General features: G+C 46.7%; 5 protein-coding genes across 6 annotated transcripts; 2 read left to right on the top strand and 3 right to left on the bottom strand.

Moving 5' to 3' along the window:
- Positions 1 to 45916: 45916 nt before the first annotated feature.
- On the bottom strand, positions 45917 to 49300 carry SOST (sclerostin). Its single transcript, XM_081272799.1, has 2 exons — positions 49062 to 49300; positions 45917 to 46453 (listed from the first exon to the last, which is right to left on the bottom strand). Exons 1-2 carry the CDS (start codon positions 49276 to 49278, stop codon positions 46032 to 46034), a joined length of 639 nt encoding a protein of 212 aa, XP_081128925.1. The 5' UTR covers positions 49279 to 49300; the 3' UTR covers positions 45917 to 46031.
- Positions 49301 to 56699: 7399 nt separating this feature from the next.
- On the bottom strand, positions 56700 to 69622 carry DUSP3 (dual specificity phosphatase 3). Its single transcript, XM_081271007.1, has 3 exons — positions 69454 to 69622; positions 66501 to 66727; positions 56700 to 60330 (listed from the first exon to the last, which is right to left on the bottom strand). Exons 1-3 carry the CDS (start codon positions 69576 to 69578, stop codon positions 60125 to 60127), a joined length of 558 nt encoding a protein of 185 aa, XP_081127133.1. The 5' UTR covers positions 69579 to 69622; the 3' UTR covers positions 56700 to 60124.
- A 2323-nt stretch (positions 69623 to 71945) lies between these two features.
- CFAP97D1 (CFAP97 domain containing 1) lies at positions 71946 to 75707 on the top strand (the record flags this gene model as incomplete). Its single annotated transcript, XM_081272208.1, has 5 exons — positions 71946 to 72069; positions 72711 to 72781; positions 73046 to 73164; positions 74814 to 74937; positions 75651 to 75707. 5 exons carry the CDS (start codon positions 71946 to 71948, stop codon positions 75705 to 75707), a joined length of 495 nt encoding a protein of 164 aa, XP_081128334.1.
- An 11334-nt stretch (positions 75708 to 87041) lies between these two features.
- MPP3 (MAGUK p55 scaffold protein 3) lies at positions 87042 to 113919 on the bottom strand. Its single transcript, XM_081271008.1, has 19 exons — positions 113759 to 113919; positions 112929 to 112980; positions 112565 to 112683; positions 112251 to 112328; positions 111022 to 111102; positions 110678 to 110815; positions 108867 to 108948; positions 107243 to 107328; positions 106454 to 106528; positions 102913 to 103109; positions 101259 to 101323; positions 99895 to 99915; positions 99332 to 99373; positions 98100 to 98264; positions 97916 to 97996; positions 95403 to 95496; positions 95122 to 95230; positions 93345 to 93467; positions 87042 to 88062 (listed from the first exon to the last, which is right to left on the bottom strand). The coding sequence occupies exons 2-19, from the start codon at positions 112951 to 112953 to the stop codon at positions 87886 to 87888; spliced, it is 1758 nt and encodes a 585-aa protein (XP_081127134.1). The 5' UTR covers positions 112954 to 112980; positions 113759 to 113919; the 3' UTR covers positions 87042 to 87885.
- An 11877-nt stretch (positions 113920 to 125796) lies between these two features.
- On the top strand, positions 125797 to 141272 carry CD300LG (CD300 molecule like family member g). Of its 2 annotated transcripts, none has more exons than XM_081272680.1 (7): positions 125797 to 125929; positions 127405 to 127740; positions 131682 to 131766; positions 132922 to 133034; positions 135201 to 135253; positions 138931 to 139032; positions 139530 to 141272. In XM_081272680.1, exons 1-7 carry the CDS (start codon positions 125887 to 125889, stop codon positions 139641 to 139643), a joined length of 846 nt encoding a protein of 281 aa, XP_081128806.1. In that variant the 5' UTR covers positions 125797 to 125886; the 3' UTR covers positions 139644 to 141272. The 2 variants fall into 2 exon arrangements, with proteins under 2 accessions (XP_081128806.1, XP_081128805.1); XM_081272679.1 differs by having other exon boundaries at positions 131511 to 131766.
- The last annotated feature ends 1460 nt before the right edge of the window (positions 141273 to 142732 follow it).

The following is a 142732-nucleotide window of genomic DNA, read 5'->3' as shown; positions in this document are numbered from 1 at the left end:
AACAGTGCTTGCCTCGCATGCACAAGGCCCTGGGTTCAATCCCCAGCACCCCCCCCCCAAAAAAAAAATCCCATTCTAAATTTGGGCTGGGGTTGTGGCTCAGCATTAGAGCGCTTGCCTAGCACATGTGAGGCCCTGGGTTCAATCTTCAGCACTACATAAAAATCAATTAATAAAATAAAATTATGGTGTCCAGAATAAAAATTATGGTGCCCATCTACAACTAAATAATTAAAAAAAAAAAGAGGGAGGGGAGCCTCCAGAGAAAGTGGGGGGAATGAGGCTGAGGAAGGGCTCCTGGGATTCAGTACAGGTCCCCAACCAGGGAGCCCAGCCAGCAGCCTCTACCTGGGTTTTGTTCAGACAGCCAGGAGCAAGTTACACCAGAGGAAGTGAGTAAAGTTCCAGTCCTTCCCACAGGATCTGGTCTCAGCCCCAGCTCCGAGCCACCTCCTAGCACCCCTTCCTGCCCCCTGCTGGCTCCTGCTCCAGCCTTCTCTGCTAAGTGCTGGTGGCCTTAGGACCCTCACACCAGTTTCCTCTGCCTGAAATGGCCACCCTAGATAACCAGTGACTCACCCCAGCTTCCTCTCTGCTCCTTATCACGGGGCCACCCTATCTATAAAACACCACCCATCCTCTCCCCTTCTGCTTTCTTCGATTCTTATCATCACCTGACAACATACCTTTATTGGTTGGTTGGTTTATATTCTCTCTCCCCATCTTAGTCAGTGATTGCTGAAATAATGCTGTGTAACAAACACCCCAATACTCAGGAGCTCCAAATAAGTGTTGGTTTCTCTCTTTCCATCTTCAGTGCTAGAATGGAACCCAGGGCACTGTGCATACTAGGGAAACGTTCTATCTCTGAGTCACATTTCAACCCAAGTATTGTTCTTATCCATGTGTCTGTGCGTCAGCTGGAGCAGGCAGGCTGCAGCTGGGGTTCCAGGATGATCCGTGTATCTCTGCATTTTCTTTGGAACAGCTACTCCCTGGGTCAGGTGTTTCTCGAGGAGAATAGCAGGGACTTGATCATCACAGTCACTAGGGGCCAGTGAATCTGTAGCCAAGTCTGGCAGCTGTGGGGGAAGGAATTTTACTCCCTCACACCTGCTGTGTAGGGGACAGGGATGTGTGACTATTTTGATTACAGAAATCTAACTGATCACATGTCCCCAAAGGACATATACACCACAGGGCTGGCGCAGGTCTCCATCCTGGTTTCTCCCCAGCACGTAGAGAGTTCTTGGAGAGTTAATAATGGATATTCAAACTACCCAAATAGCATGACACAATGATAAGGCTGTCCTTCTGCTCCCAGCTCCTAGCCCTGAAAGGTTAGGGGCCTCCTCCCCATCTCCCTAACAAAGCTCTCCTGCCCCCACCTATCCATGCCCAGAGATGAGCTGCTGTGACTAGAACTCTGAGAACTTCCTGGTTCCCTGGGGATCGAAGTGTCCACAGAAATCTCCATGTCTCTCTCCCATCCCCCGGGACCCTCTGGAAGTAGCTTCTAGGGCTCTCAGGGCTTAGACAGCTCCTGTATCTGGACCCTGGTCATTCCAAGCCTGACCTTATTTTCTGACTTGACCCCTGTTTCATCACTTCTACCTGACTGTGGGATCCTGGCCCGGGGGGGGGGGGGGGGGGGGGCGGGGACCAAGCGTAACAATCACCAGAGACCCTATGGTAGGATTGGTCAGGTTCGCTGGAAGAAAAAGTTGCTATGAAGGATGATATTGGACAATCGATGAGGCCTGAAAATGGACTGCATATTAGATCATATGTTGTGCTGTTATTAAACTTCCTGATGCTGATCATTCTTCTGTAGGTAAGAGAATGTCCTTGAAATATTTAGTGGGTGGAAAGATCAAGATTGCTGGGACTTACGACTTACACACGGTTCAGCAAAATAAAAGACTTAACAATAATGGTGTGATTATTATTATGTTAGTTACACAGAGCAGAAGAACAAGGTAATGTGCTGGGCACGGTGGTGCATGCCTATAATCCCAGCATTTGGGGAGGCTGAGGCAGGAGGATCATGAATTCAAAGCCAGCCTCAGCCACAGTGAGGCACTAAGCAACTCAGTGAGACCCTGTCTCTAAATAAAATACAAAATAGGGCTGGGGACGTGGATCAGTGGTTGAGTGCTCCTGAGTTCAATCCCCAGTACCCTGCTCCCCCCCAAAAGAACAAAGTAATGTGATAAATGTCAGGAATAATGGAGGGAATAGGAATATGGATGTTTATCATGGTCTTGCAACTTTGCTGTAGGATTCAAACCCTTCAAAATAAGTTTAATAATAAAAACAAAAACTGGTGGTGAGGCTTTTCGTGAGGAAACTGACCCCCCCATTCCTGACCCCTTATTTTCTCCCAAGCACCCCCGCCATGCCCCTGGGGACCCAGGGCTCTGTTTACTAAACATTTGGCAGTGAATTTCCACCCCCTGATTTCATCAATTATAAATGTGCTCGCTACTCACCACAGGGCAATTTGTGACGGACTGTGGTTTGTGGTGAGAGCCGCACCGTCCAAGTTCACCGCAGCCTCGAGCAGCGAGGAGGGCCGGGGCCAGACACAGGGCTGCGGGGGCGACAGCGGCACGCAGGCAGCCCTGCCACCTTCCTGTTTGTCAGCCAAGGGAGGCTCAGAGGGCAGCGGGCAAGTGGGTCACAGCTCAGGCAGGGCTGGCTTCTGCTGCCAGGCTAGCCAGGTGAGGTCTCTGCCATCAGAGCCAGAGGTTCTCCCGGAACCTGAGGTCTCCCAGCCCCTGGAAACTGAAGGTAACATCCTGACAAGCCCTGCTTGAAGGGCCTTCTGAGAATCAATTCATTCCATCTGCACAACAGACCTGGGAGCAGCTATTGTTGTTAGACCCATTTTGCAGAAGACTGAGGCAAGAAGAAGTGAAGTAACTTCCTCAAAGTCATGGGTAAATGACAGAATCAGGCCCCCACAACCATGATGCCACATTGATAAGTAATTTTAATTAGTAGATACTACGTGTGTTCAGTTGAAATCTACTGATTACAAATCGGAGCAGCAATACTCGCACTGCTGCCTTATCCACCTTCCTGCACCCCAGCGAATGTCTCCCTTGTGTAAAAGCATTTATTGACTCCCACTGATAATTTTTGTTTTTTGTTTTTGGGGATACTGGGGATTGAACTCAGGGGTACTTGCCCACTGAGCCACATCCCCAGCCCTTTTTGCATTTTATTTAGAAACAGGGCCTCACTGGGTTGCTTAGCACCTCACTTTTGCTGAGACTGCTTTTGAACTCGCAATCCTCCTGCCTCAGCCTCCTGAGCTGCTGGGATTAGGGCTGTGCACCACCACGCCCGACCCCACTGCTAATTTTTAAGTAGAAATCCCTATCTGACATATAAAGTCCTCTTTCCTATCTAACTCCCCACTTTTCTCCCCTTTCTTCTTTTAATAGGCTTTTTCCTACCACATTACCCATAATTCCAGGGAGCAGACCTCCTTGCCTTGATTTTGGTGGCCCAGGCCTGGCCAATCACTTTCTGGAATTCCCCAGCCACAGTAATTGGATCAGGGAGGGGTACAGGACCCACCAGAGTCAGTGAGGATCTACTCTGGTACTTCTGTCTGAACTGGTGGATGAAGAAACTCTCCAAAGTTGGGGTGGCTGAGAGAATGAATTTGAGCTGGGAGCTCCTAGTAAACATGGTATTCCCCTCGACTTTCAGGTCATGTTTTGACTCCCCCTAACAATTCCAAATCTTAATCGTTCCCCCTGTTCTTCCTCTCACTAACAATATCCTGGGCTCAAGGGCTTCCATAATCTCAAACTGGAGTTGGGAAGTGCCTTGCAGTTCCCTGGTCGTGGGGACAGCTCGAGCCCACCTGCCCTTCCCCGGGGTTCATCCTTAGAGTGCAGGTTCCCTGCCTTGCTTTTTGCCCACAGAGATAATAGAGTCACCTGGTGACCTTAAATGCATAGGGGAGACCCATAGTTGAAGCACGGGGAGCTCTGAAGTTGGGTCTAGAGGCTTGATTAAAGGCCGAAGCTTGCTACTTACTGAGTATCACCAGGCACATAATTTTCTCTGAGACTCAAGATCTCAGTCTGTAAAATGGGTCCTGCTGAAAGATACGGGCTTGAGCAGTTTTCCTAGCTTGTAAGCACTGGACTTCCTGATCACGGCCTTAACGCAGGGGGAGTGGGTTTATCTTCTCCTGCGTTGTCTTTGGGCTCCTGGTCATTGTGAGTTGGGTGACTGAGCATAGGACTCTGAATATCTGGACAAGTTGAGTCTTCTAACTCTCTGGGATTTTCCCAGTGCCCGCCCCATATGGACCTTCCATCAGCTTGCAGAATGAGTGCCAATTGTGGTGGGAAACAAAAGTAGACATTGTGTCATCAGAGTCATTGGTATTTGAGGGGCCACACTTGCTGCAGGAATAGTGCCCAGATTCATTATTGACTCGCTTTTCTAACCAAGGCCTGAAGAAGGGGCACTAGGCATATGTCAAGGTCAGCCTGGAGGGACCAAGCCCTCCTACCAGGCTAGGTCAGGTAGAGCTGCCCTGGCCTAGCCTCCTTCTCCCCACTCAACCCAGGCTTCCCACCCCAGGGGCCTGGAGATCAGGCTGAGGACCCCTTTGCTGAGAAGCCCACCCGCCCCCTTTCCCTTCCACAGCCTTTTGGCCAGGGAGAGCGAGAGCCCGTCATCCACTGGGGTGCAGTTTTGGACAGTCTAGTGTCTGAACTGACATGATATTTGTGACTTCATGTGACTTCGGGAGTCTGCTGAAGAATGGGCAGTAAAGTCATGGGTCTGGGGGCGGGCTCACTCAGGAGAGGTCACACTACCTGAAAAAAGTGTCAAGGAAGCAGAAATAAGGTGTGTCTTGTGATACTAGGAGATGTCCTTGTGTGGCGTACAGCCGCACCTGCCATGGCAGAGCTGTGAGTTGGGGAACCAGGTGTTGGAAATTCTACCCAGAAGAACTTGGAGGGCACGCCCCGGGGGTTTCTGGGGCTAAAAGTCTGCGTTAAACTCCAAGAGCCTGCCCAGGCTATCAGCCCACTGTCTAGGCACAGCTTCTTTGAATCTCCCTGTGCCTTCTGAATCCTCTGCCCCGAGCCCCTCCCCCATGCTTCAGTGGTGGGAAGGGGGCCCCTGCTGGGCTGAGAACCAGGTTTCCATCGATGGGGTGGTCCGGGCTGTGGCCAGCCAGAGAGTGATAATTACCATCAAGTTGTAGGGCCGCTGGGTGAGCCCCCACACCCCCACTTCTATTTGGGCAATGAATAGACCTGCCCCCAGTGTCAGCAGGAATCCGCCCACCTCTTGCTGGGTTTCCCAGGCCCCTAGGGCCTCTTGTAATAGGGGCCACTTGCCCCCTAACCAGTGGGTGACCAGCTTTTTAATCTTGGAGACCCCTCAGATCCCAGCTGGGAAGTGGGATTTGTCCAACGGGGAGGGGAGGGCCTGTCTGGGAATGCCAGGAGGCCTCTCGGCACAAGGGGGTTGACCTGGAGCAGTCTGTCTCCTTTTCAGACCAGCCTCCCCATCCCTCTGACCTCCCCCAATCCCAAAAGCCAGCCCTGGAGCTTCTGGGAGGAGTCTGTAACATGCCCAGCCACCAAAAGCAAATGGATGCCTGAAGTTGACATTGGAACAGCTTGTTTTGTGCTAACTCAGGTGCACGTCGAATTGGGGTGCCTCTTTGCTTGTCTCCCATTCTCCCTCTTCGGGAAGCTTCCTTTCTGCCTGCTGCCTGTCAGCAACCGCCCTGACAACCCTTCACCTGGCCACAGAAGAAGGTCAGACCTGGCTGTCAGGGGTGAGAACATTGGGCCAAACCCTGCCAACTCTCTGCCACAACTTGCAGTGTGACCTTGGGCAAGTCACCTTCCTTCTCTGGTCTCCGTTTCAGGAGGGGAGCAGACTTGACACTTCTTGAGTGCCCATGTGTCATGTTCTTGACATGCATGATCCCACACAGGCCTTAACCATGACCTTGGGACCTAAGTCTTCTTGTTCCCAGTCCATAGCAGAGAAGGTGCAGCCTGGAAGGGATGAGCTGGTGTCTCAGACCACACAGCAAGTCACCCACGACCAGGATCTGAAACAGATCTCTCCTATTCCACTGTCTGAGCCTTTTCTCCTTTGCTGTGGCCTCCGGGCAATGGTGAGGACCCTTCCAGACTAAAGGGAGAGAGTTAGGACCTAGGAGCCCAGGTTCTCATGCCTTCTCTATGGCAGTCATTGCCTGACCAAGGGTGTCTTTCCTGGAAACCATCCCCCACCCCTGCCTCACCTCTGCCAAGCTATTGTGGTGTTTGCATGGCACCCAGGGTTGAGCCTTTGACCTCAGTTTCCTTTTCTGAGAATTCATTCTCCTGGGGTTTAGATAAACTCAGGTGCCACCTCCTCCAAGAGGTCTTCCTGGCCATCGCCCCCTGACCTCACATATTCTCTCTCTCTCTCTCTCTCTCTCTCTCTCTCTCTCTCTCTTTCTCTCTCTCTCTGGACCTGGCATGTGCTAGGCAAGCAGTCTACCCCTGAGCTACATCCCCAGCCCTTTTCATTTTTTGAGATAGGGTTGCTGAGGCTGGCGTCAAACTTGCTACCCTCCTGTCTCAGCCGCTCCAGTCGCTGGGAATCCTGGTGTGCATCACCGCCAACTATATCAGACTATGCCACATATTCATTTGTCCATTATCATGTTCCCCTACCAGAATATCAGTGCCACAGAGGTGGGGTTTGCTCGGTTTTGTTCATTGTTGTATCCTCAGCACCTAAAACTGTGCCTGGCCCATACAGTATAGGTGGAGCATCCCTAATCTGAAAATCCAAAATAGTCCAAAATCAGAAACTTTTTGAGCACCAACATGACACAAAATTTTAGGTTTTGAAGCATTATGGATTTGGGATTTGGGGGACTCAGGATGCCCAACTTGTAAATATTCTTAAATCCCAAAATTCCAAAATCTAAAATACTTTTGGTACCAAGCATTTCCAATAAAGGATATTCAACCTGTACTCAGATGTATTTGCTCAGTGAACAAATGAATATATAATAACAACAGCAGTGACCACTTTGGGAATGTTCACCACATGTCAGGCACTGTGTCAATCTGCACAACCCTATGAAGAAGGGCAATTATTATACCCATTTTACAGAATAGCAAACTCAGGCATGGAAGGTAACTTGCCTAAATCCTACAGTCTCACTTTGAACTTCTACATGTCTGGCTCCGATACTCATCCAAGAACTTTGACAATTCAAGAGTATTCTACAGCTTAAATGGCTTATAGCCACAGAGCCTATCCTGCTAAGAGCTGGATTCTGACATGGGCACATCCTGTGCATAGCTGGCCTGTCCTGGACATCTTGATCCAGTTGAGGGGAGAAGTACTGAAACCCATAGGGGCCCCGAGGACAGAGACCTGGATCCTTTCCCTTTCATGGGCAATGGTCCAAAATTAAAAACAAACACTTTAAAATAAAAGCCATATTAAAAAACAAAACTAACTTTTTTTTGCCTTAAAATATTGCAAGTCAGGGGGGCAATTAGCAATTATGCTGTATTTTATTATGAGAAGATAGAATTCTAATTGGACTGATTTGAATTCCACACACCTCCACAGATTGTTTTGGGAATTAAGGTATCAGTTGTATCGGTAATTATGGTTTACCATTAAATTACCCCCCCCACAGAAAACTGTCAAATTGTCTGTGACGGGCTTAAATTTAGCCCAGAGCCATGTCCTGTGAAGACTGCGCGAGTCAATACAAGCCACCCGGAAACCACTGGGTGCCCTGTGCCAGGCGGTAATTACGGGTTGAGGTTTCCAAAGTTTTACCTGAGACAGCAGGGACAAGCGCCTGGCCTGTGGGACACTCACGTGGGGGCTTGGATGATCCCCCAGCACGGGATCCTGGATCCTGCCCTGCTGTGCTGTTCCAATACCTGGCTGCTGCAGGCATTCTGGAAAGCAGTGTGGTTTCAGCTGAAGGGTGACACTCTGGCGAGGTACACCAGTACAGAGGCCACCCTCAGGCAGGGAGGGACTGTGTAAGGCCCAGGACATTATAATCAGACAAATCTGGGATTGATTCTCTGCTCTGCCGCTTTATCACTGTGAGCCTCTGTTTACTCATCTATCAAATGGGTACAACCATGGGCCTCATGCAGGGATTATTTACTGTGAAGATGAACAGAATAGCAATGACAAGAACATCAGTCACGGGCATTCACCTTTGACCGCTACAACAAGTCCGTGAGTTGCTATGAGCTCTGTGCTGGTATGAGAGTGTGTTGGGTGGGGGAGGGGGATACTCACAGAATGGCAGGGGAGGCCAGAGGGGAGAGAGTCAGTGGGCCTCAGGGACAGGAACTGCTCATCTTGGTCTCCCAGGCACCCTCAGGGGAACAAACAAGCTCCTGGTGTCTATCCCAGTCCTGGACCCCCACCCTCCAGACCTCATCGAGTTCCAAGCCTGCCCCTCTGTGCTTTGATGATGCAGGCAGCGAGAGGAAGTTCTGTTCAAAGGCCGGGCACTTACATTTCCTATTTTTTGAGGCAATACAAAGAGTCGAAAAGGGAAATCAGGGTGCTTGGGAACAGAGACCTGGCACAATTTTTATTACTTCCATTTTCTAGAGGAGGAGACCGAGGTCAGAGCTGCTAAGCCCCTGCCCAAGTGAGTGGCGGAGAGGGGATTCAAGTTCACGCTTCCCCCATCGGCTCTGCTCCAGGCCTGTACCCGACACCAGCGCCCAGGAGTGGCATTCTCAGGGCTCACACAGACATCGGGCTCTAGGGGCTCTAGAGGTTGGCACAGCCTCAGCATGGAGGGGCAGCTACCCTCGTCCGACTCATGGGACCAGGCAGAGAATGCAGGGAGCACGTCTGGTCCTAGGTGTGCCAAACACATCAGTCTGCACGGGGCTGGGGCTGGGCTGGGAGGAATGTAGAAGTTGTTAGTTGCTCTGACAACCTCGTTTTGATGCTGTGAAAGGGCTTCGTCCTTCTTTGCTCCACACCTTGGCTTTGGCTATTTCTTCCACCTGGAACGATGTCCACCCCTTTCTTTATAACCCCACACATTTTTAGAAAACTGGGTCTAAATTCCACACTTTTTTTTTTTTTAGAGAGAGAGAGAGAATTTTTAATATTTATTTTTTAGTTCTCGGCGGACACAACATCTTTGTTGGTATGTGGTGCTGAGGATCGAACCCGGGCTGCACGCATGCCAGGCGAGCGCGCTACCGCTTGAGCCACATCCCCAGTCCTCCACACTTTCTTACAAGATTTTTTTTTGGCAGGGGGGGTACCAGGGATTGAACCCAGGGGCACTCGACCATTGAGCCACATCCCCAGCCCTATTTTGTATATTAGGGTCTCACTGAGTAGCTTAGGGCCTCGCTTTTGTTAAGGCTGGCTTTCTGGCTTTGAACTTGTGATCCTCCTGCCTCAGCCTTCAAAGGCACTGGCATTACAGGCATGCGCCTCAGCGCCCTGCCAAATTCTACTCTTTCTAAGAAGCTTTCCTGAGTCTCCAACAGGGCAGTCCTCTCCTTCCTCTGGCCATTATAGAGTCTGTTCCCCTGACCCTGGCTGTGCTCTGTGTGGCTGGGAGCTTGTTTTGACACCTGTCACCAAAGCATAGTGCTGGCTCCAGGAGACAGTCACAAGGTATTAAGTGAATCAAAACTGTTTTCTTCCCCTAACAAATTGATTTTTCGTTTTTGTACTCATGACATGCAAGATACTGGACATCTTCTCTAATTGCTGCCTCTAATCCTCTGAGGCAGGCACGAGGTTATTCTCTGGGTGGTAGAAGCAAAATCTGAGCTGCCAAACCTGCCCGAGGGCATCTATTAAATGGAGCAGCTGGGATTCACACCCAGGCAGCCAAGCGCCATATCCCTGTGTGAGATGCCATGTTGGATGTCCTCGGCACCTGTATGTCTGTCTAGAAGTGCCTCAAATGGACCCAGTCAAAAGAGGGAGGCTGTATTTTCTCATTTCAACAAGTCTTATATCCATAAAAGGTTTTGAGGGGTCAGGCATCTTTTCTCCTGAATATAGGACTGAGAAATATTAAAGGGGGAATTAACTTTTTTTTTCTTTTTTGTGGTGGTGGTAGCAGGGGTTGAAGCCAGGGGTGCTCTACCACTGAGCCACATCCCCAGCCCTTTTAATTTTTTTATTTTGAAACAGGGCCTCCCTAGTTGCTAAGGCTGGCTTTGAACTTGTGATCCTCCTGCCTGAGCCTCCCGAGTCGCTGGGATTCCAGGTGTGTGCCACCCCGTCCAGCTAATTTTTACTTTTATTATCTATTTTTTTGCAGTGCAAGGGATTGGGTCTAGGGTCTTACGTGTGCTGGACAAGCACTTTACCACTGAGCTATGTGCCCTGCCCCTGGCTTTTTAATGGGGTGGGAAAAGTGAGGCCTGCATAGCCTCCTTGAAGAGACCCAGCAGAGCAAAGGAAAGAAAAACTACACCTTATAGACCACAGAGGTCCCTCACACTTCACGGTGGGGGAGGGGAGATGGAATCCTGTAAAATCTATGGTCTGTGAAGGATAATGGTCAGGGAAAGGGCATGGGAGTTCTTCTCTTCCAGCACCATCCATGGTTGACCACATGGGCTTGCTATCAATTTACTAGCTGTGTGACCTTGAGCAAGTTATTTAACCCCTCTGATCCTCAGTTTCCTATCCTCAAAATAAAAATAGCATTTGAAGCTACAGTAATGACTCCAGGACATGATGAATGTGAAGGGCCTCACACAGGGCTTGGCATTTGCCAAATGTCTGAGGAGTACTGTTCTTACTGATGTGTTGTTCAAGGCACAGATAGTTCCAGTCCACCTTTGCTCCCTTCATTCCACCCCACACAAAGCAGCCATGATGGCTTGTCCAAGTCTATTTTCTGTTGATGCAACAGAAGACCTGAAACTGGGTAATTTATATGTAAAAAAGGTTTATTTTGGCTTATGGTTCTGGAAATCCAAGAGCCCAGCAGGAAAGTAGAAGGGAAGTCGAGCCAACTGCTCTCAAGACAACTAACCTCCTCTCATGGGAACCACATGAATCTCTTCATCAGGGAGGCGCCCACAAGACCCAGCACCTCTTAAAGGTCGCACTACTTCTCAACACTGTTAAGTCTTGACCTGAGTTTCGGCCACATTGAAACCACAGCATGTCTCTCTGACTTTGCCAAGCCTCTGTGTCTTTGCACACACTGTTCCTTCTGCCAGGAAGGCTCTTCCCTTCTCCTACCCCCTGAGTTCACCTACTTATCCCTGAGACCCAAGCTAGCAGTAGATTCTCCACGCCACTGCCCTAATCCCTCGGCAGCCCGCTGTTCCCCTGGGCCTGAGCTCTTTTAATTCAGCCCTGACCACAGTGAGCAGTAGGTGGGATGGCTATCTGAGCAAAGCCCGGGTGAGAGCCTGGCGTGCAGCAGTTGCCCATACATGACATTAGAGCTGGGACTGCCTTCACGGGCAGCTTCCCCACCTGACAGGGGCCTGGCTTCCTCATCTACCCATTTCAGCACCTTAGGTAACACCTGCCACTCAGTGACTCCATTCTCCGTCTCTTCTAGACATTTGCCATTTGGGTGTGGAATCTCCCGGTGACTAGGGCTGGTGGGAGGTGATGCGGGCCGTCAGGGATCCCACCTCAGAAGTTTCGGAGGCCACAATATCCTACCCTGTATAGGGTTGGACGAGTGACCCAGGCTTGACCAGCTGGATGCTCCCCCATCTTGCCCAGAACTCTCACCTGGTGGTGCCAGCCACCAAGGGGTGGCAGTGGTGCCCAGTAGGGCTGGTGCCTGGGCAGTGAGGAGTGGAGCTAGCTGGCTCTCTGTTGCCTGGCCTCCTTGCCTGTTCCCATCCTGGTGTTGCAGCCTCCCTGTAGACTCCTGGCGCTCCCTAAGACTCTTCCAATCCACTGCTTTGCTGTATCCTAGCCTGCATTGGATTCTTTCACTTGCAACCAGGAGCCTGGTGAGATGCAGGCAGATTTGCAATTGATCAAAGTGTATTTTTTTTCTTTCTTTCTTTTTTTTTTTTGTACCAGGGATTGAATTCAGGGGCACTTGACCACTGAGCCACATCCCCAGCCCTATTTTGTATTTAATTTAGAGACAGGATCTTACTGAGTTGTTTGGCACCTCACTTTTGCTGAGGCTGTCTTTGAACTCGTGATCCTCCTGCCTCAGCCTCCCAAGCTGCTGGGATTACAGGCATGTACCACTGAGCCTGGCTATTAAAGTGTATTTCTGAGCATGCGCTGAAAGGCTGTTCAGATTATATGTAAGACACAGGCATGCCCCCAGGGGACCTGATCCCCTGGAGAGACAGACCACTTCATGAGACCAATAACAAGACAATGCCATGAAGCTGGACTTAGCTGATGTTGCAGACACTAGAAGGAAAAGACTGACAGCTCAGGTATTGGAGCCATCAAAGCAATAAATTAATTAGACTATGTGAACTGGAGGCAGTGGGACAATGTTCCAGATTAGGATTTGAGCTGAAGGGATTGGGGTAGAGGGAAGGAATTCTGTGGGAGCCTGTGAGCCAAAGCAGGAAAAAACCAACCGAAGAGCAAGCAGCCAGATCCTTGTGTCCATCCACTTGGACCCAGCAGGGACCCAAGGATGGACCTATCCCAATCTAGGCTTTTCTGCATGTGAGGTGTAGGCAGGAAATCATGAGGATGCCATGAGGCTGAGAGGTCTCCAGGCAGCGGGAGCAACAATGACTTCCTCTGTTCTCTCGGGTAGGGCATGAACTTCAATTGGGGATAGACAGAGGCACAAAGTGGGTCCTGGGAAGGTGGCCGGGTTTGAGTAGGGATGATTTTGACTGTGATGCTCTCCAGTGATATGGTGGTGGGCACCCAGAAGCCCTTAGGAATCAGGTGTCCCCCAGAGACAGGAGCTGCATATAGCCCTGAGGGGACAGCGGTCCTGGTGTGTGCTCCCCTTGCCAGACAGCAGTTTATCTCAGTAGTTTTCAGTCTCCAGACCTGTCCTCTCCTTCCACTGTTGGATGTTCAGACCTGTCACTCCTAAGCTCCAATTTCCTATCCACCCATCAGAATCCCTTCTGCCAGGGCCACCTTCTGTCTCATTTGGCCATGGTGCAGCCATCAGGGGCATAAATGAGACCCTTCCAAGGGCTTTTGGGTCCTAGGAATGGCAATGATGTGGCTGACCCACATTTTGTCAGTAAAGTTGGGATCCACATGCCCTGGGTGACTTGTCCCAAACAGCACAAGGGTTATGACAAAGGAAGAGAAGTAGATCTCTTTGACCAAATGTCCCCTAAAAGGGTGCTTTCTTCCTACAGTGTTGCCAAAAGGTTAAAAAAAAAATTCCATGAAGTCAGCTGGGTGATATCATAACAATCGTGGGAGGAACACCATCAGCAAGTTTGATGGTGTTGGGGGCAGAGGCAGCAGGGTTCTGTCTTTGGCTTCACCTCCCAGGCTTGATCTGGGTAAATACAGAAGATCCCCCTAGAACCCAACCTGGCAGTGACCTGGATCTACTGGGAGGAAGACGGTTTCTTGCAAGACATCACCTGGAGGCAAACCCCAGCCCTTTCTTGGCCTGTCATTGAGGAGTTGGCTCTGCATCGCAGGAAAGATGACAAGAAGCCAGAGGGGCGAATAGTTCCCATTTCACACTAACGCTGACTCAGCTATTTCAGGGTCTAGAGTGGCCAGGTTCCCAGGCAGCCCTGGCAGGAGGACTCTGAGAGGCAGACAGGGAGGTGGGCACTAGGAAACAGCAGGTCTTAACATGCGATGGAAGTGAAAGAGAAGGAAGGAGAGGGAGTCCGAAAACTGCCTGCCAACACTGCAGGGAGCCTCTCCCAGCCCCCACACCTCCCAGTTCCTTCTCACCTGAACTACCCTGCTGCCACTTGGAGGCACCTGTTCCTTGGGTCTCCCAGGGCCACGCCCTTTGTGTGTGCATAGGGAAGTACATTGTACACATTTGGTTAGTTCCTTCTTTGAAAACTGTAAATTATCAGACACAACCCTTTTTGTAAAGCCATTTAGCAACAATATCAAGTGACATAAAAACGTTCACAGCCTCTGACCCAGTCATCTTCCTCCTGGGAATTAATCCTAAGGAAATAATTTATGAGGAAGAGAGAATAGTTTCCTATCCACAAAGACATTTATTGGGGTGTTATTTATAATAGGGAAAAACTAGAGACAACTTCCACCAACGAAGGGGAAGGGGCCCATAAATTATGGGATGCCCAGCCAATGAAATACTATCCTGCTAGTCAAAATGGTGGATTGAAAATTGTGTAGCAACAAGCAAGAGTATTTAGGAAATCAAAGCGGGTGCAGAAAGGCACACAGGGCCGTGTACGTGCTGTGGTCTCTGTGCGTGGAGGCTGATGGGTCAGAACCTGGAGAGAATAGATCAGGTGGCAGTTACCTGCAGGGAAGGGTAAGGGGATGCGACCCTGCTTCAAAGGTGCTTTTCCATGGCTCTAGAGACATCCTATGAGACCCGTTTTTGTAAAATTGTCCTTGATCCCCCGGGATTTTGACCCTCTTTACCGCCCCGTGGGAGGGGGCAGAAGCGGCGCACCTGAGCCCAAGCATCGGTTCCTCCCCATCCTCCCGCCCAGGTCCCCAACGGAGATGCCGCAGCCTCCGAGTCCCCAGCGCGACGTCTCCCAATTTTCTCTGGGTTTTCGGTGGCAGACAGAGCCTGGGGCACGTTTTCATGCTCATAATTGAAATTACCTGTTGAAGTTGGTCAAATGAAAAAATAGCCGCGCCTCCCACGCGGCCGCCGGGCGCCGCGCGCTCCCCGCCGCCCGCGGCTCGGCCCTGAGCTCATTTCCTGGGGCGCGTGCGCCGAGCTATTTCAGCCTGGCGCTGGGCACACAGGACAATTTACTGCAGCCAAAAGGGGCCCAAATTACAATCGTATCACAGACAAATATCCGCCACGCCAGGTCTCCGGAGCCCGGGGAGGGGCCAGGGCGGCGCGGGAGGCGGGCGCGGGGTCAGGTGGGTCCGCGGCTCTCAGGCAGCGCCCGCGGGACTGGCACCCCGATCTGCAGCCGAAGTGGGCACCGGCTCCCCAGGGACCTTCCTATGTGGGTCACCCTGCAGAAAACCTCGCCTCTTCCTGAGGTCTCGCTCTGATTTAGAGCCCCCTTTTATTTGGCTACTTGTCAGCACTTAGGAGGAAACGTCGCTCCATTCAGCTTCTTCAAGTTCCAAGTCATGTTTCCTTGGTCAGAAAGCTCGGTGCCTCACCATCGCCCGTAAGGAAAAGTGGGAATCCTTAGCCTTATAGCCTTGTGGCTGGAACAGCCATGTGCCAGCCCAGGCCACCTGTACTCCAACCTCACTCCAGCCAGCTTCAGCCACCCAGGGCACAGCAGGCTTTCTTGGCATTTATCTTTTTCATGTCCCCTAAATGTTCCTTTGCTTTCTCTGCCTGGTGAGTTCTTACTTCTTCCTCAGGATCCAATTACATGTCACCTTCTCTGTAAAGCTTTCCCTGACTTCCCCTCACCCCTCCAGGCAGCCAGCCCTGTCCCTTCCTGGCACTCAGAGCAGAAGTGTACAGGACTCTTCACATTCTGTAACTATGGGCTTGCATGTCTGTGGTACACCATACCATTGTTCACAAATATTCCCCTCTTCCCTTTTGGGAAAAATTCTACTCCTCTGATCCATTGGCCTCTCTCAGATTTGGCCGTGTAACTTGCACAGGCCAGTGAAGTAGGATGTGTGAGTCACTGGGGCACCACACTTCCACAGTCAGGCACAGTTCACCATGCTCTCTTTCCTCTGCTACCAAGTTGGCAGTGCCCTAGCCAGAAACCACACTGCCACCTGACCCAGAAATGAATGGAGTGGAGCTGTGCAGGAACCAACACAGAATGCATAAGAAATGAGAGAGAAATGAACAACTTCAGCACTTGAGGCCTCTGAGACCTTGGAATCACTTGCTACTGCAGCATCAACTAGCTAGTCCTGACTTCGGCAACCTCTGCTACTCTTTCCAGGCTTTACCCTCACAAAATCAAGGATTTTACTGTATTCCTATTATAGAGCGGGTCCTCAGCCTTGTTCTTTGCATGGTTAATAATGTTAATAGCAAAAGTTTGTTGAGTACACACTATGCACAGGCACTGTGCTATGCCCTTGACAAACTTTATCCCACTTCATCTTTTCGGCACGGTAGATGGTGGGTACTACTCTTACATAGGGTTTATAAAAGGAAAAGTGGCTCAGAGGAATTGGGACTTACCTGAGATCTAAAAGGCTTGAGAAGTAGAGCTGTTTCTTGAACTCAAATCCATCTGACAGCAGAGACCTCGAACTTTCTCCTATTTAAATGTGTGTGTTCTCACCTCACCACTTCCAGAGGTCTTGTGGAAGTTGGAGAATAATGGCAGGTTGTAACTATTGTTTACACAGGTCTCTTCCCTTTAAGGGTGAACTGCTTGATGACAGAAGACAGCTCTTATTCATCTCTAATTCCTCATTTATTAAGGAAGTCATTCAGCAAGGATGTATTGAGTGGCTACTACATGCCAAGCACCATCTTATGTGTTGGAGACACAAAAATCAACAAAATGGGATAAAAAACCCTTCTGTTAAACTAAACTATCGTGACAAGAGGCAGATCAGAGGTTGCTCAGGGTAGGGGTAGAGACAGGAAATGGGAGTGGGAATGACTTAGTTTTGGGGAGGGCTGGACAATGTTCTTGGTACCTTAGTAGTGGTGGTAGTTTTACAGGCATACACATCTGACAAGACTCAGAACTGTGCACTTTAAATGATAAATACAGTTTATTATATGTAAATGATTTCTTAATTAAATGCCCTTAAAAATCCTTGATCTTATGGAGAAACATTGTACTGAGAGAAATAGACAATAAATGTAGATAAATACATTAGCATCCCCACAAACTCCATTTTGCTTTCTGTGGTTTTGGTTACCCATAGTTAACTGCAGTTAAATGGAAAATTCTAGAAATAAATAATTCATAAGTTTTAAGTAACTTCCATTGCAAGTATTATTATAATTATTCTATTTTATTAGTTATTGCTATTAATACCTTACTGTGTCTAATCTATAAATTCAACTCTACCATAGGTGTGTATATGTAGGAAAAAACAGTATTTGTAGGGATCAATACTGTCCTCAGTTTTGGGCACACACTAGGTGTCTCCATGGAGAAGGAGAACCACTGTAAAACATCTGTGAGAAGGAGGTAAGTGGGGCTGAGAAAAACCATCAGGGCAAGAGGATCAGGAGTGCAATTTAAAATTAGGGGGCCTAAGAAGGCCACCCTGGGAAGTTGGTGGAGCTCTGCCCTGCTTGTGGTAGTCTTGCTTAGACGGGGGCTGTACCCCAACTTGCAAGCATTTTTGAGGTCACCTTCAGGGTATGAACTTCAGCTGCACTGCACATTACGTGTTACGGATGGGTAGCTGGAGATTTGCCTTTTTGACGAGAGTCTGTACCTGGGACCTGGCATGACTCCCTGCCATATTAAGTCCACAGCAAGTGCAAGCTGGGTGGACCCTCTTTGCCTTCCCTCTTCTATCAGTCCACACGCCATGTCACACACTGTGCATCTACACACCCAATTTTGCTATTTCTGATGCCCCCAGGGGTCTGGTTACTCCTTCTGTTTACAGTCATTACCCAGAAGTCTCAGTGTCAGCTTTGGATACATAGGACCTGAGGTTCCCTTATGCTCATATGACCTCCTCAGCCCCAGGCTCCAGGTCAAATTCTGAGCTGACTTTGGTTTCTGAAACTCCAGCTTTCCCTTTGGGCACCTCTTTCCTGGGCTCTCTTAGAAGTGTTGTTTATTTTTTAAATCCCTGTTACTAAACCAGCATTTAGGCATTTAGGGAAGAATTCTCTACCAATTATTTAATCTCAATGGGAAATAGGACCAGAGTGAATCTCCTTCCTAGGACAGATACAAGTCCAGCCCTCTCTGATTATCAGAAAGGTTTACCCTTCCCTTCCTTCTTTCTTTCCTTCCTTCCTTCCTTCTTTCCTTCCTCCTTCCCTTTTTCCCTCCCTCTCTTTCTTTCTGTACTAGGGATTGAAAGCAGGGCTACTCTACTGCTGAACTATATCCCCAGCCTTATTTATTTATTTATTTATTTTGAGTCAAGGGTTTCCTTAAATTACTGAGGGCCTCACTAAATTGCTGAGGCTGACCTTGAACTTGAGGTCCTCTTGCCTCAGCCTCTGAAGTCACTGAAATTCCAGGTGTGTAGCATCGCTCCCAGTTACTGGGGGTTGAACTCAGGGACACTCAAACGCGGAGCCACATCCCCAGCTCTATATTGTATTTTATTTACAGACAGGGTCTTGCCGAGTTGCTTAGTGCCTTGCTATTGCTGAGGCTGGCTCTGAACTCCCGATCCTCCTGCCTCAGCCTCCAGAGCTGCTGGGATTACGGGCGTGCACCACCATGTTTGGCCCAGTTACCTTTTGTTCTTAGTAACAGAAATTTCCGGCTGGAGCTTGGCAGGAGAGGGGATGTATTTCCAACTATAGGCCCCTCACATTGCTCCGCAGAGGGAAGCATGTGCCTCTCCCCTGCAGGCTCTGTTAGCTATGCCATGTCTGTTTCTTGAACATGGTCTTGGCAGGGGCTGGGGAGGCTCTGGCTAGTTTGTCACATCAGAAAAAGCAAAATGTGACAAATCAGAAGCACTCAACTGTGTGACCAGAAGAAACCCCCAAATCAATGTGGTTTAAAACTTCACTCGCCCCATACAGCTTTCCAGAAAGGAAACCTGGGGGTCCTGGGTCCTTTCAAACCCCAAAGTTAAAAACTCTTACCTCTTCCTGACCTTCCTGGCTTGGGAATTCAGGCAGCTTCTTGGGAGCCTCCTTCGCCTGCTATAGACTTGCCATAAAATAGTCCATTCAGCCCTGACTGATGGCCCTGCCATGTGCCTGTCAGTAAGGGAGCAGAAACGAGTGGGGTTTGTCTTCAGGGGTCTCAAAGCCCATGAGAAACACAATCCATGAACAGAATCAAGCACAGTGGGTGCCGTGTTGTGTGTGTGTGTTTGTTGGGGGCGGGGGGGGGGCTTAAGGAAAGACAGAGGGGAACCAGCAGGGAGCTCTTGTGAGTTGAGCTGAGCCTTGAAGTATGAAGAGGAGTTCCTCACATAGCAGAGACAAGCAGTGTCCTGAATATACTAGGAGTTAAAATGTCATGTGCTTACTAAGCTCAGGGAGATAACATAAATGATCAAGGAAGACTGCAGTGAGGCAGGGATTGAAGTGGAGGCAGCAGTGGTGAAGTGGGAGGCCCCCACCCTGCCTACCAGGCCTCTACTGAGAAGACAGCCCGGTTTGGACTTGGTCTGTATTTACTCCATCTGCCAGGTGCCTCTGTGCAGTGTACAACACACATATCCTCACATGGCTTCCCTTCCTACTTACATTGGTCATCAGTTACTTGTTGCCATGCTGAAAAAGATACATTGGCTTTGTTACATTTTCCTTTTTCAAGGGAATCCAGAAACCCAGATTTTACATAAAAATATCCAATATGTCAGCCACTGTTGAGGCAAAATCATCATCATCATCATCATCAATCCCCATCCAACCTCAGAGTGGATCCATTGAAGAGTTCCAGTTTGTAACCTTGATGGCTCATTGTCTCCTCCTCACTCACACCACACCAACACAGTCCTTCACTGAAATGTGACAGGGAAAACATAATCACTGGTGGAAGCTGAATGGCTGCTGAGTGGCTCTGTCAGGAAGATGAGATTGGCCTCCAAACAACATGGGGCTGCCGGACAGGAGCTGGCCCTTGGTGTTGATGGGGAGAGGTTTAATTTATCCACGAACCTCGCTTGGAGACAGCCGTCCCTGCCCTCTGGGCTGCCCCCACCTCCCACCCCTCCTGTTTTGCTAATGACAAATGACAAGCAGTGGACATTTATTAATTAAACTGCCCACAGCGGACAGTGGTAAAACCAAGGCCACCTGCCGAGGAGGCATTGAAAGCATTCTTGCTGTCCCGGCCCCAGGCACAAGGCCCCAGGCTCGTCCTGCCCGCACAGAGCAGAGCAGCACTCGGCAGCGAAGCCTTGCACAACAGGTCTTCCTAGGATCTGTCTGGGCTCCACTCTGATGAATGAAAATCATCTCCATGGGCCACATAATAATTAAACTCCCAGCATTCTTTCAACAAAAATTGTTCCTCTTGGGACATTCCCACAAACCACTGAAGGACTGTCTGGGGCCTGCAAGCTCATTACCTAGGGATTTTTTGAAGTTGACCTTGACTGGGGATCAAAGGGGGATGGGAGTTCAGGGGGAGGGTACTGGTGGGAAATGCCTTGAAATTAAAATTTATCCTTTGGTCCATCAGCTTGAAGCGCTAACACCTATTTCCCTGGGAATGAGATGGGCAGAGATAAAAACAGACTTTCAAGACCCATTTTTTATGTTTGTATTGTCTGTTTACTGATGGATCCCAGACACCTGAGACAGAGCCGGGCACCTAAGTGAGTGTTCAATAAATATTTGTCAACTGATTAGCCCCAGGTGCACTGATGCCAATTCATAATAAAAGCAATAGGGAGCAAATCCCAATTAAGGATATATGGCTTCTGTTTATTGCCACAAAATTGTATACAGGTTGAAGATGAGGCCAGTGTCTATTTGATTGACTGTCCCCAGTCCCAGCCCAATGCCCAACCCAGAGCCTGCATATAGTGGTTTCTTTTCTTTTTTGGTACTGGGGCTTGAACTCAGGGGTACTCAACCACTGAGCCACATCCCCAGCCCTATTTTGTATTTTATTTAGAGACAGGGTCTCACTGAGTTGCTTAGCACCTCATAGTTGCTGAGGCTGGCTTTGAACTCGTGATCCTCTTGCCTCAGCCTCCTGAGCCCCTGGGATTACAGGCATGTGCCTCTATGCCTGGCTCACAGTGGTTACTTAAGACTATTGATTGCCTGAAGGTCTCAGGGACAAATCCCATTTCAGGGCTGGGTCAGGCGGAGTCCTACTAGGATGTGTCCTTCATGTACTTTGCAGTTCCTGGAGCTGTAGCTGCAGTGGCTCGGGGATCAGGGCCTCAGTGGATGTCATAGCTGAAAAGGCCTGAGATCTCAGCCAGCCACTGGCTGGACAGAAAGAAGAAATGAATTAGCTACAAGGTTGGGTTTCTAAAACTCACAACTTCATTTTCCTGTGTCTCTCCTTGAGACCCTCATTCTGTCTGGGAACAGCAAATTTAATTTGATTTAAAATTTCAGCCAAATGCAGCCATTCCTATTTGAATTCAAGCTATTCTGAATTTTCTCATCTTCCTCCCCAGGTTGAGAAGGTTGGCAGGGACTTCCTTAAGGCACACACCATGAGTGAGTGGCAGCACCAGCCAGGAGCCTGGGACTTGGTTCATCACTCTGGAACCCTCCTCCTGTACCAGATGCTGTCCCAGGTTCCAGCACGTGCAACTGTAATCAATTCTTGTGACATTAATCATTTTTTTCCTTTTTTCTCCCACATTTTTTTTTAAATTGGGTGACGATGATAGTTTTAAAACACAATCACAAATTCTTTGATACTTTCCCAATTGAGACATGGGTTCTTGTCCTCATTCCTTCAGTATCTGTAAGCTCCTGAATGCTTCCATCAATAGACTACAGAGAAGTGACACGATGTGACTTCCAAATCTAGGCCATTATAGGTCAATCAGCTTCTTCTGCCTTTTTAGCTGGGATGCGGAAGCTAACCTTGGAGTCCTGAGCCTTCATGCAAGTTCAAGTCTCCTGAGCAGTAAGGAAGCTCAGGACATGGAGAAGCCATGTGGACACACTCTGGTTGACAGTCCCCACTGAACCATCCCAGTGCAGGCACCAGACATGAGAGAAGAAGCCACCAGATGATCTCAGACCCTGGCCTTTCTAGCCATTTCCAGCTGTTTGAAACATCCCAAATGAAGCCCTGGGCTTTGTAGAGCACAGACAAGCCACCCTGTGGGCCCTGGTCAAATTCTTTACCCTTTAAATCTGCCAGCCTAGTAAAATGGCTCTTGTCTTATTCTTTCAACTTTGGGGCGGTTTGTTCTGCAGCCACAGCGGGCTGAGACAGTGTGCCATCTTGTTCTGCTGGGAGCCTAACCCTCAAGGTTCTGGTATTTATACTTCTTCTGACCTACCAAGGAAGCCACACCTGTCTCTACCAGAAGGCCACCAAGAAGGCCAGTGAGTGTGTGGCAGTGATCCTCGTTTTAAGGAAATTGCATGAATAATGTTGTTACATGATGGGTAAGAAAATACAGTACATTCTTCAGAGGTTGCCTGGAATTATTTTAGGGAAGTAAAGGAGGCAATTAAGACTCATTGACAACAGACTCTTTTCCTGTCCCTGCCCATCCACATCTCATTGATTCCTAAGGGACCCTTGAGTACCCATTCAGTGCCAGCCCCCTCATTAGACTCCGGGCTATGTACACAGAGCTGGTCCTAGGATTTCCCGAGATCCGGCAAGAGATGAACATTAAACAATTATGCATGCACATGCTTTAATGAAAAGCTTGGGCTGTTCTGGGAGTGGGTGGGTGAAGATCTATTTAATCCTCATCATTTCCTTCTAGGGTGAGCATCCTCATTTCTATTTTTGGAGGGGACAATTAGGCTCAGAGAGATTAAGTGATCTCCCTGAGGTCACCTAGCAGAGACACAAGACTGAAAAGAAGCCTGAGCAGGGCTTCCAAGTGCAGCTGGGGAAGCGTGGGCACAGGCGGCTGGCGAAGCTGGAGGACAGTGGGCCGGCAGGAGCATGGGGTGTGGGGGGCGCGGGTAGCACCTCAGGCTTGTAGCATTCGAGGGACAGCATTAACTCCCGGGAAGCCAGGGTAGCTTGTTGATCTAGCAGGGCTAAGCCGTCTTCCCAGCAGGAGATGGTCCTCTATTGGGAAGGGATGATGGGATCTCATCATCTGGGAGTCCCTAGGCAGCCATGTTCACGACCTGTAAAATGGGGACAGGACTAGATGTGAGGTAGGGCACCCCACAGAGACAGCAGCTTGTTCCCTTAACCCACACCTCGATTAGAGTCCCAAGAGCCAGGGAGGGGTATAGGGAGGTGAGGTAGGACATCTAGACCCCACCCCCACCCTGGGATGGTAAGGTCTAGAAGAACCAGCGAATAGGTTCTAATACTACTATGGGGCTCCTGCTCTGGAAGACTTGGGTCCATTTGGCCTGGAAGCAGCCTGAGCATCTTTGTACTGTGAGCAACACCTGGGATCTGATGCAAAGGATCCCTGCCCCAACATTTGGGGACCTCTGCCTCGAGCATTTACTCAAGTGCCTCAATAGGCAAAAGAGAAGTCTAGTCAGAGAGGGTGCGGGCCACACCCTTGCCTCCTGGCCTGGCTCAGGCCGCCCCTCCTCTTGGGAAGGCACGTGGGAGGGTCTTCATGTATGGATGCTCAGCCTCTGCCTCTGGTCCCCACCTTCAGCCTTGTCAAATTCCAAGGCCAATCTTGGCTTCCTCCTCTCCTTGAAGGAGGACAGCACAAGGTCGTGGGCGAGGCAATCTGACTAGACTGGGTGGGAATCCCAGCTCTACTCACTAGCAGTGGGACTCGGGTGCCTTAGCAGACAACTTTTAAAAATATATCCCAGCCGGGCATGGTGGTGCACACCTGTAATCACAGTGGCTTGGAAGGTGGAGGCAGGAGGATTGCAAGTTCAAAGCCAGCCTCAGCAATTTAGCAAGACCCTAAGCAACTTACCAAGACCTTGTCTCAAAATAAAATATAAGAAGGGTTGGAGATGGAGCTCAGTGGTTAAGCACCTCTGGGTTCAATCCCTGATACAAAAAAAGTGTGTGTATACATATATAATATATATGCATATATATATGTATATAAATTATATATATATATATATATATATATATATATATATATATATATTTCCTTAGCTGTGCTTTTCATAAAGCCATTAGAGTACTCCAAAGACTCAGGAAAATGAGGATGTTGAAAGATGCAAAGAGGCCATTAGGCAAATAAATCACTAACTAAATTGGCTTTCAGCTAATGCTTTTATTCCCTCAAGATCTTGGGCGAATTACTTGTCCATTCCAAACCTCAGTTTCCCCAACCATAAAATGAAGCTAATAAAATCCATTTCACTGTTTGGCGGTGAGGAGGTTGGTTATAAGAGGGCGGGAGCTTCGGGCCAGGTTGATGGTAAACATTCAATACATTCAACTTCCCTCCCTTCCTGAGGATTTGGACCACACAGGAGCCTTCCTGCTCTGGGCTTTGGCTTTAAGGAGCTTGTGGTCACGGCGAGGATCCTACACTGGAAGTACATGCATTCCAAATTGATACCTAACTGAATATTTTCTGGTGTAAACTATATGTCGACTCTAATTTTAGCCTGGGGAGCTTTATTATTTGTTTCCCTTTCGTGAAAGCTATAATAGAGGAAGAGAAAACCCTGCCTCATGCATTCCAATTCCTAAATACACAATTTAAAATTTTCTGGGATATTATTTAAGTTTATTTTAGTTATGGAGTCTCACCATCCCTGTTGGGTGCTTATTTAAGTTCCGGGTGGGCTCTGGAAAAGCCTGGAATATCTCAAAGGGAGGGAAAAAGAATCTCCCCATTCATTAAACAGCAGTCCTGAGAGGCCGCTGCAGGTTCTAGGAGAGCGAGGGATCCCAGGGCGGAGGCTGAGCTCAAGCCAACCTTACTTCTCATGACCTGCAGCTTTCATAGTTGAGCCTTTTTATGACTCTTATCATCCTTTGCTCATATTGAGGCCAACGGGAGGCACTTGGTGCACCACGGTCTGGCTGGGGCACCAGCTTCTTCCTTTTCTCTCTCTTTTTGGGAGGTTGAATCCTGGGGTGCTTTACCACTGAGTTACATCCCCAGTCTTTTCTATTTTTTTCTTCTTATTATTATTTTGAGACAGAATCTTGTTAAGTTTCTGAGGCTGGCGTTGAACTTGCAATCCTCCTGCCTCAGCCTTCCAAGTAGCTGGGATTACAGATGTGGTACACCGTGTCCTGGCTTATCCTTTTTTCTTTTTTTTTTTAAGAATTTTTTAATATTTACTTTTTAGTTCTTGGCAGACCCAACATCTTTGTTGGTATGTGGTGCTGAGGATCGAACCCGGGCCGCACGCATGCCAGGCGAGCGCGCTACCGCTTGAGCCACATCCCCAGCCCTATCCTTTTTTCTTGATGGTCATGGGACCCAGTTGTCCATGACCACACCCCATGTGTAAGAAAAGACCCAACTTTAATCAGGTTCTCAGAGGGGTCAGGGACCTCCAAAAGGATAAATACAGTTGCTGGATGGTCAATATCTCCCTCCCACTTGCTTCCTGTCCTCAAAACTTGGTCTTGGGACAAGGCCTTCCATGCGACTCAATGGTGAGTCCTCAAGGAAGGCCTCAGCCTTGCTGAACATTCTTCAGGGAGGACTTCAACTCCTGGCCCTGTGGCAAGTGCTATCATTAGCCACCAAGGTTGCAGAATGGGGCAGCATGGGGGGGGGGTCTTCCTTCTTTGTTCTGGTTGTAAATGATCAACCTCTGTCCTGGAGTTCTATACTGGGGCTCTCAAACTTTAACGTGCAGAAGAGTCCAGTGTGTTTTTAAAAACTTCACAAAAGGTCCTAGTATAGGTCCTAGTATAGAGGAAACAATGATTGATAAAGTTGCTAGAAAGCTGTCCCAAGTTATTGGATGTCTTTGAACTAGTTAGACAGTCTCTCTCTCTCTCTCTCTCTCTCTCTCTCTCTCTCTCTCTCTCTCTCTCTCTCTTTCTCTCTCTCTCTCATACAAACACACACACACACACACACACACACACACAGAATTGGGCACCTTTTAAAAAGGTATTGGCAAACTATGACTCAGGGGCCTAATTTGGCCCCTGTCTGACTTTATTGATAAAGTCTGTCTGACCTGAGCCAAGAGCCTGTGGAGAGGGGCTTGGAGCACAAAGTTTTAAAGGTAGACCAGCTCTTACACAAAACGACTTTCCCTGGTCCTTATCCTAGGTTTCTGGGAGGGAGCTTTTCAAAATTCCAACTTACCTTGGGATTTCCCAAGTGATATGTCTTTGTTATTTCCAGTGAGCCCCTAGAGCCACACCTGAGTTAATGCTAATCAGCTCACTCATGGATGGGCCCCTAAATAGTTTCAGCCATCAGAAAAACCAATCATGTGAAAGTCGGCCGGACTTTCAGGGAAGGCAGGAGGTTGAAGATAGAGTTCAGTCACATGAACAATGGTTCTATCAATTACACCTTTGTGATGAAACCCCAATAAAAACCATGGATAGCAAAGCTCAGTTGAACGTCCATCAAAGTTCTAGGAGGGTAATACATCCTGATCCTATGGGGACAAGACATGGAAGGTCTGTCCTTTCAGGCCTGGCATATGGATCCCTTCCCTTGGCTGGTCCTGATTTATACCCTTATAATAATAAACTGTAACAGTAAGTAAAGCACTTACTGTTCTGTGAGTCATCCTGAGGCAGGAATATAGGGTTAAAGTTTAAATCAGTGACTGTTAACAGGTCTGCATGCCCAATGCTTCAGATGAACAGTAGGATCGTTCCTAACTACATCCATTATTTGAGACAAACAGCAGGAGAGCATGGAACCAGTGCAGGTAGACTGGACCACATGTGCTTGCCTGAAAGTGACAGAGACCCTCATTTAAATGCACTTACATGCTAAAGGTACCCCCAGCAGGCAGACCTAACACAATTTTAGTCTCACTTTGGACTGTGTAAATCGGAGCAGGTGCAATAAGAGATTGCAACATAGCTTATGAATATGTTCCTTTCTAGCCCCGAAAGGTATATATGTTGTTCACCCCCTGATCTCTTTGTTACTTGCCCATGGGGCAGCCACCTTGCTATGTCAATCAGTGCAATTCTTACCAACCCTCTCTTTGGTAGCTGTGTTTGATTTCTATCCTGCATGAGGTAAAGGACCTGCCGAACTAGTGACAGTTCCTCGCAAATTATCAAACGTGAGAGGGTTGTGTGAATCCCCAAATTTGTAGCCAATTGATCAGACATGCAAGTGGCCTGGGGATTCCCAAACTTGTGCTGGTGTCTGCAATGAGGTCAATCCTTAACCTCTGGATTCTGCACTAACTCCGGTAGTGGACATTGAAAAAAGGTACAATGTAGGGCTGGGGATACAGCTCAGTTGGTAGAGTGCTTGCTTCACATGCACAAGGCCCCAGCACCACACACACACACACACACACACACACACACACACACACACACAATGCAGTGTAGAATTGCAGTGTTAGATCCAGAAGTGCCTGGTTCCAGATTTGGATCTTATTTGGTTGGTGGCTAGGAGCCATGGAAAGTTTATGAGCAGAATAACAACAGAATTAGTATCTGGGATTCTGGAATAATAACCAGGCAGATACTGAAGCCAGTCAGAGCCCCAGGCCCCCTAGGTTTTGAGGTCTTGTCAGGTGTATGTAATGCTGGTCACCAAAAATGCTTCCTTTCAAAAAATAAATAGCATCTATAAAGCAACTCACATGTATTGGTGGGTTTGGAGGCATCTCAGGGTAGCCCGGGTCAAGGAGCTGCAGAAAGCACTACTCCTGGGAAGCAAAACATTGGTTGGTTCTTCCCGAACCACTTTTTTTCAGACACTGAGGCCCATAAAAAAGGACCAGATGATGCTATGTTTTGAATACAGTTGAGTGTGACCCCAAAAGATCTTTGTACTGGAAATTTGGTCCTCAGTGTGGGGCTACTGAGGTGGTAGAACCTGTAAGAGGTAGGGCCTAGTTGAAGGTGGTTAGGTCATTGGGGCTCTGCCCTCTGCAAGGATAAAGGTAATTCTCATGGAAATCCAGTTGGTTTCCACAATAACTGGTTGTTATAAAAAGGGTAGGATTGGCTCCGATTCCCTCTGGCTTTATGGCTCACCATGTGATCTTTCCCTCTTGCACATACTCCAATCACAATGCCATCCACCATATTGTGATCTAACCAGAGGCCCCCACTAGAACTGAGCAGAAGCTGGTGACGTGCTCTTAGACCTCCAAAATTGTGAGCTAAGCAACCTATTTACTTTATAAAGCACCTAGCCTCAGGTATTTTGATAAGGCAATAAAAAATAGCCTAATACAGATGCATATCCAGAATAAGCCTTCTCATTAAAGCATAAGAAGTATGGCAACAGACTCTGGTTCAGCCTTCTCCTTAGGTATTTGAAGAACCAGTTGTCATTCAGGACCCTTTTTCTCTAACCCTTCTGTGCTTTCCAGCTTTGATTCTTTCCAGCACCAACTAACCATGAGGGAATTGTATTTCATCATTTCTTCAGCATCCCCTGCCAGTTGGACACTACATTGCATGTTCTCTCTCTAATTTAGCCTCCCTGAAGCCTTCCCCGAGGTGATGACTTAATCTCTGGGCTGTGTCAATAGAGCCATGAAGTTCAGATAAATTTTGCAAGACAAAAACCCAAATCTATTTTGTGGCTGCTGATACACATTCTGACTTCACCACATCTGCAGTCATTCTGATCACAAACACAAAAAGTGCTATAAATTCTTCCCATGAGGTACTGGATTGTTTCTAGTCTCATTCATTTTTTGATAAGTCAGCCAGTCAAAATAGCCTGTCATTGATTCAAGAGCCCCATTGTGTTGTACTTGACTTACTGACACAGTTTGGTCTTAATAGTTAATAGCCATGTTTCTGTTTTTTACTTTGACTTCGATGAGGAAATTTCTTTTCTTTTTTCCTCCCTTCTTTATTGATTTTTTCTTTCTTTCTTTCTTTCTTTTTTTCTTTCTTTCTTTCTTTTTTCTTTTTTTGGTGTTGCTGTGTGTACTAAGGATCAAACCCAGGGCTTCATGCATGTTAGGCAAGCACTTTAGAGAAAAAATATTTAAGAGAGATGACAGTGAAAAGATTTAATTCCACTCAAAGAAGCAGCAGTCACTCTTCTTTTTTTATTTAATATTTTCACAAAATAATGATCTTCAGCAAAGCTTTAAAAATATGAAAGTGTAAAGAAAACAATTCTGTAGGCATGGTGGTGCATGTATGTAATCCCAGCAATTTGGGAAGCTGAGGCAGGAGGATTGCAAGTGAGGCCAGCTTCAGCAACTCAGTGATGCCCTAAGCAACTTAGCAAGACCCGGTCTCAAAAAAGAGGGGGTGTGGGTTTGTGGATGTGGCTCAGTGGTTAAGCACTCCTGGGTTCAATCCCTGGTATCAAAGAAAAAAAAAAACAAAAACAAAAACAAAACAAAACCCCCGAGATAATCAACTTCATAAGGATAAAGGGTTTATTTTAGGTCACAGTTTCAGATATTCCTGTGCCCGTAGTTGCTTGGCTCTGTTGCCTTTGGGCCTGTGGCGAGGTATTACCTAGTGGTGGGGAACACGTGGCAGAGAAAGATACTCATTTCATGGCTGGGAGTAGAAAGAGAGGAAGGGGCTGGGGTTCTAACATCCCCGTCAAGGTCACACCTCCAGTGACTTGAATTCCTCCTATTAGGCTCTACCTTTTAAAAGTTCCATCCTTCCCAACAGCATCATGGGCTAGTGAAAACCTTTAACACATGGCCTTTGGGGGACACTTACTTATCCAAGACAGGATTATTTTAGAGCAACTCTTAGAAGTGAAATTACAGGTTCAAAGGCTACAATGCAATGGTCGCTTTCCGTGCTTTTTCGCCACTGGGTACCTTTTGAATACACTTCCTGTATTTGATGATTCTCACTCTGTCATATCCATCTTCCCCTGAAGGAAACAAAACTCACTTTCTCAGGGCTCCTCAACACGGTCAAGGCTACCACCTAAGCTCCACTGGGCACTGAGAGGCACCATGAGTTCTAAGCAGAAGCAAGGGGAAGTGGGAGGCACCCACAAAGTTCCCTGATTCTGGGGAGATCATGATGAAGCAAGCCAAGAGCCAACACCTTTTAGGGGTTGCTGCTGCAGGTCCTGGGCCCATCCCCAGTGGAATCTGATGCCTGTGCCCAGAATTGGACTGTTGCCAAGCCTGGTCCCTGTCTACTTTGTCTCTGGGTCTCAAGGAGAGTTTCTCAGCTCTCTTACACCCTTAATCCACATTTTTTTTTGTACCAGGGATTGAACTCAGGGGCACTTGACCACTGAGCCACATCCCTATTTTATATTATTATTTAGAGATAGGGTCTCACTGAGTTGCTTAGTGCTTCATTTTTACTGAGGCTGGCTTTGAACTCCCAATCCTCTGGCCTCAGCCTCCTGAGCCACTGAGATCATAGATGTTCACCACCGCGCCTGGTTTAATCAATTTTTTAACAGCTTAAACTGACCAAGAACCTGATGGATTTGCAAATATCTTAAACACTTCTGATACACATTGATGTAAATTTTGAGGGTTTTTTTCTTAATTAAATAGAACACTATTACAAGAACATTTACAAGAATTTACCTGAAAGGTAAGATGTAAAACCTTAGCGACATTTTCAAACACTCCCACAGAAGCCCAATGCTCTCTTTCATGCTGGTCTAGTCACTAATAATGTTATTCTAATAATAGTGATATTCACCTCTACATTGTACATTAGGGTAAAATCATGTTCTAAGAATTAGTTCCAGATTATGTCAGATGCCACGGGTTGTGTATTTTTCTTATTTTCTTGCTGAGATATAATTCACATATTATAAAATTCACTGTTTAAAAATATACAATTTAGTGGTTTTAGTTTATTCGTAAGATTGTGCAACTATCACTGCTAATTCAAGAACATTTTTGTGGCCTACAAAGAAAGCCACACTCATTCCCAGTCATTCTCTGTGCCCCTACTTTCCTGGCAACACCTAGTCTACCTTCTGCCTCTTCTGGATATTTTATATAACTAAAATTTTATCATATATGTCCTTTGGTAACAGGATGCTTTCGCTTAGACTCATGTTTTCTTTTTCTTTTTTTTTTTTTAAAGTTTTTCTTTCTTTTTTTTTAATATTTATTTTTTAGTTCTCAGCGGACACAACATCTTTGTTGGTATGTGGTGCTGAGGATCGAACCCGGGCCGCACGCATGCCAGACGAGCGCGCTACCGCTTGAGCCACATCCCCAGCTCCCTAGACTCATGTTTTCAAGGCTCACCCATGTTGGGGATCTAGCAATATTTTATTTCATCTTATGGCTGAATAATATTCTATTGTGTGGATATACCATATGTGCACACACAGTCACCAATGACAGCACATTATTTGACTCTTATACATATATGCTGCTGTGAGTGTTGTTATACAAGCTTTCGTGTGGAATTATTTCTTCAAATCCCTTGGAATATGAGTGGAAATGATAGGTCATATGGCAATTCTATGTTTAACCCACTGAACTAGAATCTCTGGAACTAGGGCCCAAGTTTTAACAACTCTATAGTTGATTCTATAGTCACCAAAATTTGAGAAGCACTGCCCTCAATTAAGGGGCAGAAAATTTTTTCCTGTAGAATCAGGTGGTATATATTTGAAGTCTGCAGGCCAAGAGGCAGAATTGATGATGTTAAATAGGTACTTGGTACCAAAGCCTAAATAAATTTCCACAAAACTTTTTTATTGACAGAACTTTAAATATAATCATAATTGCCGGTGCTGTGGCACACACCTGTAATCCCAGAGGCTCAGAAGACTCAGGCAGGAGGATTTTGAGTTCAAAGCCAGCCTTAGCAACTTAGCGAAGCCATAAGCAACTCAGAGAGACCCTGTCTCTAAATAAAATATTAAAAAGGGCTGGGGATGTAGTTCAGTGGTTAAGTCCTTCTGGGTTCAATTCCTGGTGCCAAATAATAATAATAATTAATAATAAGTGGGCACAATATTTGGTATTGCAGGTTTACTAAAGAGAAGAATGGAAATTTTTGGAGAATGTATCATTTAATTGGGATTCAAAGTTTGTAATCCTTATGATTAAATCAATGGCAAATATTCATCTGTATAACCACACTGAGCTCATGAGCTAAAAAAAAAAAAAAAAAAAAAGCAGTGGGTCAGATTTGGCCTGTGGCTCTTCTTTGCTAACCCATCCCAGTGCCAAAGATTGTGCAGCTTAGCTAATGTCAAGTGGCTCCTTTTGCCCACAGCCCAGTTTTCCTTTGAGCAAATGATCTCTCTCGTGTCCCATGCAGTTCCAATGGGGCTATGGGTTCTAACACCTCCCACCCCAACCTCAGCTACAGCCATCAGGCCCTCAGCAATTTGAATTTGGAAGAAGCCACTGATGGTAGAGATCAGGGCTGCAGAGCCTTCTGATGGCACTGAGTTAATTCCTGCCATGAGGATCACACTCCAATGTCTCGGCCTTGCAGGATCACAGAGGCTCCCACCCCATCTGCTCCAGCTCTCAAATCTGCAGGCAGCCTTTGCCATATCCATTTATCGATTCAGTTCGGCAACATCTACTAATGACCTAAATCCCTTGCAAATGTACTTAAAGTGGCCCCCAGGGTTAAAGATCTGAGTGTTCTCCTTCCAGCAAAAGTACTGCTGTCTTCATAGCCTGGAGGAGGTCCCATTCTGCCTGCTGTCAGACATTTATTTATTGCTTATTAATATGTGCCAGAAATTGGATCCTCTCTTGGCCTATTTGGGTCACAGATTGTAAAGTGGTACCTATCTTCTGGAAAGGAATCGAGCAATATCTGTTAAGAGCCTCAGAAATGTCTTCCTCCCAGGAAAATAAATAATCCTAAATGCAGAAAATTCTTTTTAAGCAAAGGTGTTCACGGCTGTCTTATGCCTCTCAATGTCCTGAAATGATACAAACTCAGTTCACCACCAGCAAGAACCTTCTACACTCATCCAGGATGCAGAAGATTCCTGCCATTTTCATTGGGTTGCCTTCTAGAAAACAGCTTCCAGATGTCCAGAAATCTCTGTTTCCCTTTCCCTGTCCTCCTTCCTTGTTTGACCACCTTCTCTCAGAAAACCAACCTCATCCCTTTTGGTCAAAAGCCAGCAAATCTGAATTGCTCTTGTGACTTTTGTGCTCAAGGTGGACATAACCACCTGCCCTGCATCCTCCTATTCTCTAAGTGGAGGACCCTTGAGGTAATCAGCCTATGGTTAGAGCAGTTTCTCAATGTGTCACTTTAGTGGTTTATGATGTTCAAAGTTCCCTCTCCAGTAGGGATGAGCAGAGAGAGTAGAAAGGGACTGACTGGGTCAGAGAATCCTACCTACTACATTTAAAAAAAATTTATTTATTTATTTTTTTTTAGTTTTAGGTGGACACAATATCTTTATTTTATTTTTATGTGGTGCTGAGAATCGAATCCAGTGCCTCACACATGCTAGGCAAGCGCGCTACCACTTGAGCCACATCCCCAGCCCCCTACTACATTTTTAATAGCAAAAATATTAGAAACCATCAGATGTTCCAGAAGCCCTTTTGTACCAGCCGGAGCAGGATCCCAGCAGCTGGGGTAGGATCGTGGCATGGCACCCCAAGCAACAAGGCCTCTCAGATATGAGGATGGGTGATATTCTCAGCCTGATAGGGTAGGCCTCTGTTCTAAGGAAGTCCTCTGGATTCCTGTTCTGAGTTGTGTGCGAGGATAGAGGGTGGTTGAGAGGGCCACTGTCCCAGGTCTCACCTCAGTGGGTCTCAAATTTAGAGTGCTGCTATATTTTCAAATGTATTTGCATACTCTGAGGAGTCCAAAAGAAAGAGTCTGTCACTTGGCTTTGACTCTGTGACCCACCTCTGGGCCACTGATACCACCCAGTGAATCTTAGGAATTTATCTTTTTCTTGTGAGTTTCTTAAGGATGTTGTACCACATTATTGACTGATAAGAATATTAATTTTTTCAATGTAAACATTAAAATAGCTGGTGATCTTTAGGGATAGCTTCATTTTATAATAGACTAGGAATTGCACAAAATGGATGGAAATGCAGGTTTTTCCAGTCTTGGAGTAGGCATTATCTAAGTTGCCAGATCTGGGGAAGTGACAAGGGTGTCACACATTGGGAGGCAGAGCAAAAAGTCTAGAGCAGGGAGAAGGGAGGGAGCAAGGAACTAGATTGAGAGGGTCCGGATTTGGGACTTGAACAGGGCTGGGTTCATAGAGCAGGCTCCCGGTACCAGGGTATAACTTAGTGTGGTGATGGGTGGGTCTGCAGACAGCAGGCGACCCTTAGAGGCACCACGGCCAGACTCCTAGGCAACCATTAGGAAAGAGGGTCATGAAGATGCTAGAAAAATATGGGAAGTGCTCATGTTGTTATATAGAATACAAAACTCTATGGACCTACTACACACACAGGCGCGTGTGCGCGGGGACACACACACACACACACACACACACGCACGAGGAAACAAGACTTGAAGGAACTACACTTAAATGGAAGCAGTGCTTGTGTTAATAGGGAAGGGTGAGGTTGTGGGTGGGTTTATTTGCTCTGTATTTTAAAATAAAACAATAACACTAGCTATTAAATAAAGTACCATCTGCTAGGGTGTGGCCAGCACAGGCATGGTCCTTGTTCCCAAAACAGGCCCAAGTCAGGAGATAACTGAGCATCCCATCCAGCAACCGCCACCCCTGGGAGAAGCCCAGGCCTTGCCAAATTCCCACTACCTGGCCAAGAAAAACGAGAATGACAGGGAGGCTTCTGTCTCTCTCCTGGTGTCCTGAGCCGTGGATCTAAAACCCCGTGCCTTGGGGGACCAGGCAGGGATTGGGGGCAGATGTTAAGGCTGGCAAGGTCTAGCTTGGTGGGAGCCAGTGTGATGTGGCTCCTGTCCTAGTTCCAGCTCCTTCGCCAGCATCCTAAAGCCGCCTTGAGGCTGGCTGTCCCCACCCCAACATCCCCACCTCCCCAGCCAATCAGGCCCAAGGTGCTTCCAGGATACCATCTCCTCACTGGCCAGCTAGGGGAGAGTCGGCTTCCCACTGCAGCTCTTCAGGAGACCCACATGGGAGGTCCTCAGTGAGGGACTGCATGGTGAGGCCCGAGTCCCTCCTGTGGGTCTGGGCCCACCCACCTCCACTGGGCAGTTCCCAGATGGTGCCTCCTCGGCGCTGCTCAGCGCTGCTCGGCACTCTCAGGAAGACAAGGAGATTTTCTTAGGGCTTCTTTGGGCATCTCGGTCCAGGCCAGTTCCTTGGCAGGATTCCACACTTGAACTCTACGTGGCCTTCTCCCTGGGTCTACCCTCAGGAACTGTGGGGATTTAAATCCCATAGCCTGGGCTTTGGGGCCTTTCACAAAAGCAGAATATGACCTACAGTGGCTTCTAAATATTTTGATAAGAAAACATTGTTACTAAATCATGTTAAAATCCTTTACATTTCTGCTAGATGAAGAAGAATTTTCCTGAATACAAGAGGCAGACAAGGGCTAGGGTTATAGCTCAGTTGGTAGAGCACTTGCCTCACATGCATAAGGCCCTGAGTTCAATCCCCAGCAAAACACACACACACACACACACACACACACACACACACACACACACACACATACACAGCCCGGCCCTGTGGTGCATACCTGTAATCCCAGCAGCTCTGGAGTTCAAAGCCAGCCTCAGCAAAAGTGAGGCACTAAGCAACTCTATGAGACCCTGTCTCTAAATAAAAATACAAAATAGGGTTGGGGATGTGGCTTAGTGGTTGAGTGCCCCTCAGTTCAATCCCGGTACCCTCCCTTACCAAAAAAAAAAAAAAAAAAAAAAAAAAAAAAAAAAAGAAAGAAAAGAAAAAAGAAAAACTCAGGCAAACTTTGAAACAAGAGGTTGGGCCCAGTCAAAAGTCAACCAATGAGCTGGGTACAGTGGTGCATGCCTATAATCCCAATGGCTCCGGAGGCTGAGACAGGAGGATCAGGGGTTCAAAGCCAGCCTCAGAAACGATGAGGCACTAAGCAACTCAGTGAGATCCTGTCTCTAAATAAAATACAAAATAGGGTTGGGATGTTGCTCAGTGGTCCAGTGTCCCCGAGTTCAATCCCAGGCACACCTCTCCCCCAAAAAAGCCAACCAATACAGTGGACTGCTGCATCAGAATCACTCCTTGTATTTTTTGTGCTAAAAATGCAACTTCCTGGTCCCCAATTCAGAGTTACAGAATTAGAATCTTACTGGGGTGAGGACTGGGAATCTGACTTTTTAACAGCTCCCCAGGTGACTCTGAGTTACGTTAACCTCAGAGTGGTGTAATGGCTTCAGTACAGAGGAGAGTACTCCCTTCCTGAGAGCCACCTCTCTAGCAGTAGCTCCTGGGGACATGAGAGGACTGGCCAGGACATGAGAGGCCAGGACTATGGAGATGGTGGCAGAACCAGAGGCAAGTTCCAGAGAGACATGAATGGATTCATAGACATTAGGCAGATAGATAGAAGACAGAAATGAGGCACAGGGTGGTGGTGGCGGGGGGAAAGGGGGTTGGATGTATGCAGATGGGGGTCCACAGAGGAGTCTTGGGAATTCCAGGGGCCCGGTTGGGGCTCCTGAGGAGGTGGAGGGGCCCAGCTGGTCAGCCAAGCAGAAGTAGAGCAGCATGAATGGGTCCCACACTGACTTGGAATGTGTGCCTCGTCTCCGCAGACGGCAAGAGAGGGATTGTGTGAATTGTGTTAGAAAGACAAAGTCTCTAATGAAGGGGTGACAGGTGGATAAAATGGAAATATTGAGGGAACGAAGGAGGGAAAGTACCTTGTGCAGGAAGAGGCCAAGAGCAACAGGAGAGTTTAAAACAGTTTTCCAGGCCTAGGATGAGGGGGAGAGCAACCCTCACCCCCTTCCAAGGGATAGAGCTGCAGGGAACTAAGGAACCAAAGTGTTTGTGATCCAGGAATTTAAATGACACCCTCAGTGGCAATAGCCGAGCAACCAGTCTCCCCTCTGCCACTTGCTGGTTCATTCATTTCTCCAATGTTTACTGAGCACCTGGTACGTGCCAGGCGGCTCTGTGGTCTCAGACCTCAGGAACAAGCCAGCTCTGGACAAGCTTGACTCACAGAGCTTATGACTGAGCAGCCGACGCAGACATGGCATGACACAAATATAACATGGTATGACGCATTACAACATGACAAATTGTGACAAAGCTGGGAGAGAGAACACAGGGTCCTGTTTTAGCCTGGGTGGTCAGAGAAGGCATCTTGGGAGGGGGTGACATGGGAACTGGGATCAGATGGCAGAGAATGCAGGAAGGGTGCTCCAGGCAGAGGGGACCAGCGCTGTCATCATCTGGGAGCCTCGTGCTTTCGAGGAACTAACAGAGGCCAGGGAGGGTGGAGGGTGGGAGCCAGGATGGGTGGGGGCTGCCAGAGCAAGAAGTGGAATCTTCAGGCAAAGACTGGACCAAAGGATTCCTGAGGGCCTTTGTCACCCCAGGTTTCAATGACAGTTTAAAGAGCCATCCTGATGCCATCGTAAAAGCCTGGGGAGTCTGTTTCCTCTCCAGGTTTCCTTTAAGAAGAGGGGGCATCCAGACTGTCAAAGAGCCTGTGACCTAGAAGATGTTCCTTGGGCCAGTTCTTGCAAAGTGTCCCGTAGCATTTTTAGAAAACAGTCCCTTTTAGATTCAACTTGTCTTAGCCAAATTGACTAGGGAAAAATAAGTCCCTACAAATAGCGATCACGGGCGAATGAGGAGAGTCATTATGTTAAATTGAGGCTGGTTTCTAAGAAAAAAGGAAAGAAAAAAAAATGTCACTGGGCCAACACCCTCCCCCATCACTCGATGGCTCCGGCTCCGCCACCCTCCCTGTAAGTAGCAGGCTCCAGCAGCGGGAAGGAAGCAGACAGAGGAAGGGAGGTTAGAGATTAGAGAAACGGACAGATGTAAATAGCCCCAAGGAGCCGCTCTGTCCGGGCGTTGCTCCCCAGGGAGCCTTTGTAAGGAGGAATCTGGTTGCATGAATGAAAAATGATATCATTTATTTCTTTAGTCACAGGGAGCTGTTTTCTTCAAACACAGAAATAACCTAACACCACAACACCAAATTGTGGGCCAAACGATAGAGATATCTGTCATTTGGGCACTTGATAATGTCCTAGGTAAACAACCTTGAATTTTTTTTTTTTTTTTTTTTTTTTTTTTTTTTTTTTTGGTACCAGGGATTGAACCCAGGGCGGCTCAACCACTGAGCATTTTTCATATTTTATTTATTTAGAGACAGGGTCTCACTGAGTTGCTGAGGCTGGATTTGAACTTGCAATCCTCCTGCCTCAGCCTCTTGAGCTGCTGGGATTATAGGTGTGCACCATTGCATCTGGCCCATGGACTTCTTTCTTGGGAGGGGCCCAGTTCCCCCACTGAGGATGTTGCAAAGGTACAGAGGGTCTTAAATAAGAGAAATGCTTTTGAAAAGTTGTCCAGGGCTCTTCAGCTGGTTGCTGAACTGGAAGGGAGCTGGGCTTTTTCATTCTTTTGGCTCAAATCACACCCTACCAGCCTAACACTCACTAATTCAACAAATGTTTATGGAGCCCTGACTCTTGCCAAGCTCTGCGCAGAAGCACTGAGGCGACAATGTGCAGAGATGGGGTCCTGTTCACAGTCCAGAGAGGAATTTCAGCCCGTGTGACAGTCCAGTGCACTCAGTACAGGGCATGGTGGTCTGTCTGTCCTGTAAGAAGGCATGAAATGAGGTAGGACTTGAAAGTGGAAAGGACTTCCCTAGCTAGAGATGTGGGGCGTGAAGGGGTCCCAGGAAGACTAATGAGATTGTGCAAAAGCACAGAGGTTTAAAACCACCGGAGTTATTTGGAAATTAAAAAAAATAAAATATTGTAAGCCGGGCATGGTGGCTCACGCCTATAATCTCAGTGACTTGGGAGGCAGAGACAGGAGGATTGTGAGTTCAAAGCCAGTCTCAGCAATTTAGCGAGGCACTTAGCAAATCAGTGAAACCCTGTCTCTAATAAAATATAAAATAAGGGGGCTGGGGTTGTGGCTCAGTGGTAGAGTGCTCACCTAGCAAGCACAAGGCACCAGGTTCAATCCTCAGCACCACATAAATGTAAAATAAAGATATTGTATCCACCTAAAAGCTTGAGAATAAATATTTTAAAAAAAATATATAAAATAAGGCTAGGGATGTGGCTCAGTGGTTGAGTGCCCCTGAGTTCAATCCCTGGTACCCCGCCCCCTGCAAAAAAAAAAAAAAGGAAATACAATATTGCAGAGAATAAAGTTCTAAGGAGATCAGTAGTCAAATGTGTAGGTGGACAGGTAGGCAGAAAACAGAACTTATTCATCTAAACTGATGAGTTTAGAGGAACCAGAGAGGAATTTGAGCAAGGAAGTAACATGATTTTTATATTAGAACACTGTCCTAGACAACATTTTCTGTTGCTATAACAAAATACCTGAAGCTGGGTAGTTTATAATTACAGAGGTATATTTTGGCACATAGCTCTGGAAGTCCAAAAGCATGGTGTTGGCATCTACTAGGCTTCTGGTGAGGGGCTTCCTGCTGGATTAGACATGGTGGAGGGTATCACATGGCAAGACAATGCAAACATGCCAGAGTCAGCTTGCTTGCATAACAAAGCCACTCCCACAATAATATACTAATCTGTAAATGAATTAATCTAATCACCTCTTAAAGGTCCCATCTTTTAATACCTCATGATGGAAACTGGATTTCAACATGAGTTTTGATGGGGACATTGAAACCATAGCAAACACTCACTCCTCTGTATCTTGAAGAAACCCTGTCCTGTATTATATGATGGAACAAATGTAGGCATCTTACTTACAGCATTGCTTGTGACAGTGAAAAGCATCAGTAGAAAAAGGAGAAACAAATAGGGGTATAATCATAAAATATAATACTGCTTAATAGTTTAAAATATTCTAATATGTCTATCTGCCTATCTATCTAAATTTTGCACTAGGGATTTAACACAGGAACAATTTACTACTGACCTAAATTCCTAGCCCTTTTTGAGACGGGGTCTCACTAAGCTACTTAGAGCCTCCCTTAGTTGTTGAGGCTGGCTTGGAACTTGTGATCCTTCTGCCTCAGCCTCCTGAATCTCTGGGATTACAAGCATGTGCTACTGAGTCCAGTTCCGATAAGACTAGACCTTAAAAGCATAATTTTGAGTTAAAAAAAAGGTGAGTTTCAGAAAATGTACAGTATGACAAAATGTATATAGAATTTCAAAACACACGTTTGTGGGCTAGGGATGTGGCTCAAGCGGTAGCGTGCTCGCCTGGCATGCGTGCGGCCCGGGTTTGATCCTCAGCACCACATACAAACAAAGATGTTGTGTCCGCAGATCACTAAAAAATAAATATTAAAATTCTCTCTCTCTCTTTCTCTCCCTCTCTCCCTCTCTCTTAAAAAAAAACACACGTTTATATTTGTTTATAAATGATATATTTGTTTTACAAAAGCATAAAAACATGGATTGTTGCCTCTAGAGAGAGAAGGAAAGACACGGAGAGGGAGGGGGACACAAGAAAGACAAAGAGAACTTTATCTACGATGTTCTATTGGTTTTATATTAAAAAAAGAAGAGGGCTTGGGTTGTGGCTCAGTTGTTGAGTGCTTGCCTCACATGTGTGAGGCACTGGGTTCAATTCTCAGTACCACATATAAATAAATAAATGAATAAAATAAAGAACCATCAACAACTAAAAATATATTTAAAAAAAAAGAAAGAAAGAAACAGAGGCTGGGGATGTAGCCCCATGGTAGAGTACTTGCCTAGCCTGTAGGAGGCCCTGGGTTTTATCTCCAGGACCATAAAAAAAAAAAAAAGGCAAAGAAAGGTCCACCAAAGGAGGGGGTTGGCAGCAGAGATTCTAAGCCAGCCTGTACACTCCCTCATAGCTCCCCCGATGGAGGAGGGCTGGAGAAAAATCTCAGGGGACCCCAAAGGTGAATGCATAGAGAAAACCCTGCCTACTTGAGCTTCTTTTGGCTTCTGGACAGAGCTGAGGCAATGTCTTGGCCTCTTGTGTGGTGTCCCTGGAGATATGGGGCTCTGTCTTGTTCAGAAGTGGCTTCCTTTCTGACCCAATGTGATTTCTAGACCTTCATGGTTCAGTGCTTTGGACGTCAATACTATTCTTGGACATCTGATAACCACCTGCACCTGCACATGCACACCTCCGCCCACCACCAAAGTGAGCCTAGGTGCAAATTCAAGAGCAGACTGATACCAAGTTGTCTCAAAGGGGGTTTGCAGTGGGTGCTGTGACTTGAGCTGGCTCACTGCTGAGAGTGTTCTTACCCAGAGAAACAAAAATCTTTCCACAAAGAAGTTCATTTGTAGATACTTTCTTAGCCTGTGGATCTCCCCCCCACACACATACCACCTATCCTTTCCCACCCCTGGCCCTAAGGCTTGGCTCAATCCATCTAGATATATTTTGTTTGCTTGTTTGTTTGTTTGGAACTGGGGGTCAAACTCAGGGCTTTGCAAATGCAAGGCAGATGCTTTGCCACTGAGCTACATCCCAGGCCCATCTAGATATATTTTGATGTCTGGGGTAGAGCTGTAGCAGGAAGGAACAAGCAATACGTTCATGCACCTTCCCAGCCCAGCAAACCCTCAGTTGGATTTGGTAGACATCCGAAATGGGAACGACAGGGTTTCCTACAACTGCCTATGAATCTCAGGGCATAGGTGTGTCCTAGAAGGAATTCAAGGGCATCCGTTTTCTTGTTGTAATACATCTATCTGCCCAACGCTGACAGCCTTCCTTGTGCAAACAAAAGCTTTAAGGAAAAGGTCTCCATAGCAATGTCATTAATAATATGCACATTGGGCCTCTCTGGGGCCTTTAATCTACAGGGCCAGGATCAGGAGAACATACAGAGAGTCTTACACAAGTGAGCACACACACACACACACACACACACAGACACGCACGCACGCACACATCTCCCCTCTATAATTATAATTACTACTCTGGCTTCCAGATCACCGGTTAGCAATCTTGGCATGGAGACGTCAGAAAGACACCCAAGGCAATTAGTGGTGTCCCTTCCCCTCCCTGTATATGCCTTCAGGGCTTTTGTACTTGCTGTTCTCTCTCTCTGCACAGTGGGCTTGACAGGGTCCATCAATGCCTCACTGCATTTAGCTCTCAGTTCAAATGTCACTTCCTCAGCCAGGCCACTGCAGGGCTCTATCTGCTCACTGGCTAGCTGTATTTTTATTTATAGAGCTTGCATTCCCAGATCTTATGGTATACATTTATTTGTTATCCATCTTTGTCTGTTTTCTGTTACTAATAACATCATTCAGACTTGAAACATTCCAATGAAAAGAGGTCTGTTTTGGTTCATGATTCTGGAGGCCCAAGGTGGGGGGCGGATCTGATGGTGGCTTTCTCCCTGGCTGTATTGAGGAGGTACATCATATGACGTGAGATTAAGTGTGCATGTATGTCTCTTTTGGTCTCTTTTCCTCTTCTTATGTAGTCACCAGAATTCAATCATGGGGGATCCATCCTAGGAACTTTATCTAACCCCAGTCGCTTCCCCAAAACCCTACTGTTAAACACTAGAGTTGGATTAAGTTTATACCTTTTTTTTTGTACCAGGGATTGAACCCAGGGGTGCTTAACCACTGAGCCATATCCCAAACCTTTTTAAATATTTTATTTAAAAACAGGGTTTCTCTGAGTTACTTAGGGCCTCGCTAAGTTGCTGAGGCTGGCTTTGAACTTGCAATCCTCTTGCCTCAGCCCCCGAGCCACTAAGACTATAGGTGTGCCCCATTACTCCTGGCAGTTTCTACACTTTAACACCTCACAATGGGGAGGTGTTAAAGCACATGAAGCCTCAGGGTGGTTGGGACATACTTAACCATTCCAAACCATAGTGCCATCTAACACCCACCTCTCTTCCAGCACTGGGCTGTGGACTTCATGTGGCCCCCCATGGATTCCTCTTCTCCTACCTACAGCTGCTGACTGCCAATTCTGACCTCTTTCGCAGGCAACACCCCATCAGGCACCCCAGATGGTTATAGGGAAATTGGAAATAGGGTAAGAGAATGGTTAAAAAAACAAAAACAGAGCTTAGTATCCAAAGCAATTCTGCCAGGCACGCAGAGAACAGGACATCACCCAAAGCCCCTTCAGTACCCACCCAGCTCCTTGTCTTTCCCAAAGAAGTCCATGCTACCATTACAGGGACCAGCCTCTTTCTCCTTGTCATTCATTGCCCCTTCTCCAGTCATGACAGACAGTATCTGACTCCACTCCAGCTCCCAGTTGCTCCCCTTCCTAGTTTCCTGTGGGCACTTGGTACTAAGCCTGTGATGTGACCTGACTATTCACCCACAACCCACCAGACTCTGAGCACCTTGAGTGAGTGTGGGAGCCAGGAAATGAGCCCAGGCCTGCTGCAGGGAAACAATTAGCCCCTTGGTGCCTCAGTCTCCTCAAACACAAACCTGGCTGCAGAAGCTGTGTCCCTGCCCACTGTACCACACTGCCTCTTGAGGCCAGACAATGTCTCCATTGGTGATGCTGATAAATAATTTATATGTAGTTGTTGGGAGTTAAACTGAAAAGCCATGAAGAAGGACTAGAGCTTACTTTGGGTGGTGGGGTTCCCCAAGACAGGCTGAACTTGATTGAAAACTTTGCAGTTGACCATCCCTCCTTATTGCAATCATAGAGCATTTACTGAGTCCCAGGAAGTGTGCAGCACTGGAAAGCACCACAGGAGGACAAGCCTTTGAAGGAGATGTCAGACATTATCTCTGCTTTTGAAGATCTTACTGGAAGCAGAAAATCCACATTTGGAAAAGAAAGCTCTACTGAGCTCCTTGTGAATTGGCCCTGGGGTGTACCTGCCTTTGTGTTTATCTCAGCACTAAGAAGCACTTGGCCAGGATAGCCAGGGCAAGAATGTCCAGTGGAAGGCCTAGAATATGAACCAAAGTAGTGGCGTGGACAAAGGGGCTGGGACATCAGAGGAGAGAGGGCTCATCAGAGACTGGAATATCTCTGGAAGGTTCAGAGAAGAGGTCACATGTAATATGAACCCTAAAGAGAAGGAATTCTTGGGGTAGTAAGTAGGAACTGTGAACTAAGGAGGCTGGGATCAGTGTGGCCATTTGGAATCTGTAGGGGATGGGAATCAAGCCGAGGAAGACCCGACACATCAAACTGAGAGCCCACACTTAATCCTGGGTAGAGGAGCTGTTGAAGGATTGGACACCGGAGTGAGAACAGCATTTTTGGAAGACAGTGTGGAGGGCAGGCTGCTAAAGGGAGAGACCATGCTGAGGTTATGACAATGACCCAGTGAGGGATGAGGTGTAGGTTTGGAAAGGAAGAAACAAACATGACTTTTCAAAGGAAGGACATTTGCCACAAGAGCCACCAAAGAACAGTCAAAGGTGCCTCACAAGGTTTGGGCCTTGTGACCATGAGAAGGGTGTTACCTGACAGAAATGACATTGTATGTGGTTGACAAAATGAGACCACATCCTCTGGGTAAGGATTCATTGTCTTTATTAACAATGCCTCTGGACTCTGAAAGAACAGACTGGTATTTTATAAAGCAATATTAACGTTGTCACTCTACAAGACAAACTTTTGCATAAATAACTTAAACGAGAAAATAAATATGTAACTTAACTCTTTAAAAACTACTACTTTCATTCTTAAAGACAAATCCCACGTGGAAGGATTGCAAAACAACCAGCCCGACAGGCTTTCACATGGCATGTGCTTCTGTTTAAGATTTTCTTTTTTTTTCCTTTAACAATTAAAAACTATACAGAAAGTAAGAGGGATCTGGAAATGATTTTCAAAAAAAAAAAGATTTGTGGGTGGCAGCTCTTATGCTTTGTAATTTCCCAGCGTATGTACAGCACTGGTTACCCGCCCCCCAATGATATTCCTTTAATGTAAGATACACCATCACAGGTGGGATCGGTAAGAAGGGATTTTCTAGACAGAAATATGTCTGTGAGTGGTGGGCAGCAGGAGATGCCTGGGAAGGGACATGCTGGTCTTCGATGGGTGGTGACTCCTCTCTTCTGGTCCTCTAACCTTGAACTTCTCTGTAGAAGGTGACTTTAAATTGTGGCAATGGGGCAAGTGGGGGACGCTGCTCTTTGGGAAGGGGGTGGGCTCTCTGTCTCTCTCACCATCTCTGGGACCCTCTTCTTCTCTACCTCTTATTTCTTTGACATGGACCAGGCAGAGGTAGTCAAATCTCTGGGGAGGCCAAGCTGTGCAAGCAGCACAGCTTCTTGCAGAAATTTGTCAACCATAAATAGACACTCTCTTTTCCTGATTGTTTTCTATGTGGGCTGTCAGACCAGAACAACACAACTCTGAATTTGGGAAGTTGCATTGGTACTGAATGAATCCAATCTCCCTCCTACCCCCCCTCCTCTTTCACCTGCCCATTCAAAGGGCACTTGGGATCATGTTACAGTACATAGTCCTGGAGATACTAATCCCAACCTCACCCCCATTTTACAAAGAGATTACTGAACTCCCCAAAGAGAATCCTGTAGTCCAAGGTCACACTGCAAGTTAATGGCAGATCCAGGACTAGAAACCATATCTAGTCCTGTGTTCTTGGCACACACAGGCTTTCTGGTGGGTAGAGAGGTGGAGGGGGGATTTTATCGAACTCTCTGAACCAGTCCCCGACCTTTCCACACTCCCCACTGCTCCCCTAAAGCCCCAGGGCGGTTAAAAAAAAAAAAAAAAGCTTCCAGCAAAGGTAGGCGGCCCCGGTGGGCAGGGCTGCATGGCTCAGTGTCTGACTCTCGGCCCCCTCCCCTGCTTTGGGGGACCCGCTGGAGCGGCGGGCGAGGGGGACTTTGCGGGCACCCGGGGTTCCGCACTGCCTGGGAGGTTTCGGCTCCCTGCCCTAGGTTACAGGCATTTGAAAATGAAATACAAACAATCGAACCACGCTCGGGGGGCATGAACAGGGTGTGCCTGGTCGCGGCGCCGGCAGGGGCGGCGGGCGGGCTCTAGTAGGCGTTCTCCAGCTCCGCCTGGTTGGCTTTGGCGCCCCGGGCGCGAGGCCTGGGCTTCCGACCCTTCTGCGGGCGCGCGGTCTCGGGCCCGAAGTCCTTGAGCTCCGACTGGTTGTGGAAGCGGGTGAGGCGCTTGCACTTGCAAGAGGCCACCAGGCGCACTTTGCGCGAGCGCGGTGCCGCGCCGCCAGGACACAGCAGCTGCACCCGCTGGGCGCGGTAGCGGTCGGGGATGCAGCGAAAGTCGGGCCCGCTCGGGCGCCACCACTTGCCGCGGCCGATGGCATTGGGCAGCAGGTGCGCGGGGCCACACTGGCCCGAGCACACCAGCTCGGTGACCGGCTTGGCGCTGCGGCACGGTCCGTCCGTCACGTAGCGGGTGAAGTGCAGCTCCCGGCAGCTGTACTCGGACACGTCTGCAGAGAGAAGCGCGCGTCAGGGCCGCGGTCTGGCTCTCTCCACCCGGCCTCCACTTTCCCAACCTGCCTCTCCTGCCCCCTCCAGAGGATTTTGCACCTGTGCACCTTTGATAGGAAGGCCCCAGATACTCCTGGAGCTGGTGGGAAGATCTGGGGCTTTCCTTGGAGCAAGTGACTGCTGGACTCCGACCAAGGCACCATCACTTAACTACACCAGTGGTGTTGGGCAATTTACTTAACCTCTCCTCTTTCAGTCTGTAAAAGGGGTTGTCCTGGGATTCAGTGTATCAATCCACTACATATAGAATGCACAGAATACCATTCGTGCAGCCCATGGGGAGAGTTGGACGTGTTGACTCTCACTGTGTATTATTATTATTCTCCTAAAGGCTCTCTTCTGATTTTATTTAAGCCACACCTGTATGGCAGGGTCCCTGACCTGAACAGGGTAAGTACTAGCCACACCTTCTGCATGGTTCTGTCTTCTCCTAAATTCCTTTTCCAGCCACTTGGGAGGGTTGAACAGGAGATGGAGAAAGGAGTAGAGGTTAATTGAAGGCAATAAATCAGGACAGCTGCTAGGGAGGAGAGGGAGGGAAGGGCAGGTGGTCAGGATAAGAATTCATTAGACTTGAAAGGAACCAAAGGCAGTATGTCCAACCCCCTCATTACCAATGAGGACACTGAGATCCTTGGAGAGACAAGAACTTGCCCAAAAAACAGAGTGGGCCTCCTGACTCCCCTCTTTAGGGGCTCAGCACCTTTTGGATCCTTCTTGGGTGGAAGCGATTTGTTCAGGCATCCATGGGAGACTGAGCTGGGGGAGAGGGTCCAGAGAGCTGATTTTTACAAATTACTTCCCTACCAGAGAAGGAGAAAGCTCTGACCCAAAGCCTATAGTTCAGCTGCCACAAACATTGATTAAGCACCTTCTGTATACCTGGCTCTCTCCTGGGCACATCTCTTGTTCTGGGTCACTTGACAGACACCTAATCATGATACAAACCTGCTCCCTGGGTGGGAGGAAACCTGCTGGGACCTGGCTGGACCTCTGTGTACACCTTGACCACTGTGGGTTTAGATGGGTGGGAGCTTTTTGAACAGCTGGTCCTCATGTGAGCACCTGTCCACCCCCAAAGGTTTCATAGGGTCAGTTCTATTTTGACACAAAAAGATAAAAAAAAGAATCCTGTGACCCAGACTAGAGAGGGTCCTGTCCCAGACCCTGGAGAACAAGCCCAGCAGGGGATATGTGGGACTTTGCCACCTCCTGTGGCTGGCTTTCTTGATTCTGGCCTGGTTTGGTATCTTTACCCCTTCAGGGGTGTTGTGTGGGGGTGACCTATTTGCCCAGGAAAGAGGTGTTTTGGGGCTTTCCAAGAATAGTGCCCAAAGGTCAGGCATTTCCTCTGCAAAGCAAGACTTTGTTTTGAGTGCTTGGCTTCCTCGGGGGCTGTGACCTTTCATGGGATCCCAGGGAAGTGGGCTTCTTGTATTCAGGGTCCCCTACATCCCTGTAAGCATTCATTTAAGCTCAGCTGACTGTATAGTGGGGAGTTGAGGAGGAGGGTGTTTTGTCCCCCCTCTCTCATTTTAGAAGATACAAACCCTGGTTGGCTCCCATAGGGTCCCTTTACCCACAAGCCCTGCAGGCTGTGAGGCAGGGAAGGGTGGCAGGCAGCAGCAGCCTGGGCAGTGGGCCCCTCTGGCACATGGAAAGCAGCCAGAGAGCAGTGAGGCCCTCTAAAGCGTCATTCCAGCCCCTACCCCAACCATCCCTGCCAGGTGCAGAGCCAGCTATGCAGCCCCATCCCACCCCGCTTCTCTTGCAGACCTGACCAGGAACCCCAATTCAGCCTCCTCCGGGCCCATTGCCTTCTCATAGGGTCAGCCTCCCTCCCCAGGAATAAGGCAAAACTGTGTCTGGGGCAAAGGCCTGGGACAGATGGTGCCACCTATGTCCACTGCTGCACAGGGGATAATGCCTCTCCTCCAGGACCTGGACTCAGCTGCCACCATATCAGATGCTAAAACTGCACCTACAACTCCCATTCCTTCAAGTGCCAGACCTCTGGGCAAGTGGCACTGAAGGGGGCCTCTGTAGCTTCCCTTTCCCACTGCTTCACAAGAAGAGGGGTCTTAGTCCCCACCCACATCCCCACTCTCCCGGACCAGGACTGTCTTGGGATTGCATCAAACTGGATTCGAATCTCAGTTCTGCTAGGCTGTGACTCAATTTCTGGAGCTTCGGTTTCTTTGCCCTCAAGCTGGGAGTTCACCACTACCCCTCCTTGGTGCCAGCAGCTGGACCTGACTCCTGAATTCTCAGGAGGGGATTATTTGAGCCATTTTTGAAACCCCTAAAACTGTCCTAACCTCTCCATCCCAGCCTCCTCTCTCCCTGCCCTTGGCTCTCATGACCAGCCCTGCCGGTACACTGAGGCTGGGGTGGGGGTGGGGAATGGCAACCCTTCCCCTGTCTCCAGGCAAGCCTCCCAGCACCTATGGCTGACTTGTACTTCAGTCTCCAAAGAGAAGATTCTAAAGTCTCCCCAGATCCAACCCCAAGACCCTTAGGCTACCATTTCTCTCCTCCACCCCATACCTTTGGCCTCAAAGGGGTGGTGGGGAGGCCTCCCTCCGTTCTCCGCCCGGTTCATGGTCTTGTTCTCCAGTTCTGGCGGGGGCTCAGGGTACTCTCCGAGCTCAGGGATGATTTCCGTGGCGTCATTCTTGAAGGCCTGCCACCCCTGGCCCTCCACCACATGGAAGGCTGCGTGCACCAGCAGGCATACGAGACACAGGGCTAGAGAGAGCTGCATGGTGCCAGCCGGAGGAGGGCACCCAGCCTTCCAGTAGCACAGGCTCCAGTCCCCAGCCTAGACACAGTCGCCTTTTTAAAGCCCCCTCTGCCTCATGCCAGCCAATGAGGACAGGCTGGGACAGGGCTGGTCCCATGTTTCCCTCAACCCCGGGGGAGGGAAAGGGGTGTGCTCAGAGCAAGCCCTCCCCAAAGACTTCTCAAACTCAGCAAACTTCCAAATTGCTGCTGGCACTCCCAGGTGACCCAGGGAGAGGGGGGCGTGTGAGGCAGGGCCCAAGCCTTCTCTCCAGGCACCTCCCACGTGCAGTGGCTGTGGTTTTCAGATATCAAAATGAGCTCTCGCTTTTTAATCGGCTCCCTCTTTGGGCCCCTCGGGCATTCTCAAAACAAACTGCGGACCAGCTTAACAAAGAAAATGTGCAACTCTGAGTTCTCCACAGGGCTGAGCCCAGCTCATTCCATTTCTCAGGCCAAGTTCATTTGTCACCCCACCGACAAACAGACCTAGGGGTGTCTGGCTCCCGCTGACCTAGTCAGAGCCAAAGGATACTTTGTGAGTGTGTGTGTGTGTGTGTGTGTGTGTGTGTGTATGTGTATTTTGCTGGGGATCAGAAGCACAGCTTCCGTGCATTCTAGGCAAGCACCCAATCCCCAAGAAGGCTGCTTTTTAAAGAAATCTTATTGATTTCATCTCCATGAGGTTGGGCACTGATTATCCTGACCAAGAGAGCTTTCTCTGCAAGTCAAGAGAGAAATTTGGAGGATCACAGCAAGGGTGCCCACTTGGACAAGATGGTGGGATTCTGATGACAAGTTGAGGAGGAGCAGGTCACAAGGGCTCTGGTGATGGAATAAAAAGTGGAACTCTCACTTCCTGTTCCTCAGGGACCCAGCACACTACCACAGGCACTTCTCTGCTGGGGCTCTCACAGTGGCTCACAGCAGCTCACAGGCTGATGTGCCAAGCAGTTATTTCCCTGGCCAGGCCCTGGGTGGGAGTGGACAACACAGAATCCCTTTTCTTAGCAAAAGCCAAAGCCAGCATTTTTAGTGCTGACATTTTTTTTTTCCTTGTCTCCCAACCCCTTACATTTTTCAAAACCAGCTTTGTGTTCAATATGGAAGACTTTAGTGGTATATACCATGGGTATGTTTCAGGAAGGCATCCCAGGGCCATCTAGGCACAAAGAAACCCTGGAGTAGAAAGAGGGACACAGGGAGGGGTAGAGGTGTGGGCAGGAAGGTTCACACCTGAGGTGCAAGAAAAGAAAGGAGGGCCAGCGGAAGCTTTCATTGGGGAACGTAGTTGGAGGCCACCCTAGCCCTGGAGGGAGGCTGGGAAGAAGGCTTGGCCCCGATGGCCTTGGTATGTTAACTGGGCAATGAATCAGCGTGCCCCACCTGCAGGGCCTCCGAAAGGCCTTTACCACCTGCCTCAACTTGTAAGTCACTGTGTCCATCTGCGGCCTGCTGACTGTCCTCCTTCTTTTCATCATCCATCACCCAACACATGAATGCAGCTGCTCTGACAGTTTTACAAGCCAGACAGAAGCCCCTGCAGGAAGGGCCCTCACTGATACCTGCTTCCTAAGTCAGTTTCCTCAGGGCAGACAAAAACAGCTGTGGCCATTGTTGGGGGTGATCTATCTCTCCCAACAGAGCCTGGATGTTGTCAGAAGCTGGCCCTCTCTGCCCCCTCCCTTTGTCTGTGGACCCCAGGCCCCCACCTCCTTTTCCCCTGTTCTGGAATGTGGACTCTTAACCCTGTCATGGCCAGACAACTGCCTTCTTGCCCTGAATTTCAGAGAGGCCAGTTCTGATTCCCGGGGGTCCTTGAGTTCACAGGTTGATGCTCAGAGCCCCCACCTGCTGGTGAGAACCATTGGACCTTCCACAGACCCTGGCATAGAGTACACCATTCTTGGAACGCTTCTGCCACCTGCTGGAGATGAAAGGAAAAGCCAGGAACTGGAGGATGACCAAACTCAGGATTTTATTTCACTTCATTGGTTTATTTTGGAAGAGAGAGAGAGAGAGAGAGAGAGAGAGAGAGAGAGAGAGAGAGAATGAATATCCATTTGACTTCTAAATGATCCCCATCCCTCTGACCCTCTGAATTATTCTCTGCCAATGGACAGTCATAGCTTTTCACAGGGTGGCTCAGGGAGAACCCGCTGCAACATCTGTCATCCGTTTTTTCATTGAATGTTGAGCCATTGGTGGCTCTTAGTATCTACTGGGTCCCCAGACTTGTCATTGTTCAGAGTTAGACAATACCCCCTGGAGTTCAGTCCCCATGGTTTCAGCGGGTCTCTGTTGTGGTGAGTTTAGCTTATTTCCAAACTTCTCAGCGAGACTTCTGTGAACATTCTTGTATGAAATAATTTTTTAATTGTTTTATTTTGAGATCATTGTACATTCACACATACTGGTAAAAAATTATTCAGAGAGATTCCATGTAACTTTTTCCCAGTTTCCCCCATTGGTAACATCTTGCAAAACTATAGTACACTATCACAACCAGGATTCTTTTTGTGGGGGAGGGGGGAGGCACCAGGGATTGAACTCAAGGGCACTTAACCACTGAGCCACATCCCCAGCTCTTTTTATATATTTTTTTTAGCGACAGGGTCTCACTGAATAGCTTAGGGCCTTTCTTTGAACCCGTGATCCTCCTTCCTCAGTCTCCCGAGCTGCTGGGATTGTTACAGGCATGCACCATGGTGCCCAGCTTACAACCAGGATATTGATATTGCCAAAATCTGCCAATCTTATTCAGATCACCCCAGTTTTCCTGTACTCATTCATATGTGTGCCTGGGCTTGTGGGCCTGTGTGCGTATTTAGTTCTACACAAGTGGACGTGCAGATTCACCTGTCCACCATCACAGTGAAAGACAGCAGCTCTGTAACCACGAGCGTCCTTCCTGTTGCCCTTTTATAACCCACACCCACTTTTCTCCCTCGCTTGGGTCTCTGATCCTAACCCCTGGCAACCACTAACCTAATCTCCATTTCCATAATTTTCTCATCTCAAAAATATTATGTAAATGGAGTCAAATAGTGCTGTGACCTTTGGAGACTGGCTTCTTTCAATCAACATAATTCACTGGAGAGTTATCCAAGCTCCATATATCAATAACTTGTTCCTTTGGTAGATCTTGCTACTTATCACAGGGCTATTCTCCAGGAAGCCCAGCCAGGTCTCCAGTTCCACAAGGGAGATATAAGTGGGCATGTGTGGTAGTTTGTGGGGCCACTATAACTAAGTACCAAACCTGGGTGGCTTCAACAACACAAGTTTATTGTCTCTTAGTTCTAGAAGCTAGAAGTCCAAGGCCAAGGGCTGGACTAGTAATCCTGAGGGCTGTGAAGGAGAATCTACTGGATGCCCCTGACCTTTCTTCTGGTGGGTTGCTGACTGTTTTTGGTGCTCCTTGACTTGTAGAAGAATCACACTGGGGCTGAGGTTGTGGCTCAGTGGTAGAGCACTCGCCTAGCATGTGCGAGGCACTGGGTTCAATCCTCAGCACCACATAAAAATCAAAACAAATAAAAATAAAGGTATTGTGTTCATAGATATTTAAAATAAAATATTAAAAAAAAGAATAACCCTGTCTTCTGCCTTCATCTTCACATGAACTTCTCTGTGTCCAAATGCTCCCTTTTTATAAGGACACCAGTCATAACAGATTAAGGCCCATCCTAATGACCTCATTTTAACTAATTACATCTGCAACAGCCCTGTTTCCAAGTAAGGAACCTGAAGTACTTGGGGTTGAGTCTAACATGAATTTGGCGGAAGACAAAGCAATCCATAAGAGCATGTTTTTCCAAAGGGCTAACAAAGCTGGGTTTGAGTTTTGGCTTTTTTTAAAAATTTAATAGTCATACCTTAATTTTTAGAAAGATTATTTTTCAGCCTATCCATATGTTACTTGTCAAACATTCAATGAGGTAAGGGGGACATGTGGTCCCCTCCAGAAGCTCTCCCTACCAGGGAAGAAAGTTCTTCATCCAAATAACTCCAATACCAGGTAGAAAGTGATTGGTGTCACTAAGAAAAGGTTCTGATGCTTAAAAAAAAAAAAAAAAAGGACTGGGTGTTTGCCTAGCATGTGTGAGGTGTGAGGTCCTGGATTTGATTCCCAGCACTGCAAAAAACAAAACCAAAAATAAACCACTTATTTTTTTCCCCTTCTACTGAGGATTGAACCCGGGGGTACTTTACCACTGAGCCACATACCCAGTCCTTTATATTTTTCATTTTAAACAATGCTGAGGCTGGCCTCAAACTTGTGATCCTGTCTCAGCCTCCTGAACCAGTGGAATTACAGGTGGGCACCATCACACCCAGCACCCACTTAATTTCTTTAAAGAGCAATTTTAGGTTCACATCAAAACTAAGCAGATGGTAGAGAGAATTCTCCTATGTCCCCTCTCCCCACACCCCCCATTATCAACATTCTCCACCGGAGTGGTATGTTTGCTATGACTGATGAGCCTATATTGACACATCATTATCAACTGAAGTCCATAGTTTGTTAGGGTTCACTTTTTTTTTTCAGTGCTAGAGATAGAACCCAGGGCCTTTACACAGTAGGCAAGTGCTATACCACTGAGCTATATCCCTAGTTCAGGGTTCACTTTTTTTGGGGGGGGTACTAGAGATTGAACCCAGGGGTGCTTAACCATTGAGCCACATCCCCAGCCCCTTTTTATATTTTACTTAGAGTCAGGGTCTTGCTGAGTTGCTTAGGGTTGCTGAGGCTGGCTTTGAACTAGGGATCCTCAGCCTCCCAAGCCACTGGGAGATTACAGGCAGGTGTCATGGCTCCTGGCTCAGGGTTCACTCTTTTTTTTGGGGGGGGAGGGGGCGGGTACTGGGGCTTGAACTCAGAGGCACTCAATCACTGAGCCACATCCCCAGCCCTATTTTGTATTTTATTTAGAGACAGGGTCTCGCTGAGTTGCTTAGTGCTTCACTTTTCCTGAGGCTGTCTTTGAACTCGCGATCCTCCTGCCTCAGCCTCCCAAATGGCTGGGATCATAGGCATGCGCCACCACACTGGGCTCAGGGTTCACTCTTGATACAGCACATTCTGTGGGTTCACATAAATATATAGTGACAGTACCAGCATTGTAGTATCATACGAAATATTTTCACTGTCCCCCAAATTCTCTGTGCTCCACCTCTTTTCATCTCCCCCATCTCTCCAGCTCCTGGCAACCACTGATTCTTTAAACTGTTTCCATCGGTTTTGCCTTTTCGAGAATGTCATAAAATTGGACTCACACACAATGTTTTGAACGACCAACAATAAAAAAAAAAAAAAAAATTGGACTCACACATCAGGGTAGTCTTTTCAGGTTGGCTTCTTTCACTTAGTAACACACATCTACATTTCCTCCATGTACCTTCACACCATGGTAGCTCATTTCTTTTTAGTGCTAAGGAGTGCTCCATTGTCTGGATATGCACACCTTTACCTAGTTGCTTACTAAAGGACATTTGAGTTGCTTCCAAGCTTTGGCAATTATGAATAAAGCTGCTGTAAACATTTGTGTGCAGGTTTTTATGTGGACATCAATTTTCAAGTCATTTGAAAAAATACCAAGGATCATATGGTAAGTGGATGTTTAGTTTTGTAAGAAACTGCCAAACTGTCTTCCAAAGCAACTGTACCCTTTTGCATTCACACCAGCAATGGATGAGAGTTCTTGTTGTTGCATATCTTCACCAGATTTTGTTTTTGTTGTTTTTAAAGACAAAGCATTGTTTCCTCAGAGGAGAAAACCATCTCTCCCTCTGGGGAGGTCATGAGAAGACATGGCATTTGGATCGGACTTTGAAGGCCAGGCCAAACTTGGAAAGTAAATTATGCTACCTCAACTCCTCAGAATCATAGAATTTTGAAGGTCATCTGGTTTCATTCTCTACTTGATTCATGAGGCCCATCTCTAATTAATGGAAATGAAGGATTCTCCTTATTGGCTACATTTAAAAACTAACTGTGCTCCCTCAGGTCAGTGATCCAAAGGGAATATCTGGTTTGGGAAGGCATCAGTTTCTAGGCAGTTGCTTGCACTGATGGATGTCTAAATTACCTCATTATTTGCATTTAGAATTGGTTCTCTGTGCCAGGTGTGGTGGCCTACACCTGTAATCCCAGCAGCTCAGGAGGCTAAGGCAAGAGGATCATGAGTTCAAAGCCAGCCTCAGCAACAGCGAGGCACTAATCAACTCAGTGAGACCTTGTCTCTAAATAAAATACAAAATAGGGCTGGGGATGTGGCTCAGTGGTTGACTGCCCCTGAGTTCAATCCCCAGCACCCAAAAAATAAAAAAGAAGTAGTTCTTTGTAAAGTTCAAGGTCTCAGCACAGCTGAAAATTCCCTGCTTATTCAGCAGCTCCTGGGGCACAGTAGCCCCCAAAGCTTGTCACTCATTCTCCTTAGAAAAGACCAATGGCTGCCCAAACCCTAATAAGATAAAACTTTAGCTTCACTTTACTTGGAAGACCAGGCCCTCTGAGGTGGGGACCAGTCACTCCTCCATTGCCACACATACTGCCACCATCCCTGCTGCCTTTGGAGACTGTCTGTCCCCCCACCCCACCCCCCACCCCCGCCACACACACCTTCCTGGTACATCCTGCTGGTTGGGCTGACCTGAGGCCAGCTCAAGTAGGAGGCTTGTCTGTCCTCTTCTTCCTGCCCTTCTCCTCAGGCTGGTAGCCCAAGTACTCTGTGGTCTAGGAATGCTAACCTGGATCTAAATCTAGATCTTGGGCTTTCAAACTAGATTTTCTGAACCCCAGATTTCCAGAGAGATGTCTCATGGTTTTAAAAGTAGGTATTTTAATCATTTAGAAATATAATAAAAATATACATTAATCAAATGTGTTTCACATCCACTTTTAAGGAACTGAACACCACTTGTTCATTTAGGTTAACCCATTTCAGCATATGCTTTGGAAATGGAACTTCTGTGCATTTGAACTCCTTATGAATGGCATCACTTCGCAAGGCCACAGTTCAGGAACTGTTACTAGAAAGATGTCCAATAAATATCTACTGCATAAATATAATCATCATTGAACTTCTAACTAAGGATGGCTAATTTTTACATTAGTTTTTTTTTTTAAATATTTTTTAGTTGTTGATAGATCTTTATTTATATGCAGTGCTGAAAATCGAACCCAGTGCCTCACACATGACAGACAAGAGCACTGAGCCCCAGCCCCAGCCCCTTTACAATAGTTTCTAAAGACAGAAAAAGCAAATAAAGTCAAGGTATATAAGTAAAACTGAGATAAGGAAGACAACAAAGTCTGTTTCTTTGTAAGGTAAGACATTTATTTTGGTTACAATTTTAGTGTTTTAACACTGATTGGTGATACAACGGACATTAAACGTGTGTGTGTGTGAGAGAGAGATGGTGGGGGTTGAACCCACGGCCTCACGCATGCTAGGCAAGCGCTCTACCACTGAGCTACACCCGCAGCCTGACTTTTTTTTTTAAAACCAGTTTTATACCTCCCCTTCCCCTTCCAGGAGACCACTCCTTTATAATCAAATGATCCTAAAAGCTGGCAGGAGGTAAATGGAACAAAAGTTAAGCTTCCAACCAGTCTTTGCTCTCACTCTAAGATGGCTTCTATTTCCAGTCAGGACAGATCTTGACAGGGAAGGACCATCTTTGTTGGCTCTTTAGTGATTTCTGACATTAGTTTTATGACAAATAAAATTTCCCACGGGAAATGCTCATCTCTTAACATTTAAGAGCAGTGCTTATTTTGGTTAAAACATTAGCATCTTAACATTGTTAACATCTTACTATGAACTTGTGACATAAAAGGCACCAACATTCCCTTTCAGAACCATGCATCACAATGGGTAGAACACAGCGCCACCTGCTGGCCATAGTAGTATTATGCATTCCCTCTAATTTCCTGGAGGTGCTAAATTTCAAATGGCAATTCTTGCTTAGAGGCCCCTACAATGTGGGAGCCAAAAGAGACCACATGGTCTTCTAGAGAAGTCCCCTCATTTGATAGGTGGTAGTATATTCTCTCAAGGTAACTCAGAGTGGCAGGGAAACAGATCAGCCGATGGAAAGGTAGACTGCTTCAATTTGGCGCTCTAATCTTGCCTGGATGGGGCTCTGTTAGTCAAAGAAAGGGATCAGGTCTGGGGAGGGGGAGGGACACCCTGAGTTCCATTCCATCACTTCCCAGGGGTAAAAGCTCTCCAAGAACAGCTCCCACCCACGGCTGGGCATGTGATGGCTCTTACACAACAGACTTGTATTTTACTTAAAGAACTAGGAGCTAAATCTCTTAAAGTAAATATGGGGTTTCTAGGCCTAGAGACAATGAAAAAAAAAAATCCCAAGTTCTCAGCAAAGTAGCCCCAAAGGAAAGGCAGTAATTCTCTCAATAGCCTTCCCCACCTCATATCTCCAGAGAGGCCCGCCCGCAAGGGGTGCTAGTTGATTAGTCAGGCCAACCTGCAGCTTTTGCCTAAGTAATTGACTGTCTTTTGGGGTAATCACAGCCTATTCCTGAGCCTCTACCAGAAGCAGAACCCAGAAAGCCGAGGGCTGCTACAAATCACCTGGAAGAATAAATGCACATTCTAACCCCATTAGGGACCTACACTTTCCACTTCCTTCTCCAGGGCTGGGTCAAGGGTGTGAGATGTGAACCTGGACACTCCTGGGGAGTTCCCTTCTTGAGCTGTATCACAGGAAAGAACAAATCCAGCTTCCTGGAACAGCAAACCTAAAATCTTGCCTCCGTTCTACCTTAAGGACACTAGGGGTTATGCCCTTAATCATTTTGAACCCAGGTTCCTTTAAAAAAAAAATGGTAACAATGTATGATTAGATTGAGCTCTGTCAACTTTATAGGGTTCCTATGAGGATCAAGTTAGATTAAGTGAGAACTGTGACAGTGAGGTCCACAGCTCAGGGGATGACCACTCCATTTAGGTGGGTCTCTCTCGACAACCCACCTAGTATCTGGTAAGGACAAGAGATCCCAGTTGTTCAGGGCTATTGTGTTTAGAGAAAAAAAGAGGATGGGGACAGTCCTGGCTGCCTACACTGCTCCTGCTGTGATCAGATCTGCACCCCTGGGAGTGAGGCTTTTAGGCCACCTGCTTCTCATCTCTGCTGGAAGCTCCTAGTCACTGAAAAAGGCACATTCCCCACCTTGACATGAACACTGCTAGAATTTAAATTTAAAACTGAATTTTAAATATTCAACAAAAGTCCCTGACACTTCTTTCACTTTAAGCAAGACTCCTGTGCAAATCCTTGAAAGTGATCCCACATAAATTTATAATAGACTTCGGGGAGCTGGGTACACCCACTAGAACAACACCCTAAATATATATCTGACACTCAAAACCAGAGTTTAATTCCAGAAATTTGGATGACACCTCTGAGTAGGCGCTGGGAGCCGGGCTGAGGACCACCTCTCTGCCCTGAGTGACCCTGAAGACACAGCACTGCATGACTTTCCATAATAACAAGAATGTAAAGTCCTAGCAAGACTGTTCAACACACACTCCCATCTTCTGGCAAATGTGCACACACTGTGCTAGTGTGCACTCTGACATCATCTTAAAAAAGTCCTTAAGAAGTCCTTTTCATGTTTGCTCTGCCACCAGCGAAGGACCCAGGTGGATGCTCCGCCATGGCTCATTCTCTCTCGCTGCATCACTCCAGGGCTCCGGCAAGGGTACCAGGGAGGTCTGAGCCACCTATAAGTGGCAAGGGTGTGCGCCTGGGACTCTTCTTTCCCTGTTGTCCTCTGGCTGCGGGTCTGAGAGGCACGCCCCCACGCGCTTACCCCGCACACACGCTATAATTGGCTCACTTCCTCCTCGGGTTCTTGGAATAGCAACTGGGACAAAAAAGCAGTTAGCACGAGTGGCTTGGGCTCGCCAACACTATAATTCGAGACAAAACCCTTGTAATTCTCCAAATGGTGGGGTTTTTAAATAGGCTGGATCTCAACACCCTGTTTTCTAAAAAGAAAAATAAAACCATGCCCCGAGGCATAGCTCTCCTAACAAGCGAAGTCACAGAGTGGTCCAAGGAAATATTCCAAAGCAGTGCATTCAGAACTCTGGCCTTCCAAAGAGGCACATTTAAAAAAATTCTATGCATTTAGGGGAGTCCTCCAAGAGAACGCACTTGCCCACCCAAGCAGGCTCCTTGTGTGGCATATCTTGAATCCTAAGGAAATAATTAAAAAGCAGCCTCTTCACAGGAATTTCCATCCACTAACTGACGGATACCCCCAGCCCAGCTTCAGACCCCATGATGCGCCTCTGTGCCTGAGCAGGGTGTGGAAGGCTGTGATGAAACCAGGTGACAGACATGGTGGGGACAGAGGGGGCCACACTTGCATAGTGCCTTTACTGGGCTCAAGGTGCTGAGGTCTCCACTTAGGAGAGAATCTAGGCTGTGGGAAGGAGGTCATGAAGAGCCCCTATGAGTGGATCAGGCCTCACATTCCCAGAGACCTCCTGCCCTGGGTCATGGAGAAGCATGCATGCCACAGGCCTTCCCCTCCCAAGTGCCCACCTGAAGAAGAGGACATAAATTACAGGAACAGGACAACCAGGAAGCAAGAATGCCCTCCTTGGCATTCTTTATAGGCCCCCTGGGGATAGGGGGAAGTGGCCCAGGGCCATGTTGGGACAGACATGTAGGCAAGTGCCTTGTGACTCTGGGGGAAGGGTACAACTGTTTCCTAAACATGGCGGCTTGGGACACCCTCAAGCAGGGCCTTCCCATCAGACCTCTAGAGAAGAGGCTGTGGGGGTGCCCTAGAGTTTCAATTTCCCCTCCTTGACTAGTCTGTCATTAAGCTGGCAAAGTTGGGCCAGGAAACCATCGTTGGGGCCGATCTCACGGTTCTGCCTCACGATGCTCAAGGCAGACTTGACGTCCATCTTCTGACGCATCATGAGGTACGCAATGACTAGTGTTGGGGAGCGGCTGTAACCCTCACGGCAGTGGACAAGCACCCGGCCTGTAAGAAACGGGGGAGATTCAGTAAGCTGGGGACATCTGACCACATGACTCTTAAAAAAAAAAAAAAAAGCATTATGTAGCAGAGCATGGTGGTGCATGCCTATAATCCCAGGTACTTAGGAGGCTGAGGTAAGAGGACCACAAGTTAAGGCTAGTCTTAGCAACTGAGGCCCTGTCTCAAAATAAAAAATTTAAAAAGGGCGGGGGATGTGGCTCTACTAGTAGTAGAGTGCTTGCCCAGGATGCTGGATCTGGATGCCCTGGGTCCAATCTCAAAAAAAAAAAAAAAAAAAAAAGTACTATGCAATGCCACTGGGCGCCACCAAAATGGCTAAAATGATAAAGACAGAAAATAAAAAGTCAGCCAGTGAAGATGTGGAACAACAAGGACTCTTCTGGATAGCCAGGGAGGGCAGGGTGTAAAGAGTACAGCCACTCTGGAAGCTGGGGCAGAAGCTCCTCAAGCTGAACACCCACCCTAAGGCTCAGCAGTGCCACTGAGGACCCCCACCCAATAGGACTGTGCACACATGTTCACTAAAAGACATGGGCCAGAATTTGACCGATCTTTATTTATTTATATGTGGTGCTGAGAATTGAACCCAGTACCTCACACATGCTGGGCAAGAGCTCTACCACTGAGCCACAACCCCAGCCCTTGGACCAGAATTTGCAGTCAGCATATTCATAAAAGCCCCAGGCTGGAAACTCCAGTACGCAGGCCCTTCACAGTAGAATGGGTAAATAATACAAATGAACAATCTACCACTGACCAGAAACAACATGTAAGAAGCACACAAATAAATATGGTTCCACAGAGTGCAGAGCTGGCATGACTGACGTGTGCTGTCGAGACTAGAGTGAGGGAGTGAGGAAGGGGCAGAGGATCAGGAGGGATGTAAGCTGGCTTCCCAGGGATGTAAGGGACTGGTCATGTTTTCTTACTTCCATTTTTTTTTTTTTTGTAGTATTTGGAATTGAACCCCAGAGCACTTTATTGAGAACTACATCCCCAACCCTTTCTTTTCTTTTTTAATATAATTTTTAGTTGTTGATGGACCTTTATTTTACTTACTTATTTATATGAGGTACTGAGAATCGAACCCAGTGCCTTGCACATGCTAGGCAAGCACTCGACCTCAGAGCCACAACCCCAGACCCCAACCTTTTCTTGAATATTTTGAAACAGGGTCTCCCCAAGTTGCAGAGGCTAGCTGCTTTTTTGGTTGTTGTTGTTGTTGTTTGTGTGGTGCTGGGGATTGAATCCAGGATCTTACACATGCGAGGCAAGCACTCTACCAACTCAGCTATATCCCCAGCCTTCTGTTTTTTCTTAATCTGGGGGCTGATATATGGGTGTGTGCCATTCACAGAACTACACACGTGACATGGACCTTCTCTGTGTATATTTTGTACTTTAATCAAAGGTGAAACACGAGGAGAACTCAAACAACCACCCACCGATGAATGGATAAGCAGCTGTAATGTATCCAGTCAATGGAATACTACTCAGCAATAAGTAGAAAGGAGGATCGACCAGGGATGTGTGACACAACATGGATGAAGCTTGAAATAAAAAATGCACACTGTCTGATTCTGATGATATGAAGTCCTACAAAATGCACATTGATCTCTAGTGACAGAGAACAAATCAGCAGGTGCTTGGGAATACAGGGCAAAGGGGCAGGAGAGGCACTAAAGGACATGCAAAATTTGTGGAGGTGATGGCTGTTTACTGTCACAGGTGTGCACATGTGTCAAAACTCATTCAGTTGTCTCATTTAACGTTGTAGCTTACAGAAAGCTAAGTGTATTTCAACAAAACAATTTAAAAAGGACAGATGTCAAGTATAAATGCAAACAAAACCAACACACACATATACACATTCTGCCCTCTCCTGGCTCTCCAACCCTCCTCTGATATCACCCCTGCTCCCCTTCTCCCAGCACTCCAGTCTGCCTTTGGCCTGCCTTCTGGGGCCTTTTTTGCATCACTACTTTTGTTGTTCGAGGTCACCAATAAGTAAAATACAGGTGAAGGAATGAAGGAAGAACAAAGAGGAGAGGCCAGAGGTCACTGTCAGCAAAGTCTCAGTACACTGCAGGAGGCCCTTCTCTACTTCTGCCCCCCTGCCCACATACAGTGCTCAGTTCAGGTTCCTGTCATTTATATATATACACAAACATTTTTTTAAGGCTCCTGGGCTCAAGTGATCCTCCTGCCTCAGCCTTCTGGGCAGCTGCAGCTGGGACTATAGATGTGGGCCATCATGCCCAGTCCTCGTCATCTCTCACCTGTGCCCCTTAACGCCTCTAAAAGCAGCTCTCTCCATCATGCCTCACCGCTGCCAATCCACACTCCACCCAGCAGCTGGAAGGATCTTTTTAAAATACAAAATGACCTGTCACTATCCTGAGGGTAGGGTCTAGTCTACAAAGGGTGGCTTTTAAAGCCAACTGCTCTGTTGCCATTTTCTCACCTCAATGCCTTTGCATGTATTGTTCTCTCTCCATCTTGGCTGCCTAGAAAACTCCTACTGGCCCTCCTGTCACCAGTCCCAGATTTCTGTTGTCAGCACAGGGGTTTAAACCCCAACTCTCTGAAGCCATCTGAACCTGGGTTTAATTAAATTTTAACTTGCTGGTTAAACAGATCAGTTTGGCTAATCTGAAGTGGGGCCAATTGCTTGTTACAACACAAGACTATATGTTGCTATGAAGGTTTTGTTTGGTTGTAATTAATATCCACATCAAAGGACTTTAAAGGAGATTACCCTTACCATGTAGGTGGGAATCACCAAATGAGTTAAAGACCCTAAGGATAAAATCAGGTCTCCTAGAGAAGTAATTCTGTCTCAAGACTTTAACACAGAAACCCTGCCTAAGTTTCCATTCTGATGGCCCTGTCATCCAGACTTCAGACTTGCCTGACCTGACAATCACTTGAGACAATTCTGATAAATTGAGACAGTCTAATACATCATACATATCTGAATGTATATATATATATATATATATATATATATATATATATATATATATATAATAATACAGTATTCCTCCCTTATCTGTGGTTTTGCTCTGCAGTTTCAGCTACCTATGGTCCACCATGGTCAGAAATATGAAATGGAAAATTCCAGAAATAAACAAGTCATTAAGTTTTACATTCTGTGCAGTTCTGAGTAACGGGATGAAGTCTCATGCCATCCCACACCCTCCTGCCCAGCACGTGAATCACTCCTTCCTCCAGCATATCCACAACATATCCAACCTGATGGTGAGTCACTTAGTAGTGGGAGGTTGGTTGTCATGGCATTGCAGGGCTTGTGTTCAAGTAACTTTTTTTTTTTTGTGAGTGCCAGGTCGGGGGCACTCAACCACTCAGCCATATCCCTAGCCCTATTTTGTGTTTTATTTAAAAACAGGGTCTCACTGAGTTGTATGGTGCCTGGCTTTTGCTCAGGCTGGCTTTTAACTCACAATCCTCCTGCCTCAGCCTCCCGAGCCACTGGGATTGCAGGCATGTCCACTGATCCTGGCTCAAGTAACCTTCATTTTACTTTTTTTAATTTAAAAAATTAATGACCTCAAACAGCAAAAGTAGTGATGCAAAAAAGGCACCAGAAGATAAAACATGGAAAGGCAGATGAACTCTGGTACTATGTGGCAAGCTACAGGGCACCCAGGAAAATACACAGCATGTGCAGAGTTTAGTATGTCTGTCTGCAGTTTTAGGCATCCACTGGGGGGGTCTTGGATCATATCCCTTGAGGATAAGGGAGCCTACTATATAATAAATAAATATGATAAATCACATATATATATATATGTGTGTGTGTGTGTGCGTGTGTGTGTGTATATATACATATACACACCTTAACTGGGTGTATATATATATATGTGTATATGTGTGTGTGTGTATACTCACACACAGTCTACCGGCTGGTTTTCTGGAGTACACAATAAATATTAACCAATACGAGAAGTCCCCTATGGCATCCAGGTATTATTTGGAGGGAAATCTGCTGGCCCAGAGTCAAACAGCAGCTCTTCTGCCCTCCTCTCCCTACCCCAGAACACCATTCTATTTTCCCAGAGCCTCCCAAATCAAGAGGTGGGAAGCCTCCACTTTCCTGCCCATTCACTCCCTGGCCATTATACCTACAGCATTCAAAGTGGAGCTTCCACCAGGCACCAAGGCACACGCCTGTAATCCCAGCAGTTCGGGAGGCTGAGGCAGGAAGATTGCTAATTAAAAGCTAGCTTCAGCAACTTAGTAAGGCCCTAAACAACCCTGTCTCTAAATAAAATACAAAGAAGGGCTGGGGATGTGGCTCGGTGGTTAAGTGCCCCTGAGTTCAATCCCTAGTACAAACAAAACAAAACAGTGGAGCTTCCCCTGCCCTGCCTGGGAACAGGACCCTCTGCAGAACAGACACCTTGCCAACTGGAACATGCTCTATGCCCAGGGCACACAGTCTACCATGCATCCAAGCCCAGCCCAGATGCCAGCCCCTCCACACAGCCTCTCTTGATCTTCCTAGCTGGAAGTACAGCGCTCTCCTCTGAGCACCCCCACAGCCATCCTATCTGGCTCTCTTAGTGATTGGTCCTTGGTCCCTTGAGACGAGTATATTTCTGCTGACTCACTCACCCAGTCTTGAAACCATTTACACATGGCACTTGAGCCCACGGAATTCATTGTCACTTGTTCAGTAATCATTTGCAGTATACCAACTACAGAATGTACCTGATGCTACACCAGATGCTGGGGAGATGAACAAGGGACACAGAGGACCCAGCTTGAGGGCAGGTTCACAGAAGAGAGGATGCTATGCTCAGCCCTACAGCATGAAAGAAAGCTTGCTAGAGGACAGAGGAGCGGGGAGGCAGGGAGAGCTTTCCAGACTGAAGATCCAGCCCACATGGACTAGAACAGGAGATCAAAAGAAGCCAGAGCATGTTTCCTGGTTGACTGGAAAGAGGAAACAAAGTCAAAGAACTCCGAGTCCCCTAAATGGATGACTAATTAGTGATTAACTGGGCCTTAACTGGGACCCTTGTTCTCCATCAGTACCGGGTGAAAAACTCAGCAGAGCAGGAGGAAAGAGGGCAGACTAGGGTAGGGAGTGACAGTGACCATGAAGAAGGCCTGACAGTAGAGTCTGCAGTTTCCCTAGTCAACAAAACTCTCTTGAGCCCTGAATGTGTGCTAGCCAGTGGTCTAGGAAACTGTGCACTGGGAATCATTTGGATAGGGAGGCTGCTAGGCCCAAGAAGTATTAGAAACAAGGCTGTAGTGCCTCCTGGGGTCACCCCCTCCCCAAAGAGTGAGGAAGAGGTAATGGGCAGAGCTGAGAGAAAGAGCTAAAAGCATATGGGGAAGGTGCCCAGAACACTCAACTGACGTCCATCCTGTGGCCTCCCAGGATTTCTCCTTGGCATGCCTTGCCTGGCCACCAGCCCCTCTGTAGTTCCCCTTCAGTCCCACCTATGTCTGAGGGCTGCAGGAAGAATTTAAAGACTGGATGACCCATAACCTAAGCCAGTCATGGCTGCCCCACATCCCCTGGCCATGTAAGTACCTAGCCAATGAGATGGGAGAAGATCCCCACTGGAGGAACTCGGGGGAATGTTCTGTTTGCTCTTAAAAGGACAGAAATGAGAGGAAGAAATGACTGCTCATCTGCTGCACTCTGTCTAGTTGGGGTGAGGTAGCCAGATCCCATCTTGGGACCAGAGGGGTGTACCTAACAGTGAAGGTAGCAGAAGAAAGAACCTGGTCCAGACACCACCACTGAGCTGTGTCATTGATTAGCCCTGGTGCTCCTTTGCCTGAAGACTTCTTATCAGGAACAAGGATAGATTTTCCTCATTATTAGAGCTATTTGAATTGGGTGGAGGGGTAAGTGGCTAGAAACCAACCTCAGCCAAAAGCTTCCAATGCAAGGACCTGACATTGCCACTGTGTTAAAGAGCTGAATATCTTGTACAGTGTGGGAGCCACCTGACAGGCAGCAGGTAAGCAGAGAGAAACCTGAAGTTCTCATTCATTCACCACAAAGAACAGGAAAGGTTTTCCCAGAGGAAATCTGCTGTGGGTCTTTCTAGAAAAACAGTCCATGTCAAAGCTGCCTTCCATTTGTTCCTAAGCAGGAGGTCCCTTACCATTCTTTTGAGCCAAACCCTGGTCAATGAAGTCTGCAGCCCTTTCAAAATAAGCACTTAGGTTGAACTCCTGTGTGTCATTGGCCTTGATGCCCAGGTAGATGATGCCAGAGTCCTTGTAGAAGTTGGCATTGGTGTTGACATGCATGAAGGACCTGCCTTCAGCAGCATTCAGGACATGAGTGATGCCCAGTTTCTGCAGCTTGGGGATGTCTTGAGCCACAGACCTGGAGAGGAGACAGGAGCAGATTATGATTAACTGACCAACTGGCAGCCTCAGAGGAGAAAGGAGGGGAAGCATCTGAGCCTCTTGGCAAAGTAAGGAACCCTCTGTGTGTTGGACCCAGCTGGCTTCTACAACCTCATCTTACGACCTTGCTCCTCACTCTGGCCATATCCAATTACCAGCAGCTTCCCCAAATAGACTGGTGGTTTCATGCCCAAGCTATCCCTCTGCTACCCTTTCCAGCCTTCTCTGTAGACATGCACCCTCTCATCTTTCACCACCCTCTGCACTATTTCCTCCCTTCCATTCCGTATGGCAACATGCTCCCTCTATGGTGACATAGGCAAATGAATAAAAACAGCTCTGAAGCTAGACTCCCTGGGTCTGGATCCAGCCTACCAGACAACTTTGAGCAAGCCACTTCACCTCTCTCTGCCTCCATTTCCCTCTCAGTACAATGGGAATGATAATGGTGCCAATTGCTTAGCATAGTTATGAGTGTTAAATGAGCCATTCTGTTGATGGAGCCTGACTCCACAGCAAGGGTTACTATTCCAACATGTGGTTGTACTTGTTTGGAGGCTGTGAGCTCCTTGAGAAGGGAACTATGTCTGCTTCAGGTCAGTCTCTCTAGCACTTGCTCTGGTGCCTGGCATATAGTATGTGCTGGGTAAATATGTGGTAAATGAGTGAAAAAGAATGAAATCATCATATGCCAAGCAGCCCCTTCCCTGTCTCACTAAGCAATCCTTCTTGCCACACTCCTCTAACCTTGTTTCTGAAGCTGTCTTGGGTGAGTTAGCACTTGGAGAATAAGGAGTCTCAACAGAACTATGGAGAGTACAAAATACCTGATCTGAATGGTCAAAGGGTCCCTTTATTTCATCTCACAATAACACCCCAATTCAAACAGCAGTTATTACATCATAGTGGTGTTTCCTACATGATCTCCCCACAGCAGCCTTGTGGGGAGAAAAGGAGGGAAATGCCCTCACCTGACAGAGGTTAAACTCTAGAAGGACAGGACAGGACACAGGGATATGCATGTGCACACAGGCTGCTGATCTGGAGCTGGGAGGAGATCTCCCTTCTCCCAACATCCAGCCCTGCTCTCAATCCTACCTCCCTCTGCTTCACATGCCCACACCAACTCCAACACCTGAAGACATGGAGAATATGGCTCACAAAGGTTCTGTCCCTGCCCATCAAGGACATGGATGGAACCCTAATTTTACTTAGGAGCTCTGGGGGGTGGAGTGGACTTGAGTTTTCTCAGCACTAGATGGTTAGTTGACCCCACTGAGCATCCCCCCCCCCACCAATACCCTAATATTTGAATAGAGGACAAGGGATACGTTTTTGTTTTTGTTTTTATTTTACAGTGGCTACCACATTTGCCACTCTGGCTACTACCAGATATTTACAACCTTGGTTTCCACTTGGGAAGTAGCAACAGCTCCATGTGCCAAACTGCCCTGACAGCCTGCTTGCTGCTTGGGTAGTTGGTGAATAGGCAGGGTTTCCTCAGAATACTGCAATTATTGGGCCACTGGCTGACACTATGAGATTCTTTTTAGCTGTTCCTGCTCAGGACACTGAACAGTTTTATAAAGCAATGGCTGACAGAAAGAACAAAGAAGAGTCATTCCCATTCATCTCCCTTCTCTAGTGTTAATTCAACAGTTTACACATTAACCATTATCATTATTATCGTCACGACTATGAAGGAACATTGCACAGTGTCTGACACCTAGCAAGTGTTCAATGTGATAAATAAGTGATGGAACAGATGAGACCTGTCCCCATGAGGTTAGGACCTTACCTCATGAACCTCTTCTAGGTTCATAATAACCCCCATTTCAGTGGCAGTAATTTTAAGATTAAGCAGCAGGTGCTAGTGCAGGACCAGCCACATACATATGAACAAGACACTGGCCCTGTCCTCACAGTCCCTCAATCCAAGCCCTCCCAGGCTGTAGACCTGCTGGCATTTCAGCACCTTTCAGAATTGCTAACCCTGGTTCTAGCCTGCTTCTGAGGAATTCTTATTAGTAGTATGAAAATAGAAAATCAATTTGATAAGAAGAACACATAGTAATAAATAATAAATGCATTTCCTGGTGATGAGAAGGTTTGGATCCTTTATTGGGCTTACGATTTTGATTTATCCCATCTAAATCAAATTCTATCTGGAAGATAAGAAAAGGAGCCAGGAAATCCCTGGCCCAACTCTCTCTCTCTCTCTCTTTTGGGATATTTCAATTCCCCGAACTTGGCCTGCAGGGCCTGGAACGGTACCACGCCCAGATCCTGACGTCAGCCCGTTGCCATGGAAGCGGAGGCAGACATTCCGCGGTGACCTCACTGCAGAACCAGGCTGCTGTCACATGACACGCGCGGGCAGGAGACCGACAGGGCTACCGAGGTCCACCTGTTAAGTGAACATGGTAGCCCGACCCCGCCCAAAGCCGAACCCCGAGCGGGTGGCAGCTGAGCGCCGGGCCTGCACCCCTCGGTCTCAGCGCACCCTGCGACCCGGCCGGCCAGGAACTAGCGCCTCAGCTCCATGCGCGGGGGTGGGCACCGACTCCAGCCCGGTCCCCAGCCCCCACGCCCGCTCCCGGAGGGGTGACAGCGCCCGGGCTCCCCACAAAGTCCCCACCCCAGTTTCGGGTGGGCCAGGTGCTCGGGAAGGGGCGCCCTGCCGCGCTGGCAAGAGGGACTCACGCGTTGCCCACGTAGATCCTCGGGGTGACCTCGTTGCACGGCTGGCTCGGGAGGCTGTAGCAGCCGCTGCCGTCCGAAAGCAAGTCGTTGAGATCCTGTACCGAGAGCTCGAACGGGCCCGACATGGCGGCTGCCGGGCCCTGCGCGCCCGGGCGGGAGCGAGCGAGGGGAGAGCGGCCGGGTCAGGGGGCGGGGCTGGCGAGCCGGGAGCCGCCCCGGGGGCGGGACCACCGCGCGCGGGAAGCTGCCGAGCGCCGTGCAGCGCGCACGGACCAACGCGCTCCGCTTGCGAAGGACACGCGCAACCCGGCGCCGGGCCCACGCTCCGCAGGGCGTCCCTGGGCGGAAATGCCGCCATTCCGGAGTGTCTAGGGTCCTCTCTCACCCTCGGCTAGGCAGTTTCGGTATCTTTGTAAACTGAAAAGTTCAAAAACTCCCTTCACTGAACCAAATTCAAGGCGCTGTAAATATTCCCATGGACGGGGGTACACCCAGGTGTCACTTTTTCAGGATGACAGGGACACCCGGAGTCTACTGTGAAATCTTTGCTGCAGTTCAGAAGTTTTGGCATCTTCCCTCACCCCCACCCCTCACCCCCGTCCCGGGCTTGTCCGCTGAATATCTGCTCCAAGCCCAGACATGTCACCTGCCAATCGAATAGATGGAGGACCCCAGGGGATCCAGACCGAGGCCAAAGCCTAAGAAGCCCTACTCTGTGGTACATCTGTTTTCAGTGGTCATTGAGAGTCCACATCGCGCTTGGTCTCTATGCATCAGGCTTGCAATTCAGACCCTGGGAAATAAACCTCTCTAAGCCTGTTTGCTAAAGAAAAGGAGGAAGCAGTGTTAATAAAAATTAAAAAAACACAGATTGAGCACTCCTAATGTGGAAATCTGAACTGTTTCAAAATCTGTAACTTTGTGGGGACATGCCACAAGTGGAAAACTCCACACCTGACCGCTTGTGACCCACCACAGTTCAAATGCCGATGCACTAAAAATATTGTACAGATTACCTTCAGGCTATGGATATAAGGTGCATATACATAGTCATGTTTAGACTTGGGTACCTCATCACATAAAATATCACAAAATCCAAACACTTCTGGTCCCATGCATTTCCAATAAGGGATACTAAATTCCTAACTTCTAGTGTTGTTGGAAAGATTAAATGTGACAGGAAATCACCCAGCACTAATAGTGAGCACTCAATAAGTGTTAGTCCTTCCTTCAACAATGAATGTGTTATGCACCCACTGGGTGCTATTCCATGCTAGTGTCAAGATCACTCAGATGCCTTTGCAGCCCTTCCTGAAGCAGCTGTAGTAACTCAGTTTTTGCTGAGTTCCCACTAAGTTCAAAAGCATACTGTCCTGGAAGAAAGCAGCCCTCCTCCATTCATGAAAAAAATGAGATTCTACTTTCCAAAGGGGCAAATACTGTCACTAGAATTTTTTTTTTTAAAGAGAGAGTGAGAGAGGAGAGAGAGTGAGAGAGAGAGAGAGAATTTTTAATATTTATTTTTTAGTTCTTGGCGGACACAACATCTTTGTTGGTATGTGGTGCTGAGGATCGAACTCGGGCTGCACGCATGCCAGGCGAGCGCGCTACCACTTGAGCCACATCCCCAGCCCCACTAGAATTTTTTTAAAAAATATTTTTTAGTTGTAGATGGGCACAATTCCTTTATTTTATTTATTTTTATGTGGTGCTGAGGATCCAACCCAGTGCCTCACACATGCTAGGCAAGTGCTCTATCACTGAGCTACAACCTCAGCCCCAGTCACTGGAATTTAGGGACTCACATCCTGAGCCCAGCTCTGCCACTAACTTGGTTCTTGAGCAGCTTTGCTGTTGCTCTGGACTTCAATTTCTTCATCTGGAAAGTGATAAAATTGTATCAGATTATCATTAAGGCCATCTGTCATCTCCCCAAAAAGCTTGTGGTCTTGTCCTTTCAGGGAAACTGTAGTAGAAACTACTTGGCTTATAGCCCAAGGTATGTAACCAAGGATGGAATTTATCCCCAGCCCATGCCTGTGCCATCCCAACCCTCTTTTCCTTCCAGCATTGTTACCATCTACATATAAGTCAGATGGGGGAACTTCGGAGTCCCCTGCCCTTGATCTTGACTTAGACCTAGGTTAGCATGAAAAATAGAAGCCAAACACACAGAATTACATTTTAGGAGATAGAAATGCTTATTACCCTGATTTGATCATTACACACCAAATAAATGTACCAAATTATCATTCTGCATCCCACAAATATGTTCAAATTTTATGTCAACATTAAAAAAATTTAATTGTAAAAACAAAGTTTTCAAAAGTAGGTGCCTAGAGATGGCCAGCATGTTCTCTTGCTTCTATTCCTTTCCCAAGACCTGACCCTGATGTCATAATTGGATAACTATGACACCTGTCGTGGGGACAGCTAAGTACCTCACAGAAGACCTAGTTGCCTCATTTCTGAAGTTAGACTAGAAAGAGAAGATGAACAATTCCCTGGATTATCTGGCCTACCCTGTTATCGTCTCTAATCATAGGCAAAGCACAACTTTCAGGAAAAAACTGGACCTTGGCCACTACATACTTCACAGGAATAGAATACAAATAGGTATGTGGATAGTTTCGGTTGGATGCTGCCATAAGCGGTTCTCCAAGGGTCCACCATAGAACTATCAACTTTGGGGTGATATGGTCTTCTCTGCTGAGTTTATTTAAGAGGACATTAATATCAGTAACAAAATTTATCTTCCACCAGGAACTTCATGTGGTGGAAACACTTATTTTAAATTCTTTAAAGCCAAAATAAGTTAGAAAGAGGATAGGACTTCAATGCCCATAGACAAAGGCTGTTTATCTCTGTAAAATGTCCTCACCATTCTTTCATTTCTACTCAAAACTCTTCAGAGCAGGGAGCAGTGGCTCACACCTGTAATTCCAGTGACTCAGGAGGCTGAGACAGGAGAATCACAAATTCGAGGCCAGTCTCAGAAAACTTGAGAGGCCCTACGCAACTTGGCGAGGCACTGTCTCAAAATTAAAAAGGCAGGGGGGGGGCGCCTAGGGGGTGTGGCTCAGTGGTAAAGTGCCTCTCGAAGTTCAATCCCCAGTACCAGGAAAAGGGCGGGGAGATCTTGGCCAGAATATAGTCATAAATCAAGTTCATTAGTCAGAGTTTATTCTAGTAGATTTTCTGAGGCCATCACTAAGATTCCTGTGCAGTAACATTGTTCTTTTATCCCTCTTTTCTAGTAAAGCCTGAGGTCGATACCAAACCTCCAATGGCACACACACATCACATTTTAAAATTGAGCAGACTACAGGTATTTGTTCTTGTCATCTGTAGGCATATTAATATTGATTTTTTAAATCTTTACCCTAAAGAGAGTCACTTTCCCAGAACCTCCTAGATACCCACCTATCACAAAGCTTTACTCTACCTCCCCATACCCATCAGCTCCATTTTTCCTAGGCTTTGCTCTTCTCCACAGTGACCCACAGTCCCAAAGGAGAGTTATGCTCAGCCTTCATGTGTGAGAACAAGTACAGCAGTGATGTCACCATGGTGGGGTGGGGTTTCTTAACAGGGTGAACAAAAGAGAATCGACAAAATCGAGTATGAAAATAAGCAACTGTGTCAGAAAATTGCCAATGCCCATCGGGGCCCTGCCCAGGTGGACTGCTGGAATGAATACTATTCCAAAAGGTAGTGTTCTTCTTCTGTATTTCACCTTTTTTTTTTTTTTTTTTTTTTTTTTTTGGTACTGGGGATTGAACTCAGGGGCACTCAACCACTGAGCCACATCCCCAGCCTGTGTTGTATTTTATTTAGAAACAGGGTCTCACTGAGTTGCTCAATGACTTGCCATTGCTGAGACTGGCTTTGAACTCCTGATTCTTCTGTCTCAGCCTCCCAAGCCACTGGGATTACAGGCGTGCACCACCACACCTGGCTTGTATTTCATTTTTAGGAAGTCAAATTGGACCTTCCCCCTGGGTTCTCATGAGCAAGAGGAATAGTTAAAAGAAATTATCTTGAAGAGTAACCAAAGAGGGCTGGGGATGTGGCTCAAGCGGTAGCGCGCTCGCCTCGCATGCCCGGGTTCGATCCTCAGCACCACATACAAACAAAGATGTTGTGTCCGCTGAAAACTAAAAAATAAATATTAAAAAATTCTCTCTCTCTCCCTCTCTCTCTCTTTAAAAAAAAAAAAAAAAGAGTAACCAAAGAGACCATGTTGAGAATGGAAACTTTGAGAATGGAGAACTTTCTCTAGCATCAAAGAACTAATATAATTTAAGAGGCTTTTCAGAGTTTTATTCAGAGTTCGTCACAAGAAGACACTTCACACTTTTGTAAAATGATAGCCACATGTCTTAGTCTTTTGGGCTGCAGTACCATATACTGGGTAGTTTATAAACAATAGAAATTTATTTCTGACAGTTCTGGAGACTGGGAAGTCCAAAGGTCAAGGCACCAGCAAATTAGGTGTCTGGGAAGGGCTGCTTCCTGCTGCACAGAACCCATCTTTCCGATGTAAATTCACACAGTGGGAGGGGCAAAAGGATCTCTCTCAGACTTCTCCCATAAGGACACGAATCCCATTAGGGTGACTTAATCATCTCCCCAAAGTCTCACCTCCTAATACTATCCCTTTGGGGGGGTTAGGATTTCAATATGCAAATCTGGGGGCCACACAAACATTCAGACCATAGCACTATAGCTGAGACAATGACACAGTATTATTCAAATTGGTTCCACAAATATTTCCTGAGTATTAATGTGCTAGGCACCAGGAATAGATGAAATAAGATATATTTTCTAACCTCAAAGAACTCAAAGTCTGAGAAAGGGAGACATCTACGTAAATAATACCAATCTGAAGTGGTCAGAGCTACAAAAGAAGTGTATGCAAAGGAAGGAATTTGGTGGAGGTGTGTTTGCACGAAGATGCCTTTCCTCTATCCTGGTATATCTCAAACAAAATTGAAACCTGAGGGTTGTGAGATGGACTAAAAATTGTAGCCAGCCATTTGTGACTTATCCATTGGGAGCCTTTCCTCATCATTTAAACTCGAGGTTCTCAATCCTGGTTTCACATTATAATACTGGGGAAGCTTTGTAAAATTGCCTAGTGCCCAAATACCATCCCAGACCAATAAAGGAGAATCTTCTAGTGGGCAGTGGGATGGAGGACAGGTTTGCTTTTGGGGCCTCAGGGCACTGCAGGACTCTTTCCTCCCTGCACTTGGGCAGCCTGGAACTAAACGGAATGGCAACTTCACCTCCTCCCCATCTCCCATCCTCAAGAAGCATTTTCTCCTTCACTCATCCTTGGGTTTTGTGTTTTTCAGCTTAAACAGAGAAACAAGGAACCGCGAACTGGTGAGAATTACTGTGGAAAACCAGGGCATTCTGAAGAGGCTTGGTGATCGCAAACCCCACTATGACCGCTGGGCATCTGAGATAGACTGGCAGGCACGTGGCTTGTTATATTCCTAGGTGCACATGGGGTTTGTCTGTGGTCAGCCTAGGGAATGACTCAGAAGGACCCTCTAAATGGCTAGATTATGTGAAATGAACTTTGATTGCCAAAAGGAAAATCATCTAAGGCAACAAAGAGGCATAAACCATCAAACAGCTAAAGACATCATGATAACAAAGCTATTATGTGTCAATTTCAGAAAATATTTGGTAGCATCTTCCTAGTATTTTAATTCATTAAGAAAGCGGTTGTGCATGCCTGTAATCTCAGAGGCTCAGGAGGCTAAGGCAGGGGAATTGTGAGTTCAAAGCCAGCCTCAGCAACAATGAGGTGCTAAGCAACTCAGTGAGACTCTGTCTCTTAAAGAAAATACAAAATAGAGGACATGGCTCAGTGACTGAGTGCCCCTGAGTTCAATCCATAGTATAAAAAAAAAAAAAAAAGAAAGAAAGAAAAAGAAAAAAAGCTCAGTGTGTAAAGTGAAGAAAGGGTACATGATCCCATTCTGCATGTGGCTGATTTGCCTTATTTAAGAATAACTCCTCAAAAAAAGGATGGGGGGAGCCATCTGCAGTATTTTTAAAAAACCTCCACTTCCTTGATTTGGTCTGTAAACGTTTTCTAAGCCACTCTTGGAATTTAGAACTTGAGCTGTAACATCATCACCCCGGCATTGACATAAACCTTTCTGACTTTTGCCTTCTAGAATTCAAGGCGTTATATCAAAAATACAACAAGATATCTTCTCTCCCAAGATGAGTAGGTATGTCTCATTACTATAGAACATTGCTACAGTTGCTACCAAAGCCCTAAGAACCCATGAATGGTAAACAAGAGGCCCAGCGGAGGGGATGAATTTTGCTCTTCTCATATACCATTGCTTGGCATTGATTCAGGGAATTTAAAGATCTTTGACTTCTCTCCATACAAGAAGGAAATGACATTATCTTCTATCATCAGCTTTGAGAACTTTATGGGAACCTGAGAGGAAGTGATTTGTTCCAATAAAACATTAACAGGAGGCCTCGTGGCTTTAAAGTCGTGCCAAAGTTACCCTTAAAGGTCTCTGTCACTCTTCAGAAGTACTGTCATTTTGGCATTTGGTATGATTTGACATTATTAGTTAATGACTAAGTGGTCCCCTCTTTAAGGGAGAAAGAAGAAATGGACACTCAGGCTTTCCAAAGAACAGGCTGTATAATTGATGACTCTCTTTTTCTTTCTCCCCCCACCCCAAGGCAAAGTTACTTACCATGGAGAAGATCCTAAGATTTGTTGGCTGCTTATACTCGAGACACTCCAGGGTGGCTGAAGGCTCAATCTTAAGATGCTACATAAATCTTGGAAATAAAATAGGGCAGACAGGGGAATATGCAATGGCCATTTTTAAAATTGGGGGGTTATGAAAAGAAGCTTTAAGGAGGGTGGGGAGGGAGATGGGGAGAGATCTGAGAGGACTTTTAAATATACACTTGCCCCCACACACACCAGTGCAGGGAGCTAAATAAAGGTGGCTCGAGTGAATTTCCTGGGATACCAAGTAAAACACAGACACACATTTTACCCTTAAATCAAACTTCAGGATGGCTCCTTGCTCTCGGCCTCAAGCTCCCCAAATGGGAAAGCAAGGAAAGTCATGAGAGGCTGGCGGGAGAGCAAGCACGGTCGGAAGTGAACTTTTATTGGGAGGACCCTCATTCTTTAGAATGTTCCATCCAAAACAGGGCAAGAGGGGCAGGGTTACAAGGACAGGTAAGGTAATTCGACCCCTGGGGCCTCGGGAGGCCATGCCTACACGTGAAGACACATTCTGCTACTTAGAGGATCGGAGTAGCACCTTAGGCCACTACAAAGGTGACCAGGTCACTCTAAAAGTGATCGACAGAGCTTCTACCAATCACGGGAAGGAAAATGCCAGTCATTCAGCGCGACACCTCCCAACACACAGTATCATTGTCATCCTGGGGGGGAGAAAAGGTGGGGTGAGGTGATCCAGCCACAAACCCGTCACTGTGAAAATGGAAAACAAGAGCACGTGATGGCATTGACAGTCATCGGCAACACAAGGAACAAATACCATTAGTTCTCTGTGAATACACATGCTGGGGAAAGAAGGCTTCATTGTGGCTTCCGTGCACTCTGGCCATTGATAAGCAGCTGCAGCTTTGAAACTGTCTCAAAACGTGTGGGGAGACAATGACACATCGCTTCTGTGACTGCTGATCGTACTGATTTTGAGCATGATTTTTAAAATTCTTTTTAAAAATTAACACCATAATGGCACAAATTCATGGGGTACAGTGTGATGATTTGACAGGTGTATAGAACGCGGGATGATCAAATCAGGGTTATTAATATATTTACCCCACCAATATATATTTTTTAATTTTATGGACAATACCTTTATATGTGGTGCTGAGGATCAAACCCAGTGCCTCACACATGCAAGGCAAGCACTCCACCCCTGAGCCATAACCCCAGCCCCTATCACACCAATATTTACCATTTATTTGTATTGGAAATACTCAAAAGTCCTCTCTCTAGCTATTTTGAAATACACAAATTATTGACCACTGTCTCCTTACTCTGCTAAAGAAAATTACAATTTAATCCTAACTGTGGTTTCATACCTGCTAACCAAACTTTCTCTGTTTACCTTCTCCAAGCCCCTGGTGACTGTTGTCTACTGTCTTAGATCAACCTTTTTAGCTTCCACATGAGTGGAAGTGGAGTCTTTCTGTGCCTGGCTTATAAGCCCAATTTTTAAAACTTTCTACTTTGAAATAACTCACAGGTAGTTGCTTACAAACATTCACCTTCACCCAGGCTCCCCCAATTTTTAGCATTTGCAGAACTATAGTACAGGGCTGGGGCGTAGTTCAGTGGTAGGGCACTTGGTAGCATGTATGAGGTCCTGGGTTCCATCCCCAACACCAAAACAAAAAACAATACAGTATAATATCAAAACCAGGAAAGTGACATTGGTACAATTCCTAGAGCACATGCAGATTTCACCAGTTATACAATGCGCTCATTTGTGTATATGTGTATAGAGCCCTCAACAGTTTTGTCACGTAGCTTTGTGTAACTAGTCAAGGTGTCATTATCAAAAGACACTTGTATGCCACCCTTTTTAGCCACAACCACCTTCCTCCCCTTCCCAACTCCTGGCAATCACTGATCCATTTTCCATCTTTATAAATATGTTATTTCTTGAGTGTTACATAAGTGAGATTGTGCAGTATATGTTTTCCTGGTTTTTTGTTTTTGTTTGTTTGTTTTTGTTTTTGTTTATTTTTGGTACTGGGGATTAGACCCAGAGGGTCTCTACCACTGAGCTATGCCACCAGCCTTTTTTATTTTAGTTTGAGACAGTCTTGCTAAATTGCCCAAGCTGGCCTTGAACTTGTAATCCTCCTACCACGGCCTCCTGAGTTGCTGGCATTATAGGTGTGTAACCACCTTTCCTGGCTGTGCCCTTCCTTTTAAGATTACTTTGGTTTGTTAACATAAGTTTCTAGAGGTTCATCCACATTGTATGCATTGATTGCTTATTCTTTTTATTGCTGAGTAGTATTCCATGGTACGGATATCACATTTGTAACCATATACCCACTGAATGACCTTTGGGAAATTTCCAGGTTTTTAAAAATATTATGAATAAAGCTACTATGGAGACTTGTGCACACATTTCTGCATGAAAATAAATTTTGATTTCTCTGGAACAAGGATCCAAGAGTGCAATTGCTAGATCATATAGTTAGTCTGCTTTTAGTTTTAAAAGGAGCCTACAAAATTGTGTTCCAGACCATCTTACATTCCCACCACCAATGGATGAGTGATCCAGTTTCTCTACATCCTTAGCAACATTTGATATTATCTTTTTTTTTTTTTTTAATGTTAGCCATTCTGGTATGCGTGTAGTGACATCTCATGTGATTTTAATTTGCATTTCTTTAATGGTTAATGAAGTTGAACATCTTTTCTGTGCTTGTTTGCCATCTGTATATCCTCTTTGGGGAAATGTCTGTGACTATCCATGTCTTTTGCTCATTTTTTTGAATATTGAATTCTGAGAGTTATTTACATATTCTAGATACAAATCCTTTGCTAGATGTATGGTTTGCACATATTTTCTCCCAGTCTGTAATTTCTCTTTCGGGGACTCTTTACAAAGTCTTTCACACAGCAAAATATTTATATTTTGATGATGTCCAACTTATCAATGATGAAAGTGATCTGTATCTTGACTGTATCAATGTCAATATCCTGTCAATATCATACTATAGTTTTGCACTATGCTACCTCTGGGGGGAACTGGGTAAGGGATTCACAGAATATCTCCATATTATTCTTTTTTTGGGGGGGATAATGGGGATTGAACTCAGGGGCACTCAGCCACTGAACCATATCCCCAGCCCTATTTTGTATTTTATTTAGAGACAGGGTCTCACTGAGTTATTTAGCACCTTGCTTTTGCCAAGGCTGACTTTGAACTTGTGATCTTCCTTCCCTAGCCTCCCAAGCTGCTGGGATTGTAGGCGTGAATGTAAATCTACTATTATTTCACAATACAAAGGTTAAAGAAAAAAAATCAAGGTAATATAAATTATTAACTGGTTCCAATTTGCCGAAGTCTGGCTGCAGCAAAATAACTGGTGTGCCCAGCCGGACTGTGGCACCAATTAATCTCAGTTTGAGGAACAACCATTCTTCTAGACACTCTGGGGGTCATCCTTTACCATTCTCTTTAATCACATCTCCCCTCCCCCTCCAGCATGGTTCAAATTGACAAATCCTAATTCTCAATCTCTATATGTGCTACCTTCCATATTTCAAGCACTTGTGATTTATTAAATTTTTTTTTCATTTGTTTTTCAGGTACTGGGGTTGAATCCAGAGGCTCTCTACCACTGAGCTACATCCCCAGCCCTTTTTTTTTTTTTTTTTTTTTTTTTTTTTTTTTTTAAAAGAGAGAGTGAGAGAGGAGAGAGAGGGGAGAGAGAGAGAATTTTTAATATTTATTTTTTAGTTCTCGGCGGACACAACATCTTTGTTGGTATGTGGTGCTGAGGATCGAACCCGGGCCGCACGCATGCGAGGCGAGCGCGCTACCGCTTGAGCCACATCCCCAGCCCCATCCCCAGCCCTTTTTACTTTATTTTGAGACAGGGTCTTGCTAAGCTGCTGAGGCTTGTCTCAAATTTGCAATCCTCCTGCCTTGTTCTCCTCAGAAGTCGGGATTACAGGTGTGCACCACCATGCCTGGCCAGGCGCTTGTGATTTATGACTGGCATTATTAATGAAAAATATATCCATATCACTTTCTAGCTTACTACCTCCATAATGGACCATCACCTTAATTATGACATAAAAGGCATTCTATGATCCTGTCCCTGTCTTTGTAGCCTCTACCAGTAAGAAATCTTAATTTCAATAAACAAAACTCAACTTTCTGATATAAGTAGTGAAATAGTTTATTAAAAAATATAAATTCAGCCTGGCACAGTGGTGCATGCCTGTAATCCCAGCTTCTCTGGAGGCTGAGGCAGGAGAATTGTAAGTTCAAAACCAGCCTCAGTAATTTAGCAAGACCCTGTCTCAAAATAAAAAATAAAAAGGGCTGGGAATGTTGTTCAGTGGTTAAGCACCCTGAGTTCATCCCTGTAAATAACAGACCACATGAGAGGAGACCTGTTCTGCAGATGATACAGCTTGCATGGCTGCCCCTTGAACTAGAACTTGTTGAACTGCCACTGCTACCTTTAAAAATTCATCATTGTCCCCAATGTTCTGTCACTAGCCCCAATTCCATTTCAGAGAAGGTATATCTGATTGGTGTAAATAGGTCCTCTGCCCATTCCTTAACTGCAAGGGAGTCTGAGAAGGTGATACATTATTTATTTTTTTTGTTGTTGTTGTTTGTTTGTTGTTTTTTCCACTTTGAGATATGGGCTCTGCCTCTCACCAGGAACAAGACAGGAAGTTTGCCCCAAATTAGGAGGATCAGATGCTAGACTTCCACAAAATGTCAGATTTCTGTAACCTTGTTAACTCTTCACTCCTGGCCTTTTTTTAGCTAATAGAGATTTGTGATTTTTCTCTTCCCATTAATTGTTATACTGTCTTCTCTGGCTGGGAGATCCACAGTTCTTCCTCTTTGCTTGACACTTGTTCATTTTCAACATTTGAGAGTCTGTGCTCCAGGAAGTTTCCATGAACTGCTCAGTTGGAGTTCCTTTGGGTACAGTTTCATTTAGAGGTTTTCCTGTTGTCGTCTTATTGATTTGTAGTTTGATTCCAGTATATCCAGAGAACAACTCTATAATTTCAATTCTTTTAAGTTTATGATGGTTGTCTCCTTACCCAGGATATGATCTATCTAGGTGCATATTTTATGGGCATTTAAAAGAGAGCTGGGGCTGTAGCTCAGTGGTAGAGTGCTTACCTAGCACATATGAGGCACTGGGTTTGATCATCAGCATCACATGAAAATAAATAAGTAATAAAATAAAAGTATTCTGTCCATCTACAAAAAAAAAAAAAAACATTTTAAAAGGCTGGGGATGTAGCTCAGTGGTAAAGCACTTGCCTAGCATGTGTGAGGCACTGGGTTCAATTCTCAGCACCACATATAAATAAATAAATAAAAGTCTATCAACAATTAAAAAATATTTTTAAAAAAAAGTTGAAAAAAAAGTGAGAGAGAACATGTTTTGTGTCATTATTGGTAGAGTGTTCCATAAACATTGTTAGGCGCTACAGTTCAGTTCTAGATCTTGATGATTTTCTGTCTAGTAGTTCTATCAATTATTGCAAGAGTGTGGTGTCAAAATCCCCAGCAATAATTGTGGATTTGGTTAATTTCCCTTTCAGTTCTGTCAGTTTTTGCTTCCTCTATTCTGAAGCCCTGGTATTGGTGTAGACACATTTAGGATTGCTGTATCTTCTTGGTGGATTGATTCTCTTATTATATAATGTCCCTCTTTGTCTCTAGTAATTTCTTTTTTTTTCCTTTGAATTTGACTCTCTGATATTAATATAGGCACTATTGCTTTTTAACATTTATGTTTGCATGATAGATGATTATATTTTCACTTTCAGCCTACCTATGTATCGCATTTAAAGAAGCATACATTTGTAGACAGCATGTCATTGAACCGTTTTCTCATCTATTCTGCTAATGTTTTGTGTTTGTGTGGGTGTGGTGTTGGGGATTGAACCCAGGGCACTGTGTGCATGCTCAGCAAGCATTTCCACTGAGACACATCTCTATCCCTTTTTATTTTTATTCTGAGACAGGGTCTTGCTAAGTTGCCTAAACTGGCCTCAACCTTGCATTCCTCCTGCCTCAGCCTCCTGAGCAGCCAGAATTACAGACATGTGCCACCACACTGGCCCACTGCCTTTTAATTGATCCTTTTGTCCTCTGCTTTAATCAGCTTTTGCATCACTATCACCAACATACCTGACTTGGACAACTTAGCAGAGGAAAAGTTTATTTTTGTCTCAGGTTTCAGAGGTTCAGTCCATGGCTGGCAGACTACATAGCTTTGGGGCTGAGGGAAGGCAGAACATCATGGTTCAAGGGCACAGCAGAGGAAAGCAGCTCAGGACATAGCAACCAGGAATCAGAAAGACAGCCTGGCTCACCAGAGACATAATATAAACCCCCAGTGACATACTTCCTCCAGCTATACCCTACCTGCCTGCAATTACCACCCAGTTAATCCATATCAATGGATTAATCCACTAATTAGGTTAAAGCCCTCATAATCTAATCATTGTGCTTCTGAACATGTTTGCATTGTCTCACACATGAACTTCCAGGGGACATATCTAAACCAAAATACCTCCTCACTTTTTTTTAAAAAAAAATATTTTTAGTTGTAGATGGACCCAATATCTTTATTTTGTTTATTTAGTTTTATTTTATGTGGTGCTCGGGATCGAACCCAGTGCCTTATGCATGCTAGGCAAGTGCTCCACCACTGAGCCACAGCCCCAGTCCCCTCCTCATTTTTAAAACATAATTATCTGAATTTCTCCACAAGATTCTGAGTACTACAGTATCTTGTGGATAAAGTATGAGTACTATATCAGAAGACGATATTACTTTTGCTTCAACCATAAAATAAAGAAACTCATGAGGTGAATGATAGTGTACTATTTTCTTCTGTTTTGTCGTTTTTTCCTTTCTGAGGGTCCCCGCCTTCCTCTGTTACCTTGTTTGGAGAATTACCTTTAAGGAAGGTCTCCACAAATTGTGTTTCCCTTCTTTCAATAACATCTTTATTCCCCTTCATCCTAAAAAGATAATTACACCAAATGCAGGACTCCAGATTGATGGGGATATAGTCAGTAGCAGAGCACTTGCCTGGCATGTGTGAGGCCCTGGGTTCAATGTCCAGCACAAGGGGGAAAAAAGAAAGATTGATTGTTCTTGTTTTCAGAATTTAATAAATGTGTGGTACTTCTTTCAAGCCTCCATAGTTTCCCTTTGCACAGTTTCCAATTGCATTTTTTTTTTGTACCAGGGATTGAACCCAGGGGTGCTTAACCACTGAGCCACATCCTCAGTGCTTTTTATTTTTTATAAATATTTTTAGTTATATATGGATGCAATGTCTTTATTTTGTTTATTTATTTTTATATAGTGCTGAGGATCGAACCTAGTGCCTCACATGTGCGAGGCAAGCGCACTGCCACTGAGCCACAACCCCAGCCCTTATTTTTTATTTTGAGACAGGGTCTTACTAAGTTGCTTAGGGCCTCTTTAAGTTGCTGAGGCTGGCCTCAAATTTGTGATCCTCCTTCCTCAGCCTCCCTAATCTCTGGGATTTATAGGCATGCACCACCACACCCAGCCTAACTGATTTTAAAATGAGCTTTATGCATATGTTGAAATCTTAAATTATTAAACAAATCAGCAAGATCTATCATTGTCTGGATGTATGATACTGTGATTGGTGGTATAGATGAAGTGACACCAAATAAGTAGATGCAACGCGATTGCCCATATGCTTTAAAGCATGTGTGTATTGAACATACAGTGGCAAAAGCACCATTAGCAAATGTGCTCCCATCTGAGCACCATGTGTGAATGACAGATGGTTGTAACTTTCTTAAACCCACTTCCTGCAGGGAGTGGAGTGGGTGGAGGAAAGGCTACTCATCACTGGATCAAGGTTGGCAGCAACATTAACTCACTTGCTAATTCTGCTCAATTGATACTGAACACTATCCTGAAAGATCCAAAGGCAGTGCCTAGATTTGACAGGAGAGTGCTGTGATCAATGAGTAACGCCTGCTACAGGTGCAGGAACGAGTGGCAACCCATATGCCACTCATTTAACATCCCTGACCTAGAAAATTCCTCCAGAGTTCACAATCCCTCTGGCTCTAGAAACAGGAAGAGGACTTACCTGTGTTTAAAGGCCCAAGAAAACAAAAGGTACATCTTGAGGGGTTTCAATGAGGTTTGAAACAGCAATGAACTTCTGCAAACATTTCCCCTCAGGGCTCAGAACTTACATACTGCTAGTTGGAATAGAATTTGGAATTGCATTTACATCTATCACACCAGTATATATTTTAAATAGGTGCATTAAAAAAAAAACACTTTTCTGCTTTTTACAGACTGCAAAAACGTGCCTTCTAAATGACCTCTGTCCCGGAGGCCCTATTCTTTCTACTCCCACAGATCTGGTGCAGACAAACAGCTGTAGACCAGCTTTTCTTGTAGGAAGGTTACCTTGACAGGAAATAAGGCAAGCTCATTTTAACACCTTGCTTATAATACATGTAAAGAGATTGAGTACATTTCATCTCAGAATTGGGTAAAAAGATGGAGTAAGAAGCAAATAATGTCTGTTGAGTAGTATGAAATGCAGAAAACATCATTATCTGGTGCCCAATCATTGTATGCCAACCCTGGAAGACAAATCACCCAGGTGAGACTTCATAGGGTCTCCACCATGGTGCCCTCCCTACAGGTATTCAAAAGTTATTTTTACCTAAGTATTTTTGCCTGGGAGTAGACTTTTTTGGGGGAGGGGCAGGGACAATGGTACTAGGGGTTGAACCTGGGGATGCTGTGCCACTGAGCCACATCCCCAGCTCCCCCCACCCCTACTTTTTCTTTTTTTAATTTTGAGACTGGCTCTTGCTAAATTGCTGAGGCTGACCTTGAACTTGAACTTGCAATCCTCCTGCCTCAGCTTCCAAAATCGATGGGATTATAGCCATGAGCCACCATGCCAATCTGGAAGTAGACTTCAGATATCAGTCTCCTGCCTAACAACTTTGCACTTACCACCTACCCTTCATGGGGCAGCGACTTTCCCTGGCCTGGTTCTCTGTGGAATAACTCAAGACCAATTTCCCTTGATAAGAATCCAATACTCTGTAAGCAAAAGGAGGTCTCCAACCTTTTGCTAGAAAGTTCTGAAGAATATGATCCTGGTAGTTGGGCCTGCCAGGGTAGTGAGCTAGAGAGTTACACAGAGTCCTTGTACAAGAAGGTAAAATAGAAATTTCTAAATGGGCAGCAGACCCTCTCTCTGGTGCTTCACCTGTGACCTGGTCTCCTTTATCTCTTCATGAGTACATTTCATCTCAGAATTGGGTAAAAAGAGAGCCTGAAAATGTAGACATGTGTAAGCAACCTCTTTGCAGTCTTAGAAGCTACAGATATGTTACATACTATTGCTAACTCCAGCTATGAACACACTTCCCTTGTAAATCAGTTATTTAATGGGTAGCTTTGAGTATGGAGCCACAAAAGAGTGAGGCAGTATTACATAGTGGTTAAGAACCATGTCTCTCTTGCTGGGCGCAGTGGCACACGCCTGTAACCCCAATGGCTTGGGAGGCTGAGGCAGGAGGATCACCAAGTTAAAAGCCAGCCTCAGCAACTTAGTGAGGCCCTAAGCAACTCAGTGAGACTCTGTTTCTAAATAAAATATTAAAAAGAGCTGGGAGGGCTGGGGTTGTGGCTCAGCGGTAGAGCGCTTGCCTCATATGTGTGAGGCACTGGGTTCTATTCTCAGCACTGCATATAAATAAATGAATAAAATAAGGTGCATTAATAACTAAAAAAAATTTTTTTGGGGGGGTACCAGGAATTGAATTCAGTGGCACTTGACCACGGAGCCACATCCCCAGTCCTATTTTGTATTTTATTTAGAGACAGGGTCTCACTGAGTTGCTTAGCACCTCACCATTGCTAAGGTTGGCTTTGAACTCGGGATCCTCCTATCTCAGCCTCCTGAGCTGCTGGGATTACAGATGTGTGCCACTGCACTCAGCTAAAACAAATTTTTTTAAAAAGGGGTTGGGGGCTGTGGCTGTGGCTCAGTGGTAGAGCGCTCGCCTAGCACATGTGAGGTACTGGGTTCAATCCTCAGCATCACATTAAAATAAAATGAAGATATCCACTTACAACTAAAAAATAAACATACATATATATAAAAGAGGGAGGTTAGGGATATGGCTCACTGGTTAAGCGACTCTGGGTTCAATGCCCGGTACCAAAAGTAAAGGAAAAAAGAACCATCTCTGGCATTAGGAAGATTTAGGCTCAAATATAACAGCTATGCAATTTTTTTTAAAAAAAATGTATATGTGTATGCTTGGGTACATTATTTAAACTTTCTTTCTTTTTTTTTTGGTTCAAGGATTGAACCCACGTGTGCTTAACTACTGAGCCACATCCCCACATTCCCAGTCCTTTTTGTATTTTATTTAGAAAGAGGGTCTGGCTAAGTTGCTGAGGCTGCTTTGAACTCTCAGTCCTCCTGCCTCAGCCTCCCGAGTCATTGGGATTACAGGCATGCGCCACCATGCCAGCTAAGCTTTCTAAGCCTCATTTTATCTCAATTATAAACTGAAATGATAAGAATCCCGCCTCACTGGCTTGATGTATTTGTGAAAGTTGTGTATGTAAAGGTCTTAGCATTGCACTCAACACAGAAAAAAACACATTCATCGGCTGTTCCTCTGAGCAGCTAAAATGGATCACAAAGCTGCGTGACATTAGTCACTTTTGCTCAGAGACAACCCATCAGGCCCATGTTCTGAGTCTATATACTTTTATTTTGGCAGAACTGATTTATCATGGCTTAGACATAGTTTTGATGGGGGCGGGGGGTCATCCAGTTCCCTATGATCTAGAATAGGAGCCCCAATAACCTGAAGGTGAGGACACTAACCAAGGCCATTGTCGATAACAAGAGGGAGAACTGATGCAATAGACCAAATAACAAAGCAAGGACTCAGTTTTAGGAGCATGAGGGTATTCAGAAAGGGGACAAGCAGCCTTACATTCCTCAAGAGTCCCTAAAGGCACTACTGCTTTATAGAATAGTTCAGTGAGTCATGTGGACCATTAAGTGTGCCTCAACCTTCCAGAAAAGAATTCATGTACGCTCACTATTTAAAAAGGCAGGGAACCAATTTTTCTATTACCAGGCAAGATTGGAGCTGGAAGACAGGGGAACTTCAGCTGCATGAAAAATCCCCTTGGATACATCTTAGCTTCCAACACAGCTGGATAAATGCAGTTTCACTGTTCATAAAGCTTAAACATTGCTGCAAATCAGTACTCTATAAATTCACCACCACCACCACCACCACTATAAGACAGTGGCTACTTAACTTTGGTACAAAGAATCAAGGTCCACTTGCCTGGGATACTTTAATGAATGAAGTGTGGTTTTGTGACATGCCCCTTTTTAACTCATGAGCTAAAGGGGTGCAAGTAAAAAATGACAGACAAAAGCCAACAACAGACAAGACTTCCCATTTCTACTTTTCTCGATGATGGAGTTTGTGGAAAATTCTGCCCCTCTCTGAACTTGAGGTTTCTGGATGGTAAGGTGAGGGAGGCTGGACTACATGGTCTTCAAGGTCCCCTCCAGCCTGGATGTTCTGGGATAAAGTTACCTGACCCAACTAACAGGTACCCAGTGAGTGTCCTTGCTCAGCTTCTCTAAGACCACCTTGAGCTGGCTGTAAGCACCCTGCAGGTCTTCCTTCACCAACACAGTGTCCATCAGGTGCCCGTAATGCTGGTCAATGAAGGCGGCAGAGGCGGCCATCTCTTGCTGCTCCTCATCCTGCGGGAAAGAGGCAGTACGGAGAACCTTGGCTTTTTCCCCCCACAAGAAACCTATATATAGCCTTTGTGTTCAGCAGTGTCCCCACCTTTAATTTTTAAGGGATGAGTGGATGACGATGTCCTGCTATTAACCAACTGTGTACATGACAACAGAGTGTAGTGACAACAGATCAAACTTCAAAGCAAGTTAGTGGACAGCAGACATTGTTCAGTCATTCTCTCCCAAAACACCCACTGAGGATCTATAAGCTGAAAATACAAACTTCTTTGGGGGAACGTCGAGTTTGTATCTTTGTATATATGTCAATATATAATTGCTGCCCCAACAGCGTTTCCCAAGAAGTAGTATCATGAGGTTGCAAAGAAATATACAGGTTAAATAATGGCAAGAATTACAAATAATTTTAACTGTATAAAAACAAAGAAAGCACTTCAGGAAATGATGGGGGCGGGGAGAAGATAAAGAATGTGTAACTCTAATATCACTCTAAAGATTCTTAAAATAACCATGTAGAACTTGATTTTTTTTTTTGTACCAGGGATTGAACCCAAGGGCGCTTAACCACTGAACCACATCCCCAGCCCTTTTTATATTTTATTTAGAGACAAGGTCTCCCTAAGTTGCTAAGGCTGGCTTTGAACTTGCAATTCTCCTGCCTCAGCCTCCTAAATCGCTGGGATTACTGGCGTGTGCCACCACCTCCCCCAGCCTTGATTCTTCTTTTCATCTCTTCATGCCAAGGCCGAACAGCAGAGTAGACAAGGCAGAATGGTTTAAGAAAGGGCTGGGACAACTCTGACCACTCTCCATCTCCTTAGGCAACCTGATTTCTTTAATCAGATTGCTTTCCTAACACTTAACATCAAAGGTGTAGACAAAAACCTAATATTATCCGACCTGAGAAGTCCTCTCTTCTTCATTCAAAAGAATCACTACGAAGTAGAATTTCAGGAATGTAGCTGACTAACAGCCTGGTTTATGGAAGAAAGGAAAGTGGCCAATCTACTCTAAGAAAAATTACAACCTCCCTCCCCTGATGTCCCTTCCCAGTCCTCTGTTGCTCATTCTGCCTCCAGGGGCTCAGGCTTTTCATGCATCCATGCAGAAAGAGGGAATTCTATCCTCCCCATCCCTATAGAGACACACTTTCAAAATATTCCCTCCTCTTCTCCCTTGTCACCAATTTTTACTTTCATGAGAGCATCTACAATCTCAGGAGATGTGTTCTAAAGGTCCAGGAAACAGTGTCTGCGCGCTCCCAGACAGTAGAAACCCAAGAGGAGGTTGAAATAGAGCTTCTTCTTTCCCCCAGGAGAAGAAAATCTGGCTTCAGTTGGGAGGTACTTCATCTTTCTACAGTCTATCTTTCTGGGCTGCCCTCATACTCAGAAGCACTCTGAGTGTCCCCATTTGGCCCCTACATCTTTAGTCCCACTGTCCCTACCCAGCTCCACACACGCCCCACAGCCCCGTCTGCTGCTTTCGGAGTCTACCTTCCTGCAGGCGCCCACATGGTTCATCCGGAAGCTTTTAGACTTTTGAGAAATTACAGAAGGAAAATTTTTGCCACAAGTCCCAAAATCTTCTTAATAAATATTTGCATCTCAAGAACTCAAGTAAATGTCTAAGAGAGTGAAATGCATAATATTTCCTTTGCATCCATAATAAATCTCCTGCACCTTTCTCCTGGCCAGTAAAAGTGGAACTCATCTCTGTGATTTCACTAAGAGTCTCAGTCCCCACCCCATGCCATATCCCTTGTCCCCATTTTGGATCCACATAATGGATCAGAAGGTAGAAGCCCCATCAATTTGTGGGATAGCAAAGAAATGGACAAAGGATATGGCCATAGGGTCTTCTATGGATCCCCCCTAGTTGAAACTCAAGGGCCAGACAGTGGACAAATATTTAGTGTTAAAACAACAACAACAAAAACCCTCAGGCCTTATATAAGACTTTTTTTTTTCAAACGTGGTCTGGTGTTTGCCTACATACATTAAAATCATCTGAAAGTATGTGTGTTAAAAAAATGTTGACACTGAGCCCCACACCAGTCTCCCAGGTCAGAGTCTCTGGGAGCAGAGCTGGGCATGCTGTATTTGAACAATCTTGCTGTGACCTTGGTGTCTATTCATGTTGAAAATGACTATGGCTTCAGGACAGTGGGACACAGCTGGAGAGAAGCAAAGTGGGATTTCACAATTAAAATGACCCAGACAACAAAAAACATCAGCCAGTCGCCTAGAGCAGTTTGATGGTGAGCACTAAAGGAGATGGACTAGATGGCAAAATTGGTCAGGCCAGAAGGACACCAGTAAAAGACTGCAGTCCCCTCCAATGCCATCCATGGGTCAAGGCGCTCTGGCTCCTAAAAAACAGGCACTGCCAGGCATGGTAGCGCATTCCTGTAATGCCAGTGGCTCAGAAGGCTGAGACAGGAGGATTGCGAGTTCAAAGCCAGCCTCAGCAAAGGTGAGGCACTGAGCAACTCAGTAACTCAGTGAGACCCTCTCTAAATAAAATACAACATAGGGCTGGGGAGTGGCTCAGTGGCTGAGTGCCCCTGAGTTCAATCCCCAGTACCAAAAATTTTTTTAAAAAGCAGGAACTTCTGAAGACCTTATGGTTTGGCAGACCTTCCTTTGTATCTTAAGGAGATGATTCTTATTCCCCTTTATGCCTTTTTAATTCTCTTTTAAATAAGCTTTTCCCCATGGTCATTAAATTCTAATAATTCTAAAATATTTATTATTAAAAAAAGTAAAAATAAATTTGTAAGTTGATCCTAAAATTTATATGAAAACACAAGGGACCCAGAAGAGCCAAAATGATCTTGAAAAATAAAAAAAAGTCAAAAGACTCAAACTTGTTGTTTTCAGAACTTACTACAAAGCTACAGTAATCAAGACAATGTGATCTTGGCATAAGGCTAGATCAGTGAAATAGAATTGAGAGTCCAGAAATAAATCCTTACTTTTTTGATCAACAGGGTGCCAAGATAATCAAATTTTTAAAAATGGTGCTGAGAAAACTATATCCACATACAAAGAATAAAATTAGACGCCCTACCTCATGTCATCTACATAAATTAAATCAAAATGAATGATAGTTTCAAATGTTAAAACTATTAACTATTTTTTTAAAAAAAGGAGCAAAACTTTATGACTTTGGATTAGGCAATGGTTTCTTAGATATGACACCAAAAACTGAAAAGACAAAAGAAAAAGCATTAAATTCAAAAATTTTAATGCCAAACGCAGTGGTACATGCCTGTAATCTCAGCAATTAGGAAGGCTGAGATGGGAGAATTGCAAGTTCAAGGCCAGCCTCAACAACTGGAGGAGGCTCTGGATGTAGCTGGGTCAGTGGTAAAGCTCTTCTGGGTTCAATCCCCAGTACCAAAAAAAAAAAAAAAAAATTAATGTTGAGCTTCAGAAATGGTACTATCAAGAAAGTGAAAAGACAACCCACAGAATGTGAGAAAATGTTTTCAAATCATACATCCAATAAGGGACTTATACCCAGAACATAGAATGCTTTCAACACAATAACAAAAATATCAGTAATCTGATTTCATATAGATAGATAGATAGGTAGATATGTTGTCGATAGACCTTTATTTTTATTTATTTATACGTGGTGCTGAGAATCGAACCCAGTACCTCACATATGCCAGGTAAGTGCACTACCGCTGAGCCCCAACCCCAGCCCCAGTAATCTAATTTTAAATGGGCAAAATATATGTAAAGACATTTCTCCCAAGAGGATACACAAATGGCCGATACACACATGAAAAGATGCTCAATGTCATTTGCCACTGGAGAAATATCAATTAAAACCACAGTGTGATACCAGTTCATACCCACTTATGATGGCTGTGATCAAAAAGACAATGGAGAGGATGTGGGAAATGTGGAACCCTTGAATACTGCTGGCGGGAAGGTAAAATGGTACGGCTGCTATGGAAGACTGGAATTCCTTCAAATGTTAAACAGCAATTACCAGCAATTCCACTCCCATGTCTATCCCCAAGAGAAATAAAAACATATGTTCACATAAAATGAATGTTCATAGCAACATAATTCATGATAACAGAAAACAGAACAACCCAATGTCCATGAGTTGATGAACAAAGAAACAAGATATAGTACTATTTATGATGGAATATTATTCAATAATAAAAAAGAATGTGGTACTTACATATGAATGGAATTTACAAATATACTAAGTAAAAGAAATCAGATAAAAAAGGCCAAATAACTTTGGATTGGCAGAGGGGAGTGAGGGGAAGGGAGGGGGTTTGGGGATGGGAAAGATGGCGGAATGAAGGGAGGGGGTTTGGGGGTGGGAAGGGATGGTGGAATGAGATGGATATTATTACCCTATGTACATGTGTGACTGCATGACTGGTGTGACTCTACATCGTGTACAGCCAGAGAAATGAGAAGTTGTGCTCCATTTGTGTACAATGAGTTGAAATGCATTCTGCTGTCATGTATAACTAATTAGAACAACAACAACAACAAAAAAAAAAGGCCACATTTATGATGCCATCTGTATGAAATATTTAGAAAAGGTAAATCTATAGCAACAGAAAGTAGATTAAGAGTTTCCTGAGGATAGGAAATGTTTGGTATTTTGGCGGGGAGGAGGGTCAGAGTTTTCATTTGACAATTTACAGTCAAATGACAGTTCTCAAATGTTTCTATTGCTGGTGGGTCTGCAAGTTGGTGCAGCCAATATGGAAAGCCGAATGGAGATTCCTTGGAAAACTGGGAATGGCACCACCATCTGACCCAGCTATCCCACTCCTTGGTCTATACCTAAAGGACTTAAAAACAACATACTACAGGGACACAGTCCTGTTTCAAACTACTTTGAAATGAATGATAATGACCTTGTTAGTTGGTGATTCAACTTAAAAAATATTGGGTTTGGCTGAGGAGTTCAACAGATGAGTGTGGTTTGTCACACTCAGATCAGATCTCTGACAGATGTCAATCCCTTATTGGAGGGGGTTGTGTATGTGGGCGAGTGGGGGTGGTGAGCCTAGGCAAGGCCACCCTGCCTGGATTGGGAGGCACTTCTAGCTATCTCACCTCAAGCTCTCTGGCCAAGTGACCATCTTGTCTTAGTCTTGACAATAGGCAAAATGGAAAAGTGCAGAAGGTATGTCCTTTGTCCCTCTTCCACTGAAAGAACCCTTCTGCAGCTAGAAACATTCCCCAGGATCGTCCCCTTTAAGCCTTCATATAGGAAAGGATTAGCTTGAAACTTACAAGTGGGGCTGCTGTGTCCTCACAAGCTGGGGACATAGGTGGTGTCTTCCTTTTTTCCTGAATTGCAGGCTTTACAAATATAATATAGGGTTTGAACTCTGAGGTTCTCAGCTGTTTCAGTGCCTGGAAAAAGAAAGTTCAGGAAAATTACACACCTTTGAAATATTCTATTGTGAAACATCCTTTCTGAAAGCTCAATTCTTGGGTACTCCCCTCGCATAACCTCAACAGCAAAGGTCCTGGTGACAATGGACTTCACAGGCAGACTAGCTGCACACTTACTCATCTTCTACTTGACACTGAACTCAGTCATTCCCTGAAGAATGTCCAAAGCCTCAGTTCAGAGTCACTGACTTTTTTAGCTCAGATCCCTCTAGCTCCAATTAACCTTCTCAGGCTCTCTCCACCTGCCCATTCCTGACAGTCCAGGGAGCAGGATTCAATGTGCATTTATTTTGTCTAACATCATCAATTTGTCTACATTCGTGCAAACTCTGTGCTATCACACATGCCTCCTTCTGAGAGTCAAAGAAAAGATTTGCAAAGCAAATGAAAACATGACCTAAGGGATTACTTGGAAAGAACTTGCAGACTTTAGGGTTTTCCATATGCAAATCATACATACAGTTAATGAGTATTTACACTCTCAGAACCTCTATTCAAAAAACACTGGTATTAAACTGCTACATGCCCTATCTGCACATGCAAAGATCAATAAAATCACTTTTTTAAAAAACTTTTGAAATTGAGACTTTGAATTTTAATCACCAACTCCCAGTAAGTCCAAATGAGTGAGGCTTTTCCCTTATAGGCAAAATGTGCTTTTTGAAATGTTTCAAGTCAACTTCTGTAAAATAAAGCTTACAGTTTATATCATAAAATCAAAGATCTGTTTCTATAAAGGAAAAAAAATTCCTCATATGAGTTCAAAGCTTGGAAGTTTTTCTGAAAGACAAGGTTAAAAAGATGGCCAGGCCCCTGTGGAGTCCGCAGCTTGCTGGGTGTGCAGAACTGGAAATGGCTTTGAAGCTCGCACAGGGTCACATCTCCCTCCCTCTTTTTCCCTTTCAAACTGCACTCCAGACTGCCTCACCCATTGTCTCCCCCAGGGGTTCCCTATGCCACTGATTTCACTTGTCCTGGTTGGGGGAGGACTGCCTGGCACAGAGCTCAGCCCCAGCTTTGCCTGGGGACTTACATCTAATTCTCTGTCATGCTGCAACTGGTCTGGGGGTGTGACTGTTTTTCTTGTTTTTTGGTTTTTGGTACTGAGGATTGAACCCGGGGCCACTTAACCACTGAACCACATCCCCAGTCCTTTTTTATATTTTATTTAGAGAAGGATCTCCCCGAGTTGCTTAATGCCTCTCGCTAAGTTGCAAATTCTGGCTTTGAACTCATGATTGATTCTCTTGCCTCAGCCTCCAGAGCTACTGGGATTTCAGGCATGCGCCACTGCGCCCGGCTGGTGCCACTAGTTTTTTTTTTTTTTTAATGTGATTTTCTCCAAGCAGGGGTTACTGTCTTAGGTCTGTGGACCACCAAAGGGTCTATGAGCTCCCTCCAATTAATGCAATATTTGTAGATAGAGATACATGTTTGGGTGTTCAACGTTTTCATTCTATTCTCAAAGAGAGACCCAAGGACATTTAACATCTGATATTTCATACTTTCAGACTAAGAATTCCTTAGACAGAGGGCAAACATTCTGTAGCTACAATCCTCCAGGTTATAAATTCCATTCACTAGATATGCCCCCACTGGCCCAGGAACTCACTTCCGGTTCCACGTCCACCAAACAAACTTTGTTTCTGGCCATGACAGCCCGAATGGCCTCCAGGCTGGTCCCATAGAGGTTTTCCTTATATTCACCATGCTCCAGGAATCTAAAGCACCAGCACAGGGGAAAAGAACTTTAGGTCCTGAGCTTTCTCAAAGTAGTTAAAAAAAAAAAGTGGACTTCCCAACACAGCTTCTCTTCCACTTCCCCTGCCCCTTCTGGAAGCCCTCCTAGAGGTCAAGCTGCCTGAGGGCTAACTGGCCCACCAAGCAACATACTTGCTGTGATGTAAGTCGGCCTCAAATGCTTGCTTAGACACAAAGTGATACTCCACCCCTTCCTTCTCGTGGCTCTTTCTGGGTCTGGTGGTATCTTTAAAAAAAAAAAAAAAAAAGGAGAGCTGGGCAAAGAGATGGCACATCACAATGAATGAGAATAGCATCAACCTGTGCCCTCGCTCAGGGGGCATTCGTTGAGTGATCTGGGGTCAGGCACTGTGCCTTTTCCAGACTTATCCATACAACTCTTCAGTGTAGGCAAAAGGAGCCTTTCATTTTACAACTGGGGAAACTGAGGTTTAGGGAAGTTAAGCACAGCTCAGTGACCCACAGCCAATAGGCTGTAGAGCCAGGGTCACTCTCTTTATCTCATGGCAAACGCCACGCCCTTTGCCAGTCTGCTGAACTGCCTTCATTGATGTGGGGCTTTTAAGGACCCTAGTTTTTTTGGGGGGAGGGGGGTACCAGGGATTGAACTCAGGGATACTCAACCACTGAGTCACATTCTCAGCTCTATTTTGAGTTTTATTTAGAAACAGGGTCTCACTGAGTTGCTCAGCACCTCGCTATTGCTAAGGCTGGCTTTGAACTCTTAATCCTCCTGCCTCAGCCTCCCGAGCTGCTGAGATTGCAGCTGCGCACCACTGCGCTCAGCTAAGGACCCTAGTTTTTAGGTCATTATTATTTTTCTTTTTCTGAGAGCAAGAGTGCCACAAATACATTGGACCCTGCTCTATGCTTTTAATTCTTTATTCACTTATTTCTCTTTTTGAGAGAAAAGGAGGCATGAAGACAGACAGCCCATTATGGATTGGCTGTGTTTCAGCAGGGCTGGATCTCAAAGAAATACTTTTAACCCAAGGGCTCCCCCATCCATTTCCATAATGATGCACACTTCTGGGGACAATCAGGTCCTTTCAAAGCAAGGGCAACCATGAGGCAACACGCAGCTTTTTCTAAAAGAAAACATGGGAACTTAAGAGGACAAGAGTTTTTTGGCCCTTGGGGCACACATGGGATGCTCTGTGTTCTCCATGTGGCATCCTAGTCCAACCCGTGGACTAGGAGAGCTAGTAGGTCATTTCTCCAGGTCATTCCCTTGATTAAAAACTTTTATTCACCCACAGACTAGATTTTCAACACCTCAACAGCACATAAGACCCTCATGACTGCCCAGCCTCCGACTCAGCTTCGCCTCCTGCCATGTCATCCATACTAACAACCCAGTCCCCAGCACGGTTACCCCAGGTCACACCTATATCCCTTTGCACACGCCCCTCTGCACAGTAAGCTCTTCTTTGCCTGGAAAATTCCTATTTACTCTTTAACACCTAGCATAAAAGTCACTGTCTCTGGCAAACGATCCCTGACCCTCTAGTTCCTAAAACCAAGCGAGGACAATCTTGAAGGCCCCTGAAGTCACCTAGGCCCATCACAGCTGTGATGCCAGAATGGCCTCCATAGCCCAACCAGCTCCCCCACATCCCTGCCACTTCAGTTTGGAACTGAGACAATTCCAACAGCCTCTAGGGTAAGCTGTGGGCCCCGACACTCCATGGAGAGCAGTAGAGTCAAAGAAAGGCTCTGGTAGGCATTCTGGAAAGTTCTATTCCTGATTCCATAGCATCCCCTCTTGGTAGCCACCAGGCATCCACACTGCATAAGTGTCCCAAGAGGCCAGCCACAGCCAAGGGCAGGATGTAGCAGGCAGCAGCGAAGAAAAAAGCCTTTGTGCCGCTCTTAAGCACATGGTGCGGGCAGGCTGCCTGGTCCAATCTTGGCTCCACTTATCAACTGTGTGACACTGGCAAGTTAGTTAACCTCATGGAGCCTCAATGTCCTCCTCTGCAGAATGGGTTTCTCAGAGGTACCAGGAAGGCAAACCAAGGTTCTTCACACAAAAGCTCTTGGTGAAGAACATGGCACTTCTGTCCTCCTGCTCGTCCTCCTCCTCATCATTATCCTCATCACATTCAGGACCAGGATGGTGGCCCAGGGGTTTTTGTATCCATGCTGCTTATAGCAGCAGGAAGCCCAAGGAATTGGCAGGGGTGGCATTACACAGGAGTGAACCCCCAACCCTGACAGGCTGGAATCCAGCTACAAGGGAGTGCTAAGCAATACTTCTCTGTGCTTCTCTGGCCTGCTCTCTTATCTAAGCAGGACAGCGGCCATAGGAGTCAGAGTCACAGGGAAGAGGAGGCTGGAAGACCCCCGACTGTGGGGATCCCCTGGGTGTCAGGTGGAGGCCACCGCTGTCTACAATGTGCTCTGGACTCACCTCCCTCCCCTCGTGGGAAGCAAGCAGGTGGCCCCCCAAGCTTCCACCTGACAGCGTCTCAGCGCACCACTGAGAGACAAGTCTCTTCCCATCAAGCCTATATGCCACAGCAAGTGGTGCCTGGTGGTCCCTCACACCCAAAGTATTAAAAGAAATAAGATAAACATGAGGAATCAAGTCCCCATGAAATAATCCTGTGCAGGCACCCAAGCACGCACACCAGCCTTCTTACGTGGAACAGCAACACCAAAGCGCTGTGGGTTCTCAGCCACCACCTTTTGCTTCAGCTCATGGAGTCGGGCTCCGAGAGACCCTGGGAAACAGAGGGAAGACTGACAGGGTCCCAGCTGAGCTTTCTCCTCACACCTCTGGCGAGGAAACCAGCCCACTTCCCAGAAACCCAGGATGTCACCTACCAATCAGAACCACCAGGCGGGGCCGCTCACCGGGCTGCTGTTGGTACCTGGCCACCTCCTCGTAGGTCAGCAACTCTGGGGACTCAGCGCTGGCGCACATCTTCCTTTCCTGTGAGCCACTCAGCCTCTCCCTGCAGCCTAGCCGGAAGCTCCTCCGGAGACCAGCTTAGAGAGGATCAAAGAGACATGGAGGCATCTGTCCCAGGATCTCCCAGCAAAGACCTTCTTCACCTAGCCAGACCAGGCAGAAGGGCTGACCCCACTGACCTCCCCACCCTCCTGTTTAGAAAGAGGCTGTTCAGAGAGCAAAGTGATATAATGAAAGGATGGCCCCCAACATCCGAGTAGGGTTCAAGGTCACTATTTTGCTTGGCATGTAACTGACCTTCGGCAAATCTCTGCGTCTCTCTGAGTCTTGATTCCCTAATCCATGAAATAGCAATGCAAATGTGCAATGGGTAGTCCTACACTGGATCCTGGATCCAGGAAAATGCTTTAAAGGACATTTTTGGGACAACTGGTGAAATTGTAATGAGAGTATAGAGTAGAACTGTACGCATGTTGAGTTTCCAGAAATTGATCATCATCCTGAGTTAGATAAGAGGAGGTCCTCGTCCTCAGGAAATATTGCTGTGGTACTTAGAGGTAAAGAGGCATGTCTGCATCTAACTCTCCCATGACTTAGGAGACAAATGCATAGGTAGCAAGGGCAGGGTGAGCTCACAGCTGGGAATCTCGTGTGAGGACATGGGAGCTCTTCCTCCAATTTCTACCACTTCTCAGTAAATTTGATATCACTTCAAAATAAAAGTTAAAAGACATTTGCCTGTCTCCAAGGCCTTCAAAACAATGACAAAAATTTTTAAAAAGTGAAGGTACTTTGGAGACCAGTAAAACAAAACAAAACAAAACAAAACAAAAACGCCATGAATGTACGGTGGTGGCAATCATACTGAATAAACTTCAGTTAGAATGATGATAAAATTAGTGTTAACATGGTGCTCAGTGTGCCCTTCCAGCCAGGGCTCTTTGCCCAGTGGCTGGGTAAAAGCTGGGTTGGGGAGTCCAGGGATGGACAGGCTCAGCTCCTTTTCTGGTTGACAGCAGGCCGGCTGCTCTTGGCCAGCTCCTGGGCTCCAGGTGCTCTGCCTGAGCCTTTCCCACTCAGAAGCCTGAGGCTACAGCTGTGCAGGGGCTGGGAGTGGGTGCTGAGGGAGAGCCCAGGTACTCACCCACATAGTGTCCCTTGAAGTACCCCTCACAGTCACAGGTCTCTATGAACCAAACAGAGGGAGGGAGGCTAGTGAGTCATGCTGGACACATCTTCAGGCCCAGAGGGACCCAATTCTTGGATGGCCAGGCAGAAACCTCCAGAGTGATCCCAGAGGAACTCAGGAAAAATACCATATTTGGGACAATTCCTTCTGCTTCACCGCGTTCTCCATGCTTAAGCCCCAACAGCCTTCCTAAGCCTTAGCAGAAGTTCTGGGCAGAAGATCTCTTCCTGGTCCTGAGTTGGGACCAGTGGGAATAAGGCAGAAGGACAGTCCCACTGCCCTGCCCTCCTCTCTTGGCTCCTACTAGCTGCACCACACGACAGAGCCCAGTCCAGGGGAGGATGGCCCCTTCAGGTTGGAAGGAGGGAAAGGGCCCTGAGGCCTTGAATCCCATCCCCACCCCACACATCTGGCTGTAGACAGTCAGATGGGGAAAGGAAAATCAGCCCGTCCAGCCCCAGATGTTCCACAGGAAAGGAGCCTCACTCGTGTGCACAGGGGACAAATACCAGGCCTACCTTTGTCACAAGGCTGATCATCTGCGGTTTGCACAAAAGACAGATGGGACAGCATTAGTGGAAGGGACCATGAAGCCCTGCGGCTAAGAGGCAGCACAGCCTTAGGAGCCTGAGGAGCCCTCCATCTGTCTCCTGCTCCTTTCCTCCAACAAACCTGTGATCTGAGCTGTGGTGTGTCATTAAACCCCAAGACCTGCTCTAATTAGTCTTCTTGTGTGTGTCTCATTAACAGCCCAGGGAAAACAGCTCATGGCTGGTGGAAGCAGCCTCCAGGCCAACTTCCCCAGCAGCCTTCCACCTGACAGTGAATCTAGAAAAGTGGCCACTGGCAGTAACCAATGGAGAGGTTTCCTCAGAGGTCCTGTAGTGGGATTAGGACCTACTTTCCCTTTTCTGAGGTTGGAGGCTTGCCTGAGAAAAATAAACACAGGTGTCAGAGGATGGGGTGGGGTGGAGCAGAGATGGTGCCTGCTCCGGCCCCTCACTCAATTACAGCCCCTGCAGCAGAGAGGCCAGATTCTGGAAAAGCCTCCTTCTATATGAAGCCCTAACCTAGGGCTGTTGTGAAGGTTAAAAGGTGTGGCTCAGCCCTGGAGCACTTGCCCAGCATGCACCAGGACCAAGGTGCATCCTCAGCACCACAAAAATAAATAAATAAATAAAATAGAAGTACATAGAAGGCAAGAAGGTAAGTGGACATATTTTCTAAAAGGTAATGTGTTACACAGAACAAAGCTGTCAGATAACACACAGGATACCCAGGGAAACTGGAGCTTCAAATAAATAACAAATGATTTCTTAGTATTCCCCAAAGACTACACGAAAAAAACCAATTCATTGTCTACCTGAAATTCAAGTTTAACGGATCATGCTTGATTTGTATTTGCCAAATCTGGTTACCCTCTCAGAGGCACGGGTCACTCAGAGCCTCCTCCATTCCCTCCTAAAATCAGCAGTTCTTGAAAACATCAGTCAGAGAACCCCTTGGGAAGCTAATGAAAGCTGCTGACAGACCCGCTCCCAAACACACACACAATAGAGGTTGGCACACAATTTCAGGAGCTGTTAACATACCCCTCAATACCATATATAGATCCCAAATATAGAAGCTCCTTTCTGGGGAATGGCTGCCCCCATCTCACCCTCATTTTACTCCCTCAAGCCTCTCCTACCTCACCTTCTTTTGGAGGTCTACAAGTTCATACAGGACGCCCGATGTCCGGTCTGTTCAGATAAGACCCCTCCATCCCGCTGTGTGCTCAGATAAGACCCCTCCATCCCAATGCCAGCTTCTTCCCAGAACAAAGTGCCCAACTCCTAACCCCAGTCCCTCCCTGAAGTGTCATCCCTACCAATCTACTCACAGGGGGGCTTCTTGAGGCTCTGGGGACTTGGCAGGGTGCCCGTGGCTCTCCGGTAACTTAGTCGTCTGCAGGGATACAAGAGGATGGGGGTCCATGAGCTGGGACATACTTATAAGAGCAGGTGATGAGAGTCTTCTGGAAAACTTGGGACAACCCAGGTCTGGGTCCTACAGGTGGGCACTTACTCAGCCTCCCCATCCCTGAGAAAGCTGGAAAAAGCAAAACAACTCCCAGACTCCCAGAGCAGAGCTCAGCCCTAGGGTTGACCCAAGATGGCTGTCAGTGGAAAAGCAGCGGCCAAGACCATATCTGAGTTGAGGAAACGCCCAGGGCTCTTGGAGGTGTCTGGATGCCCACATTTAAATGCAACCCCAAAGCCTTCCCTGTCAGTGACCATGTTGCCAAGACCCATGAAGCCACACTTAGATGGGTCTGGGAGTCCCCCAAGGAAACACAGTGGCAGTTCTCACACCTTAACACCTCAGAACCACGTGAATTTTTATTAGAATTCAGATCTCAGGGTCTGCCCTGGGCCTGGTGAGGGTGCAACCTCCTGGTAGGAACTTACAGAGTAACACGTCCTCCTCCTGCACCATCACAGAGACCTTCCAGCTACACCATAAGCTCTACCAGGACGGAAGCCATACCTTCCAGCAGCCTCCACACCTGGCACAGGGCCAGCCCAATTCATAATGAATACCTCCTGAGGAAATTCCTAAATCAAAAAAATCACACTACAAAAAATATGTAATAACATGGGAAATGCTAATGTCAAAATATCAAGTTAGAAAAGAAAAGGGCTGGAGTTATGGCTCAGCGGTAGAGCGCTTGCCTAGCATGTTCGATTCTCAGTACTACATAAAAATAAACAAGTAAAATAAAGGTATTTTCAACTACAACTAAAAAATAAATATTAAAAATAAAGGAAGAAAAGAAAAGCAAGACCCCAAATCCTGTATGTGACACTCAGGAAGGAAATTAATTGTACTGTTTATATGGTGATGAGATTTGGGATCATTTTCTTTTCTTAGTCCTCCTCTTCTGCCTGTTCATATCTTATTTCTAACCTTTCTCTAAGTATGTATTGTAAAATACGGCTGGACCACTGCACCCGCGGGTTCCACATCTGCGGGCTCAACCAACTGCAGGCTGAAAATATTTGAAAATGGTGCGCCTGCACTGAACATTACAGACTTTTTTCTTGTCATTATTCTTTAAACAATACAGTACAACAATGATTTACATGGTATTTCCACTGTGTTAAGTATTATCAGTCATCTAGAGATTCTTTAAAGTATTCAGGAGGATTATATAGGTTATACACAAGTACTACACCATTTCACATGAGGATTTGAGCATATGCTGATTTGGGCATCCACAGACAGACCTGGAACCAATCCCCATTGACAATGAGGGACAACTATATACAACTGTATACATTAGCTTAATAATGTAAATATCCATGCATTCACTTAAATCTCAGCCAACACGATTAATTGGGGAACAAGAAGAGATGCAAGCGCAATTGATACTTACGTAAAGAACAACATTCAGTGGCTCCCTCTGGCCATTGGTGGCAGAAACTTAGGGATCTGTCAAGTAACTGGGCCATTGGCCACTTCAGAACCACCCCATGACAGCACCCCAGACCCACCTCTCCTGGAACTGCTTGGAGGGGATAAGGCCGGCTCGAAGGTTGGTGTCCCCCACTCTCTTGGCTTGCCACCACGTAGGGTCGTCCTGGCTCACCACCTCCAGGACCTGCCTGCGTTGGAAGGGCAGGCCTGCCTCCTGGCAGGGGATGGCCCGGTCCTCCCGAGGGTCGTAGTGGAAGAGGGCCCGCATGAACACCTGCAGGGAAAGGGCCCCACAGAGGTGGATGGAGGTGGCCATGCCCCAGTGACAGCCAAATGATGGCAACCATTCCCGAGGGGAAACAAGTGGCCTTGACACTAGAAAACAAATCAGCACCACACTGTGCACATTTTTCTCATTGTTCTTCAACCATTTTGGACATTCCAGCCAGGAAATCCATCAAGAATTGGAAAATTAACAAATGGGCCCCATGACTGAATTTCTCTTTCCAACCTAAACATTTCCACAGTTACCGGATCTACTGTCCTCATAATAACCTTGTAGTGTATACATAAGGCAACAACTCATCCTGGGGACAAAAAGTAAAGGCAAGCACAATTTGAAACTCCACGTTTATTTTTACTACACCAACTGCTCCTAATGAAGTCGGCAGCCATCTGTTAAATAGGTAATCTAGACGTTCTGGTAAAAACACAAATATCAACAAAAGTGCCGTTCTTTATCATCACGTGGGGGTGGGGGTTGGGGGTGCTGGGATGGAACCCAGGGCTTGAGCACACTGGGCAAGCTCTCTATCACTGAGCTGCACCCCAACCCCACCAACCCCCTTCTTGGTGGATAATTGACACATTTTTTACAGCTCAGCCCTGCCTCATCTGTCACTTGGAGAAGCCCCAAATCCCTGCTTGCCCTGGTGTCCCCTCTCTGGAGAAGATGGTGTGAGGACAACACATACTTACTTGTTCTCTTCTATAATCCAGGGACATGGATTTATTTTAAGTATTTCTAGTTCTAGACCATTAGAGCCCAATGACTTCAACAGCAAATGGAAAGAAAAACCAAACCAAACCAAACAAAAACGGCCAAAGGTCTTCCTCCGACAGATCCAAACTACATTCCTTTATGTGCCAACCAGAAAAGATTCAGTTAGACAACAATCAGAATTTCTGACCAAATTTTGTGGGGGCAGAACCCCGCATCCAGCCACAGATGTTCCATGGGCCCTAGGCACCCAGAAAGATGTAACCTTAATTAAGTGGATACCCAAACGCAAACACTTGGATCAAGAAGAAATATACAGGAGGGACAAGTTAAGGGACAGGCTATTCATTCTGTCCTCCAGGAAAACCAAGTTCTCTCCCTATATCAAGCTAGAGTCCTTGAAAGCTGCAAACAGGGACCACAGTTGCTTGTCCCAGGAAGACTCTCCTTCCGTCAGTGATATTTATACCCTGGGACTTAATCAAAGGGTGCAAATAAGAAACAGCCATGTAACGATTATTTCTTCACTTGCTGTAAAAACACTGCCACTGAAGACCTTGTCCATTATTAAATCCTTATTCATCAAAAGCATTTAGTGACATCTCCCCTGTGCCAGAAGCTGTTTTGTCCCTTTTTTCATGTACTTAGTCCCCAAAGAGGTGGGACCGGCCTGCTTTCTTCCATTCATTGATGGAAAACATGTAATTCACTATCTTCTTTCTGCCCTGGCTGCCAGGAGGTTCAGATCCAAATGTATTACGAAATCACAGCAATGTCCTCCTTGCTCCTCTACCGTGACCACCTCAGCTCATGTCTTTTTTCTTTTTTCTTTTTCTTTTTCTTTTCTTTTTCTTTTTTTTTTTTTTTTTTTGAGATAGGGTCTCATTATGTTACTAAGGCTGGCCTCAAACTCACAATGGTCCTGTCTCATTCTCACAAGTAGCTGGGACTACAGGCTTGGGACACTGTGCTCTGACCGGTTTCAGTTCCACCTTAATATTCTCTCAACTGGGCTTTTACAAGACCTCCTACCAGGTCTCCCTGCCTCCAGCCTCCACCCTCTCTCTCGCTCCTCCACTGGCTGCCAGGGAGCATTCTAAAACACAAACATGGCTGGATTGCTTCCTTCCTAAAACAAAACTAATAAAACACTTTAAGAACTTCTCACCATCTACGGAGTTCTCTCTTGTGCCCCCCCACTCCAGGGCTAGACCACTTCAGTGCACCCTGGGCTGACTTCCAACTCCCAGCCCCTGTATCTAAGGACTTAACCTGCTCTGGCCACCGAACACTGCTTTTCTCTAATTCAGCAGACAGGCACTGCAAGAATGAATCCCCAGGTGCAGCCCGGCAGGAGCTGGAGTCTCGGTTTCCCTAGCTCCCCAGGGCACTTGAGCTGGATGACAGAAGCATGTATTCTACAGGGGATCCCTGAATTCCCCAGCCGGATTAAGCTCTGGTTGCCCACAGTGGTGACTTGCTGAGTAACATACCCCATGTCAGACTGGTGGCCTTCCTTTCCCCACCCCCTCACTGGAGTTTCCTGGGGTCACTTCCCACCCCCACACACACACACACAAAAAATTGCATTTAAATCCTTGTCAGAGTTAGCGTGTGTGTGTGTGTGTGTGTGTGTGTGTGTGTGTGTGTGTGTGTGTTTATGTGAGAGAGAGAGAAAAGAGAGAGAGAGACCAGGGATTAAACACAAGGGAACTTAACCACTGAGCCACATCCCTCCCCCCTTTTTATTTTATTTTTGAGACAGGGTCTCGCTAAGTTGCTGAGGTTGGCCTCAAGCTTGCACTCCTACTGCCTCAGCCTCAGGAGTACCTGGGATTCCAGGCTCAGGGTCAGCTTCTAAGGGTGCTCACATGAAGCAGGAATTATGCCAAAACCATTCACAAAGCATTCAAGGCCATTCACACAAGCTTAACTTGCATTCCCAGCAAAACCCACTGCCACCCTGCCCCTGAGCCCCACCATTCCCCAAACATGCTCCCTGCCACAACATCATGGAGCTCCTGTATAGCAGACCCCTCTGCCTGACCCTCCCTCCAAAGCCCTAGTCATGTTCACCCTCCTCCAGCCCCGCCCCCAGAACCTCCACACTGTGACCTTTCCAAGGTGCCTCTAACTCTGTCAGACTCTTCCCAAAGCACTTGTCACATGCCAATTAAATATACTCCCCAGATTCCCTTTCTACACTAGAAACCCTTAAAGCTACTCATTGTCCCTTTCCCCAGCATTTGGCAGAGTGCCCTGCAAAGAGGAGGTGACCTCCACAGGTAGGCTCTCAAATAATCAAATAAATGGCAATTACTTCATTGGTCCAGAATCCAGCACATTTAGTACCTTCTCCTTCTCTTGATGGTCCTGAGTTTCTATTTCAATTAAAGTAACCCTATCTTTTATTTCCAACCTTCGACAGATCCAGTTTAAAAAGAGGCAGGGTACAAACAAGTGAATCACCCTGTAACTGAATTAAAGTCTTCTGCTGGGCACAGGTTACTCAACTAGGCACACAATCTGTTCCCAGTGACTGTCAAAACGTTGGCCTGGGTCCAGCACACCCACCCTGCCCCTAGCAGAGCATGCTCCAGGAGCCCACCTCCCCATACCTTGCTCTCCTTGAAGCGGTCCTCTTCCTGGGTGGCTGGGATGATTTTGAGGGTAATGGATCCCTGGGAGTGGGCCTGAAGGGAGAGAGAACAGAGGCCGATTTCCTTGCAGGTCTGACCCCCCATGAGCTCCAGTCTCCCTTCCCAGTTCTAATAACTGACTTACAGAATGGAAGTCAGACTCATGACCTTCTTCCCTGCGGCCCACCCTTCTAGGTTGGTGCCCCAAATTAACTAAGGCAAAACTCAAAAATTTTCACAGGACACAGGGAGATTTTAAATGAGAACCCAAGGGCATGACATACATTGAATCCCAATCTTCCCCATTCGTGGCCTCTTGGGCCCTAATAGCTCCCCATCTTGCTTTCCTCATGGGCCATTTTAATAACCTACTTTAGTTTTATTTCCTCTTTCCTGCCTGATTTAGGGCTGCTCCCCAATTAGTACTTCCCTCTTTGCTTCCATCTCCCCAGACAGGTCTCTGCCGCCATTCCCACCTTTCTGGGAGGCCCCCTTCCCTCCCACCAGACAGAGACCTTGTCCCCAGAGCCAGAAACCCAGAGGGAAGCATGCTGTCAGATGAGGGCACAGCCTGCCAGGCTGTCTCCCAGCCCCACCTCACCCCTCAACATCTGGTCACACTGTAAGGCCACATTGCCTGCTGCCTCCTCATGAAAACAGTGAGGCTGAGCTAGAATCTGCCCTGGCTCTGGGAAGCAACCTGTTCTAGGTCTCTGAAGACACCCCCCCCCCCCCAATATCCCAGCAGCATAGTGCAGCAAAACAGACCAGAATCTGGCTGATTTCGTCAGGCCGCTTATGTAGGACTGCGATCCCATTCACTTCTCGGAGCTCGTCTCCAACGTGGACCAGGCCTAGGAGACACAGGGACTGACCATCAGGACAGGAAGGGGCCTCTGCCCAAGAGCTTGGAGCTGTGGGCACTGAGGAACGTACTGCAAGGCAGGCTCAAGGTTTGCAGACAGTGCACAGAGCTGGGACACACTGAATCCTACTAAGTGCTAGGCGCTCAGTATCAAAGTCTCATGGTCACTGGGTGACATCCACAATGTACAAGCGGGCAGCTAAGACCCAGGAGGATAAAACAGCTTACCCAAGGCCACCCTGCTAAGAAACGATGGAGCCAGTATGCAGACACTATTATTTTGGTATTGAAAGCTGTGTTCCTTCTACTGCCACCTCTTCTTCTTTAAAGATATCATTAATTCTTCAACTTCCTGAGCTATAGACACACCCCAAGAACTGCCTTCTTAAATTTTATTTATTTTTTATTTTATTATTTTTTTTTGACATTTATTTTTTAGTTTTCAGCGGACACAACATCTTTGTCTGTATGTGGTGCTGAGGATCGAACCCCGGCCGCGTGCATGCCAGGCGAGCGCGCTACCGCTTGAGCCACATCCCCAGCCCCCTATTTTTTATTTTAAATTTTTATCTAAATTTTATTTTAAATTTTATTTATTTATTTTTGGTACAGGGATTGAACTCACAGGCACTTAACCACTGAGCCACATCCCCAACCCTTTTTTGTTTTATTTAGAGGCAGGGTCTTGCTAAGTTGCTTAGGGTCTCACTAAATTGCTGAGGCTGGCTTTGAACTCTCCATCCTCCTGCCTCAGCCTCCTGAGCCACTGGGATTACAGGCATGTGCCATCGTGCCTAGCTGCCTTCTTAAATCTTAACAAGGAAACTTAAAGACCACAACAAAGATCTCATCAGAATGTTAGATACAGACATCTATTTGCCTCTGCTTTAATGACAAGTGTCCCTGCATATTCAGACCCTATTTGCTGTTCCCAGTGGGCAGTGGCCAGCAGCAGCACTCAGGAGGGGTCAGAAGTGCACACTCCTGACTCAGTGTTTGCATGTCACCCCAATGCTCAGGGGGTTCATATGGCAAGCACTAGTCTAGGACTCTCCACAGTGAGGATCCCCCAGAGTTTAAACACAATGATCCCCCTACCCTAGGGGTTCACCTCCTAGCTCAGTAGTTCTTCCACACACCAGTGATTCTCAATTTGTTTTCCACCCAAACAAATGTGGACGTGAACACTCTCCCCTGAGTAAGAGCAGCTTGACAAGGCAACTGGAGGTAGCAGGAAATGCCATGCCTGGCTCCATTCAGGAACCCCCCTGCAAGCCCATGCTGTGGGCTTAACTAAGCCAACATATGAGACCTTTCCTGATTGCCCCAGAGGACCCCAGGCCGGTTGTGTTTTCAATTAAAATTTCTACTGGGCCTGGGAAGGAGATGGAATTCAGCCCTACTCCCCAAAGCAAAGCGTACCCCAAACAGGAGACCTGAGGTAGGGAGAGCCCTGGGAGCAAAGGGGCAGGCTCTGGGACAATGGCCGCCACCTCAGCCAGGCTGGCAGCATGTTGCTGCACTCACCACTCCGATCTGCTGCGCCCCCTCGCATGATCCTTGCCACCACGACAGCCCCCGAGTGCTCATCCCGCCGGATAGTGGCACCCTACATTGGAGACAGACAGGTAGGCTCCTAAGAGGTAGCCCCAACCCTAAACCTCAACCCTCTGGGCCCAACTGCCTCTTCTATCCTGCCACCTGCCATTGGGACCTTCCCAATGCTAGGATTCAATAAAACCAACATCTCCCATTAGTATAGCACCACACTTCCCAATTTACAAAGCACGATTACCCTGTGATATTTTTAGATGAAGGACTGGGGTTCAGAAAAGTTAAGCATCCTCAAGGTCATACAGACAGAAAGATGGAAAGCTTTTTGTGACACTGAATCCAGAGCTTTCTCTATCACATCGCGGCCCTTGCCACTCGCAAAGACACTTTATAATGAGGACAACATGTGCCAGCAAATTCTCAACCTGCCTCAAACAAATCACAGTGTTCCTGGACCTCCTTCTGTTGTTGCCAAGAGAAACCAATCAGGCCTCCACCAGAGCTTCAGGACCAGGACTTGGACCATGAAGCTCAGTACAGATGACATCTAGGATGTGAAAGGCTCTAATGAGCCTTGATTTCCTGCCTAGGTGAGCTGGACCGTGCCAGGGCAAGAGTGAGGTGGAGAGTTGAGAACACTAGATTTGAACGCAGCTTGGCCACTGACCAAAATAAGCATGTGGCATTAGCAAGGAGGTCCCTTATCCTCTCTGAGCCTCTGTCATATGGGAGAGCATTTAACTCACAGGGTCGTTGCAAGAATTCCAGGAGGGAATGCATGCAAGACACTTAGTGCATAGTAAGTGCTCAATAAATGTTAACCACTTATTATCAGCTGTACCCATAGACACATTTGTACACTTAGTATCAACTTCATTCATGTCACCTATCTGAATTACAGAAGATCATTCTTGCTGACAAGAGAAGCCATCCATTAAGTAAGTACCTCTCTCTTCTTGTCCCTAGACCTGCCAGCACTCCATCAATTATTCAGCTCTGAACTGCCAGCCCCCGGCACAGTGGCTGCATAGGAGGGCTCCCAGGATGTTTACCAAGTCCATGCTGATGGCCCCATTGTGCAGATGAGCAAATAGAGGCAAAGAAAAGACCTTTGCCTGTTGCAGATATGTTTCGCCACAGGTCAGTGGGTGAAAAGTGAAACTTGAGCATGGAAGCTGTGGTATTCTGTAGGGCAGGTCCTCAATGCTGTGGACTTCCACTTCCCTCCATCTGATAAACAACCCTGTCCCTCTGCTGGTGAATCAGTGCTGAACCAGGAGCAAGATAACTGTCAGCTGGAGGAATGGATGGGGCCCTGTGCTACCTCACAATTCAGAGCAGGGAACTGCAAACTTTTTCTGTAAAGGACCAAATATAAGTATCTTAGGCTCTGGGGGCCACACAATCTTGGATGCAGCCACTTAATTCTGCCACTGGTATGAATAAGCACAACCATGATAAGAAAAATTAAAAAGTATAAAAATAAGCTATGCGTTAGGTTTGGCCCTTGGGCTGAGTTTGGCAACTTCTGGTTCAGGGCATAATGATCAGGGTCATGCCATACAGATGTGTAGGTTGTTTACTGCACAAAGTGGATTGGCCACAGTTGTTGGGGGGGAGCTGTATCCACTCAGAGAAAAGGGGTGCCCTGGACACTGGCAGTAACCCTGTCTGATGAAGCAGCCATCACTAACCCTGAGGATGTCAGGAAGGTCCCTTCACAATTTTCTGGGTGGGGATAAGGTGCAGAGAAAGGGCAGGGACGAGAGATGCACACCACATACCAGGGGTTCCTTGTTCTTCACCAAACGGACAATCTTCACTGATTCTTCATCAAAATCCTCATCAATATTATCAGGCAGAGGGGGCAGAACAGGGTCGAAATTCTTCTGGGCAACTGTGTCATGTACCATGAGCACAGCCTGTCGGGAAACAAGAGAAAAGAAGGGCTGGCCCCAGAGTTCACAGAGGTCAGGGGAAAGGGGCTGAGGGGGCCTCAGATCTCAGGCCACAGAGCCTCTCACCCCAGACACCAGTGCTGAGGACCCCTCAGGACCCAGAGCTCCCTCCCGCCCCCATCCCAGGAGACACGAGATGCGTGGGTGGCCAGGGACTGCGGCATGACTACCCTGAGGTGGGGGGTGGACAGCAGCTGCAGCAGCTCCCGCTCATCGCTGTGCACAGAGGCAGCCTGCAGCTCCTCCATCACCTGTAAGACAGTGAGAGGGAACACCACAGCAGGCTGGGGTGCCCCTGCCTGAGGCTGTGGGAAGTCCCACAGGGAAAACCCAGTCCCCCCCCACCCCCCAAACAGCTGCAGCATCCAGGAGCACATCAGACCTTCAACCAGCCCAGGACTGAGGCATGCAGGGGTCAGGAGAACCTGAGTAGGTCTAGAAGCAATCCTACTAGGGGCTGACTTAGTAAGCCCCTACTGTATGCTATTGCTTTATGTGCATCTCCCCAGTTAACCCTTGCAACAAACTAGATGCAGTGGGTACACTTTTGCCATTTAACAGATGAGACTTTGAGGCCTGGATAGATTATCTTGCCCAAGGTCACAAACCTCACATGTCACACAGGATTTGAACCTGGCCTTGACTGTCTGTACCTTCATTGCTATGCTTTTATGGATGAGGAAACTGTGGTTCAGAGAAGTTGGTTGACTTATTTAAATTAAGGTCACAGAGCTAGTGGTAAAGGCAGTGCTGAGCCTGAGCACTGAGTGATCTAACATGCTATTAATCACACTCCAGAGAGGAGACAGGTACGGGGGATATAGATCCTGACATAGTCAGGAGGCTGCACAGGGCCAGCTCCTGGGGTCAGGTGAGTCATTTCAGAGCTGATGATCTTAGTCATCAACCAGGACAGTTTTTCCCCATGCAACCCAGGGACCAGGACTGCAATAAATTGAGAAGCATAAGAAGCCTGAGCTGTTTAGTAGGGACACATTACAAGTCCCTTGACCTTGGGACTTCATGTTGGCCTCCTGAAGCACAAATACAAGGTGCTTATTTGACGTATTCATATCCCCAGTTCTCAGAACAGTGGGGAACTGCTGCTCTGCTCCAATGCTGTCACCCAACAGCTGAGAAACAGGCTTGCTCCAGATACACAGTAAGTAGGCGTCACCATGTCACCATGTCTCCTGGCCCAGTCCAAGGCTCATGAGTTCCTCCCCACCTGCCAGGAGGCCCATGGAAGAGGAAGAGGAGGAAGTGGGGAGATGCCTCTTCAACTTTGGGCTCCTGATCCCCCATGTCCCTAGGCTAAGCAATGGTGACCAAGGAAGAGGAAAGAGCTCTACAAGATGGGGAGTGCAGCTGATACCATAAGGAAAAACTTGGGACTTACATCCTCTGCCAGGGCCACTGCGCTGTGCAGGACTGGGGTTGGACTTTGCCTCTCATAATAGCGAAGCTTCTCATGAATCTGCAAAGACACCTGATTTCCAGTTTACCCTGGATACCGTACTCCCCACCCATGGGTGTGAGGACACCAAGGACTAGGTCAGTCTAGGTCACCAACAGGGTAGCATATAAGAAGGGGTAGCTTAGTGGGCTGGTGAAGATGCTCCTGGAGCAAGGGCATAGCTCCAATGATCTCAAGGTCCACAGGCAGCCAGGAAAACCCTCCCTCAGGGAAGGCATGCCCAGACAGAACTTCACCTTCATTAAGTAACTGAGGCTTTTCTCACTGAAAACGTCCCTCAGGAAACCCATCTCCTCCTTGTGGTTGGAGTCAGGCCTGAGCTGAGAGGTCAGGAGTGCCAGGGTTTCATGCAAACCTGAGGAGGGAGTAAGAAAAAGAAGGGATAACAAATGGGGGGGGGGGAACTTCCTGCCCCTGAGAACCCTGTTTTTGGACCTTCAGACAGCACTTCATCCCTCCCCTAAGGACCTCCCTGGGTTTGCAGACAGGGCAGCTTCTAGAGGCCACACCAGCGTAGCCTGGTCTCTTTCCAGTTCGGGCTGCCTGGAAGGCTCCTGTCTCCAGGGCTGTGGCAAGCCCAGGCCGGGTGGGGGCACTCACCCGAGTCCTCTGATAGCACCGGCATGCCTGTGCCTGGCAGGTCCAGGTCTCCCTGCAGATTGGGGAGGGGGGTTTGCAGGTGAGTAGCACATTCACTTACCAGTGATTATACATCATCTAGGTCTGTTATGACTGATTTGGGGTTAGAAGGATCTAAAACTCTGCTCACTTTTTTTTTTTTTTCAGAGAGGAAGGAAAGAAAACTAAGATGTGTTGGGTGTTCCCAGTGCTGAGCATTCTGCTGGGTAATTGCATATCCATTTTTCTGAATCTGCATAAAGCCCTCAGGAATGGATACTAATGTTCCCATTTTACTGATCAAGAAATAGAAGCTCGGAGGGGTTCCGAAAGTAACTTGTGGCCCAGATTGGCTCTTCCAGGCTTTGGGGGTGGCCTGACAGCAGGTGCTCTTCCCAGCAGCAGCTCCCTCTGCACTGCTACCTTCTCAGAGGCCTCTCTCAAGTCCCCTGCAGCAACACCCCCTTCAACAAGTACCGAGCTGGGCCTACAAGCGCCCCCCTCTTAACTTCCCCACCCCCAAGCCCCAACCCAGAGGGAGCCTCCAGAATGGAATGCAGAGAGGAGGCGGAGAAATGAAAGTCGGGTTTCTACTACGCTGGAAGGGGGGGCCTCTATCTCAGGAGGCCCCCCAGGGTACTCTGCAGCACGTGGACCTCAAAAAGTCCTCTTTCAGAAGGGGACAAGGAGAGTCATGATTCATTCATTCTGCAAACATGGAGCCAGCCCGCTGCGCTGAACACCAGTGACACTAAGAGGCAGAAGAATGGTACCCAGGCCCTCCAGCCCCCTCCCCGCCACTCCGGACTCACCCCCTGGCTGCTTCCCGCTGCGGCCCCCCTACTCTCCCAGGCGGCTAAGCACAGACTCCAGCTCGCTTTCCAAAGGAACCTGTGGGACGGACAGGGAGCGGGGAGAAATCCGGGGGTCGCTCAGAGGATGCGGAGCGGCGAAGATGGAACAGGACGCACGGGGTGTGGGAGCCGGGAGAAGGCAGATTGGGGACGGCGGGCCGGGGACAGAGCCCCGAAGCTGGGGGCCCAGTGGGCCGCTAGGCTCTGGGGCACACGAGGGACGGTCTGTGCCCACCCTCCCTCCGCCGCGCCCGCTCCCTTGTCTGCTGCCCGCGCCGCCTCCTACCTTGTCGCGCCAGGATCTCGGCTCGGTGACCGAGAGCCGCGCGGGAGCCCTGAGCCTCGGCCGCCGCTGGCTCCGCCTTCGCGGGCCCCTCCCTTCGCTGGCCTCGAGGGCGGGGGCGGCAGAGCGGCGGAGGCGTGGCGGGGCCGGGAGGGGCGGGGCGCGGACGGCCCGGGCGTGTGGCAGCGCGGCCCCGCGGCCCAGGCGCGGCTCGCAGCCTCGGACCCCTCCCCTCTCCCCTCCGCCTCCGCGAGCCCGAGGAGCCACCGCCTGGGCACGCAGCCAGCCTCCCTTCCGCCGGCACCGCCAGCACGCACCCTGCTCCCTGCGAGTGGAGGGGTGGACACCTGCTCCACAGAGATTCCGATTTTGCAAACATTTATTGAGCGCCCTCCAAGTGCCAGGCACTGTGCCAGGGGCTGGGGCTTCAAAGGCTATCAAGGCAAGACAGGCTGGATTTGAAGAACACCCAAGCATGGGCGGGGGGCCGGTCAGACGCGAGGGCAACTCGCTGTAACAATGCAACGTGCTGGGAAAGATTTATCGGTGCTCGCTACCCTGGGGGCGCGGAGAAGGGAGGGAGAAACTGCGCTGGGAAGAAGGCGGGTTGGATACCGCCTGGGTGTAGGGGGTGGGGCTGCGTGGAAAAGGCGACTAGAGTCCAGGGGCTTCTCCTGGGGTGAGTTCTGAAATGGCAGTGATTACCCCCGACTTCTCTGCTGACTCGGTGCCCCAGGTGCTCTTCAGATCAGTTCATATCACATTAGCATCTGAGAGATAGAGACCATCATTATTTTGGCTCTACAACTGAGGAAACTGAGTCTCGGGTGGAAGGATGTGTATGGAGAGAACAGGAACTGCTGGGTGAATGAGCAGGTGGTCGAGGATATTAGAGTGAGGAGTGGGCTAGGGGGTGTGTCCCCTTCCCTCAACCCAAGGAACAGAGACGGTCGCCGCACGTATTGGGAGGGGTGGACCCAGAGATTCAATCTAGGAGTAAGTAGAGCATGTCACAGAGAGGAAATGAGTCGACAGGACCTCGCAGCCTGCAGGGCATGGAGAGTCTGGAAGAGGCAGCAAATGTCATGAAGATATTTCCCGTCGTTCCTCAAAAAAATACTTACACCAGTGCTCCTCAAAATGAAATGTTTCTGTGAATCACCGGGTGCTTATGTGGGGTCAGAGCAGAGCCCGACCCTGTGTTTCTTCTGACAAGCTCCCAAACGATGCTGTTGGTCTGAATACCACTTTGAGAAGATAAAGACTATACAGAATGCAAGAACATTTTTACGTGGGATATTCAATTTTGGAAAAGTATCAAGAGCCATCTAATTGATTTTTGACAAAGGCGCAACAAATGGTATCAGAATTTGTGTGTGTGAGAGAGACAGACAGAGAAGGGATCAAATCCCTACCTCACACCACATACAACATTCAATTTAAGAGAGAGTTCAGAGACCTTAGTAAATTGATATAAAACTATTAGAAAAAAATATAGTTTCAGTCTTAGGATACTAGAATGAAGGAGACAGCACAAAAGTAAATAAACTATGGTAAAAGAAAAAAGTCCAAACTAAAATAGAAAGCAAAAGATTAAAAACCAGGGATGGGGTTGTGGCTCAGTGGTAGAGCACTTGCCTAGCACGCATGAGGTACATGGGAGGAAAAAAATCCTTAAAATACCAGCAAAAGAACATGAAAGACAACACCTATCTCAAACAGATAGGGAAAAGGACAGTTCAACACTGTAAATGTGTTAATTCATTCTAAAATAATCTCCAAGCGCAATGCAATTACAAATAAAATAGACAAATAATTTTCAGAGGGAATATATTAAATGCCAAAACTCATCAGGAAAAAACAAACATTGGTGAACAGCAGAAAAAATCTGAAATGCAAGAGTTGTGGGGAGGTGAAATGGAAGGTGGCACTAGCCCTATCAAATATGAATTATTTCAGATATGAAAACAAAATATTTCATACCGAAGAGTCAATCAACAGCTAGACAAAGAAGTGAATGTACAGAAATACTCATATACATAGTATTTTATTTTATTTTTATTTACTTATTTTGTGGTCCTGGGGATTGAACCCAGGGGCCCTCTGCCTCTTTAAGTATTACCCCTTTATTTTTTTTTTATTTTGAGATAGTATCTAAGTTGCCAAGATTGACTCAAATTTATGATCCTCCTGCCTTAGCCTCCTGAGTAGATGGGATTACAGGCACCCTCTGCTCTTTTAATTTTTTAGAAAGGTAACATAATTAATGGGAGGAAAGGAATTACTAAAATTGAAAAAAAAAAAAAGAAAGAAAGAAAGTTTGAGACCAGGCTTGGTGGCGCATGCCTATATTCCCAACAGCTTGGGAGGCTGAGACAGGAGGATTGTGAGTTCAAACGCAGCCTCAGCAATTTAGTGAGACTCTAAGCAACTCAGCGAGACCCTGTCTCTAAATAAAATATTAAAAAAGGACTGGGGATGTGGCTCAGTGGTGAAGCACCCTGGGTTCAATCCTGGGTACCAAAAAAAAAAAAATGGAGAAAGTATACTACTAGTGACTCTTTATGGATAAAAGGGGGGAGAAAGACAAAAGAAAAAAAGGAAACAAACTAGCTACATCCCCACTTTTATCCTCACACTAAAATACTTCCTGATGGATTTATTTTATGATCTTTCGGTGAAGGAAGCCTTCCTTTTTCTTCTTTCTTTCTTGCCTTGCAAATGAGCTAGGTTAATTCCATGTGATACAGAACTCAGAGGAGGGCAAAAACCAAAGAGCAGATTCTGGTGGAATTTAGGCTGGGTTTATTTTATTTTATTTGATACTGGGGATTGAACCCAGGGTCACTTAACCACTGAGCCACATCCCCAGCCCTTTTTATTTTTTATTTTGAATCAAATTGTTTAGTACTTCACTAAACTGCTAAGGCTGACCTTGAACGTGTGATCCTCCTGCCCCAGCCTCCCAAGTCACCAACATTACAGGTGTGTACCACCACATCCCACTAGGCTGGGCTTATTTTAAATTCACAGCTGAGGTAGGAATGGCAACATGAAAACTAAAGAGACAGTGAGCTGATGATTTTTGTTTTCTTTTGTTTCTCCCCCCCCACCCCAACAAAAGTTCATGCTAAATTTACAACAGACTCTCATTCTGGCTATAGGTGGCAAAAGATGTTATAGCAAGGAATCCAGAAATTTTAACAGGAATGGAATCAAGGGTCACCTCTTCTCAGGCACACAGCTTATTTTTGGCCACCTGAAGCCAGGGAGCCATTTCCCATGGCCTTAGCTTTTAGTTCCTGGAGTTTCTTCTGCCTTCTTTTGGTCTCTGCTGGAGAGCCTTCTCTTCCTCACCCATCTCCTTCCTACATGTTGGACCATTTCAGGGGCTTCTGGCCACCTTTACCACCGGACATTGTTCCCACTGCCCCATCCTCAAACCCTGCTCTTGAGGGAAGCCTTTCTAAGCAAACCCAAATAAAGAGAAAGAATGTATGTGACTACAATATAAATTATAAAATGTAAGCTTTTATTTTTGCAACATAATATTGTATTCAACATGATAAGTTCCTTAATTTAAAAGAGTTCATACAAGTCAATAAGATGAAAAAATAGAAAAATGGTCAAAGAAAATTGATGGTCTACTATAAAAATATACAGCCAAGTAAATACACCCCTTAAAAATGCACAGTCTCACTCATAATCAAATAATTCTGACCTAGAAGCAGAGGCACAAGTCTGCAATCCCACCTACTTGGGAGACTGAGATTGAAGGATCTCAAGTTAGAGGCCAGCCTGAGAAACATGGCAGGACCCTGTCTAAAAATAAAATAAAAAGGGTTGGGGACGTAACTCCGTGGTAGAGCACTTGCCCAGCATACGCAAGGCTCTGGGTTCAATCCCCAGTACTGAAAAATAAAATAAAAATTCTAAACCAAAATAAAAAGTAATGTTCCTTTGTCACCTATTAAGACAAAAGCATTTAAATTTTGTAGGCATTCAATGCTGTGGAGGTTGTGAGAAAATAAATACATTTATACAAACTGGAAGAAATGCTAGTGGTGCAAATTTTCTGGATGAAAATTCAGCAAGATTTGCTAAAATTTTATGTATACCTGTTCTTTAGCTCAAGGGACATTTGGACAAGCAGAGAAAAAGAGAAATGTGGGTGAATGAGAATTTGGAGCAGTAGCAAAGGGGAGAGAACAGAATTCCACAACTGGGCAAGTGAGAAAAGAGCAGAGTTGGCCTAGATGGCTGGGAGCCCAGGACATGAGTCACCTCACCCAGCCAGGGCTTGGACAGAGTGCTCCATCTAAAATGGCACCAGAGCCGACAGGAAGTTGAGCTCTATGCCAGAGGAATGGATGACTCCAGGTCAGTCTTTACAGGGAAAAGAGTTTAGGAAGCTTACATTGCAAAAGATAAAATGCCAATAGTCCTTGAAGAAGTGACAGAGAGAATCTGTCATGGATGTGCATGGCTTGGTTTGGCATTTAGTCCAGATACCAAAGGGAACACAAAAATCATTTCAAGACAAGAGATGGGATCAGTCCCACACCTGCATCAAGAGCTGGAGCATGGTGGTGAGTGCCTGGAATCCCAGCAAGTCAAGAGGATCACAAGTTCAAGGCCAGCCTCAGCAAATTCATGAGATCCTCAACAACTTACCAAGACCCTGTCTCAAAATAAAAAATAAAAGGGACTGGGAACGGAGCTCAGTGGTAGTGTACAGCTGGGCTCAATCTCCAGTAACACACACACACACACACACACACACACACACACACACAAACTCTTTCCCTACCCTAAGGCCATGAAGATGGAGATATTCTATACTATATTGCAGAATTTTTATCATTTTGCCTTCTATATTTAGTTCAATAATCCAGCTAAGGCTCCAGTCTCATATGTTTCCTATATGAATAACTAAGTGTCCTAACATGACTTATATATAGTCCTTCTCCCACTACTCTGCTGTACCATAGTTGCCTTGTTATCAGATGCCTAATCCTTACCACCTCCCTTAGACCAGGGCAAGAGGGGCTGGAGCACAGGTTTTAGCACCTTGAATATTATAAACACACACATAAATTCATTGAGTGCAAGATATATTGAACACGGTGGTGCATACCTATAATCCCAGCAGCCTGGGAGGCTGACACAGGAGGATTGCAAGTTCAAAGTCAGCCTCAACAACTTAGTGAGGCCCTAAGCAACTCAACAAGACCCTGTCTCAAAATGAAATGCAAAAAGGGATGGAGATGTGGCTCCGTGGTTAAGTTCCCCTGAGATCCATCTCCAATAAAAAAAAAAAAGAAAGAAAAGAAAAAAAAAAGAAAGAAAGAAAGAAAGAGAGAAAAAGAAGAAGAGTGCAAGGTGGGCTTCTTCAGATTTGGAACACTCTCAAAATGATTATTTCATATTGCTTGTGTCACATCCTCTGTCTTCTTTTATTCTGCGTCTCCAATAAAATGTATGACGGACATTCTCATTTTATGCCCCATTATCTTGTCAGGTGTGTCTAATCTGTTTGAAACCCATCCACTGGATTATTAATTATTGGGGTTTTTTTCCAGTTATTTTTCAGTTCCGCTGTCACTTTTAGCCTTTCCAATCCCCTGTCAAGGCTTTCAAGCTGGGCTTTTGCTTCCTTTAACCCAGTAAGAACAGCCATGCTGTGGTTCATCCAGATTTCCCTCCCACCCTGGGGCTGGGAATTGAACTCAGGGCCTTGCACATGCTGGGCAAGAATTCTACCATTGAGCTACAGCCCCACCCCCATCTTCCTGCTATTTTAAATATCTAGAGTCCCCACAGGTCTGAATCGTTACCCACTCTCTCTCATATTCTTGTTCTAGCACTTGGTCTCCTCATATATTTGGTTATCTGTGGTTATATACACAGTAGTATTTTTAAAAATGATTTACAAACAGAACTTGAGGCTTAAGCTGATGCTAATTTCCTTCTGAAAATATTTTCCACTGGTGTCTTTCAGGTACCTGAAATTAAGGAGAGGAGGATGCTACCAGACTAGGACCACTTGTAATTCAAGTTCAAAGCTTGAAGTTTTCCCAGGACACCTCTATGACAGGAAGTTGAATAAGAGTCCACAGTGGCCTATTTATTTGCAATTCACCCTTTTCCTAGAATACAGCTCTTTGGGGTCCTAGCTTAATGTGATAAAAATACAGCAGATTCCCCCTTATCCTTGGAAGACTCTAGACTCCTAGATCATCCCTTTTGCTGCATCATCTGAATCAGTAAATGCTCCTGAGGCTAAAAGCACCTGGCATGCTGAGCTCATCTTTCTGGGTTTCTGTCTTCTTGCAGAGCTCAGTCTACTAATCCCTCATGCTCCCTTCAGCTTTATTTTCTTAAAAAATAAACTTTATTTATTTATTTGAACTTTGTATTTTATAATAATCTTAGACCTACAGAAAGTTTGCAAAGATAGTACAGAGAGTTTCCAGATAACCTTCACTTGGCTTCCCCTAATGTGAGCATCTTACACAACCATGTACATTTATGGAAACTAAGAAGTTAACATTGATGCATTACTATTAACCAGACATTGTTGGTATTTCTGTAGTCTTTCCACTAATATTCTTTCTATCCACTAATATTCTTTCTCCGTTCTGGGATCCAATCCAAAATGCCACATAGCACCTAGCCTCCAGTGTTTCTCAGAGTTTTAAATATACATAGTCATTTCCCAATATCCACAGGGAATTGTTTCTAGGATCCCCCTTGAATACCCAAATCTGTGCCTATTCAAGTTCCTTATACAAAATGGCATAGTATTTGTGTATAACCTACATCCTCCTGCACACTTTATTTTTTTCTCCTGCATACTTTAAATCATATCTAGATTACTTGTAATACCTGACACTAGGTAGGTGCTATGAAATAGTTGTTGTGCTACATTGTTTAGGGAATAATGATAAGAAAAATTCTGTACATGTCCAGTACAGATGCGACCATCTTGGGCTAACTCCATGGTACCTCAACAAAATGCAAAAGGTGAACAATGTTCCAACGAGTGCTGGAGGCTGAGGATCCATGAAGTGACCACACTGATGTTCCCCCCCATGAGGACAGAGCCCTACTAGTGTCATGCTCTTGGTCTCTCTCCAGTGATCCTTCACTGATTTGATTGACGAACTGGGAAGGAAAAACAAGGCAGGTGTTCCCAAGCCCTTTCCCTTCTCTGTCCCCTGGGAGCCAGCCTCCTGCAGCGTGTCTGCATGGCCCGGCCAAGGCTCCCCTTGAATGTTAATGGGGTCCAGGGCAGAGGTTCTCATCACCACCTGACTGGGTGGCGTCTACCTAACTCTGGGGTTCAGAATTAGAAGCCCACTGTCCTAAGACCTTGGGATTATACATACCACTTACACAAAAGCACACTTGTTTGATGGTGTTTTGAATAATTTTCAGTATAAGAAATTGAACCCAGGGCCTCACGCATGCCAGGCAAGTACTCTACCCCTGAGCCACATCCCAGCCCCTCACAGCGTACTTATTTGTTCTGTAGATTTGTTCCTCACCCAGGGCAGTGATTCTCAATGCAGAGCAATGTTGCCTCCCATGGGGACTTTCAACAGTGTCTGGAGAAATTTTTAATAAATTGGGAAAGAGGTCTCCTAACATCTAGTAAATAGAGGCCAAAGAGGCTGTCCAACATCCCACAATGCATAGGACTGCACCACCACAAAGAATTATCTGTCCAAAGTGTCACTAGTGCTGAGATCTGAAAACATGAATCTAAGGGCACCAAAATAACATCTTAGACCAACTCAGTCCTAGCAAGTCCAAACCCTAGAGGTGACTATTGAAGACCTAGGAGTTTGGTCTCCTCATCCCAGCCATTGCACCTGCAGCCACAGCTGAGCCATTCTTGGGTACATAGAGCCCTCAGTAAGGACATAGAGAGGCTGCTGTGAGCAGTGATGGCAGAGCACCTACCAGCACTCAAGGGTGAGACACAGGACATAAGCAGCCTCTCCTCTCAGATCCCAAAACCCACCATGGGTAGATCCTCTGGCCACCATCAGCCAGGGTGTGATCCAGGTGCAGTGCCTACAACAGCACCCCATTTACACTCTTCTCCCAATGCTCACTCCATCCCCCCCCTCTACCAGGAGGAGCTGTTTTAAATGGAACCCCCCATCCAGCTCCTGGGCTAGGTGTGGGACTGGTAGATTGGAGGGGAAAGATGTTCGAATATACTGGGAAGGTTCAAGGATAACTCAGGTCAGACCCAACTCCCTCTTTATATAAGTATTTAGTAACACTTCCTGTCCCCTCTTGAAATGACAATCATAAATAAATGCCTCTCACACAATTTTTTTAAAGTCATAATATATGCCCAAATTGTACTAGGGAGAAAAAAATAAAAGGAAAACAATTTATTACCAAATAACACATATTTCAAAATGTCAATGTTCAGGCCCCGTGACACTAGGAAACATAATGAAGTGTCAGATGCTTGCCCCTGCTTGTGAGGAATAAATTAGGCTTTAATAAAAGTAGATTAGAAAGTATTCTATATATGGGGCTGGGGATGGGGCTGGGGCTGGGGATGTGGCTCAAGCGGTAGCGCGCTCCCCTGGCATGCGGGTTCGATCCTCAGCACCACATACAAATAAAGATGTTGTGTCTGCCACAAACTGAAAAATAAATATTAAAAAAAAATTTTTTTAAAAAGAAATTATTCTCTATAAGGACAAAATAAAGAGCAGAAATATACTATGAGACGCTAGAATAAATGTTATTTTAATTCGTGTTATTTTTTTAAACTTCAAAACCTGATTACTCTTTGAAATCTGTACACGTAAAAGGGAATCAAGTTCTGAGCTGAGATCTTCTAACAGGGTTTTCACGACATGATGTCCCTGCTCATTAAATGGCAGCAGGGCTGTCAATCATTGTGAAATCAAAACACTTCCCCCCCACATTACCAGAATCACGTGCACACTCCCAGAACCAGTGTAAATGCTTCAAATATTAACTTGCCCTGTGGGTAAAATTCCAACTGTGTAGACGGAAGGAAATATGCCAAAATATTAACAATGGTTTTCTAAGGAAGAATGGAAATTACAAGAAACATTTCCATTCTTTTTTTTTTTTTTTTTTTTTCTCACATCTCTGCATTGTGTAAAAATTTTGCTTGTAACCTGTATGAGCAATCAGAAGAAAACCAACAGAGCTCTCTTGGAAAACAATGCGTCAGGGCTCCCTCTAGTGTGCGTGTTTGTTTGATCCTTTCGAGGAGGATTCAAATCTGCGGTGGGGAAAACACTAATTCGCTTTTTCAAGTGCCAAACAACCCAAGTCCGCTTGGAGGGGACCAACCCAGCAAGGTGATTGGGGCAGACTGCTAGGCTCAGCTCCGCCTGCAACGCCACCCTGTGGTCAAGGGCGATACTGCATCTCAGGCAGGGGAGACGCAGAGGAGGGGCAGTGAGTGAGTCCTGCTGCAGAGAACCTGAGTTATGTACCATTGATCACTTGGCAGTGTGGAGAAGTTTACAGAACCCCAATCTTAGAATAATGGCATATGTATCTCTCTCTCTCTCTCTCTCTCTCTCTCTCTCTCTATATATATATATATATATATATATATATATATATACTCAAAATTAAACTAAAAATAGTGAAATGTTTATGAAAATATAATTGTAATAAACATGCTTCTTTATTAGGTACTTTAATAGCCAGCTATAGTGGCATGTGGGAAGCCATTCTGACACGTGATTGGGCGACTCCCGTTAAGGGTCTGAGGCGTTCTGGCTGTGTCCGAACTTTCCCGGCCCTTTCCTGATGAGAGAACCTGTCTGTGTGGGGGTGTGACTGACCACTGACCCCAGGGGCCCAATCACTGACCCTGACCTTGGAGTGCGGCCCCCGCCCCTCAACCTTCATTGGATGGAATTCTCCCCTGAATCTCTTGTTCCCCAATAAAAGTCTACTCCCAGGCGTGTTCACTCTCTATCTCTCCTGCTAGCCCTGAGTAATCCTTGCTGCCCTGCCGGGCGGTTAGAGGTGGGAACCAGAGAGGGGAGCCCTCTTGGACCTGGCAATAGAAATAAGGTAACTGAGTCTGTGTGTTTTATTTCGATCTCTTCTAGCTAAATTTTATGCCAAGAACCTCATTAATGAAACCATTGCGCTGGCCGAATGGTGGAGTGGCATGTCTATTAACTTTTTCCTCAAGCAGTAAGAAGTATACACAGTATTTTGAGATATCGATATCTGCATGTCACGAAGGGCAAAGGTGCAACATCTGCAGTCAAGGGGAGAAATAAAGAATGTCCACGAGCTAATGCCCTTTTCAAGGCTTTATTCACTCAAAATTATTCAATACAATTTCACTCTATAGGTTTTTAATCAAGGAATGACAATCCTTAATTCTGGGCACTACAAACACAATAATTCAGACTTACGAAAGCAATAAACACAACTAGTTCAAAGCAAACAAATGCTAAGTTAATTCTAAGCACCGCAAATGCTCTTAATCATTACAGACCTATGGCAGACATTCCCGCTGCATGCTAAGCTTAAGTGCTAGATTTAAAGTCTTAAGTCTTAGCTATTAAGTCCAGCACACTCACTCAGACCACAGCAATCAGGTCAGGAACCGATGGAGGCTTCTTCTCAGGTAGAGTTGACGCTGGCTAAGGAGACGGTGGTAAGGAGAAGTCGCCTTTCTCACCAGGGTCAGGAGGCTGCTGTGGAGTTTGAGAGCGGGGAGGACGATGCAGAGGATCAGGTAGATGATGAGAAGAGTTGGGATATCAGTCCAAGTCCTCATCAGGCTCTCCGGCATGTGTGCATCAGTATCGGCTGGCTGAATATCTGTTCATTTGTTCCATTGTTTATACTAAATTTGGGGGATTTCTGCACGTAGTTTTGGTCCCTATCAGCTGATACAAGGTTTCTCAGTGACATCTTACATTTGGAGAGGACATATGGTCTGCTTGTTTCTGCCCTGATATTACCCTTCTCGGAAATGACATGTGACTTCACCCTGACTTTTATCAGGGTTGTAGAAAGTGACTTATCAGGCTATGCCCAGTGACATATGGGAGGGCTCTGTGGGCTTGCCTGGTGAGATTGCAGGTTTATTTTAAGATGGAGTTTTAAAATGGAGTTGCTTAGGCTAAGGCCATCTTACCCTGCAACAACTTGATGGTCTGGGTCTGCCATTTTTAGTGGTTACATGTACAGATACTGCTAACACTACACCCCTAATAGGAGCAAAAGCAGTTAGAGGTTCATGAAGGTCAATATGTAATTTTTCCTATCCACACACATGGACTCCTTGAATTCTTCTTAGGGATCCTTTGAGGTGCATGAATAACAAGTTAGGTCCTGGTGGAGGGGGCTCGAGTTGGAGAAGTGCTTGCTTGCGTGGCTGGGGATGTGAACCTCAGGGTTGGTTGGGGGCAGGGTGCGAAGTAAAAAGAAGTTCATGGGGACTGGGGTTGTGGCTCAGCAGTAGAGCGCTCGCCTAGCACGTGCAAGGCCCTGGGTTCTATCCTCAGCACCACATAAAAATAAACAAATAGAATAAGGGTGTTGTGTCCAACTGCAACTAAAAAAAAAAAGTAAATAAAAAATAAAAACAAGAAGTTCAGAGTTGCCTCCTTGACTGGGTGTGCCCAGGGGTGACCCGCATGCCCCTCCCCTCCCTTCCTTATCCTGATGTGGCGCTTCTGCAGGAAGCTAAAGGCCCCGTGTGGTCTGGAAAGGAGCTCACAGTTGCTGTTGTCTGCACAGGAGGTGTCCAGCACTTACCATGCGACCTGTGGTCCTGCTGTGGAGTTGCCTCATGCTCCCAGGTGAGATGGGGGTGGGGGAAGTGGGAGGGATGTGGGGCCCATGCCTTAGCTCACCTCTGAATCAACACCCCTGCTTCAGCCCCGCATGCGCATGTGCACCTCATGCTTCCAGACTTCACCCCAGCCCATGCATCCTCTGCCCCATTGGTCCTCAGAAGAGGCCCGCACTTGCTGTTTCTGAAATTCAAGATGGGGTGCTCCCTGACTATGGGTTCCAGCCCCTGTGCAGCTGTGCACCTGAAAGAGGACCTTTACCGCTCTCATCTTATTTTCCTGTTCTGTGCAAAGCCTGGAAGCAGACAAGACACCCGTGTCTGGTAGCCCTGTTAAAATCAGAAAATATTAGTCAAAGCCCTGGAAGTTGAAGGATTATTATGCTGCATCGATTCACTGGTCTGCTTTTGTTCTTTGTCTTTTAACACAAAAACCAGGAAGCATCTTATATCGGGTATCAGTGTTCAATTGGCAAAGTCTTCCCGCTCCACTCCAGTGCTGGGGATTGAACTGAAGCGCACTATGGGGAGTTACATACCAGCCTTTTTTATTTTTATTTTGAGATAGGGTCTCACTAAATCAGTGAGGGTCTCACTAAGTTGCTGGGGTTGGCCTCAAACTTGCAATCCTCCTGCCTCAGCCTCTCCAGGTCTCTGGGATTACAGGCATATGCCACTGCAGTGAGAATTAATTAGCACTGTTTTTTCTTAGCGGTGCATAAAATTGTGGTGTGTCTTACATTGCTTCTTACATGCAATGAAGCAGGACATTATCATCATCTATTAATGAGAAAATTCAGAGAGGTCAAGCAAGTTCCCCAATGTCACATATCTACTAGCCAGCAGTGCTAGGATTCAAACACCTGGCTGGGTGAATCTAGAGTTGGTGACCCCCTCCCCCAGTATTCTAGGTTTAGGGAAAGAACAACAGCCTTGCACTAAGGTCTCCTAAGGCCAGGAGCGAGCTGGGTCTTAAAGGACTATTCCAGAAGGACTGGCTGAGAAAAGTCTCCCTGTCTCGAAGCAAAACAGAAACTTCTGGTATTGACCCTGGTCCCCGAGCCCAGGGTAGTCCCACCTCTACCTCTGTTGTGATTTTGAAACTAAAAGCTTGGTCCTTGTCCTTGTGGCAATCCAATAATGAGGACAAGGTTTTGAGAAAAAGGAAAAAAATTTTATTGCTTTGCTAACAAAGGAGCACACACAGGGGACTATAAAGGCTCCAGGTGAGCCCTTTCAGGAGTCATTATTCATCTGTAGCCTTTCTTAGATCCGCAGTGCCAGCTCCAAGTCTGGATTCCCTCATTCCTGTGGTCAGTGAGCCACAGACCAGATCCCTCTCCATGGGACAGGAAGGTGAATCTTGCTTCCCCACTTCCCGCCGTGGTTAGGGAGGGGGAGAGGAAGGAGAGGAAGGGAAAACATGTCGTTTTAAAATAAACGGAGCAGCAAGCATGAAGTGAACCACTGTTATGGTTTCAGGTTATGAAGCCCTGAAAGGTCCAAAGGACATCAGCGGATTTGAAGGTGACACTGTGTCCCTGAAGTGCACGTACGGGAAAGAAGAGAGGGAGCGCAAGAAGTACTGGTGCAAGCAGATCGGGTTCCTGGTCTCCCGTTGCTCCAGCACCATTTACTCAGGAGAAGATGGCCAAGAGATAACGCAGGGCAGAGTGTCCATCTGCGACAACCCCCAAGAGCTGGCATTCACTGTGACCCTGAGGGATCTCACCCTGCAGGATGCCGGGAAGTACTGGTGTGGGGCCGATAAACTGGGCTTTGATGAGACTTTCCTGGTCTCTCTGACCGTCTTTCCAGGTAACAAACTCCTCTCTTTGCCCAGCGTGGGGAACCAGAGATGCAGAGGGGGAACAGAAGCCCAGGGGCTGGGCTGTGGTTCAGGGGTACAGGGCTTGCCTTGCACGGGTGAGGCACTGGGTTTGATCCTCAGCACCACATAAAAATAAATAAACAAAATAAAGGTATTGTGTCCATCTACAACTAAAAATATTAAAGAGAGAGAGAGAGCCCGGTAGGTCATTAGCAATGGATCCACTTTCCCCATTACAAAAGTGGGGTGCGGTCCATCCTGGAATCAGCCTCATCAGTCACCTGAAGGACTCAGGGACATCATTCTGATCAAGTTCTGAGTTGCAGTGGGGTCTCAATGTCTTTCTTCTCTGCCTAGATATCCTGAAAGGAGATGGCTATGGTCTGGGGACAAGATGGTCATCCCAAATAATAGCAAGACTTTCCCCTCCCCAACCTTCCCCTGGTGTCAGAGATATTCCTGCAGCCTCCTGAGGCTGAGCCAGCCATCGCTGCATCCCAGACCCAACCCATGGCATCACCTAAGCTGTGGCCATGCTGGCTCCTCCCAGCTTGAGGGCTCAGCTCCCAGCTTGGCCTCCTCTTTCCCAGATTTTCAGAGACAGATGTTAGATGTGCCTGGGAACCAGTCCTGGGTCAGATGCCTGAAAGAGGAACTCTTTGAGCTTGAGGCCATTAGGGAGCCGTGGTTGGAGCCATAGATATGGAGCACCTCTCTCAGGGCCAAGAATCTCACCTGGAGCTGCTGGTCAGAGAGAAAAGAAGCCAGAGAGGGCTCAGGGCCACGGGCAGCCCCGGTGTGCTGCTGGTCAGAGGGGGCAAGGTAGGACTTTGAATCCCCACTTCATGGATGGGAGACCAAGGCTCCAAGAGACTCAATGATTTGATCTCTCCAAGAGACCAAAGCCTCATGGCAGGAAGTGGTATAGCTATGGTTCAAATGCAGTTCACGGAGGGCTTTTGTTCTGTTCATTTCCTTTCATGGGCCCATATCTGGGCCCAGATCTCTGTTGCCCATGGGTCTCTGTTTTAATTTAGGAAAATCAGTTCACTGAATTATAGCACCAGCTTTGAAACTACATTAATAAGGGTTGGGGGTGTACTCACCTAGCATGCGTAAGGCCCTGGGTTCAATCTCCAGCACTGCAGAACACACACACACACACACACACACACACACTCACACACACAATCTGTTTTCTGATCTCTTTGAATTCTTGTCAGTATTCAGACCTCATTTTTTATAACTTTATTTATTTATTGTTTTTATGTGGTACTGAGGATCAAACCCAGTGTCTCACCTGTGCTAGGCAGGCACTCCACCACTGAGCCACAACCCCCTCAGACCTCATTTTTACCTAGTTGTGATTAAGTTCACCTATTTTTGAGGCTCTCGTGTGTTTGCTACTTTTCCTCACTCATAGTTACTTCTCTGTGTATAATGTATGCATTATTGTATTATCTTCCTGTGTCAGACCTTGTTGGCCTCCCTCTGGTGACAGTTGGGATACTGAAAACGAAGAAGGCCTATAACAGTGTGTGCTGGTAGATGTTTAACAGCAGGCTGGGGACACTCTGACTTATAGTGTTTGCCAATTTCTGTGGTATAAATGGTCCTGCTCTGGCCAGTTTCTTCTGTCCACCATGTTTAGCAGCCAGCTTAGAAAATTCCCCAAAAGTTAACAATCAGTTTCCAAAGCCAATAAGAGACATCTTCTTATTGAATATGATGGAATATTTAGCAGAATTTCTAGAAAGATCCAAATAAGACAAGTGCACTCACTGTCATTTCTTTCATTCATCATTGCCTGGAGGCTCTAGGCAATGGAATATGACAAGAGAGAGAATTTTAAATATGAAAAGCAAAAGATAAATACTCTTTATTTACAGAAGATTTTGTTGTCTACTTAGAAAAATCTGAGAATAAAGTAACCTAGTATTAGAATAAAGACAGGCAGAGAAAGAGGGAGATTCCCAGCTGGTCATAGTCAGAAAAGACTGGTGAGGCCACTGATGGACATAGGGGAGCTTAGCAGCTCCTGGGGTGCTGGGCACTGAGGATAGGATTTTGCCCTCATGGATCCCAGCCTAGTAGGAAGACCCATTTAGAATAATTGCAGGGTGATTATTAGCTTCCCTGAAGATGCCTCCCCTGGAGGGTACTGCCAGTACCCAAAGGAAAAGGGGATTTGCCCCTCCATATTGAGCAGGAGCTGACCTTTGAGCTGGTGCTGGAGGACATAAAGAAGTGTGTTAGGCAGGGATGGAAAGGAAAGGCATCACACACGAGAGGAATGGCGTGTGGAAGGCACAGCAGCAAGCAGGAGGCTTATGCAATCAGGAATAGAGGGCAGCTCTGTGTGGCTGGGGCACTGATGATTTGAAGACTTGAGTTTAAAAGGCCTTAAAAGACATGCTACAATGCTGGGCACAGGGGTACACACCTGTAATCTCAGTGACTCAGGAAGCTGAGTCAGGAGGATCTTGAGTTTAAAGCCAGCCTCAGCAACTTAGCAAGGTCCTAAGCAACTTAGTGAGACACTGTCTCTATATATAAAGTATAAAACAAGGGGACAGGGATGTGGCTCAGTGGTTAAGCAATCCCCAGTACCAAAAAGAAAGAAGGAAGGAAGGAAGGAAGGAAGGAAGGAAGGAAGGAAGGAAGGAAGGAAGGAAGGAAGGAAGGAAAGAAAGTAAGTCATGCTACAAACTTCACTTGGGTGACAAGGAAAGGAGCAGAAGCAGCAGGCTAATGGGCAGCTGAGAGGCCAGAGAGATGAAGTCTAAGCCAAACTGGGGCAGCAGGGACTGCAGGAGGGAAAGACACCAAGACCCGGCTCCAATTGGCTGAGATGAGAAGAGGGTGTGGCTCTGCGCCTGCCGAGATGGGGGGTGGGAAAGCTGCCCGATGCTCCCAGGAAAGGTGAAAGGGCTGGTTGGACCCTTCTCTGAGAACAGCCTCTCCCTCTCCTCTAGGACCCTGCTGCCCCCTTCCCCAACTCTCTTCTTGCAGCCTCTGTCTACAGCAAGCCTGCAGCCTCAGGCAAAAGCCCGGCAAACCCAGCCCCCCCCCCGCACTGAGTGAGTGAGAGGCTTCCCTCCTCCACCTCTATCTCAGGAACTCTCCAGGGAGTGTCCACCTGGTGCCAGAAGCTGTGTCTTATCACCATCCAGGTGCCCCCAACAAGCCTGGAAGCCAGATTGTCCAGCTGAGGAACTAGAGGCTCAGGGGGTTAGATCACTTGCTCAAGGTCGCATGGGAGGTAACAGAGCCAGGGAGTGGCCACATCCTGACCCCAAAGGTCATTCTCTGTCTGCTTCATCTGTGGAGTGGAGGGTCAGCCAGAAAGGCCAGGCCTTTGGCCCTGACCACTGAACTCATCCCTGCCACACTGCCCTGCTGGCCTCTGGCTGTTGAAGGAGGTCAGGACCTTACAGGTGGTAGGAGCATGTGATGGTGATAGGAGAACTTGCCCGTCCAGTGAGGGAGGAGGTGACAGTCGGCCATGACTGCTAGGGGGGCAGGAGCAGGACGGTGCCAATGGAGTGATGCTGGACTGGGTCATGGCAGTGGGGACAGGGGTGCCTGATATATGGTCTGCTTACTCAAAATCGCCTCATCTAGACCTCTTCTTGCTGAGGAAATGCTCTGAGAAATTGGTCTCAGGGAGGTTAGAGTTCAGGGGTCAAGGGTCAGTCAGGGAGATTGGGATTCAAGGGTCAGGGAAGGTGCTGAGGCATTGCTTTTGAACTTGTAGCTCCTCCTGATCTCCACCTGGCAGTCACCACAGCCAAGCAGGGGAAGACAGGGACTGAGGCCTCTCCCGTCACAGGGACAGTCCCGTTGCAGCATGCAGGAACGACCACACACACAGGAACCTCTCCGTATGCAGGAACCTCTGCTCACACAGCAACCTCTCCTCATGCAGGGAGCTCCCGCCCACCCATGCCGCTGGACTCCACCCTGGCAGAGGACACTAGTCCTGTCCCCATCAGCCACAGCTCCAGGTCCAGGTGAGTCCAGGTGGCCAAGGTCACCCTTCAGGCCATCACTAAATCATAAGACATCTTTGAGCCAATAATCCCCTAACACTCTTTCTTCCAAACCAATGTCTCCTGTTGTCATGGCCATACCCCGTGGCACAAGACAGATTTCAGCCCCATCTGCCCCTCATGGGGGCTTTTAGCCTGAGCAGTGCGTGTCTTGCAGTGCAGGATCCCACAGCCCTGCTGCCCTGAACACACAGGCCCACCCGAGGTGACAAGTTTGCCCTAGCCCCAGTCCCCACCTCTCTACCTATCCCGGCCTCAGAGTGGATCACCCCAGATGAGTAGTTTTTGCCTGAGCCCTATGCAGTGCATAACAATATGGAACCCTCCACCCTAATTTTTTTCTTTACCCAGATGGGGTCCCAGCCTGAAGAAAGGGTTCTGGGCTTATAACCAAGTACTTATGCATTCGGTTCCTGACTTGTAGGTCACTGCTAGCAGATTCAGACTCACATGCAAGTGTCTCATGGGGTTGACAGCAGGGACTGAGAGTCCTTTCCAGCCCAGACAGGGTGTAGATGATGGGGTAACTAGATGCTGTGGGCCCTGGCACACTCTAACCTCTTGGAGACAAGGGACCTTGAGTCAGAATCAGAATTCCCTGTTGCCTAGTACGTTGGTGCCGGATGTGGGCCATGAGAACTTTCCCACATGCCCTGTGTGATTTAGCGAGTCACTTAACTAACAAGTCATTTTCTTCAATGTGAAATTAGGCTGTTCCTACCAAATGACATGGGGTGAATTTAACAACTGACATGGTGCATGGTGTGTGTGTGTGTGTGTGTGTGTGTGTGTGTGTATACACATCCCAACTGATCTTCATGAGAGCCATTTGACAAAGGAGGAAATTGATACTCTGGGAGGTTAAGGCACTTGCTCAAGGTCACCCTTCTAGAAATTGGCAGAGCCAGGGTTTGAACCCAGGCAGCCCAGCTTCAGGATCTGAGCTAATTAAATAATGTCCGTAGAGAGCCAATGGTATCAAATGCTCTGCCAGTCTTTGTCACATTGAATTAGATTTCACACTAGGAGTTGATTTTCCCAGCCCCCACATGGGCCCCAAGGATACAGATGCCTACTCTGGTGACAGCCACCAGGCTCCATGCATCTCGCCCCCAGGGTGTCCATCCCAATGGTCCGAATATTGGCCCCGGTTCTGGTGCTCTTGTCCCTTCTGCTGGCTGCAGGCCTGATTGCCTCTGGGAGCCTCTTACTCCGATGGAGAAAGAAAGGTGAGCAAGGGCAGGTGGGTGGGAGGCTCACAGCCAGGAACCTCACTGAGACCTGCAGTCCCTCACCCACCCTGGGAAGACTTGTGGATTAGTGTGTCTGTCTGCGATATGGGATCCAGAGCCCAGATGCTACTTTCTGGAAACTGTAAGGCAATCAACAACAGAAAGAAGCAATTTAAATGGGGAGTGGGAGGAGAAGGGGGTTCTGGCCAAACTCATCAATCACTTCTCTCCCTGTTGATCCAGCAAATCCATGTCCAGCTCCCCATATGGGAACTGACCGGGGTGGGGTGCAAGACTGAGCACTTGAACCTGAACAGGACAGACATTGCGTCCTGAGATGGATTGCTACTGCACCTCTAGAGGTGCTCAGTTCCTTTCATACTAAGTTTAAATCCTAGTTCAGCAACTTATTAGCTCCATGACCTTAGGCAAGAAACTAAATGCCCTGAGCCTCAGTTTCCTCAAATGACAGATATATGTCAAATAGAAACAGAATATAAGCCACCTATATAATTTAAAATTACATGGAAAAAAAGTGAAGAAACTAGTGAAGTTAATTTTAATAATATAGTTTATGTAACAGTCAGTTCAACAAGAAATCAATATAAAAATACTAATGAAAGTCAGGTTTGATGGCTCACACCTATAGTTCCAGGTACTTGGGAGGCTGAGGCAGGAGGATCTCAAGTTTGAGACTAACCTGGACAACATAGCAAGACATTCATTTTGTCATATTTTTTTCTTGAAACCTGGTATGATTTGAAGTAGTCATGGTCTGGTGCTCAATGGCCATGTGTGGCTTATGGCTCCTGCTTCCCATGCTGGATGGCACAGATCAAGAGGATTGAGTAAAATAAAACTAATAAGAGCTACAGATGCTGTCCTGCAGCTTATAATGCTTATCTCATGTAATCATCTCAGTACTGTGGAGTACCCCATTTTACAGGAGGAAAACTGAGGTACAGGGTGATTAAGCCCTATTGTTTGAGAGCTAGGAGGTGATGGAGCCAGGAAGATATCTGCAATGGCATCCCAAAGAAAGAGGCCCTGGGAGTGTCCTGGGCCTGCTTGCTATCTCCTGCATGATCTTCAGGATGAAATGGCAATTTTGTCAATATTCCCAGATCCCTTCAGAGATGTCTGGGAGGGAATGTACAGGACTGGACCATTCCTGGTCACAACCTCAGAGCCACTTAGCACCTTACGTCTCCAAGTCCCCAGCTAGCAGCCCTGGCATCCTTTGGTACCTGCTAGAACAGAGTCTCGGGCCCAGCCCCACCCTACTGAATTAGAATCTGCATTTTAAGAAAATTTCTGGGGGGGTTCTTGTGTTAGTCAGCCTTCTGTCACTATAACAGAAACCTGAGATAATCAACTTTTAAAGAGAAAAGGTTTATTTTGGCTCACAGTTTTAGAGGCTTTAGTCCATGATCAGTTGACCCTCTTCCTTTGGTCCAGTGATAAGGCAGCACATCATGGCAGGAACATGGGTCGCCTGTTACCTTGTAGACAAGAAGTGAAGGATAGTGAGGGCACACCTCCAAATATTCCTACTAGGCCCCAACCCATTTTTTTTTTCTTTCAGGAAAGGGGATTAAACCCAGGAGCTCACGCATGCTAGACACGCACTCTACCACTGAGCTGCATCCCAAGCCCTTTTTATTTTATTTTGAGGCAGGCAGTCTCACTAAGTGACCTATACTGTCCTTGAACTTGGGATCCTCCCGCCTCAGCCTCCCATTAGCCAGGACTACAGGATGTGCCACTGCACCTGATTTAGGCTCTATTTCTTAAAGGTTTCCCCATAGCACCAAGCTGGGGACCAGTCCTTCAATACATGATCTTTTAAGGGACACTAAAGACCCAAGCTATAGCAGCCTTATGCACATGGAAGTTTTGAGAAGCAATGACCTTGGCTCATAGATTAATTTCCCCAGTTACTTCCTGGCCCACACAAAGAGATCTCCATTTACTAACTCCAAAAGGAGACTCATTCCCAAGGGACCGAGCTGCACAGGACTTCCTGTTCCCCACCCACCTGACAGATTCTTACAGAAAGTCCCTGCTCCCAAGTGTGAGGGGCCAGTGCTTTTTCTGATGGCAGCTGCAGGCTCTTCCTGACTAGTCCTGGCTTCAAGATAATGCCTTTCATATCTCTTTCAGCTCAGCTGGCCCTGGAGACCCAAAAGAATGAGAAGGTCCATCTCCCAACCCTGGTAAGGACAGAGACAGGCAAAAGTACCAGCTGGGATTCCTTTGGGGCTGGAGATCTGCTGGGCTCTGCCCACCTCTGTCTTCCTCCTGACCCCAGAGGCAGGGTTTGCCCTCTACCTGGGCAGAGGAATCCCTGTGAGCCCCGAGATCAACCCTTCAGGATATGATCTGGACAGAGTGCCCATTATCACCCCTGATTTCCTGCCAGGTGCCGGGCAGAGGGGTATAAGGATCCACTTGAACGTGTCTCCCCCAGGCCCTATACCCTGTTCTCATCTCCTTTTCAGAATCAGAGGACATCAGGACTGGGTCCCAGGCTTCCTCTCCATCCTTCCCTTTTTGCACTGGGGATTGAACCCAGGGGTGTTTTCTTTCTTTCTTTTTCTTTTTCTTTGTTTTTGTTTTTAGGTATATATGAAACTAGAGTATATTTTGACATATGGTACATACATGGAGTACCCCAGGGTATTTTCCCACTGAGCTACATCCCCAGTCCTTTTCTTTTCTTTTTTTGAGACAGGGTCTCACCACATTGCTGAGGGCCTCCCTAGATTGCTGAGGCTGGCCTCAAACTTGTAATCCTCCTGCCTCAGCCTCCTGAGTCGCTGGGATTACAGGCGTGCACCACTGAGCCGCCTGGCTAATCCAGTTTTTCTCTAAATCCAATGCAAATCCCATTTTACCCGTTAGCACCTAGGGGTGAGAGAACTCTTAGAAATGCACTGTCCAGGCCTGTGCTAATCCCTCTAGGGTTGGGTCCAGCACACCAGAGTGTGGCAATTACAGACTCTAGTGTGCTTTTGCAAAAAAAAGAAACTGAGGCCCTGAGAGGGCGAAGGTGTTGCCCGAGGTCACACAGAAGACCATGACATAGTGGAGAACAGGACCCAGATCTCTCAATTCCCATCCCTCCTCTTTCCAGAGTACCCTGATGTCTTCTTCCAACCTTCCTTGGCTCTGAGACCAAGGTAGCATAACTGCCCTGGGACCCAGGCTGAGGGTGATGCTCTGGGGACCAGGAGGCAGATGGAACGGGGGTCCCATTCCCATCTTCCTGGAGAGGGCAACTTGCCCTGAGGGTACTGCTCCAGGACCCTTCACCAACTTCTGTGGGGTGGGACAGTGCCCTAACAGGACAATGCTATTATTGAGGGGGGAGGGGTGCAGAATCGGTCCAGGAAACCGGAACCCCACCTGCACCTGCCTCACCCTGGGTCACCAACCCCCCTCCAGTTGTTTACTGAGGCACCTCCAATTTGGATTCCCTCAGACTCAGGGCAGGAAAGGGGGCTCCTAATCCCTTCTTTCCTGGCGCCAATGAGGACAAAAGACTCAGGCCCGACCCCCCAGGAAAGGGAAGCAGCTGCTGTTGTCTCAGGAAGTTGGACAAGGCCAAAGATAAAGAGGGGAGTGAGGGGAGAGTCTTGAAGGCATAAGAACAGCCTCCCTTCACAGACCCGCCACTGGCCTGCCCTCAGCCCCCAGCCTCAGCTCTCCATCAGGCACCAGGGTGTGGGGACCCAAGTGTGTACCCAGCACCACACCTTCCCTGCCTTTGAGCCAACTTGCATGTCTGTCTTCTTGTCTGAGGCATCTGTCTGGCCCAGATGATGTGGCCCCAGGGCAGAGCCCAGGACCAGTAGGCAGAGGAGCTCTGAGGGATGGCATTAGCCCAAAAAGACTGGCCAGACACAAACTTCACAGATCAGCTCTTTATTCAGGAACAAAGTTTCATGCAGGATGGGGGTGGGGAGGGGAGCAGTAATGGGGTGACACCTCTGGACCCGCTGTCTGGGTGGAAAATGAGCCACTGAACAAAGGAGGGGATTGGGTTTACGTAGGTTATAAGAGAGGTGACTTAATTAATGAGCGTGTCAGCTGTGGCACTCAGGAATTTGGGGTCTGTTTTACTGGGCAAAATGGGAGGGAGTCTGTGGTCAGAGGTCAGTCTCTGGGATTTATCTTACTGGCCGGATGGAGGGCCGGGGGTCAGTGGTTGGTATCTGGAAAGGAATTTTTTAGGCAGGGACTATGCTTTGGCCTGTTCCCAGGGACTTCCTTTCTAGGTCTGATGGACATCTCGCCCCAGGGTTGGTTTTATCACCAGGAAAGAATGTGCTGGGAAAGGATCAGTGCTCTCAGTGTATGGCTTTCCTTCTTCCTCCCCTTTCCCCAGGTCTCAGTATTTGGGGGGTTTGTCATTTTCTCTATCTAAGTAGGTGGCTCCTTGTTGGAAGGAGGATGGAAACAGGGTGGGCAGAGGCCAGGGGAGGGCTTTCTCTATCTTTTGGATTCACTGAGATTTTGAAAACGTTGAAGGGGTTTTCCTTGTCCAAATTCAGGTCAAAGAGGGAAGGAGACATTTTACTTTTCCTGCAAGAGAGCCCAAGGGGGTGCGAAAAATCAGAGGGAAGTGTTAGGGCCACACTAGTGTTTTCCCTCCCCAAGGAGATGTTGCTAGAGATTGTCATCCCTCCCTTTCATTCATTTAATCTTTTATTGAACTGTGTCGCTGGCTTTACATCCTTGAATCCTCATCATTCCTACACAAGGTGGGTGTCATTATTTCCCCCACTTTATCAGCAAAGAAAAGGAGGTTCAGAGAGGGTAACGACTTGCCTGCAGCTGTCCAGCCTGAAAGAGACAGAACAGGAAAACTACCTGAGGACTCTGGGCTGGCTGCAACGCTCTACACTTCTTGCACCCTCCATGTTGAAGGACAAGGGGTTGGAAGAAAGGAGCCAAGTCCATGGCCCAAGACTGCTCTCCCAGACTGCTGAGAAAGACCCACCCTTGGTCCCTCAGTGTGGGATGGCTACAGACAAAATATTTCTGGTGCCATTTGTTACCCAATGAAACTTGGAAGTATCTAGCTTTGCTCTCTCTAGGCATTACAAAGAACATGTAGCCGGCTTATTCTTTCTGCTTTAAATGATAGGAATAACATAATAAAACACACCAAGAATTCCAAAAATTCTCATTTGTTGGGTGATAAGATACTATGTGAATAGTTATTTTATCTCTGCAGGGAAAAAGTTTTTGTTGTTATTTGTTTTATCCCACACTGGGGTTTGAACCCAGGGATGCTTTACCATCCCTATATCTGTTTATTTATTTATTTAATGGTACTGGGGATTGAACCCAGGGGCACTTAACCACTGATCCACATCCCCAGCACTTTTTATTTTTTTATTTTGAGACAGGGTCTCACTAGGTTGCTTAGGGCTTTGCTAAGTTGCTAAGGCTGGCTTTGAACTTGCAAATCCTCCTTCCTCGACCTCAAGAGATACTGAGATTACAGATGTGCACCATGGTGCCTGGCCATTATTTTTAATTTTGAGACAGGATCTCACTAATTTGCCCAAGCTGGGCTCCAACTTTCGATCCTCCTCTCTCAGCCTCCTGAGTAGCTGGGATTGCATGTGTGAATCAGTGTGCCCAATAAAGGAAAAAATTCTTACTCCTGTTTTACAGTCGAGGAAACTGAGCTTTGGAGAGTTAGCTAGCTTGTCCCAGGGCACCCTGAGGTGTAGGAATTGGCAGAGCCTCTGCGGAGCTAAGTGTTCTTCCCTACCCCTCCCTGCCACCTCCACCCCATCCTGTGCTAGTTCCCCTCCTCCTGGCTCCTAGACCATCTCTCTGCCAAGAATAGGCTGTTCTGACCAAGTCTCTCTCACAGCCCCTGGGGAACAGCTGGGTCCCTGAAGAAGCTGTGATAAACCTGTCAGGACCCACCGAGCCTCTCGCCAGCCCCTACAAGGAGACCCTGTGCCTAAACCAGGTGTGTACTGAAGGGCTCCGAGTCTAGAGCCACATTGTCTGACACCACTCTGTCAGGGGAGGGACAGGGAGAGCTTTTTCCTCAGCCTCCTCTCCTCAAAGACCACACTCTCCCATTCGCCCACCCACCCTATCTAAGGCCATTTCTTCTGGGAAGTCAGGGCACTTGCCCTCATGTCCTCATTTCCTCTGTCCAGAAAATTCTTTCATAGCTTGTTGGGAATCATCCTTAAGAGCTCTAGGCTGGCAAGATTCTCACTCCTGTGGCCTGGACCTGAGGCCATGAGGCTGCTCTCTGGAGGAGGATGGCTGGGGGTGCAGAGGAGGCAGGAATCAAAGCCTGGAGTCTCTGGAGAGAATCTGTGGGTCCTCCTGCTCCTGCAGATGGACAGAGACCCCGATCATGTAGAAAAGGCTGGGCTGAACATAGCAGCTGCCTGGAGACCCCTCACCTGACTCCCAAGCTCTGCTTTTCAACCTCCACTCTTGTCTTTCCAGACTACAGAGGAACTGGAAGCCCCTTCCCTGGACCCCATGGAAAGCACAATCCCAGATCCTCTGCCCCTGATGTCTGAGGAGGAGCTGGGTTTCTCCAAGTTCATCTCAGTGTAACTGTAGAAGGCTCTCCTGGCCAGGCCGATGGTGAAACTGAATGGCTGGATTTGCACTAACTCTCATGAGCTTTCTGCCATAACCTCGGAGTCCATCTGCCCACACTCCAGGACTCAGCCCACCCTCCCCAGGCTCCCTTCCTACGTGTCCCAGCATGACCGAAGTGTTTGTCAGCTGTGGACCAGGCTAGGACCTCCCCAGCATGTTCGCATCGCTGGGCAGGACACACAGCTGTGGACCCTCATCTGGGTCAGGCAGGGCTCAGCAGATCTGGGCTGAGTTTGTATCCACTCCAGGAAATCCCAACCACCACCCCCATCCCCCACACTGCCTTCTCCTCCCTCAAATTCTCCTCCATCAGCTGCTGAGAGGAGGGAACATTCTAGGGTTGAGCCCTGATTTCAGTTTCTCAAAGCATGTTGTGAATCCCCGGTAGCTCAGCCCTTCAGTAAGCTAATTTAAATGTGATTCCTGGGTCCCTTGGAGACCATCCCTGGAACTGGGCTAACAAGTGCCCTGACAATTCTTACACTTGAGTGCGAAGGCCCAGTGGACCTGATATCCTCAGACCCTTGAGAGTCTGTATTTAGTGCCTAGGGTCTCCCACATGTTCCATACAGGGGCTACTGACACCATGACCCAAGGGGGGGCGGGGTTCTTGCGACTTTCTGAAGTCCCAAGTTCCCTTCCTGGGTCAAGGGCATATTGGAAACATTCAACCCAGAACTGTCAGGGAGGGGCCACCTTTCTATTCTAGCCCTGTACTCCTGCCTTTGGAAGATGCTAGAGAAAAACTTGACTCCTTTCTTTTCTAGAAAGGGTTAATATTCCATGGGTGGTAGCCAGGAGAGGAGCAGAAAACCAGAATGCAAGTGGGCATCTTTTAGATAAAAGGGAGGAGGAAGGGAACGGGATAGGAGCTTGAGGATGACCCTGAGTCCAGCACCCTGAAGAAGTGGGAGGCAGCTGCCGTAGCAAAACATTCTTCTTTTTAAAAAAATGAGATGTAAAAATGAGACGCCTGTAATCCCTGCAGCTCCAGAGCCTGAGACAGGAGACTCATCAGTTCAAAGCCAGCCTCAGCAATAATGAGGTGCTAAGCAACTCAGTGAGACCCTGTCTCTGAATAAAATGCAAAATAGGGCTGGGATGTGGCTCAGTGTGAATGCCCCTAAATTCAATCCCTGGTACCAAACAAACAAAATGAGATGAGAATGCTAAAAAAAAAAAAAAAAAAAAAAAAAAAAAAAAGCGGGGGGGGGGTGGCCAAAGAAGAAAGAAAAAATACACCCATAATCTCGCCACTACCTGAAGATGATCCTGATTTCCCCTTGAGGATGTTGAATCCCCCTCTCCTCTCTTTTCCTCTATATAATTTGCTGCTGTTTTTTTTTTTTTTAGCAGAGTATTTATCCTGCACATACAACTTTGCATCCTGCTTTTCCCACTTAATTATTATACCATGAGCATTTCTCCAAGTTGTATAAACCTTTTATAGAATGTTTTTCAGCTGCATAATATTTCATTGTATTGGTGTGCCTCGATTTATTTAACTGATTATTACTAGCTATTTAATTTGCTTCTGTTCTTACCATAACCAATAAAAGCATAATGAATCTTTGCCCAGGGCTTTGTCTCCATTTGGAGATCTCTTTAAGATGGATTTGCATATATGGAAGTGCCAGGTCAGAGGGAGAGAATGTCTCTCTATTTTATTTTATTTTTTTAAATATAGTTTTCTTCATTTGAGTGAGTGTGTATGTGTGTGTGTGTGTATGTGTGTGTTACTGGGGATCCAACCCAGAGCCTCTAGGCAAGCATGTGTTCTATCACTGGTTACACTGCCAGCCCTTTTTAAAATTTTATTTTGAGATTAGGGTCTCGCTAAATTGCAAAAACTGATCCTTCTGCCTCAGCCCCCTGAGTTGCTGGGATTACAGGCACAGGTCCCAGCACACCCCCCCACCATTTATTTCTTTAAAAGAAACACCTTCACACAAAAGAAAGTATTGATAGGAAAACCGGGAGATTTGAGGCCTCCCCTCCGTCCTGACTCTGACAGAGAAGTGGATATTACGACTTTAATCCACTGAGGCCCATTAAGAAGGTTGTGAGGGGAATGGGAAAATAAACAAGGAGAGAAATGAATTACAGTAGAGGGGGTAGAGAGAGAAGAAGGGAGGGGAGGGGAGGGGGGATAGTAGGGGATAGGAAAGGTAGCAGAATACAACAATTACTATTAGTGCATTATGTAAAATTGTGGATGTGTAACTGACGTGATTCTGCAATCTGCATTTGGGGTAAAATTGGGAGTTCATAACCCACTTCAATCTAATGTATGAAATATAATATGTCAAGAGCTTTGTAATGTTGTGAACAACCAATAAAAAAAATGTAAAAAAAAAAATCCCCTCCAAAGGTGGCTCAGAGGCTTGAAGGGGAAGAAGAAAAGGAAGCAGGGAGACCCACAGCCCTAATGGTGCAAGGGGGTGTGAGGAGCTTTGGGAAGTGTCCCCAGCAGGAAGGAAGTCACGTCCCTGCCAAGGCACTTTGGGATTGTGACCAGCCTTACTGCTGGCAGCTGGGAGGGGCACCACATGACTGGGTCTGAGGCTGAGGCTGGGGCCCCCAAGCCTGGTACAAAGGCAACATCTCTGCCCATTTGGAATGGATCACATGGGCTGGGACTGTGCAGGCTGAAAACAAGTGGTCCTTTTCTCATTTTCCTTCTTGTCTTTTAAAAATTAAATTGTTTGTATTATTTTTTAAAACAACGACTATTTTTAAAATATTTTTTGTAGTTGTACACAATAACTTTTATTTATTTATTTATTTTTATGTGGTGCTGAGGATTGAACCCAGGACCTTGCATGTGTGAGGCGAGTGCTCTACCACTGAGCCATACCCCCAGCCCCAAATTGTTTGTATTATTGTTCAATTTCATCACCATTCTTCCAGATTCTACAATATGATGGCTGTATCTACTATTTATTTTTATTTATTTGTTTGTTTGTTTAATTTTGTGGTATAGGGAAGTGAGCTCTAGCACAGAGCTATATCCCCAGCCCTTATTTATTTATTTATTTAAT

This window comes from Spermophilus citellus (genome assembly GCF_964194105.1).
Source record: "Spermophilus citellus genome assembly, chromosome: 17".
NCBI classification, from domain to species: domain Eukaryota; kingdom Metazoa; phylum Chordata; class Mammalia; order Rodentia; family Sciuridae; genus Spermophilus; species Spermophilus citellus.
Note: the sequence above shows the minus strand (reverse complement) of the source record. Positions and strands in the feature narration are given on the sequence as shown.

Bases quoted from the DNA above. Each gene is read 5' to 3' on its own strand.
- DUSP3 (XM_081271007.1), bottom strand. From the start codon at position 69,578: ATGTCGGGCCCGTTCGAGCTCTCGGTACAGGATCTCAACGACTTGCTT. The intron at 66,728-69,453 runs GTGAGTCCCTCT...TCTCCTCTCCAG, and splicing joins AGGATCTACGTGGGCAACGC to GTCTGTGGCTCAAGACATCC. The intron at 60,331-66,500 runs GTAAGGGACCTC...CGTTTCTTACAG, and splicing joins GGGTTTGGCTCAAAAGAATG to GCCGGGTGCTTGTCCACTGC.
- SOST (XM_081272799.1), bottom strand. From the start codon at position 49,278: ATGCAGCTCTCTCTAGCCCTGTGTCTCGTATGCCTGCTGGTGCACGCA. The intron at 46,454-49,061 runs GTATGGGGTGGA...TTCTCTCTGCAG, and splicing joins CCACCCCTTTGAGGCCAAAG to ACGTGTCCGAGTACAGCTGC.
- MPP3 (XM_081271008.1), bottom strand. From the start codon at position 112,953: ATGCCGGTGCTATCAGAGGACTCGG. The intron at 112,329-112,564 runs GTGAAGTTCTGT...GTGTCTTTGCAG, and splicing joins GCCTCAGTTACTTAATGAAG to ATTCATGAGAAGCTTCGCTA. The intron at 97,997-98,099 runs GTAGGTGACATC...TCTGTTTCCCAG, and splicing joins CCGCCTGGTGGTTCTGATTG to GGTCTCTCGGAGCCCGACTC.
- CD300LG (XM_081272679.1), top strand. From the start codon at position 125,887: ATGCGACCTGTGGTCCTGCTGTGGAGTTGCCTCATGCTCCCAG. The intron at 133,035-135,200 runs GTGAGCAAGGGC...TATCTCTTTCAG, and splicing joins ACTCCGATGGAGAAAGAAAG to CTCAGCTGGCCCTGGAGACC. The intron at 139,033-139,529 runs GTGTGTACTGAA...TTGTCTTTCCAG, and splicing joins AGACCCTGTGCCTAAACCAG to ACTACAGAGGAACTGGAAGC.